Source organism: Rhipicephalus microplus, unplaced genomic scaffold, assembly GCF_043290135.1.
Source record: "Rhipicephalus microplus isolate Deutch F79 unplaced genomic scaffold, USDA_Rmic scaffold_15, whole genome shotgun sequence".
NCBI lineage: Eukaryota > Metazoa > Arthropoda > Arachnida > Ixodida > Ixodidae > Rhipicephalus > Rhipicephalus microplus.
The window spans coordinates 5,706,502-5,832,884 of NW_027464588.1; the positions used below are offsets into that span (position 1 = coordinate 5,706,502).

Below are 126,383 nucleotides of genomic sequence, written 5' to 3' on the forward strand. Positions count from 1 at the left end.
TGAGGAAGCGAACCAAAAACTTGACTGGTAAATACTTAGAAAACAGCAGGGGGCCAAACCAAGAAGAAATATCGGTAAAGAAGAAAGTGAAGAAATTCGAGACCGATATGTGGAAAATAGGCATGAATAAGAAGCCCGCACTAGAGATCTATCGAGCATTTAAGCAGGAAACGGCCAAGAAAAGGATCTGTGATTATACTCGGGGTAGTTATCTACTGTTTGAGGCCAGGACGGGAGTATTGCGAACCAAGAAATATAGGGCCAAATAAGAAGAGGTAGACTAGGTATGCAGTGCGTGTGGAGAGTAAGAGGAAAGGACCGAACACTTGATAATGTTCTGTGAAGGGCTTCATTCTTTAGTTCAAGATGATAGCGCAGAGTTTTTCTAAGCACTGGGATTTAGGAACAGGGAGGGCAAGATAGACTTTAAGCGGGTAGAAATAACTGGAAGAAAGTTATCCGATTGGTGGCTAAAGTCAAGGCACGAGTGAAAATTAAACGCTTCACTGCAAAGTACGAATCCTCAACCTTACTATTTAAAGGAAAAAAGATAAATCTAGTTTTTCGTTCATTAGGTATTACGGCTTGGTGGCGCTTGCCACCACCCGATCTAAAGGGTACAGCCATATCCATCCATCCATCCGTCCATCCGTCCATCCGTCCATCCGTTCATCCGTCCATCCGTCCATCCGTCCATCCGTCCATCTATCCATCCATCCATCCATCCATCCATCCATTCATCCATATATCCATCGATTCATACATCCATCCATCCATCCGTCCGTCCATCCGTCCGTCCGTCCGTCAAAACGACAGCATGGGCTCGATACTGTTTTCTAAGCTGTATGCGTAGACGGTTTAAGTGCTCTCTAAGAATTTAAACAAAGCAATTATTCTTCATTTTTTGTTTTAGGGCTCCGGTTCTGAATGAACTCTTGCCTGGGGTGGACGGCTTTATATGTGTGAGTTCAAACGCAGCAGCACTCAAAATTTTTGGTTTCGTCGTTGATACAGCCGTTGAAACATATAAAATTTCCTTCCCTTTCATGATAATCTTTTGCCATGCTCAAACATTATGTATGCTACCTCAGCATTTCAGTTTAGATCCCTGCTTTCCCTTTCGCTCATGTTGGCCCTTGTTTGCATGTATAATTCTACAACATATTTTACGAGGAATTTTGTCGTGCCTACGTGTAACGATATTCACAAGGCACAGGTAGCGAGATATGTATATCAAGAATGTAACTGCAAAGGCTGAAGTCACCGGGGTTAGCTGATAAAGCGACGTTCGTACCACTGATCGTAAGATACATTGCTCGCGTGTTGATTTTTATTGGCGTCATGCGTAAGCCCATATTTAACGTGTTTAGGCGTTACAGAACGCACGGCGCAGTGCTTGTATCGAATTCAATGTTATTCGAAGCTGGATTGCCCTTAAATTGTGAGGTGCTGCACGCCGGAATAACTGAAACATCTTTTGCAATGTACCCGCCGTTCATTTGAGGAGCTTGCAAATTTTCTGAAGCGAGCTTCGATTGACGAAAAAAGCTTGCCAGGTCCTCAACTTTCAGAAAACCGTGCATGAACATCGACAAAAGATGGCTTAAGCACTTTCGGTTGCGGACAGCTCTCTTCACAGAACATATTTAGAATCAGCGCAGCAGTGAGGGCGTTGTTGGCGGCGTTTTTCGCATCGCCACCTGGGCAGAGCCTGACGTCTGTGGCCGCCGTAGAGCGAGCTCGGCCCAACCATAGAGGGATCGTAGAGCTCTACTCTTGGACCATAGAGTTATCTCGGGCCGACCGAGCAAGCTTGGTATGCCCGAGAAGCTGGCTCATCCTGTATAGAACCACAGATCCAGTCTTTTTCATCGACACAGCCGCGTCACAATATCTCTCTTGAATTAAGCGGAGCTGAACTAGGCTGTTGTTTAGTGAATTATTATTTAAACGCAAGGCCAGTTTTTGACTGGTGTTCATTTCGAATCATACAAACAATGGGCAAGTTTATCGAATTAGCAAAATATAAAATACATATGCGACAAATTCATGACCCAGTGGCCTACTCAGCGGCATTAGAAAAGTGATCTTTGCCTAAGCAATCAGGTTGACACATTTAACTTCCAACCAAACTAAGATGCGCTATGTATTCAAAGCTGCCACAGAGAACGCTTATTAACGCTATGTTAGTGTTAAAAAGTGCGTTCCATTTAAAAGCGAGTTAGTTGTATTGAAGCGGTCAGGATATTTGGGCAATAAGGTGCTATGCGCTTGACGTACGAGAAGACATCGGAAACACATTCAATAATTCTTGCCTTATTAGCACATTCATCTGCTCTAACGATGGTCGACAATTATTTAGACATTGTGTAAATGAGTGAGTATTTTCCAAAAGGTGCTGGCAAAGTAAACCATCTCATAAATCACTTAGTGTCAGAAAACGCAATACAATAATGCCAATATATTATTTCGTTGTCTTGGTGACATTTAATCTCATGTTAAAAATATCATCGTCAAGAAGAGAATATTTCCGAATGGCGGGAAAAATTACCTTCAGTATTATAAATAATTTTTTTTCAACTGCATACATTTTGAAGCAGTGCTTACTAGCTTTACTTTAACGTTTGAACGCATTGAAAAGCGTTTATTAGGCACAATGTTTTTTCTTTGATCTTCTAGCTCAAAAGAATGGTTTCCTACGCGCAATGGTTCACTTTCTTTCACTGATGGCCGATATTAAATAAAACCTTGAAAGATTCTGCTTTCTGCGTTTGCTCACGGGCTTCAATCAAGAGAAAGCGTTTTTTTCATAATCAAGTCATTATGATCGCAAACAACGTACAGCAGGTATCCCCACATCTAGGAAAGAGCATATAGGATTCCAACAGGCAAAATGATCTATGCACTCCATCGCCTTTTTGTAATACTAAATTCGACTGATTTCTTTGCGTACGGCAATACGGCAAGCAACCTTGGCTTCTCTCTATCTATCTATCTATCTATCTATCTATCTATCTATCTATCTATCTCTCTATCTATCTATCTATCTATCTATCTATCCGCCTACATTTGGGTGCTGCGGCGAGCACCCCATTACCCTGGGTTAAGCCAAAAGTTGCATGTGGGGGTAGGAGGGTTTCACAATTACGACTCGCTGGTCATGAACAATATGAGGCTACTATGCTATCGCGAAGTTGTCAAACACTTGTCGCTGGACAATGACACACACCGGCGGGCGTGTACGTGCCACAGGTGATTGACACTTCATATCTACCTAGGAGCAGCGAGAACACACATGAGTAGTAATGGTTGAGCTTCAAGGAAAAGCTGGCATTGGCTTCGATGGAGTGGCGAATGTAAAGAAATAATGTCAGGCTCCCAGAAGTTATGCAACCCCAGTATTTTGCTTGTAAAAATGTATTCTACTACAGAGCCATGCCAGGTCTCGCAAATGCTATCCAGATAGATTGTAATCTTCGAGAAGCGTGAATTGGGAATGCAGGGATGGCTACCTATATTTTTTACCAATACATATGTACTCCAACGATACAGCCTTCACAGGGCGTTAAGATCAGCTGTAGTTAAACGCAATGCACCGAAAGTGATTGAGAGTTTAAATGAACCAAAATGTGGCGTGAACAGACAATAGGTTTACTTCGAGAGCGTTAAGAAAATTCAGTGCACCTTCACGAAGTGAATGGCAACTCATGGGTGAAGGAATAGGTCCCGAAATTCATGATGTCTATGTTGAAGACACCGACTAGTAAAAAGGACGATCGGATAGACGGACCGATGGACAGGCAGACTTAAGCACGGGTGCACGGACGGTAAGACACTTGAATGAATAGACCAACAGATGGGCCGACGGACAGATGGATGGATGAACGAAGAGAGCGGGTGGTCATCTGTTGCGCTGTCATATGAATAATTACAAACAAAGTCGTGGGTTTACACATAAGTTATAGTTTCGTGTGTGTGCGTGTGTGCGTGTGTGCGTGTGCGTGTGTGTGTGTGTGTGTGTGTGTTGCCCTGAGCAGCTTCGCCCCTAGAAGCTGGAACCAGCAGCAAGGGCGGAACGTGTGCACAGAATGATTATCATTGTCTCTGAGGGGACCCAGCCCCACATTCTGCGTTGCAACCAAGTATTCTACAACAAAGCGATGCTACGTCTCGGAACTCGCTTTCAGGTAGACCGTATCAGCTTTCCGCTTGTCATCATTTGCGTTCTGGTTCACCTCTTGCCCTGGCGCATACCCACGGTGGGAGATTGGCCGAGAATTGAGTGTTTTTATAAAATTTTATGCAGTTTAAGAATAATTAAGTATATATAGTAAAAAGATTTTCGATGACCTAGAAAATTGTGGCGCTTAGTCGAGTGCATATAATTATTTAAGCAAAAACATTTCTCTTGAATGAGAGAAATACTCTGATTTTTATACGTTTATAATCTTGTAGACACGTTAAGATAATATTTTAGAATAATTAGTCAACTGATTAGTTTCATCATTATATTTCCGGACAGCCGCGCATACTGCCGCACTGTAGAACTGGAAAATGGAAAAAGATAAAATGACATTCACAAATAATCCATACCAATACCACGTAAAAGTATTTCTAAAAGGGGTTTACCTAGTGTGTTAAAGCACCTGCAGGTCAAAAAGAAATTATCTATTGTTTCTACTTAACCACAGAACGTGCACAGTGACGAAGGTGCCTGAGCGGACCTGTGTTAGTAGAAACTTAGATTTGGTACTCCGCAACGCAGCCCTGTTACTTCTTGTTTAGAAGTTTAGCAAAAGGCTCTTCGCCAGGGATGTAATAAATGGCAATATTCAGTAAAGTTTGTCAGTGCTCTATCTCTGAAGACTTCCATTAGGGCACGTCTGCGGAATGGAGCAACTTGAATGTCGATGTTTCAAAACATAACCAAACCTGGTTCACACAAAACATGAAAGACGTTTGCTACGTAGACAGAGCCTCCCAAGATCTCGTGCCCACGGCGAGAATTGGAGCAGCTAATGACCACTTTTTCTTAACAGACATGAACAAGTCCAAGCAACTGAACTATATGTCATACTTCAGTGTACATAGGCCGCATATTGGTGCATTAATGAACGATTACAGGAACAACTGTACTTCCGCTGATGGTGCTGACATTTCACAGTGATTTGGTTCAAATTAAGGAGGTGTCAACAGCTCACTGGACGTGTATTCATGACCCATTGGCACAGGAACGACGCAGATGCGTGGCAGATGTACGCTCGTTGGCGATGTGTGTCACGTAACCAACATCGCGTGCTTAGGGAACACTTCAACATACCACAGTTCATGGCGGCGGTGCATGTCGAGCGTGTATAGCTAACGCTCTTCCATAAGCATCCTTCTCACAACGCCGATTTTCTAAGTAAGTGGGATCTGCAAAACTTTCGAATGACGAAAAAGGGCAGGACCCTTGTCCCCCTTGTGCTTTTTGAGTTCTTGCCCATGCTTATACCTTGCATTATGCATGAAAAAAGAAATGTGTAAACTAAATAAAGAAGACATTTTTTTTCTTAAAATCTTGACTCACAGCTCTTCTGCTGTAGTTTCATATATTTGCTGGAGTCTATTTTTAAACACTTAGGGTTCTCTATCTTTTGAGCCGTTGTACGTCACGTGGTGGTATACGCGACAGCAACGTTGCAAAACATAGTTGAGATAACGAGTATGCAAAGAAGTCGCCCTGAAAAAGATGTATGAGTTAACCCATACCGAGTACCGTTTCGTGAAAAGCAAACTACATGAAAAAAAATAAGTACAGAGAGACAGAAAAAAAAGGACGCCAGGGAAGGATAGGAAGATAAGGACAAACAGGTAATTCCGGGAGAAAAAAATTCTTTGCTTATACGAGGTTCGAACCCGCGCATGCACCATACGTAGGTGAGCATTTCAATCATTTGTCTACCCAGGCTTCTTGTTCTTTATTTTCCTGTTTAAAATTCGATATCAGGCATGATGCTAGAGCAGAAGTTATCCTTGTATACGCGGGGAGATCAGGCTATCTCCGTGCACGTTTGCGTAGGGTGCGGCGCGTATACATACACGCAGTGGCGCTTTGTTGCCTGCGGACTGAGACGACTGTCTGCGAGTAGAGTGTGTGGATTGCAGTTGATTGGTAATATCTACGCTCCTCTCTACTGAATCGGTACACGAAGCCTATGCAGGATTAATAATGCCAGCGAGCAAAGCATTCTGCCTTTCAAAAGGACTTTCGCACTGGGTGACTCTCGGTGCTCTTTCGCACTAAATCACGCTTTGCCTGTGTTGTTCGTTTGTTTTTAGTTTGTATTCCGCTGCCCCGCCGCGGTGGTCTAGTGGCTAAGGTTATCGGCTGCTAACCCGCAGGTCGCGGGATCAAATCCCGGCAGCGGCGGCTGCATTTCCGATGGAGGCCGAAATGTTGTAGGCCCGTGCGCTCAGATTTGGGTGCACATTAAAGAACCCCAGGTGGTCAAAATTTCCGTAGCCTTCCACTACGGCGTCTCTTATAATCATATGGTGATTTTGGGACGTTAAACCCCAGAAATCAATCATTGTGTTCCACCTGCTACATTCTGCTCTAGTAGGACTGAACTACTTACTTACCTCTTTCTCATCTGCATACAACAAAAAAGAAAGAAAGATAGTAGAAAGCACGCATATGTGTGCGATGATTTCAGCATCATTATTTGCACTTATACGCAAAGGATAATTTTTCCTCATTTTGTACACCATCATATGTGATACAGTCGATTAGTCTGTCCAGGAAAGATTAGTGGCTGACAGTGTATTGCGCCTCACTGCTTTTACCACGTATACGCACGCGTTCGTGCACCAGTCGATATAAAAACCTCATAAGTATTCAGCAGAAAGCTTTCATCGATGCATATTACCTGCATGATAGTGCTTCATCAAAAGTCTTCTTATTTTATGGGACAACTCATTTTTTTTTCAAAAAAAATCCCCACTGCCTTTCGTTGGCCGATACCATTGCCACACAAACGCTCAAGACATTGTAAAGAAAGATACGTTTTTCAGCAAAATTTTGCAATAGTAAATGTAAGTAATGCCGTTTGAATTAAATTTCAATGTTTGGGCTCTTTAAAGCATTCGTAAGTGTAAGCACACGGTTGCCTATGGTAACTTCGTTTTAAGAACAGTTAAAGTACAGAAGGGTCCCAGTTTTTGTGATTGTAAAAGTTCTGTGTAGGGGCACCATGGACATATAGGCTCATCCAAGGCACCTCGCATATTCGATAAACTACAGTGCTGTAGTTGTGCACCTGCAAAGAGCATGCAGAAGTGAAGCCTGGAGCCTCGTTTTTCTTTAGAAGCAAGACCCTAAAACACTGCATGCACACGCCATTTATTAGTACAAATGTTTGAGAGGATGTCAGGAGCATTTTGAAATGTGCTTGAAGTGGAAAGTGGCATCTATTCTGAAATAACTTCAGTAAATGGACGGCACGACGACAATCAACAGCACTGTAGAACGTTGCACTCGCTGATCTAATTCCAGAACCACGGGTGGTCGAAATTTCCGGAGCCCTCCACCACGGCGTCTCTCATAATCATATGGTGGTTTTTTGACGTTCGAGCCCACATATCGATCATCTATCTATGTATTAGCAGCCGAGGAAGGCCATATTCTTTCGTATGTCCTTTAAGTCATACAATCAAGCAGTTACACTCGCACTAACATGACCGGACAAATCACCCTTTGAGAATGCATAACGTACGCACACATGGAAACACAACATGGCTAGCAGACGACGCACGGAACAATTTAAACTTGTTGTTGTTGTTGTTGTTGTTTTCCTTTGCACATCACTCGTACCCAATGCAGGATATTGGCCGATTATAAGGTGAATTCGCCCAATACTTTTCGCATTGCTTCATTCCTGGAAACGCTAGTTATTTAATGATGATTTCAAGTGCCAATAGCGAATTTGAAAAATATGTAGTGAGCCCCCTATTTAGCAACAAAATCGTTTAGTCGCAGTGATGTATTCCTGAATAGCGAATAAAACATCCCCTTGGCTGTACCCGAATGTAGAGGCTCCAAAAAAAAAAGAGCTGGTTCTGATAATTTCAAGCCCAGTTCTTGAAGAGGTGGTCCTAGTGCACTTTTTCTGAATAAATGAAAACGGCGATAACTGTGCGGTTCAGACAGTGGCTGCCAGGACTGACTCCACTCGATCTCACGGTCAATAGTAGAGCCAGGCGAACAGGTAGGAAAGAAAAGTGACAATAAGAATGAGAGGAGAAGGCAAGAACGGGTACAGATAAAAAAAAATAGAGAGTAGTGCGAAAACAAGTAGAAGCGCGAATATTTCAAATAATATAAAGTTATGAAGACAAAGATAGAAGTCGAGAGTCTGACGGTCAGAAAAAAGAAAAAAAGTGAGGAAAAGTGAGGAAGAAAGAAAAAACAAATGGAAGAAACAGCTCAAAAGTTAAAAGACGAGTGTCTGAGAAGCAAAAAAAGAGCAAAATAAATGATTGAAAGGAGAGCCGAAAAAGCCAAAACAGAGAAGGACTGATGAGTGAAAAAAATACAGAGACAAAGGAAAAAATGCAGTGAGAAAGGTTTTTTTGCAATTTAATCTCTAAAGTAATTTTGCACATTGTTTTTAGTTTTATTTCGGTATCCTGCCACACGGTTGTTGGCCTATTCCCCTTCGTCGGTGATTGCCATTCATCTCAGATCAGCATCAACAACATCAAACCTTACAAGCACATAAACACACAAAAGAGAGCCAAAGAAAAGATAGAAAGCATAATCACATTTTGTAGAGTAATGTAAGTATAGTTTGCCGTGTGGCGCACAAAAGCTGTAACATTAATGAATCCACACCTCGTCTCTCGATCGTCTAGTTCAACTTAATCTTGTCCGAACGGAACGTTTCCTCCGACTTGTACACAGGGGGATGAAATAACAACGGTGGGTAAATTATGTGGTGTCAAGCTGAATAAACAGACATATTGAATTCACTGCTCCAATCTATGACCAGTTCACCACCTCTGCTGTTAACCAGTGTTGCGCCACTCTGTCTAAGATGAGCACTTTTTTTCGGCAGAAGAGCACGTGCTGTGAAGGATGCACGTGAAGAAGAAATCACGATAAAGACGCGCGTTACACGAGGAAGCAGACGCAGAAGAAGACTGCGTCCGTGCCAGCACCTGTGTTCTGTTCCCGCATCGTCACAAGAAGCGTTCTAGTCCAGAAGAGGCTCAGCCATTGCTTTAAAAAGGTGATTATCTTTTGCCTTACTGGCACTGAAGTCCTGGGCATTAGGGGCTGAACAATGGTCGTTTTTTGCCGGAACAGAGACACCGTATTATCCTCCCTGCAAGTCTCTCGAAGCAGTCACTTTTTATGCTATGTTAATACCATAAGGCAGTCTAAAGAGGTGAGGAAATATGATCTGTAACGTTTACAATTTCACAAGTAATGAAATCTCACTCAAAATCTCATTTAACTTTGATCCTCCTTATGAACTATGCTACAGGACAGCACTTCCCTGTCAGTATTTTTAACGCACGACTACACTGACACATGCTGTACACTCCGCTTGGTAGTAGTACCATGGACAAGTAAACTCAACCGAGTAAATCCAACTTAGTAACGGTCAGGCTTTGCGTGCTTACGTTGTCCGCTTTCACAATTCAAAACTGGGTACAAATGGTAATAAGCTCACCCATTTCAACTCTTCCCAGAAAATGCACTGTTCGCCACAACTGCAAATGCCGTTATCGAAATCTTACACTACGCAGCAAATTCGCGTGGCTTTAGATACGCGGCTGGTAGTAATCTTTCACAATATATCCACGTGGCATTTGGGAACCACTACCGCTAAACACATGTTTCTCGCTTGCTCATAACTAGCTTAGCAAAAGTAAGCGCGCACCTACCATGTTCAGCGAACAAAGGATGGTCTTGTTGAGTGCCACAGTTTTGTTGTTCACTCGTGCTACGGGACGTAACGCTTCTACATTACGTAAATGAAAGCTTATGCATCCCTCTTCGTCGTAATTCTACAATTGTGAATCAGACTTTTTTACGGCGCTCCATCGCACGCACCCTTCTTATAGTTGAAATGTCGTTAAACATTACGTTAAGAGCTTTTACTTCTGGAAAAGCCCTATCAAAATGCTGGAGGGCAGCACAGCAAATGAAGAAGGTGGATTGTGTGACTGATGTTCGGCAATAATAACTGGCAGATACGGCCTTGCATGTAAATTATAATTTGTTGATTCCCAAGAGGTGTGTGTGTCGTATGTATATGTATGTGTTAAGTGTGTGTGTTTTAGTGTGTGCGCATGTGTGGGTATGTGTGGCCCTGGGTACGCGAGTGCGTGTGTGAGGGTAGAAGAAACGGAATGTTGCTCGTGAACTTTCTGTCCACCCTCCTTTCAATAATTTAGAATGTGGCACTTACTATTGTACTAATGTCTGAGTTACAGTCTTTTGCTATAAAACTGCGCTCTCCATAAATTGACACGCTTACGCCAGTAAGTCTTTATTTGATCAAACTTGCCAGGATCACGAGAAGTAGGTAAAAGGGGGGTAAGCTAATCTTGTGCAATTACGCTCAATTTAATGTATTTTCTTTGTACCAACGACATAAAAATACTGTTCACCATTACATTGACAAATAACGTAGGCGCAAGAGCAAATTTTTATCTCAATGAAGTGGAATAAGACAGCATCATTGTTATCGCGCGTTCCTTGAGAGAGATTTTTATATCTCCCTCTCTTCCCGTATACACGGCGTTTGAGGATCACAATGAACTGCTCACTCATGAAAAAAATCTACATCACAAACATAGGTTTCTGCAATCCTTACACCCTACGAAACATTTCGCTATCGAAGAACCACGCTCTTTTATTGTGGACGCAGTTCCTGACCACCGGGATTCGTCGACGAGTGAACGCATCCTACGCTATAGCTTCGTGAATTATCACGACAGTATGTTTTCGAAAGTGTGCGTCTTAGAATACTGCATGAAGTTACACATTTAGTATAACATTTCAGTCCCAACTGCGGGGAGCAGATGATGACCTCTTTTTTGACAGCGCTCATAAGGAAGGAAAATCTCGTGGCACTTTTTGATAGCAAGAGCAGGAAAAGAGCATGGACTGAAAGAAAATGACAGGCCACTCCTTCAAGAACAACACAAAATCAAGCACGTGCACTGAAACTTTTCACATGGTGTTACCACGACAGATCAACCAAAAGCGAATTTCTATAGCCTTTCCCTTTCTATTCATGTTGTTTTTGAGCTCACACATAATATTGTTTTTTATCGAGCCGCTTAGCCCACCACCATATTGCACCTTGAGGCCTCCTGGTTTCTATCACGCGATTGAAAACAGATACATTGCCTGAGACGCTGACTACTGCTGACATTGACACTTGAGCGAGAGTTCACTAAACTTGTGACGGTACGTCGGCGTTTAGCCTTGACAGCGTTTGACCATCCTATAACTGAATGGAAATGCAGCGCGAGCAACGCAAACTAAAAATAAGACACGACATGACAAACCAGATGGCATAGTTAGCGCTGGTATGTGATCTCGTGTGTTACTTTGCGCCTGCATTTCAAATCGTTTCTGATGTACAACCGCAAGACCCAATGGACCTTTTTCCTAATTCGCAAGTGCGCTTCCTCTGAACTGCTTTTCTTTTTAATGAGTAATGGTGGTGCCTGTCGTACTTCATGCGGAGACGTGGTCCTAGGTCTTAGTCATAGGCATGCGTAGCGCTCGTAGTCAGGGAGGCGGAGGTCTATTGCTGCGCCAACCCCCCTCTCTATTAGGGCAATATTGGGGGCCGATTTTACGATCTCCCTCTTGTGTGGCTAGCAGGGCGCCCCACTCCCCAGTCAATGTGAGGAGCAGATCTTGCGCCCCCTCTTAGGTGACTAGGGGTCGCCGCCGTCCCTTCTGCCCCCTTCGTGCGCACGCCTGAGTCCTAGTTGAACGTGCTCGGTCTTGTCTATTATGAGTGCTTAATTTTGAGAGGCGACTCAACATGTTTCCCATTATTGCGTACGCGAGACCCCCTTAAACAAGCCATTCGGACAGAATGACAAGCCTCCAATATTCGCTCAAGCCACATAGCAGGAAAGCAAACTTTACAATTTTGAAAAGGGCCTATTTTAGGCACAATTCGGAATGTCTTAATATTTTTAGCACATCGCCTACACGCTCCTACCCACAAGCAACTAAACCAAGTCTTACGCTATTTAGAACCTAGTCCAATAAAGTCTCCACAAAGCGGCAGATTGCGTAAAATGAAGGTGGCAGATTACAGTTTTTGCAACGCTTACGCACTGTAGCTTCAATGCGGCCATCCACCATGGTACCCTCGGAGGAAGGCCGTCAGGACCCTCGCAATGATGACGTAAGCTTGCCGTTGCCTGTTCGTGATAATGGCCAGGCGTCGTTCATGATTTCACCAACGCCGGATCCCTGTCCGTTCGAGGCGGGTGCACCCCTCTCAATTGACGCCTGCGTTGGCACTGCCCTTATCGGCTGTGCAAGTGTGCCACACACGGCTATTGGGAGCGCCACTCCTGGTGAACGAACGATGAACGCTCAGCTGATCTCGACGGCGCTTCAGGTGTTCGTGCCTTTTATCCTGGCTGGCTTCGGCTCCACCTTGGCTGGCATCCTGCTCGACGTGGTCAAGGTAAAAATGGCGGGAGTGTAACAGCGAACTACTGAGTCACTCAAAATAAGAGCTTCATAAACAATTTTGATGAACGTTGTGAAATATTAAAATGCATTGTTGTAACAAGGGAGACACTCACAAATGAAGAAAAAAAAAACAGACCGAAACAAGTAGGCGCAATCTCTCAACTGTGATTATTTCGTGAGGCAGCAATCGGAGCCGCTCCATGAAAAAAAAGGAAGAAAACGAGAGTACAAATAAAAGTAGAATTTGTGAGAAAACATGGCTGATCTCTCTGTCTGGGAATCAGTATGTCAGGAAAGAGAAACGTGTCATAACAGAAGGAGTTTACAGTTTATTCTGTTTTGTTCGTGCACAAAGGAGAACGAATATATGCTACAGAAACAAACTATACTGTCACGCAAAGAACGGCAAGCAGTTCAAAACTTGCAGCGGGCAGCTCAAGGAGAAAGCACGCACCAAAGTAGCATACACAGGACGCGCGCAGAGTAACAAATGTCACGGATCGAATTCCTACTTATTGCTGTGTGAGCAGCTTTGGATAAACAGAAATCGAGTAGCTAGCGAAGCAACCTTCGTGCTCTCCTTAACTACTGTAACTTAAAAGCAATCTTGCCGTGGAAGAGGTACATAGCGCCTTAATCGCGAGATTAGCGGGCGTGCATGAACGACCACGTTTTGTGAAGACGCGCGCGCATCTTCAGACACAGGACGACGACCTTTACCGCGTGCCCAATGCACGTCTTGCGGGCCATTTTGTTACAGATGTGAACGCACTGAACGCCATAAAGTGTATATGAAAAGCTGGACAACGTACACTCCATGGCCTAGTGGTTTTGTGCCGCCCGCTGTGCATTGGGAGGCTGTATGTTCAAAACCCGGAGAGAAGTTTGCCATCGGTTAGGATATATTTTGCGTGATATCAGTGACAGAAATAGGTCAGCGGAGCCGTGGTGCACCTCGGCAATAACACATTTGTGGTAAAACCGATAAATCTAGAGATCCTATCGTGGGCGTGGGTAGGGTTGCCCAGTTAATGTGAGAGAGAATTTTAATCGCACTCGCCCCCCTCCCTCTTCGTTGGCAAAATCGAAACGACAACCTGCTTTACAATGGGTTAAGAAATTAGAAATTATGCGGAGACTTCCGTCACCCAAGGGCTAGCCTGAGTTGAAGACGGGAAGTAGACAGTTCCTGAAATGCAACGTCAGGTGTCTTCAGCTGCCAACAGTTTAAAATACCTGTGTATTCATAATTGAACAAACGTATGAGACGGACTCTACAAACACACTTTTAAGTGATTAATAGAATGCCGCGTCCCTGTGTCTCTCCTGTACGCACTCCTATGATTCTATATATGCAACTATTGACTTGAGGCACAACATCATTTTTAGATTCGTTCTCAAATTTTTTGCAGTTTCATCATAACATTCGAGCACTACTCAACTTTCAGATGGCTGGCGGTTAAACCCAATAAGTTGCTTATATATCACACATTGCCAGTGCCATATCGTTTTCCACAGAAGAAACTTGCTAAAAAATAAGGCCTTATTACATGCTTGACGTGTCTTCACTGCAGGATTAGCGCAATGGAGCTTACCGAAACTTTATTCTATAAAAAAGAGAGCAACCCACATTTACGACACTAGACAATCCATTGAGTTCATGTGCATGCACTGGTCGTGTGCGTGTCGCTTTTAACAATTCCTTCAAGTATTTCGGCAAAAAAAAGAAACGTGTGAAATATTTCCCATCACAGTCCTAATCACATACCCTGAATTGATTATTCTCATATTGTCAAGCTTCGAAACCTTCAACTTGATAAACTGTTCCCCATCGCGCCCTTTAAAACTGCACTGCACGACCTGCGGTAATATTGCGGAATATAAACTGTTGTATTGCGTAGTTCCAGTATCCTTCATTCGCAGAAATTGTATTACCTGGTATTTCAAAGTGAATGGTTCTAGTTGCAACTTATGAATTTAGTAAGTAAATCGCAGCAAACTTTTTGCCTCCTTAAGCACGACCAAACAGATTATGGTTATTGTTTTTGACGGCCACGCATATAATATATACAAAGTGGCTGACCAAAAGCAAACACCTTCTAAAAATAGGCGGACTTGTTGGGTTGAGTAGCTATCCAATTTAAACCATCATTAGGTCTTTGTAAATGGAGTTCCGTCAAATTGAACGGATAAGAACTACTTGCATTGTTTTAAAAGTTCTAATGAAAGCTTTGTTTTGATGTATGGTACAACTGAAATCTGTTTCTTTAATGTAAAAAGTGGCCACATATGCTATGCTTACGTGTCCTGGTCGAATGGTTAGTAAAACAGATTTTACCCTTACTGAAATTAAACATATATAGTTTTTGCTTATACAAACAATGCAGCATGAGGTGGTCGCTCAAGTTCTAGTACGACACGTGGATATGGGTCTTACTGATCACAACCGAAAATTTCTAGAAATTTTCAAGCTCATCATAACCAAATCCTAGCAATATCGCTTGATTGCTCGCAAGAAAGCCTAAGTGACACTTGTTTAATTTAGCTCCTCTGTAATAAGATGTAAAGAATTGAGAGAAAAAATGTTCGGACTTTTATTGGTGTTGGGGGACACCGCATTCTGTTTTGCGACTACACCTTCTTTGAGCCTGCTCTATATGTTCTCATTTCAACAATGCAGGAGTGGCCGGTGTATGTGATAGTGCACCACATATTCGTGGTCATTCCACCCTTGCTGGGACTCAGCGGCAACCTGGAGCAGACCCTGGTTGCGAGGCTTAGCACCCAGGTGCGTATTCAGTGTGCCATTCTTCGACCCACATAATACAGAACTAATCCACGTCCTCGCTTGTCTATTCCACTTGCACTATTCGAATGTACGTTTTCATGCGTGCCTGTAGGACTGTAGTTTTCAGTTGCTCTGTAGAGTATCATGTTTAACTTTTAATCACACCTTCACCTAAATTACAAAACTTATTGATTTTCGATGGCGTATTCCATAGCATAAGCTCCTTTTGATGTTTGCATCTCATTAAACAACGAACCCAATGTTCCTTGTTTAGGCACACTTTTAAGACGCCTAACTGAAGTATCTGACTCACCCTAATACTCGCAGTTTCATGGACTTTAGGTCTTGTCCATAAGGTAATCCCCACTCCACTACTGTTATTTCGTACAATTTTCAGAAGATTTGAAGACGATTCGTCTATAAGATGGTATCCTGAAGCTAGTTAAGTACAGTTACTAGACTAAATGCAGTCATTATTTGAACCAGTGTGGCCTAAAAAAGAAGCAAAGTTCACTTATTCAGGTGTGCTTGTTAAGGTAATAAAATAGTAAAACCCTTCAGCGCTCTGTAAATAGGTACAAAATAAAGGTGACGCTTTGAAATTCATTCAAATTTGATGCTACTATTGAGACTTAGCATAACTTTAGACACATTTATCGCAAAAACAATGCAATAGACACAGATTCATGTACACAACTTGGCATGCACACTGGAACTTATGTTTGTAAACTTAAAGGGACACTAAAATATATTAACAATTTCTGCCAGAAAGGAAGCTCAATACATGACAGCATCTAAAACGACAATTTTATCAAGGACAGTGCGCTACTTACTGTGAAATTACGGTAGATCCACAAGAACATAAGCGCCGCAGTCAGACATTCTTAAAATGATCCCGATTACATCAGATTAACTACGTACAGTTATTCTCTAGTAGTTTGTTTAACTGCACTAAATAAAAAAACCTTCCGTGCATCAAAATACGCAATAAAATGCTGTTTTTTGTTTCTGTTTGATTAATGGAAAAAAGAACCGGAAGACGTAACTATGGGGAATGGCGTTAGTGGTTCAAAAATGCAATTTCCACGTAGTTACACTGGACAGATGGTGCCATATAGCGGGGCAGAGTTGAACCAAAAAATGCCTACAATCTTGGAGCCAATGGCGGGAAGTTGATCTATGGCCGTATTTTCTGCTGTAGCTCCCACTGCTTTCGATCTGCTGCTAGAAAGCCGGGCAACGTCGTGCATTGCAACAGTGGCGTGAGTTGGTTCGAACTGTGCACTTCTTGAGGCGAGTAACTTGAAGTGCGCTAACCTGTTGCGGACCAATCAAACGTGATTTTATTTCAAAATAGGCCTTTCTTTAGCACAAAAGTAACACTTGAGGCTTATGGACCAATATTTATACAGTCAACGTCGACCTAATAGTTGCCTTTAGTATCTCTTTAGGGGTCATCGAAGTCATGACCCGCTAAGTTGAAGCGTTGCGCCAAAGCAAACTTCCAATCGCTAGGAAAGAAATTACGCAGTCATAACTTAGTTATGAACTTTTTAAAGGGAGTTCTTGAATCCATGCAATATGACATAGTACATACCCAACAAAAACGGATGACAGTGGAGCCCTTATATTAATTTCTGACGTACAATTTACACGTGCGGCCTCCGTCAGATTGAGAATGAATTGAGCATAATCATAATATATTTCATAATTCAGTGATGCATCTACCCTCTCCCCCTCCAACTCCACGCCCTCACATTTTTTTTCGTTTTGAGGGAATGCTTGTTTCCCTTTCAAGAACCCAATTTGAAATGGCGGCCTCCTTATCGCCACCATGCTCGCTTTCAATGATGCCCTCTACTACTTTTTGCTTGTTTTGAAGGAGAGGGTATGAAGCTTGCATACAGAAGCACTGGAGAAAGTAGTGCAGAATTGAAGACAAGGTGTCGAAATGACGGCTCTAGCGCATACTAAATGCAGGAATTTTCCTTAACCATGCATAATATTACATAGCATAGCAAGAAGGTGTGAAGGGAAGTTAGAGTGAGGAGGAGTCTTGTGAGGATGACAGAGGAATTGAGGAGGCGACAGGGTGAAACATGACGCAGTCTTATAAGGTTCACTTTAACAAAGAGCTAGAGCTTGCGCCCAGGCATATGAGGAATAAATGTGTAGCTTTGCTGCAGAAATAGTCACCTGGACACAAAAGTAAGTCGTCCTGGCAGCGCGGTCTTGCTACACGTCAGCGAATTCCTGTCCGAACACATCTTGATAACGCTGCCCCAACATCCTTACAATGTTCCCGTGGATGAGCCACACTTTTTCATGTGATAACGTCAGAAAGCTTGTTTCGCAGATGTGCTGGCGTCTGCATCGGGGCCGGCATCGTTCATCGGGAGCAAAAATTTATGATCTTGTCCATGATTGACACAAGAGTCAATTCATTTCATTTAATGAATTAGCAATAAACATGTCCGGGACCGAGTGAGGATCGAATGCCAGCCATTTCATTTTCAAGCAAGTATTCAGCCACACAGCCACGTCGATGCTCGGAAATGCAGCTAAAATTACGTCCTGTACTTGAAAATGCAGTCAAAAGAACTTTCATGCTTTACAAACACAAGAGCGTTGTATACAGGCTTCATAATATAACGTGACATAGCGCTGTAAAAATCGTGTGGTACAGGAGTACATTGACACTGGGTGTAATAACACCCGATAATCATAATGACTCGTGGTTTGAAGCCTGCCACAGATGACAAAAATCACGGACGTTAAGGCATGTATCCGCTTGCTACCATGTAGTGGGTGCATAGAAAGCTAAAAACAGATACTTAGCTCGCATAAATGTTTCTGGTTGAAAGTGTGCTACCCTCTACAGAGAGTACAGTTATATGCAAAAACTTCATTGACAAGAGCTACTTTCAGCTTTATCGGTTACTTTGAAGTAATCCACAATTTGAACTTTTCGGGTTACATGACACATAAAACATTTTCATCGAGGTTTTTGAAATACGCACTATAAGGACAGGACATTGCTCTCACGTTACACTTTGAACTCATTATAACTGAACGTACTTTTCAAAGTACACTTCAATTTTCGGGTATAGAAAATACTGAATATAATATTCTCAACTTGTTCACTAAAATTTAAAATGCCGAACGTCCCAGCAAGCTCATTCTAAATGGTATATTCACTCTGTTCTGCTCTTTTTTGTTTTATAAGTCGTTAAACTTTATAAAAGTATAACGAATCTTAGAACTAATAAAATTTTCATACCTTTAGGAAAACGAGAACCCGTCAAACACACGTAGTCATACTGCTTTACCGAAATTTTTATCAGAGTTTTCCCATTTATATATTTCAAAAACGAATTTCTTGTGCTTCAGCAAGAAGAAAATACTCCTTCTAAAGCGCGAGATGCACATTGAGTGCATAGGTTTGCTTTGAGGTATAATAAAATGTGGGTGTACATTGTATTCCATATTGGGACTTCGTGGGAGCACACATGGCCTGTTGTGCATTGCTTCAGAGACTAAACTATAGTTTTTTAGGGGTGCGGTATTGGGGGAAGGTAGGCTTTTTTTACTTATATGAGGCTCACGAGACTGCACCTATTGTCGTGCGTCAGTGGTGCCTTGGCGCCGCCTTCAGGGCCACCAACGGTAGTATTCTGTCATAAACGCATTTGTGTGACATTGAAGGTGGCGGTAAGTCAAGCTCAAGACAAAGAGCCTGTATGAATACGGGCGTAAGACTGAAGATGTACTGAGACGGCTTAAAGGGCTCCGCGACACTTTTACTACAGCCTTATTTAGCACTGAAACGCGTGTAGCCGTGATTACTGAAACATATGCAATAATATTGGTGAAAATTAGTGCACAAAAAGTGAAATTATGAGTCCTCAAAGTTCAATACTTTAGCAGACGACAACGAGAAACGTTTTCTTTCACATGTTACTCGCCAGATGACGTCAAAGACCACTTCCAATCACAGCGCGCGTCTCATAAGGACATCATAAAAATGTCATCTCTTGGTGGCTTTCGCACAATACCTCTTGATCGCTTTTTTTGAGGGCGTGATGGCGTGCTTACTACAAACCACATGCGTCGAGTAGCAGATGCTCCCATGGTCACACTATGTAAGATACGCACATGCGCTTTGGGCAAGGTCAGTTCTCAGTTTGCATGCTAGGTGCGTTCTGTTCGGCAACGCGGGCGTTCACCACCTGTTGCATTTTTGGCTCGCTAAAGAGTCGGTACAAGTTTCCACTTTTAGTTGCCGGTGTGCCATAGCATCGTTCGCGGGCTAAGTGTTCTGTTCGTTGTTCTGAAAACACATCATTTCGAAAGAGGAATGATCTCATTCTTAGAAAGTATTAAAAAGATTTTTGCTGTTTTAGCATTCACTCATAGGCCTAGCTACCACCATATGAATATGGCTTGCTATTTCTCGCATCAAGCTAATCAAAATAGTACGGTGTTTGTCGTCACGCCACATGACATGACGTCACTTCTTATAATAAAAATAGTCGCTGTGTGTCGCGGTAGCCTGAAAAAAGGTACTTTATCCCGTGAAATAAATTACAGCTGCGTCGATTTTGACGTTGTCGGTTGTGCAATGATAGTAATGGGTTCCACAGCACCAGAATAACTAATGATAAATACGTGTTCAAACAGGGTCACAGGCCCCCTTTGAGGCTCTTTTATAGTAGAGTATATCCTATACTTAAAATAGTTCAACCTTGTTTCCGAATGCAATATACTAAATGACGTATTTTATTTATCTCGCAGGCAAACTTGGGCAACCTGAACCGGGTTCGCGAACACCTACCCATGATATTTGCAAACATCGCCCTCTTGCAGATAACGTACCTATTTTTGCTCATTTAATTACTGTTACAATCTTGGAAAGCTTTTGATAGTGAACTGTAAGGTGAATATATTTCACATGAATAATTAAGTGGTCACAATTGAGATTACTATATAGGGTGAATAAATATATGAACAAACCAACCCAATAAATAGTTTTACCATTTCGTTCTGCAATGCAATGTTCATTGTTTTCACTGAAAACCACTACTTTTGCTAGATTTAGTTTCGTGTAAGTAGGTATTCCGTGTAGCATTTTTATCCATCATTTCAGACTGTGGTTATAAAATTCCTGCCTGTGCGATATCTTGAAAAATGCCTGCATGATGATAACTTCTTGTGATAACTTGTCTGGTGTACGAAACAAATGAGTAATTATCTGTGGTCTGTTATGCCAGCACTGACACTAATGTAGTTCACGTGTATCAAAACTATAAACGCTAAAAACATGCTTTCGACTATAGAATCGAAAAATGTATTTCTTGTTAAGTATTTGAAGTGGAATACACAAGGGACATGGACGGGGTAGTTTCGTTGGAAGTACTACAGGTTGACGAATGTGGAAGCTGCTCCTGTAGGTGCAGAGCTCTCATCATTTTGTGGAAACGGAAAACAAGTGTGGCAGTGGCACAGGTTGTAGGGGCAAATTTCTCCATTGTAATCATCAAAATGCATTAAAACTCTAAGCACGCTAACACTCATTTGCTCACCTAATTGGTCACAATGTGCGAACGCACTTGTTTCAACTATATGCAGTAACACCATTTATACTACAGTTTGTCTTGTCGCGTTGTTCTATCTGGATAATTTATAAGCAATAAAAATAAATATAACAGTAATATAAATATTCAGTTAAAAGGTTGAATTCGCCATCCTTTATATTTACTACGCGGGTCTCAGTAAAACTTTGCAGCAATATTTTTCTACAAAATATCAACGAAGAGTTTGATTCGGGAGCACCATTGAATTGACAAGTATTCACACAGGCCACAATCGAGTAGAACCATCACTTTGGGACATATATTCAAAAAAAGTCATTTTTGAATGTCGCCTGAACTTGTAAAACGTAGGTTGACGGGTAAAAGTTCATAGGTTGATTGTGGCTTGGCAATTCATAAAGGCTTCAGTGTGCCGTAGAGACAAAAAAGGCTAAATTATCATCTATGGTAAATGTTCGCTGTAGCTCTCTTAAATAAATTCAATAACAAAGTTCACGTTACTTAAATGTAAAGATGAAATTTAACATCAGCAGAAAAGTTTACATTTTTATTATAGAATCACAAACGGCCACAACTCTACAAGTAGCAGTTTTCCAAATGTAATTATGAAGTTTTTCCTGTTTTGTGGTACTTTCTAGTACCATTAGCGCAAAGTTTGCATTTCTGGAAACAGTAGATTTACAAATTTTAGGTGCGAAGCTTTTTGGGTTGTGGGTCTATCCCTCCTCTCTAATAGTCTGTTGTAGTAGCCTGTTTTAGTCAGTTTTGAAAATTCCTCACTAGATGGCGTCGTATATATGTGTCTTCTGAAATATCACTAGGTGGCATTAGCAGTTTTTGCATAGTTTATGAATAAACAGGAAAGATTGTGCATTCATAATAAGAAATTCACACTAGATGTACGGAATACATAATGATCGGTGGGGCGAAGTGCCCGCCCATCTGTTTGTCCATTTATAGCGTGCCCTAGTGTGATAGCTGTGAACGGATGGACAGAACGACACATAGACCGACCGACCGACCGACCGACGCTTCGCCCCATTCATCATCAGTTAATAACTGATGATGAGTGGGTGTATAATAGGCCAACTGAGCCCTTTAAAATAAGACTACACTTTGTTGGTATGAAAGTAACTTTATTGCCGTGAAAATGAGATAGGAAAACTACTTGTAGGTGTACCACCATACTACAAAGGGTAACAATTGTCTTGCCGTGGTTCTTGAAAAAATCAGAGCACATCCACAGAATGAATGATGATGAGGTGGGGCGAAATGCTCGTCAGTTCATTCCCGCTCCCATCCATCCGTTTGTTCTTGCTTCCGTCCGTCCGTGCGTCCGTCCACGCATCAACCCTTGCAACCATCCATGCGTACGTCCGTTCATTCATTCCTCCGTCCGCGTGTCCGTTTCCGCGTCTGTCCGTCTGCCTGTCCGTGCGTCTGTCCATGCGTTCTCCCGTGCGTCCGTCCACCCATATGAGCGTCCGTCCGCCCGACCGACCGACCGACCGACCGACCGACCGACCGACCGACCGACCGACGCTTCGCCCCACTCATCATCAGTTAATAACTGATGATGAGTGGGTGTATAATAGGCCAACTGAGCCTTTTAAAATAAGACTACACTTTTTTGGTATGAAAGTAACTTTATTGCCGTGAAAATGAGATAGGAAAACTACTTGTAGGTGTACCACCATACTACAATGCGTAACAATTGTCTTGCCGTGGTTCTTGAAAAAATCAGAGCACATCAACAGAATGAATGATGATGAGGTGGGGCGAAACGCTCGTCAGTTCTTTCCCGCTCCCATCCATCCGTTTGTTCTTGCTTCCGTCTGTCCGTGCGTTCATCCACGCATCAACCCTTGCAACCATCCATGCGTACGTCCGTCAATTCATGCCTCCGTCCGCGTGTCCATTTCCGCGTCTGTCCGTCTGCCTGTCCGTGCGTCTGTCCATGCGTTCTCCCGTGCGTCCGTCCGCCCATATGAGCGTCCGTCCATCCGACCGACCGACCGACCAACCGACCGACCGACGCTTCGCCCCACTCATCATCAGTTAATAACTGATGATGAGTGGGTGTATAATAGGCCAACTGAGCCCTTTATAATAAGACTACACTTTGTTGGTATGAAAGTAACTTTATTGCCGTGAAAATGAGATAGGAAAACTACTTGTAGGTGTACCACCATACTACAATGCGTAACAATTGTCTTGCCGTGGTTCTTAAAAAATCAGAGCACATCAACAGAATGAATGATGATGAGGTGGGGCGAAACGCTCGTCAGTTCCTTCCCGCTCCCATCCATCCGTTTCTTCTTGCTTCCGTCCGTCCGTGCGTCCGTCCACGCATCAACCCTTGCAACCATCCATGCGTACGTCCCTCCATTCATGCCTCCGTCCGCGTGTCCGTTTCCGCGTCTGTCCGTCTGCCTGTCCGTGCGTCTGTCCATGCGTTCTCCCGTGCGTCCGTCCGCCCATATGACCGACCGACCGACCGACAGACCGACCGACTTTATTGCCGTGAAAATGAGATAGGAAAACTACTTGTAGGTGTACCACCATACTACAATGCGTAACAATTGTCTTGCCGTGGTTCTTGAAAAGATCAGAGCACATCCACAGAATGAATCATGACGAGGTGGGGCGAAACGCTCGTCAGTTCATTCCCGCTCCCATCCATCCGTTTGTTCTTGCTTCCGTCCGTTCGTGCGTCCGTCCACGCATCAACCCTTGCAACCATCCATGCGTACGTCCGTCCATTCATGCCACTGTCCGCGTGTCCGTTTCCGCGTCTGTCCGTCTGCCTGTCCGTGCGTCTGTCCATGCGTTCTCCCGTGCGTCCGTCCGTCCACACGACCGACCGACCGACCGACCGACCGACGCTTCGCCCCACTCATCATCAGTTAATAACTGATGATGAGTGGGTGTATAATAGGCCAACTGAGCCCTTTTTAATAAGACTACACTTTGTTGGTTTGAAAGTAACTTTATTGCCGTGAAAATGAGATAGGAAAACTACTTGTAGGTGTACCACCATACTACAATGCGTAAGAATTGTCTTGCCGTGGTTGTTAAAAAAATCAGAGCACATCCACAGAATGAATGATGATGAGGTGGGGCGAAACGCTCGTCAGTTCATTCCCGCTCCCATCTATCCGTTTGTTCTTGCTTCCGTCCGTCCGTGCGTCCGTCCACGCATAAACCCTTGCAACCATCCATGCGTACGTCCGTTCATTCATGCCTCCGTCTTCGTGTCCGTTTCCGCGTCTGTCCGTCTGCCTGTCCTTGCGTCTGTCCATGCGTTCTCCCGTGCGTCCGTCCGCCCATATGAGCGTCCGTGCGTGCGTCCGTCTGTGCATCCGTTTGTCCGTCTGTGAATCTGTATCCCTCCATCCGTTCGTCGGTTGATCCATCGAGTGAACGCTTCAAGTAGCGCCATCTCGCGTCTTTTCATTATATATCCATCATATAAAAGCACCACCATCCAGAGGACATTCCAAAGACTAAACGAGAGGTGGCTACCTACTACTTTTACATACATCACGGACGCGCGACCCACGGAATAAAAAGCTTCGCCACTAATACATCGCTGATCCCTCCGCGATAAGAGTCGGTAAAACACAAAAGTAATATACATCCTTAGGAAACTAGTTTAAAGCTAATACTACATTGAGGTAAGAGGGCTTGCACAATGTCTATTAGTTACCATGGATGCATTCACGTTGTCGCTTAGTCATACATCTCTATCCCCACGACTGGCACCCATAATTAGGGAATAAAGAAACCCTTGTGGCCACAGATGCTTGTGGTAGTTAAAGTAGTTAAGGTGGAGAGCACAACTAGAGGATAAAATGTAACAGCCGGTAAAGTGTGACTGATTGGACGAGAAACTCGTGCTAAGGTCACCTATAAACACCACTTACAGACCAATGCCTGGCCCGGCGACAGAGAAACGCAACGCGCAACGCGCGTGCAATCTTGCTTGAACTTTTGTTTTCATGCACAAGCCTGCATTGCCGAACGTCAAACCCGAGACAATGACACCTTTCTAAATTCCTCTCGCAACGTCATACCAATTGTAGTTCCAAAGTGCTCTATTTTTTATTACAGCTCCATTTCTGTTGTTTTTAACTATTGCGTATCTTTCGTGCTCTCTTAGGTGCCTAGCCCCGTTATTTATTCATACGCCCAAGTATACGTAATTATCCACTATTTCTTGCGTGACTTCTTGTATCTTATGATCACTGCCTTTCTTATCAATAAAAATGATTGCAAAATTTTCCCTGCAGAACTTCCAATTTAACCTATCTCCCTCATTATCAGAAATGTCTGCCAATCTCTGCAGATATCCCTTGTTGTCGGTTAATATTACTATATCATCTGCATACATCAATGCTGGTATTGACTGTTCAATGTGTTTCCCTTGCTTGGCAAAAAAGAGGCTGTATCCGAGTCGAATCTCCTGTAACTTGGCTTCTAGTCTTTTTAGATACAGCATAAATAACAAAGGTGACAAGGGATATCCCGGTCCAAGTCCGCGTCGTATCTCAATAGGTTCAGATATCTGTTCTTCCCATTTGATAACTACTTTGATACTTTTAAAAATGTCCTTTAGAAGATTAGGTATTCCATTTTCCACATCTAGTGTGTCCAGTATTCTCCACAAGTCTTCTTGAATCGCACTATGGTAAGCTCCCTTGATATCTAGAAAAGTCAGCCATAGGGGCATATGTTCTTTTTCCGCTATTTTATTACAACGCATCAATAAAAACAGTTTGTCCTCCAACCTTTTTTGTTTGCAAAACCCATTTTGTAGTTCTTCAGCACCTCGTCGTTGTCCACCCATGGCTGTAAACTTTTCTTCACTATCTGCATCACCAGCCTGTAAACTACTGATGTCACTGTTATGAGACGGTAGTAGTATATATTGGCTTTAGCCTCCTTTACTTTATAGATCACGCTCATCCTGCTTAGCTTCCACCTATCGGGGGCTTCACCATCTATTGTTACTTTGCTCGCTGCCTCTCTTAATGTTTGCTTAGAGCTTGGTCCTAGTTTCTTTATTATCCATGATTCTGATGCCGTTAGGGCCTGTTGATGTGCTATTAGAAACTCTTTTTTTCTGCCCTTTACCCCTCTCCTTGTCCCAGGAGAGCCACTCAGCTAATTGGTCCATCCTCATCTGGTGCGGTGCATGCAGCGCTGTCTTAGTGTTTGAATTTTTCTGTCATCATTGTTATTATATATTTCATTGCCTCATCCTCTTCTAGTCTGACCCCTTTAACTGTAGTTATAAACCCTTTTTTATGCTTGTCTTATTACTCAGAGAATGAAGATGGTTCCAAAAGTTTGCAGCTGCCTTTCTAACCTTCCTGTTTACTTCCGCCATTCATTGGTCCCCCTTCTTATCTTTTCACTGTTCAAATTGGATGCTTCCTTCTGGAGCTGAAAAAGTTATCCCACTTTGTTTTCACATCATCTTCCGGTTCACCCTTCTGGTTAGCATACCTGTGTTCCCTAGAAGCTTCCTGACGTCTTACTATGGATCCCTTACCTTCATCATCCCGCCAGCTTTTGGGCTCGTGTCTGCTTTTTCCGGCTGATTTGACTCGTACCTTAGCAAGCTCTAACTCAAACTATCGAGTTATATTTGTGTGCGTCCAGTTTGCTTTAATATCCTCGGTGATTATTTTCTCAATCTCTTTAGCTGCTATTTCTATTTGCATTTCTGAATAAATATTACCGTGTGGTTGCTCGTATTGCCGCCTTTCCAGTTTCTTTTATTCCAGAAACTCAGCTTGATAGGTTTGTGATCACTGCCTAAGCTTCTGGACCCAAATTCATCTATGTTCATCACTCTTAGGCGATCATACATCCTATGTAACATTATTGCATAATCTATTGTCGACTGCAGCCTTCCCACCTTCCATTTTATCAGCCCTTCGCAATTCTCGGTGCTGTTGCAAATGATTAAATCATGCCTTTCACAGACAACTATTAGCATTCTGCCCGTCGGATCAGTATATCCATCCATACCTTTATGTGCGCATTCATATCTCATCATACAAATACCTCGAACTCTTCTACTAGTTCGTCAAAGTCATTTCCTCATCACTGCACCAATTATTGACTTTCCTTTCTGCCTTTTGCCCCTGTCCACAAGTACACAAAACCGAGAAGCGTCACTTGCCTGGCCACTTTTCCTTTTATCCATAAATGTTCCTTGCATGCCTGCATGACCCTTTGCCAGTCTGTACTTTTATGAATGAATGCTCCAATACCACCCCCCTTTCAGCGGCCATCTGTTCTATTAAGATATTCCCGCGTGTAGTCCGGATGGTTAGGAGGTTGTTCCATGCCCCTAAGATTTGTTTCTGCAAAACCATATACCATCGGCCTCTCATTCCTTAGCTGTTCTTCTACCTTGTCCCACTCCAGCCTATTCCTGCCACCCTGCATGTTAATACACCCTACATGCGAATTGGCTCGGCCCTCGTGGCTACGTCGATTTCTGCCCCGGACTCTACGTGTCCTAAATGTTGATGCCTATTTGGAATGGTTTGTGTCTATACCACCTGTCAAAGAACTCGCCTGGTTGTTTTCCTCGATACTAGCTATCCTGCACCCCTAAGGGCCTGGGTACCCCCAAAAAAGCAACTGCACGTCCTGCAAGTCATTAGGCCATTTCATGGCCTAGCCTCCTAGCGAAGTGAATTCTGTCTCGTTGAAAACCACCCCATCTATGCACCTCTCTGTTTATTTCCACAACCTCAAAGCCTTTCTTTCGACTCATCCATCATATCTCTTGGTTTGTGGTGACAACCACCCTTTGCAGGTTGCCGTCATGCACCGGTACCTCCGGTACCGTGCATATTACTACCTAAGCCTTAGGAGAAATAGTGCACATTTCATCGACTCCTTTTGCCATTGTGGTCGCTATACCTGCCGTATCTTCATTTAAGACATCACTTAAACCACCCGAATTTATAACGAGGTTTAGTCTATCAGCTGTAGTCTTTAGTTTTGTGCTCGCTTGCCTCATGACTGCTTCCAGCTTGCGTCCTGGGAACGTTCCTACTGCGACCTTTTTGTCACATCTTGCCCTCTCTTTGATTGCTTCTGCGCATCGACTTCAATTCTAGTGCCCGGCGATTATCACGTGCTGTGACTTTTCAGCTGGAGCATCCTGCACCGGGGGGGGGGGGGGGTCTCTCGCACCTGTGACGCCAGCTGCTGTGTTTCCTCCCAGCCCCACCACTACTTCGCTGAAGCTAGCTTTTTCGACAATTGAACCGACAAAAGCTGTTTTTTTTCAAACTTGTTTGCTCTTTCTTCTCCGCCGTTCTGGTTGCCGGTGCCCTACCATTCTCTCCGTCGGCCGCTCCTTTGCTCACTTTCGCTGGTGCCTCCTCGGTGGATTTGAGCCTTTCTCTCAGCCTTCGTTTTCTCTTGCTTTGTGGCCAGCGCGATCTGCAGCTCGGTGATTCTCATGAACAGTTCACTCTGGACAACCATCATTTTCTCCATTTTTTCCCTCGATCTCACATTGTCTACACTTGGCGGCATTCGCGTCTGCACTTGGGTCTATTTTCTAGGCCACCCCCCATCGTGAACAATATACAGCCTTTTTAACCACGTCTTTTTGACACCAATTTCCTTATGAATTGTCTCAATCAATAATTACTAAACAGGGCCTACGACAAACTATATCAAAAGGAAAAAAGGAAGTCCAAGCTCTACTACACAAATTTGCGTGTTCGGTGTACCTGCACCTCTCCCACGAGGTGGCAAGAGGAAAAACACAAACGCACCCACAAACAAGTAAATACCTGGAGACTGACCCCGAAATTGCCGTTCAATATAATAAGTGTTACAAAGGTTTTAACTGTTGCCTTATAGTTATAAAAGCAAACTCGAAACATGCAAAACCACTTATCGGCGCAGTCAATCGGGAGCGCCCAAAAACACGTTCATTCACCGTGCCAGTCCAAACTGAGTGGGTTAAGGGTAAGGGCGCCACCTGGTGGTGTGTTAAGGCGTTGACAAAATCGCATTTCAACGAAACACACCGAATGGTATGAATGCTTAGAAACAACGCATTGAAGAAACTAATAGCAGATGCGATGGCCATATTGCCTTGCTGCTCTATACCAAGAACATGAAAGGACCGTGGTAGATATAAGTGACGTAATTTTAAAGGCGTACAAAACATGTGAATATGGCACAGGGGATAGTGTGCCCAGAATATGTTGTCCTAAACCTTGGGGTGACGGTTTCAATTGTCATTAAAAGCATATTCTTTTTCATTTTCTGATTGTGAATATTTTTTTCGACGTCATTTCTGTGACGTAAATACGTCACTGGAATCTCACTCGACCCCGGCATAAAACTCTTTTGTGCAAAAAAACAACCCTCAATGTAAACGCTAACGTGAAATGAAAAGCATGTCGACAACCTCTTATTGTCAAAGATTGCTGCTGCTGTAGTTCTAATCCAGTACAGCTTGAAATCGATGAGTGGACAGAGTAGAAATTGGAAAATAAGTGTACTAGTGGAGTATGCGTATCAATATAAAAGTTGAGTATGTCGAGATTAGTCCGGCAAGATCACACATGAAGCATCTCCTTTAGCGAATCTAGACACATGAGAAGCAGCAACTGGGACCTGAAGTAAAAGATTAAGGTCACATGAACCCAGTGCTTTTGTCTTTATTTCCGCAAGCACGCTTGATGTCAGCGTAGTGTCGCTTGCGCGCTCATCACGAGGCCTACACCACATGAAGAAATCACATAAACAGTGGTCTCAGACAATGTTGTCAAGTTTTCACTCGCGATAACTATTCTAGTATGTGACCTATTTTTCGTGTTTCCTCCGTTCATAACTGTATCACTCTGAGATCCACGCCATATCAAACACAGTGCGTGAAAATATTTGAATCATAACTACAGTAACTAGTATTTTGTTCGTTCAGTGCTGTTTGGGCTGGAAAGTGAGGTCATTACTAATCACCTGTTCACGTGCAGAGGTTGAATCACTCATTCATTATTCAACTCATTCAGACTCACAGTAGTCTGTTCTGGCCATCAGCTTGAGTCCAACGTAATCCTGTTGAGAAAAAATATTGTGAGTCCAGGTTTTAGTGAGCCCTGATTGAGAAAGTTTTTTTAATGTGAAGCATTTTTTATTAAAGTTCAGTACATTGATCTATCTATCTATCTATCTATTATACAATCTCAGACATTTAGCTCTCCTAGCCGTTTGAATAATGTTATCACTACCAAAACTGCTATGCGATATCATGACTATATGACGAGCATATATAACTAATAATAAAATGAAAACCTTGATAGCTATGTCATGAATGTCATGATTTAGATTACATGCTTTTGCTGCTCTTGCGATGGTTTCGTTCACATGACACATTGCAAAACTGGTAGGGTATCACATAATTGCATGGCGAAGATTCTTACCTGGAAATCGTGACATGCATATCATGAAAGTCATGGCTAAACTCCATGCTCGTGTTGCACTCGCACTCGTTTCGCTCACTTCACATATACCAAAGTTAGTATCACGCCACGTGAGCAGACTACGAAGGTAAATGACACGCCCAGACATGATAATCATGACATGCGTGTCATGTAAAACATGAATACATGCCATGCTCAAAGTGCACTCAGGGTCGTTTAGCTAGATCTACATATACCAAATTTGGTATCAAGTGTTGTGTATAAGAAGCAACGGTAAATGACACGTCTAATTATAGCAATGATGGATGGAAGTCGGGTACTGCATAATTTACGTCCGTCTGGTAACGTTGGTTTGGTTTTAAAGTGAGATATTGACCTTTCTTGTTAGTGCTTCGCATGTCATTGCTTCCCACTGTATGAGCTACACCTTGTTTTGTCGATCTATGTTTACGTGCAGTGCCAGTCTACAGTGGCGACCTTCCTGACATGTTCACTTGCCGTCCTTAAAGGTCTGGCGATTGACGGTCTCTGGGACCCTTCCCACATCGCCATCCTCTATGCTGGAGCGCTGGCCGCTGTCAACACCGCCAGTCTCTTTCTCAGTTGCGTATTTGTTTTGCATAGCCTCAATCACCGAAGAACTGCATATGGGAGCACGGGACGAAAAAAGTAATGCGATTGTGAAGCATTTAAAAATATTCTTGAGAAGTTCAGAAATTCACACATAAATATTGAGTTGACAAAACTAGAAATAGGCACGGTGTGTTACATAATATAAACAAATTTGAAAAGCGAGCGAATTCATAGGCATCCAGAATTGAGGAATATTGTTGTGATGATACACATGCGAAAATGCACATAATGCGGTGCTCTATTTCGGTGCCCACAGAATTGTATACCGCAGGCGTTTAAAACCAATAAAAGTAGAAGGCACAATAGGAGCTGATATATAAAGACGAAAAACTGTATTAGAACCCATTTCGACAATCGTCTTTTAATACACAAGGTTGATATTTTGAACATTTTATACAGAGGCATATGAACTGGCTGGCTTGATATATCGGGAGCTTTCTCGCTGTACGAATGGTCACGCTTCCTCAAGCGGATAGGGTAAAGTGTCAATCATTCATGTTCTGTCTTTTGTGCGTGAATAATTTGAAATATTCATGTGCACTTAATTACTGGATTCTATTCATATCGCATTACTCCACGTATATATGCAGGGCGTTTGAAAAATGTGTCTAACTTTGTTTAGAGATCAGAAAAATGCGCTATTTGCTTAATGTCTACACAGTTTTTTTCTGTCGCCAAAGGAATTTTAGAAGGGTTGACTACATAATTTGGAATAGTATTTAGGAAACTTACAATAATCACCGTTTCAATTAGCGGAGTCAAGTAGGTAAGTGAACTGGATGAATTGGAGTCCTTGATGTGAAGAACACATTGCTGCTTTGAGATTTCGGAAAAAGGGTCTCTTGTAATAACTATGCAGGTTACACACCCACACAAAGGAGTCGGTAGAGGGTTGATATACCACCCCCTCAATTTGGTTTCACCGTAGAATTGGGGATAATTTTATTTATTTGCAGTTATATTACAGATCGTTTTTGTAAAATCTCAATGCGGACATCGGCTTTTTGCATAAAGGGCTTAAATACTGCCTTTTGACCTAACTGTCGAACTACAGTAGTTAAACAGCAAATAATTTATTTGCCCAATTACTGTTTCAAATAATATCTTCAACCCTCTTAAGATGCCTGCCGCTACAGAAAAACCAATTGTGAAAACAGTGAGCAAATAGCGCCTTTTCATGAAACTTTAGGAGTATAACTTAACTAATAAACTTAACACGTGCATTTGAAAGTGTGAGCTCAGCTTCATATCACTGAACAAATGAAAAAAAAAACGTTGAAGACCTGTGGGGAAATTTTGTTTTAGACATATCGCTTCGCAAGGCTGTAAGGCGAAGTCAAAGGCATGACATAAAGATCCCCTTCACTGCTTTTCAGTACACTCATCTGAGCACAGTAGTTAACCTAAACAAGAAAATTTCAAGAAAAGCTCTCTTTAACCACATTGTTTGCAAATTGAACACTTACGAACATTCATCTACATGCTGCCCTACAAAATATAGCAACCTGACGTTCTGTACTCAGAAAGAGCGCTTTTTCAACTCCTGTTGCTTTCTTCACACAGGCTTCGTGATGTCCACGGTCGTGGTGCTGTCCACCAAGTGCGAGAAAAACCCGGACAACATCGCACCGGCCATCGCGGCTTCGTTCGGCGACCTGACCACGCTTTTACTGCTCTCCAGCTACTCGTCTTTAATGCTGTACCATCCGTGTGCGTCTTTGCCACGACGTATTTGATTGCGAAGCATTTCTTAGCGAACTTCGGTGACTTTGAGCGTATCTATCTATCTATCTATCTATCTATCTATCTATCTATCTATCTATCTATCTATCTATCTATCTATCTATCTATCTATCTATCTATCTGTCTGTCTATCTATCTATCTATCTATCTATCTATCTATCTATCTATCTATCTATCTATCTATCTATCTGTCTGTCTGTCTGTCTGTCTGTCTGTCTGTCTGTCTGTCTATCTATCTATCTATCTATCTATCTATCTTTCTATCTATCTATCCATCTAATTATCTATCTATCTATCTATCTATCTATCTATCTATCTAGCCGCCTACGACATTCAGCTCTCCGGGCCGTTTCGAGTAAAGATACCAAACTTGGTATGGCATAACATGGCTATATGAAGAACATATCTGACTAGTCATAACATGAAAATCATATCATGTGTGTCATGAATATCATGATTTACATTTCATGGTCCTGCAGCTCTTGCGGTGGTTTCGTTCACATGGCTTCTTGCAAAACTGGTATTGCATGACATGATTGCATGGCAAACACAAGGGACAGGCCCTAACATGAAAACATGTCTGTCATGTAACAACAGGATTATATACCACGCTCATGATGCCCTCGTGGCCTTTTCGCAAGCGTTCCATACGCCAAATTTGCTATTACGGTACGTGAATAGATGACGAAGGTATGTGACTGGTGCAAACATGATAATCATGAGATGCGCGTCATGTAAAAACATGACTACATGCCAGAGTGAAGGCGCCAATACATTTCGACGTGAAGCGATGTGCGTGCTCTATGGCGTTCATTTCGTCGCGTCACGCTGGCGTTGCCACGCCAGGCACTGGTGCTGCCATATACTCGCAGGCACGCACCGTGTTGCATCGGTTTGACGCATGTGCGTTTCAGCGTGTTCGGCATCCCTCCGTCACGAAAGAGGGAGGCGCAATGTTGTCTAGGTAACGCATTGGCACGAAATGCAGCATGCCACATTTTACACCGGTTGCTGTCGGGCCGCACTGACGGACGCTGATCGCGCCGGTCGCGCCTGGCGTCAGACTATAGAGTGCTCGCGTTTTTCTAACGTAGCGTCGCTGTACCCATCGGGTTCGCGTCAATGCTACATTGGAGTATAATGGGCCCTTCATGCTCGCGGTCGTTTTGCTAGCTCTAAATATACCAAACTTGGTGTACGTGACGTCAATGAATGACAAAATATATGACTGGTCTAAACATAATAATCCTGACCCGCGTGTCATGTAAGAGCATGACAACATACGTGCTCGCCACCGTGATCGCCATAGCATGCTCATTGCGTGCTCGCCACTGTTTCGCTAGCTCCACATATACTAAATTTGGTATCCTGTGACGTCAATAGATGACGAAGGTAAACGACACATCCAAACATGATAGTCATGACACGGAAGTCATAGAAGGCATCACTTGCCTTCAACTCGCCACATTGTGCTGATTTCAAAGTGACATATTAACCTTTCTCATTCATGCTTCGCGTTTCATCGATTTCCACTGTACGTGGGGTCTGCCAACTTTTATCAGCATTGTTACGACCAGGTCTTGCAAAAGTAAAGTAAAGCCTGTTGATATGCGTTCTTGTGCAAGTTACACTACGCTTGTTCACTGCGCACACGTTTACGTGCTTGCCACCATGATTCAGTTGTTCGGTCAAGTTTCGGGCCAACTTGCTATAAGAATAGTTGATATCGATTGATCACAATGTTTACTATACTGACATCATTGGTGCTGATGGTGCAAGTTGTGGTATTATACGCGTAGGCTTCAGGCACAAATGCGACCGCTTTATGCTAAGTTTTGCGTGCGTTCAGAACACGAGCTGCGGGTGGATTGGGCCACTTGACGTTGATAGTATATAAATGGAAGTGCCAGAGCTAGTGGACAAGAAATTGTTGCAAACAAAGGCCAGCAGTTATTCACTAAAAGCTATGTGCATCAGTTGCGCATAACTTCAAAATTCTTGCTGTATTAATATTACTGGTTCACCTACGTACAATACAGCTTTCTTTCATCTCTTTTTTTTGTGTGCTCACGTCTGTTCATGCGCGGTTGCACCACGAGGTAGCACCGACTGGCCCAACTTCCCACGCCTCTGCATACAATGTGCTCTTGACGACCATATGCAGATCTGGCGCCAGTGGTGATCACGTTTTGCCTGCTTCTGCTGCCAATGTGGATAGTTCTGGCCCGACGCAACACCGTCTCCCGGGAGGTGCTGCGCGTCGGGTGGCTGCCAATTATTATCGCACTCACGGTCTCTAGGTAAGTGAGCAGAGAACGCACCCATTCCTCAATAGGAAAGGGAGTGTTACACTCGATGGTAGCTAGGTAGGTAATCAACTTTATTGATTCACGAAGGAATCATTTGAGGGGGGGTGTGGTTGGGGAAGTGGGACCAGGATGACGACGAGCCCTCGGGCCGCTCTAGGTGGCCGGACACTGCTGTGCTTCGGCGACCCTTCTGGCCCAGCTCACTGTCCGGAGCTGTAAACCCGGTTGCGAGCTGCGCAGAGCAGCCTCCCATCGTTCCTGGTGTTCTGACCCTTGCCACGGAGGCTTGGGTTTGTTTGGGCAATTCAGAAATATGTGCTAAAAGTCGGCTCTGGTGCTAGGACATAAGTTGCAATGAGGCGAGGTTTCGCCATGTGTAAAAAGGGAGAAAAGAAAAGGAGTCGTTACTGTGGCCGTTTGAAGTCTGCGCCACAAAGCTTGGTCACTTCTGGAGAGAGATTTATGTTGCGGGGGATACGTTAGGCGGGAATTTCGGTAAAATAGCGTGATATCGTGATAGCTGAGGAGTCGATCCCGGGCACTTCGAAGCGAAGGCAGGTCGCTGTGAGCCCGGTTGGCGAGTGCTCGGGCTTGGGTGTGAGCGGCCGTGTTGCCTGGGTGTTCACGGTGCGCAGGGACCCAGAGGAGGGTGATGAGGCGATCAGACGGAAGAGATGATTCAAGAATTTTAGCAGCCGAAGAATGAATTCGGAAAGTGGCGAAATTACGAATTGCAGTTTTTGAATAAAAAAAAATATACTCAGCGGAGGAGTGAACGATGGCTAAAGCAATTGCCACCTCTTCTGCTTCCAGGAATTCTGTCGAATTCGGAAGGGACGCACCAGCGACCAGTTTTTGAAATCCATCTACGACGGCTACCGCGAAAGCTCGATGATCTACATATTCGGCCGCGTCTACATAGACTGCGGGAGAATTAGGAGGGAAGCGCTTCTGAAGGGACTTGGCTCGAGCTTCCCGTCGCGCCCGATTATGTTCTGGGTGAGTATTTTTGGGGAGTGGCGGGATTAATAGGTTGCTGCTAACAGTGACGGGAACTGCGTGCGTGGCCGTGGTGTGACCAGGAACGTTGATTCCAAGTCGGCGCAGGAGTACCTGTTCTCTTTCTGAGAGTGATAGTCTTTGATATTGGCTGAAAAGATGCGCCTCTACAAGCTCTCCCAGAGTGTTGTGCACCCCAAGTTGAAGTAGTTTATCCGTGGCTGTTGATTTAGGGAGATGGAGCACAGTTTTGTAGGCATTACGAATGAGTCTGTTAAGTTGCTTGGCCTTCGTAAGTGAGAGATAGAAGTAGGGGATAGAATAGGTAATTCTGCATAGGCAAAAGGCCTGTATGAGGCGGCGTGTGTCTGCTTCCCTCATGCCGCGATGACGATTGGACATGCGCTTAATGAGGGAAGCTGTATTTTGAACTGAGGTACGGATTAACTTTATGGTGTCAGCGTTCGAGCCATTGTCGGAAATATTAAGGCCTAAAATATTAATTTTATTGACCCTGCGATGAGGGGTGGCATCAAGCATGACTTGAATGTGACATGTATCTTGCTTTTTAAAGTCAATTACTAGGAGTTCTGATTTAGCCGCCGAGTAGGTGAGCCCAATACTGTTGGCGTGTTTAACAACAATGTCAGCGGCCAACTGAAGCTTCGCTTCGATTTCGCCGTGGTTGCCAGTATTGACCCAGATGGTGATGTCATCCGCGTACAAGGAGTGATTGATGGAAGAAAGTTTGGCAAGTTCCCGCGCTAGCGGTATGAGAGTAACGTTAAAAAGGAACGGGGACAAAACATATCCCTGCGGCGTTCTCTTGCTACCTAGCATGAAGGGATCGGTTTTGAAAGTGCCCAACTGTAGGCAGACGGACCTATTGCTGAGAAAGGCAGAGACATACATACCTGTGCGTGCGAGAGCCTACGTTTAGTTCACTAAGAGATTGTAAAATCGAGGAGTGAGAAACATTATCAAAAGCCTTAGTCAGGTCCAATGCAAGGATGGCTCAGGTGATGTGTGGAAAAGTAGGATTTAGCACGTCCTCCTTAAGCTGCAGCATGACATCCTGAGTGGAGAGTCCCGCTCGGAAGCCGTACATGGTGAAGGGAAATAGTTTTTCTTGTTCCATGTAGCGATTAAGACGATTGAGAATTACATGCTCCATCAGTTTTCCTGTACACGAGGTAAGAGAGATCGGTCTCAAATTATTAAGGTCTAACGGCTTATTGTGTTTGGGTATGAAAGTCACCTTAGCTGACTTCCATTCCTGGAGCAGCGTGCCTTGGTCCCATTGTTGATTCGTGTAATCGGTAAGAGCTGCCACTGACTTGGAGTCTAAATTTCGGAGTGTTTTGTTAGTAATTCCATCTAGTCCTGGAGCAGATGTGGTGCGAAGTTTGCTTAGGGTAGCCCAAACTTCCGCCTCTGCAATTGGTGCATCCAAGTCTGCATTGGGAGCTCCATTGTAGGAAGGTAACGATTCTCGCCTTGGGCCATGGAAATACGTAGTTTTAAGAGCAGTTTCAACGTCTTGCCCTTGTTTTTCTACTTCAAACAAGAGTTTTGTAATTCGCTTATTACTTTCACATCGCGAGGAGCATGGATCTAACATATAGCGAAGCAGATACCAAGAGGTCTTCATATGTAGAGTACCGTCGAGCCGGTTACATATCTGGTTCCATTGCTGCGATGAAAGTTCGGCCACGTGTTCAGTTACAAGCTGGAGTGTTTGTGACATATTGCGTTTTAGTTTACGATTATATTTTGCTTGAGCCATCGTTTCTCCAAGCTCTGATAGGCCTTCCATAGGTGGAGTAGCCTGCTGTGTTCTGGATCACGGATATGTGCTGCTGGGGCTACTTTTTCGCTAAGAGCTACATCCTGTTTAAGCGGAGGCGCCCAGTCTTTGTAGTCTTGAATTTCTTTTTTCGGGTTTTGGTCTTGGATTTCGCGAAATTTATCCCAGTCAACAATATGTTTTAAATGAAACTGTGGACGAAAATTGGCCACGGGGCAGTGTAATTGTTAGGATGTAATGATCACTGCCGAGGTTGTCCCCACTGTGTGTCCAGTTAGCTTGTCGCACATTTTTAGTGAAAGTAAGGTCAGGGGTGGTATCTCTGCTCACACTGTTGCTAATTTGTGTTGGTAGCATGCAGTCAGTGACTAGAGTGCACCTGTTTCGCTGTATGTTGAAGAAGGCTGGTGCCCTTCTGAGTGTTTCTCCTGTAACCCCAATCTACGTGCGGGGCATTAAAGTCACGCGTTACAACTATGGGAGCAGAGTCTGCTATTTGAATGGCCCTATCGATTGCTTCAAAAACAGCAGTGAGGCCATCTCTAGGATGAGAATAAATATTCAAAATAAAATATGTGCCTTGTCCTGTACGACGTGGGAGAAGTTCAAGAAGAAGGCAGTCACTGTAAAGATCGGAAAGATCATGCGCTATAAACGAGATATTCCTCTGTATATATGTGGTAGCCCATGGGGAGCTAGAATGCGAATGTACAGCCTGATAGCCGAGCAGTTCGCAAGCTTTTAAAGGCTCCTGTACGGAGATGACATCAGGGGCCCGTGTAGACCGCTGTATATAAAGTGAGAGGTTGTCTCTCTTGTTTCTTAATCCACGGCAATTCCATTGCCATATGCAGAGTGAAGAGGGTGAAGATGAGGCGAGGGTGCAGGAGGGGGTTATGGCTGCGAAGGCGCTGGAGAGGGCTGAGATTGTGGGAGAGATGCGAGCCGAGCAACTAACACGTCTAGAATACTCTCTATCTTATTCAAGCGTTCAGCAATTTGCGTAAAGCCTAAATCAACCTTTTGTTTGAGTTCGCGGTGTTCTTTCCGAATTTTCTGACTGGTGCTTTTAAAATTGTCCTCCGATGACTCGGGTTGCTCTGTCCTTTTCTTTTTGTTGGATGTGGAGAGGAATCTATAATATCGGTCCCTGATTTTGCTGCCAAATCAGGCTCTATGACAGAGGGGGAGATAGATAGGGGTGGAGAAGACGCGGGTGGGGCAGCTGTAAGTGTACTTAAACGTTCCAGCACCAGAGCCAACTGTTGCTTTAACTCTTGATTCTCTCGCATTAGACATTCGATAGTCTCCTGAGTTTTAGAATTTTCTTTAGCGTCAGAGAGCATACAACTGGAGCAGGAGGCTTGCTTTGCCCAGCTCACCTTTTCAGGTTTGGTGCTGAAGTCGCGGCTTTGTGATGCACTTCGTCCAGGGCTTTTGCCTTTGCTGCCACGGTTTCATCCAGGACTCCTGCTTCTGCTGCTACGGTTTCGTCCAGGACTCTTGCTTCTGCTGCTACGATTTCTATCGTCGATGCTTGGAAAAAACTCCTTCTCGAGCTGGAACTCGGGCTGCTCCTGCTGGTGCTCTTGTTGCGGCCTTTGTCGTGACTGAGAGAGACGGCTGAAGCCACGCTGAAAGCGTTTCTTGCATGCCCTGTCACCCGTCTTGTGAGCGTCCCCACAGATGACGCACTGCGGGGTGCAGGGATAGTCCTCCGGGTGTTTCTGTCCGCAGCTTGAGCAAGTGAGGCGATTTGGCGAAGGAGATACATCTCGTCGGTGGCCGACTTGTCTGCAGTTTAGGCACGCTTCCACCTTCGGTCGAAAGTTGAAAACGGCGTAGAGGATGCCAAACATTTTGACTGAAGGAGGAAGCTCCTCAGCCATGAAGTGAATGAGCACTGAGCGTGAGGTACGCCCCATGTCCCTTGCTTGGACTATTGGTAGAAGGGGATTCGCCCGACGTAATTCTTGAAGCAAGTCCTGAGGTGATTCACCATTCCAAGCGCGGTAGATGATCCCTGCCCGTGCTCCGTCCGGGGGAGCTATGTACGCGTGAAATCCCAGTTTTTTACCACCTAGCGTGAGTTCTCGTATTTTTGCATAGTTGGCAACTCGGTCGGCGCAAGATGTGGACACGGTGAAAATATTCTTGGCCAGATTGGTGCACACAAGATCTTCGTCGGCCACCACAGAGTGCAGTCCGCTTTTGGCGACTACAGCCGCTCGTAACTCTACGTCGTTGTATTGGGCCAGATCTACGCCCGCACTCGGCCGAAATACACTCTTGAAGTCATCGACTGGCAACCATGGCAGTCGTTTTAAGCGAGGACGAGCCACAGCTGTGTTGTCGAGCTTTGAGGAAACGCTGGGCGGTGATTCCGTTTTGCATGCTGGCGTTTCGGCAGCTGACGCCGCTTTACTTGACGGCGTTCCTTCAGTTTCTTTTGACTGTTGTCGGGGTGAGCGTTGTCGGGCATTCAGGACTATACTCCATTCTTCTGGGTTGAGTTCTGTGGCAGGTAAATCCGTGCCACTCACCATGTATGCCATTGCGTCGCCGAATGAACTTGTGCACGCGCGTCGAAGCGCGAGCCCGACGCCGAGGCCGGTGCCGTTAGGGCTAACGAGGCGGCGTTGCCCCGCTCAGCAAGAGTTGATGTTTGCAAAGCTCCTCAAGAACAAAGAGGTTTGAGGCACTCACCAGCAGCGTCGGCAACTTGCTGAAGTTCAAGAGAGACCACTGTTGGAACCAAAAAAGCAGTCTTGGTTCAACAAATACTTCGTAGAATACGGAGCCCATGCGAGGCACACCAGCCTTGCCTGGCCCCCTAGCGGACTTCTACACTCGAAGCTTTTTCGTTAATTCAGGTGAAATTTCTCCCCGTAATCTAGGTCTAAATCGGCTTTCCTTGCTGTTACTCTTGCTGTTCTGTCTACTAACGCCATTGTATAACATTGGCAGCAGGCCCTACTGCGGGGTTCTAGTTGCTGAGGAGATCAGCTGCTGACTGGCAGGTCGTGGGATCGATTGCCGGCTGCGGTGGCTGCATTGTCGGTGGAGGCGAAAATACTGAAGGCCCACGTGCTGATATTTCTATGCACGTGAAAGAACCCCAGGTGGTCGATATTTTTTGAGTGCTCCCCTGACGCGTCTCTAATAATCATATGGTGGTTTTGGGGCTCTGGATACCACATATCATTCAAGCATTTGCAGCAGTCTCTAGGATATTCTGTACAAATCTATTTTATGGAATCATTCTATTTTGTGTTGTTCTCTATTTATTTTTAGGTATTGTATGTAGCAATTTAATGTGTCTTCTACGTCTAATGAAGTGGAATTCGATAAAAAGAATTGGTAATAAATAAATAAACCCTAAAATAAGTAAACGAAACGGGTAAACAATAAAACCACAATAAACGAAATAAATAAAATTAAAAGCAGTCCTCATTTCAGATATTCAACATTTGCCTTGCCACCTATAATACTGTCTCGTGAACAATGATAATTGAATAGAATTTCGTAATGGCATTGTGAAATATTCTAAGAGGCTCCAAGTTTATTTACCCGACAATTTGTAAAGCTCTTCGTACGAAAGCTCCTGAATACAAGTTGCTAGCAACTTTTATTGCGAATGCGTTTTTGCAGCTTCGGTGGGTACATCCTGGATTACGCAGTCTTCGCTTATCCGCCAATCGCCCTGCACCTGTCTGCAGTAAATGGTGAGTGAGGCTATTCAAACGCTGGAATCCGCCACATTCTACGCGATGTCTTTAAACAGCTACTTTCGCAGCCATGTACGAGGCTGCACCATAGGTTCAGGGCTTGAATTGAAACTCTCTCTCAGTGAGAATTTGAGAGCGATTATTTAAATAAACAAATAAATAGCAAATATGTAGCGCCTCTTGTATTTTTACAATATGCCAGCCAGATGTGCCAGGTCTAGCCCTTCGTTGCCATCTCCAGCTCTTGCCCATCGCCAAGCTTCGGCCTGTGCTATGCGGTAATGGGGGAGATAGCCCACCATGTAGCGCCTCACGACGCAAATCATACGAAATAGGGAGTTTTAGTGCTGGGTACGCAAGCTCTTAGGGCGTTGTGGGCTCGGGGACCCGCGGCGTTGCGTACTCAACTCATACCCAACTGGAATGCCTTATAGAGGCTCGCAGGCAAACGCAAGCAGCACGAAGGTCACACGCGCTCGCAGCGCCGTAGCGTTGTGTCGCGTAAGTAACTTTAAATTATTTTTATGATTTAAAATGTTAAATGAAACATACTTAGTGAACAGGACACTTTTTGTATCGTGCACAGTATCCTGGTAGACGCACAAAAGTTAAAAATGCAAGGTTACTGTAACGACAGTGTTGACATCTTGTGACACTTGTGCAACCACAGTCATGAACATGTTAGCTTACGCGTAATATTTTTGAGGTCAAAAAGAATAAAAATGTTGCTCATTTGTAATATTGTCGCTGCGCAGTTTTTGCGCCAGATGTACAATGCACAATGTTTATGCAATAACAATGTTGTGATTGTCTGTTTCACTATGGCCCTGATAGATGGCGTCACCTATTCAGCTGGTCAGGGTCTGGCATATTTTTAGTTTTTATGTTCCAGGCCATTCTAACTTTGGTAAGCAGGCTGAAACTGTGTAATCGCTATAAGTGCTCGCACTTTAGCTTACTTTAACTCGACGGCTAGAGTATCCGCAGTGCGGATACGGTGAGTTCTTGCGAAGGCGGCCAATCCATGCCGTCCGACATTTCGCACCTTTGTGTCATGTCATTTGTATAGCGGCTAGCCACTATAATATTAGTGCTTAAAACTTAGAAGTCAAAGTGGTGGCTCTGGCCAGCCTCGGCTTTGCTCGCCGTGAAGGTAACATGATGCGCCAGCATGTGCGCCGGAGCAGCCTATCTCTGCTAGGAGGCCAGTGGTGGCAGCGTTGTTTATGGCCGCGCGGACGCATGGTCCCATCGCCCTAGCGGTCTTGCGACGCATCTGTTTGGGGTTTGGCGCATGCACAATACTGCCGGCCCAACGTCCTGGATACGCAAGCCGCTTGGGTACCCAGTACTAAAACTCCCCAGTATGGTTTTAGTGCTGGGTACCCAAGCGGCTTGCATACCCAGTACATTGGGGCGGCGGTATTGTGCATGCGCGAACCCCCAAACAGATGCGTCGCAAGATCGCTGGGGCCATGCGTCCGCGCTGCCATAAACAACGCTGCCACCAATGGCCTCCCAGCGGAGAGAACCTGCCCTGGCGCATCATGTTACCCGTGATGTAACTCACCTTTAGGGCGAGCCAAGCCCATACTGACCAGAGCCACTAGCTTGACACAATTATTATAGCACAAAGGCGCTAAATCTTGGTCAGCATGGATCGGCCGCCTTCTAAGATGCCGCCTACGGTGAAGCAGCTCATGGTTTTACTTCACGCCCCTGGTGGACATTTTTCTGTTGCGTGAGGTACTTGTGGTAGATCAATAGTGATTAAAATGTTTTAGCCAGATTACCAAAGCTAGAATGGCCTAGTACATAGAAGCCAAAAACGTGCGAGCCCCCAACCAGCTGAACTGGTGGCGCCGTCTAGCGGGGCCATAGTAAAGTAGACAATCACAAATCTGTTACTGCAGAAACATTGTGCATTGTACGTCTCGTGTAAAAACGCCAGCAGCATGATTACAATCGAGTTACCTTTTCAATCATTTTTATATAAAAAAAATTACGCGTAAGCCAACGTGTTTGAGACTGTGGTTGGATGAAGTGTCACAAGATATCGACACCATCGTTACAGTAACCTTGTATTTTTTATCCTTTTGCATATACCAGGATACTGTACACGATAAAAAAAGTATCGTGATTCTGCCGCATCGGCGATTCAAAAATATGTAAGTTAAATGCAGTTAGCATTACCATTTATGGTTCGCGAAAACGTAAAGGCATACATATTTACGTACGTACGTAAACATCTACGTAGGAGGAACTGAAAAGGTTGGAAGACACGCGTTTCGGTATGACAGTAAATACAAACGGTATCTGGTAACACGTTAAAGTAAAGAACTATATGTCCAAGGTAAAATTTACACAGAGTTACAACTTACACCAATGTTCTGTTGTCGCGTTTGTCATACAACGACCGGCCGTCCGGATTGTTTGGCTTCGATGGTGACGGCTTCAGTTGCAACTACGGCACATACGAAAAAAAGTTTTTTTAGTGCTGAAAGCAGTCAGAATAATTTAAAATAATTTATTGATAGTAATTCACTTCATTTAACTATGCATATCAAATTTAACACTTTAAATTGTAAAAAAAAATTAAAATATACTTACGTGACCAGACGCTATGTTGTTACGAGCGCGTGTGACCTTTGTGCGGCTCGCGTTTGCGTGCGCTCAACCGTGGCGCCAACTAAAAGGCATTCTGGTTGGTTATGAAATGGGTACTCAACGCCGCGTGCTCTCAAGCCGGCAACGCCCCAAGAGAATGCGTACCCAGCACTAAAACTCTCTATTGTTTTGTTCGGTTGTGTACAGATCTCTGGGGCGTTGGCTTACATTCCTGGTGTTCACAATGTTGGCGCTCACGCTGCTTCTGTAAATGCTACGGTGTTCTGAGGTAGCATGTCGGCGTTCATGGCGCTACGTAAGCAAACAATGGGGAAGCATGATTACGATACTGCTTCATGCACTGACTTCAAGAGCACCGTGAGGTGGCATCGGCAAGGCTTTGAGCCACAAACCAAGGCGCAAGAACAAATCTGTCGGAAATATAATATTCGAGACATAAAGGTGTCCACTATACCTACGAGGGAAAGTGCTTGAACGCACGTGTGGCGCAAGCATCTCCACATGTGGCGACGCATCACGACCATTCCCTGAACTAAGGTGGACCGATGGCTTCCGTAGAGGAGCGCGCATTTGCACTGGCTCTAAAAGAAATGAAGGAGGCGCTGACTATTCCGTTCTTCATAGAATAGGCTTTTACCCAGAAGGTAAACGTATCTTGACAGAGGTATGTGAACATTTACGGTGCATTTCCAGAACGGCGAAGGAATGAAGGCGGCAGCAACAAATTTTGGTTAACGTGAAGAACTGCATGCTGCTCAAAACTTGCCGTGCGCTGCTCAAGCAGCACAGACGCACGAAATGGACATACAACAGGACGAGCGCCAACTAAGAGCTGTATACTAGCTTCTCACTAATAGCTGGCTGCGCAGATACAAAGGAACGCGCACGAAACGAACGCTCAAGTATACACAAAACCAGTGCGAATCAGCAGCTCTCACAATTGTTACATCTTAATATTTCAGCAGTGCACTCCTTTCGCAAAGGCGGCCACTGCAGTGAGCGAATTAGCATTTGTGCTCTCCGTAACTTCAACACAAACTAGCTCTGAAACGAGTAAACCACCCACATCAAGGGCACGCCCGCACGAGCGGCAACGTCTTGCAGAAGCGTGCTCACTCGTGCGGACCGTGGGAACACATTCAGAGGAAGAGCGATGACCTCTAAAGTAAAATCTCAACCGCACCCTTCTCGCTATCTCACTAGTTATATAAAGTGAACTCGCTGAAGTGCCGCCGAGCTATGATCACCGTCAACAGAAAATAACGTACATAAATAGCCCACCGTTAGTGCACTGAATAATGTGCGTTCCGTGGTGGAGTCGCTTCACTCCACACGCAGCGGAGCTATATATAGGTGTCATAGTGTGACCCATGACGACTGAACAATGTTTTTGTTTGTTCAAATTTTTCTTGGTCATCTGTATGCTTTACAACGTATTATCCTTGAGGGAAAGACGTGAGTGGAGTGGTGGTGTACCCCGGCGTAAAACATTTTCGTGTGAGAAAGTTCGTTTCGAATCACAATCGAGCCAACCATGAAATACTCTGCTTCGCGTGTCTGATGGTTACCGATTGCAGCGCTAGGCGGCAACCTTGCGGCCGTCTTTAGCTGCAGCTTGTCCAGTTAACTGAACCGGCTGACGCCACTGGGAGACATACCATTCGGGGAACACGTCTGCGTGGGGCCCCTACAGATGTACTACCAGGGTGGGGAGATGGCCAACGTGGCCTACGTGCTCGTCGGCGTCGTGGTGCCCGGCCAGACGCTGTTCGCCGTGCTCTCTAGGATTCTGCGCTTCGGCAAGGTCTCCATGACCATCACCTTCTTCGCATCCTACTGTGGTGCATCGCTAGGGCAGGTGGGTCCCCACCGACCATGTTGCGTAATTACGAAACGCGAAGAATTCTCTTTTTGTTTAGACATAGGAGGAAAAACATGAGAATTCCGCACGCGACCATCAGGGCTACTACGAGCAGCGCTGACAAACACTCCCAGGTGTCGACGCACAAATACACCCGCTAAAGTAGACAGGAGGACAACAGCCGCTTCTGTTCAAATCGTTGAGCATTGGACGCCTTATTCGATGGCTGCAGCTGCGGTCTCGGCGGGGCCTGGAGGAAGGAAGAAAAAAGGAGGGAGCATCATCACACGAGTGAAGCCCACCGTGTCGGCCCAACAAATGATCAAAATGTCAGAGCATGCGGTGGGATTTAATGACTTCGGTGGCGTTTCGCTTTTAAACCTCCTGCGTGAGCCGGCTGATCTGCACCGAACAAAAGGATTTAGAATAAAATCTGCCGCGTGCCATACTCCGCAGCGCGCCGCAGTATCGGCAAGAATCGTTGCGTACTTGATCTTGGCGTGATATGTCACATGTTGGGCCGACACTGGTGGCTTCAAAATGGGTCGGCTTGTCAAAGCTGGCTCAATTACGTCATCCTTTCTTCTCGTGTATGCCATTTAGAATCTCACGTTCGGTAGGAAGCAATTATCTTCTTTGGCTAGAATAATTTTCGTATGTTTCTTTTTCTCTTTCACCTCGTGCTAACTGATCTGTTCGACCCAAAAAATGCTGGACTAGCGCTCGTTGCCCTTTAGTTTTGTTCATCAAAGCACACGTGCGAACAAATCTGTTGTTTCCTGTGTCTTTTTTTATTTTTATGCACCTATATAATGTACCAAGCTGCCAAGATCGTGTACAGGATCACAGTATCAATCAATAGGCGTATAAGTAAATAATAATACAAATACATACCTAAATAAATAATTAAAAAATAAAAATAATAAATAATGAACTGGCAAGCCTATGTTTCAATTAAGAAAAAACAGAGATAACTATCACAAAGTAGAACTGGTAATTGCAATGAAACAGAAGCACACTTGACTTGTACCAAATCAGTCTATCGCATCCGGTGCTGGTAAACTCAACCCCGCGAAAAAATGCGCAGCCTAAGCACCAACAATAATACGTGCTTTCTTAGGGAATTAAACTAGGCCTTTACTCACTTTGACCTCCACGAGTCGTTGGCGCCATCTATTTGAGAGACTCGTAAACGCACTCTGGGGCACTAAAGGTGAATGGTTGTGTCCGTTTTCCCATCTTCGCTGATTCAGTTTTATATATAAACTGCCCATGCGCATTGGAGGGGTTTTCTTTTTTGCATGACTATATTGGTATCTTTTGTGTTCGTAATTTTGAGTTCAGTATTTCCCGGGGGGTAATGGCCACATAAACTTTGGTAGTAATTTTCATGTTTTCAGACAGTCACTAATGCATTACAGAGAAAGATATTATGAGAGCGCAAAGGCCTTCGTGCCGTAATTGTCCGTCGCTATTGTCCGTATCTGCTATCGCGCGCTGTAGAAAAAAAGAAACAAGCGAAGTAAATAAAAACTCCGAGGCCCGAGTGGGATTCAAAACCAGGTACCCTGCCTGCCAGGCCAGTAGTTTACCACTAAGCTGCACCGTTGCTTGAAACCTCATGCGTGAAACTTTGTTTCAGATTAACACTAGGCAGCTTTCATGTCGAGAAAGGAATCGCGTTATTAAAAGTAATAAATTGTTCCAGAAGAGCAAAGGAACGACCAGACATCGCACAATGCCAATCGCGTTATGACCAAGAATGGCATAGTGAATGCCTTACTACCACTAATAATTGTTATTTATGGCATAATCGCTACCCTGAAAGTGTGCTCGTAGCAGTTACACATTGCATGAATGAAAAAAATGTCTTTAGCAATGCCACTCTTGCAGCTTCCGCGGTGACAGTGCAGTGCGTCTCGCGCAAGCCTGGTGTTTTTTTTTGCTTGAACAAGAAGTCACGGTGAGGTGCCGTAACTGCCCTCCGGTCATCATGGCGCTTTAAGCCAAGCCTGAGGCGTACGCACGAGGGATGGAGGATGTGGTGATTCACTTTAGCCGTTAGTTTATCACCAGTCAGTTCATTACTAATAATAATATTGTTCTCGCCTATACCCTTAGAATTTTATCAATATTATAATATTATTTATCAGTATATCATTAATTTTTTGTTGTTGTTCTATGGGTCGTTTGGCGTTCCGATATGAGTGCAAAAGGCGACGCGAATGCCTCCTAGACAGACGCTTCAACAGACATATTGCATGCAACACTTCACCAGCGGAATAGAAAGGCTAGACAAACAAAGAAAAATACTTGCTAGTCACTTTCACCCTTTTCAATTTCTATGTATCCGGTTCGTATACTCTATAAGGTAACCCAGAATTGCTTCATATAAGCACGTTGTTTTCTAGCTGTTCTAAATTTCCCCGAGGCTATCCCTATTATGTTCGGCTTTCACTCTCCAAAGGTTGATATGTGGGGTATAACGTCACAAAACCAATCCTCCAAAGGCCCTTCACGAAGGTATGTAAAGTTAGAGTTCAGTACTAGGGTGTAGTAGTGCGAATTGAAAGCAATGTATACGTAAAAATGCCAACAAGGAGGTACAGAGGTAGGTTATGACAAGCTTGAGCAAGAGGCCATTTTTAGACAAACCCCACTCTCTGCAATGTATTACGGAATCAAGTCCTTTTTATTGAAGTAGCGATACCTAAAATTACGCGAGAGCCACGGTTACTCTGGAAGCTTGTTGTAATGAAAAGGGCGACAGGAAATGCTGTGAATAAGAGAGGGGAAATTTTTAGGTACAAGTATAAATTATAGGTTCACGTTATTACACCTATCTACATTATTCGGCCAACAAAGTGTTTTAAAGATTGTTTAGCCACTTCTCGCAATAGTACCTGTCCTATTTGAGTTCCGCCACGGTGGTCTATTATTATGTATGGTCTTCGAGTGTCAGCAGCAGGTCTCTGGATCTCATCCCCTATGCATCGGCCCCATTTCCAATGGAAGTGGGAAACCTATATGCCTATGTACTTAAATCTAGGTGGACCTTGAGGAAGCACTAGGGATTGGAATTTATGATAATCTAAAATTTGAACCCTTTCCTCGAACGGCACCCTGAAGGAGTGGGAAACATCAGCGTTGCGCACGTGTGGCGTGACGGGTTGAAAGGCGCTAACGCGGGTGCGGCGGTGAGCGCTGGAAGATTCGTTTGAAGTGATGGCTGGCGTATGTCTAGTCGTTTCTTCAGAGTGGACACGGGCGCTGGACCGGAGCAGGCGCGTGTTTCGCCTTGATGATCGCCACCTTGTGATCAGTGAAGTGCACGCTGAGAGGTTCCTGCAGATAATCTGCGTCGCAGTTGGCTAAGGCCAGATGGATGCGCATTCCTTTATTGTGGTGGGTGATTTCCGTTCCGCCGACACACACTTCAGCGAGTGCGCGTCTAGCATGTAATCGACGAGCCATTCTCGTATTCCTCCGCTGAAGAAAACGTTGAAATCTCCCGCGACTATACGAGGCACATCGACAGGCCTCACTTCAACAGCCAGCGTCTCCTCGAGACAGCGCTGAAGCTGCTCCTGCGGTGGGTTGGAAGTGACGTAGAGCACGAAGATCGACACGTCACCGATGCGCAAGGCAACTCACTCGTACCAGTAGTGTCTTCAAAAAAGCCCTTATCGTTCTTACACGTCCCCTCTTGTTCGCCCGGCGGAGCCCAGCGCTTGCGTACGGGTGCTTCAGTGGAGGCGTGTGGCGCTTTCGAAACGTTGCCAAACGACGACGACGTCGAGAATTCGTCAGCGTTGGCATTCCGCTGTGGGTGCTTGTACTTGGTTTCTTTCACCGCGTCTCGTCAAGGTTGCCGACGCGTTGAAGACACTTGCGCTTCGCTTCCTTGGCTTGCGTCTCGTCGGTGTCACCAGCGCGCCTTCTCCTTTCCCGCCCTCGCACCTCGTCGGCGTCTTTGATCTTTCACTTCCGGCGCTTGAATTCGGCTTCCCTGGCCCACGCCTTGTCGGTGTTGCACTTGCGACGTCGCTATGCGCGAACGCGATCGGCTCTGCTAACCCTCGCAACGCCGAACAACGCCCGGGTTAGGCCAAATCGCTTCGGCGCATCTTCCGGCGGGCAAAGCAGCTAGCTCCGCTTTCTGGTGTCCTCTCTATTGCAGATAAACAGGCCGAAAGAGTCTTCACTATTTTCGGTGACAACTTTCTGTGGCAGCACAGCCAAGGCTACGAAGCCCACACACGCCCTTTTTACTACGCTTATGCTGTACCGCGCTGTAGTGCCTTTGTTTCGGCGTACTTCGTCAAATAGTAAGTAGCCTGTGGCTGCTACTATCCACTTGTTGCCGGCAGAAGTCAGCGAAAAGGGCCCCAGTAAATCTATTATTATTTGATCGAATGTCGACCTAGGTGGTTCGAGTGGTTGAAGAAGCCCCGCGGGCTTCAGTGGCGGAGATTTGTGGAGTTGACAATCCCGGCAGATTTTCTCGTATCGCTTAACAGATGCGTAAAGCTTAGGCCAGTAGTTCGCCTGCCGAACTCGATCGAGAGTTCGAGGGGAACCTATGTGACCAGATTTGGGCTCATCGTGGCAGGCGAGAAGCATGAAGCATGTCTTCACGCATGTCAGTTGACACGACAAGAAGATAAGTTCTCTCAATGCTGTTGGAGATTTTCTTATACAGGGCCCCATCTCACATGCATAATGACGACAGACTTTCAGAAGTACAATGAGGTACGGAAGAGTTACGTCTTTCAAGTTTTTGATAATTGCACGTATTTCGTCGTCCGCGTACTGTCGTGAAATGAGATCGTTTGTAGTAAGGGCAGTGTAGTACTACCGTCATCTTCGTTGTCATGGCCACAAACTTCGACAGGGGCGTGGATCAACGAATCGGCATCTTCGTGCTTGCGGCCCGATTTGAAAATGATCATGAAATCGAATTTCTGCACACGAAGACTCCATCGTGCCAGTCGCCCGCACGGGTCCTGTAGGTTGGCTAACGCGCACAACGAATGATGGTCGTTCACTACCTTGAAGTGGCGTCCATGATGGTTAGGCCTAAACTTCATCGTTGCCCATACAACAGCAAGGCACCCTTTTTCTGACGTAGAGTAGTTTACGTCGGCACGGGAAAGAGTGTTATCACTTGCTCCGTGCCCTCTTGTAGTTGGACGAGATCAACACCAAGACTTAAGTTACTGGCGTCAATATGAATCTCAGTATCAGCATCTTGGTTAAAAGTTAGCGAGGACTCGCGGTGTCTGCAAATGCTCCCGTAGTTCAGAGAAAGCTGCGTCCTGTTCTTCCTCCCAGACAAATTACACGTCTTCACGAGTGAATTGAATGAGCGGTTCAGCAATCCTAGAAAAATTGGCTATAAAGCGGCGATAGTACGCACAGAGCCCTATAAAGCCACTGACTACCTTCTTCTCACGTGGAACAGGAAACGAGGTCACGGTGGTGCTTTTTTCAGGATCTGGTCGAACACCATGCACACTGAAAGTATGGACGAGAAACATTGATTTTTTATAACTGAAGTGGCATTTTTGTGGCGTCAGCGTCAGGTGAGCAGAGCGGAGTGCTTCAAACACAGCCTACAGACGCTTTATGTGCTCCTAAAAGGTCGCAGGAAACATGACACCATCATTTAGATAAACTAGGCACATGTGCCACGTTGGACCGGTAAGAACAGTGTTCTTAGTGCTCTGGAATGTAGCAGGTACAGAACAGAAGCCGAAGGGGGGTACTTTGAATTCATATAGCCCATCCGGTGTAACGAAGGTGGTTTTTTCGTGTTGTTGTTCATGAACTTTGATCTGCCAGTAGCCACTATTCAAGAACATCGATAAAAAATACTTAGCCTACCGCAGTCGGTCGAGGGAATCATTCATGCGGGGCAGCGGATAGACGTCTTTTTCAGCCATGCTGTTGTTTTCTGTTGTCTACGCAGAAGCGCAGTGATCCATCTTTTTTCTTTACGAGAACAACCGGAGATGACTACAGCAGCCTTGGAAGGTTGGATAACGTCATCTTGCAGGATCTCTTTAACGTGAGCAGTTATCACGGCACGTTCCTTTGCTAAAACGCGGTAAGGGTTTTGTTTTATGGGTGAGGTGTCGGTATATGCAATTATTCAGTATTTGGGGATCAGTGTCTGACCAACCTGCGAGTTGGATGCTAAGCACTCTTTAACTCTATATAGCAGTTCACGTAGCTCAGTCTGTTGCTGTTCCGAGAGGGTCAAATTGACATCAACTCTGCAAGTAACGAAGTCACGTCACTTGGTGTTGGTCGAAGCTTGTCATCAGCTGATGTAGATATGAAACGTTCAGCAATGTCTGTGACAGGGTAAGCTAAAGTGATGTTGGTGTGACAAAACAGGTGCTGGTACTCGTTGCTGAAATTAGCCACAATATATTTGTTTATGCTTAACGTTCCAAAACCACTGTATGCATATGCAAAAGACTGTAGAGCATGGCTTCGGAAGTTTGTACCACCTGAGGTTCTTGAACGTTCACCTAAATCAAAGCACATGGGCCTCAAGCATGGGCCTCCATCGAATATACGACCACTGGGGCTGGGATTTGATCCCATAATGATAATATGTGGGGTTTATCGCCCCAAACCACCATATGTATATGAAAGGCGCCGTAGTAGATGGCTCCGGATATTTAATCCATCTTAGGTTCTTTAGCGTGCACCCAAACTTGAGCACACGGGCCTACAAAACTTTCGCCTCCATCGAAAATACAAGCACCGAAATCGGGATTCATACCAACGACCCGTGAGTCAGCAGCCGTGTGCCCTAGCGACTAGTACACCTTGGCGAGTGGCGGTGTTAGAATTTCTGAAGCTCTCTGCTACGACATGCCTAATAATTATGTCGGGGCTTTGACACGTGCGACTGAAACTAGTATTATTATGCCGGAGCAACCAACACTTACTCGAATTGTGAAGGTGCTGGTATTGCTGTACCTGACGCGCCTCATCGTGTACCAGCTCTGGATGTGGGGCATCGACCCGGACAACGCGGCCATCCCCTGCCTGACGGGCTGCGGCGACTTCCTTGGCACGGGGTTTCTCACCATGGCCTATGCGTTGCTTTACTACATGGGCGACAAATCGGCCGTTCAAGAAGAAGAGCTGCGCTCCTACGTGCACGTGGCCACTCATCTTACTGCGCATGCGTCGTCTTCTACGCCAAGTTACGGCAATTCCACCTTGTCCTAGCGATGCCACATACTTTGCTCCAGCTGAGTGGACCAGGCGCAGTTTCAGTGCTCATTGCACATTGTGCGCTTTGATATGTGATGACAAGACCACTTTCATGCTTTATTTTTCGTTGTTTATAAGGCTAATATGCTTTTATCTTATTACGTCAATTATGTTTGTGAAAATGACAGTTTGCCGACCCTTTGGTTCTTTTTATTTTGTGCGTGTATGCATGCATAAGTCGCAAAGCTCAAGTATGCTTCGACAACGTACTGATATCATGATGTTAGCTAGGTGGAGACGTAAGTGTAAGTGTTGCGCAAGTCATATGGGTTTTCCATGCGATATTTTGGATTAAAAAATTCCACCCTATGTCTTCTTTGTCTCATTTTTACTTGTGATGGTACATTTTGCGAGCACTGTATAGCACTGTATAGTAATGAAATGAACACTTATAAGACGTTTTGGGATACATACCAGTGATCAATAACTTAAGGTGCCGAAGGCAATGCCAACAATATTGTTACAACATCTGAAATTTACGTGTGTGCATCTGTGTAGCGGAGAACAGGGTGGTGCGAGACGAAGAGGACTTTCGATTGGTGGCAAGAGGACATTAGTTTTTTTGGTAAGCTACCCAATTTTTGCTGATCCCCCAAAGTGTGTGTGAGCCACGAGTTTAGGATCTACATCTACATCTACATCTCTGGTGCGCGTTCATTGTATACCCTCGAGTCGACCGTTACGTTGCCTCTGAATAAACCCCTCTCGTAGACGTAACATAGTGGTGGATGTGGTGGTTAACAGCACGTCAACAAACCACGGAGCCACAGCTGTTTGAACTTTGCCGGAGCCGTCGTCTTGCCGGTTTGCACCGACAACAACCGTCATGGCTGAGAGCGAAGGTAACGGCTTCTCAACCACGCAAAGGTCAGTGCCGGCTGCACCTCCGTATCACTGCATGGAACCCCGACCGTTCGCGGGAAGAGCAGGAAAAGATGTGGATGCGTGGTTGACACATTACCAAAGGGTGAGCCCGTACAACTGCTAGGATCCCACCGACCAACTGGGAAGTGCCACGCTTTTTCTCACGGAAACTGCCCTGATGTGGTAATAAATCCATGAAGATTCACGTAGGATCGTTTCGCTGAAGAACTCGAGAAATGCTTCGGCGACTCTGACTTGAAAAAGAAAAGCGTGGAGCACACGTTGGGTCAAAGAGCTCAGACTCCTGGAGAAACGTGTATTACCTACACAGAGGAGGTTCTGATGCTCTGCTAGATCATATACCCGGATATATCTGAAGAGAACATGGGCGGACACCTTCTGAAGAGTACAGCAGGGGATGTCTACAATTTTTTGATAGGCAGTAAAGACCTCACTTCCGTCTCCACCGTCCAATGTCACTACCGTACTTTCGAGAAGCTGAAGACCCGTCGTATCGCCCCGAAATTTGGTAGGCTGGCAAATTGTGGCAACGGTCATTAGCGTCGACGTGAGCCCGTCCACTGACCTTGCCCTTACTATTCGGGCCATACTACGTGAAGAGCTGCAGCGACAATGTGGTTGGGTTGACGAAACCATTCCTCATCCGCCTACCAGTCCACCCTACTACACGACGGTGCCGCTAGCTCCTTTGCGACCATCGGTATGTGTGACAGACATCAGTGAAACTAGAACTCCGTGGCCACGTTGTGACTCATTCGCGGCCGACCAGCGATATGGCCAAAGCCTTCGTCACGGTCCCGCCACACAGAGGTGGGCAGCCCCCACTCAGCAAGCTCGTCACCGACCCTTCACAGATGAGCGGTCGTATGATGATGGTGATGTTGATGATGATCCTTGATACTCTGACGCACACCCACGAAGGGGGATCGGCCAAGAACCAGGCAGCAGGATCTTAAATAAAAGGCTTATGGTTTTTCAAACACTACGTAATTCAAACTAAAAAAATATAGAAAAAAATCCAAAAAGCGAAAAAGCAGTATATCTGAGCAGGGAGCGATGCAGGCTATCAGATGCGATTTGAGACAGAGGTAAAGGTATCACTGCCACATTTATTTCTAATCCTATTTTTTCAAGTGGAGCTACCAGGTATCTTTTCCGCTGATGAGAATATTGGCGACAGAACAAAAAAAATAATCTATCGTTTCCATTTCTTCGCAAGTCTGACATAAAGGCGATGCCTTTAGACCAACTTCATGCAAATAATTCAGTTGCGGAATTCCGCAACGCAGTATTGTAGAAGTGACTTCCAAGCGCCGTGTTGCGCACCACTGTCTATTCAAGCGGCATCTTATATGTGCAAAATCTCGATATTTATCCATCGAGTAGCAGTCGTATTCATGCAAACACAGGTTTCTAAACCTTATTGCTGTCGCGTAAGCCGTATCAGGCAAAATCGGGATAAGCGGACTGCTAAGAGATACTGTGGCTAGTGCATCCACCATCTCATTGAGATATATGCCACGGTGACCTGGTACCCATAAGAGCTGCAGTTTTTTCAAGTTTGTCGGTATGAGTGTTCGAAACATGTGCATAAGTGTTAAGTTGGCTCCTGAAGATAGAGCAGTATACTGAAAAAGAAGCTGTAATTAGGACTGCTTCCGATTCGCCCAAAGAAAGTTTCCGTAGGTCCAATACACTAGCAAATAATTTTGCTATGAATATTGGTGTGTAATCTGGGAGTCTAACCAAAAAAGACCAGTCAAGAAAACGTGAGAAGATACCTGGCCCAGCCTTTTCATTTGATACGGATGCATCAGTCGCAATTATGTTGTTCAAGTTTACGTGTGCCAAGTTTTCCTGCAGCCGATCATTTAAATGTTGAAATGGCATATGCTTTGCGTTAGAAGGATAAATATTCTCAAATTCTATTTGAAGATCTAAATTAACGTTTCTTGTTGAGAAAACATGTTTGATTTTGACGTTCAGTGGTTCCAGCAGCGCTTGAACGAACATCATCTGTAGACAATGGAATTGCGACCAACTAGTTTCAAAAAATAAGCTTGGTTCTTTAATAAAAGCATAAAACGATGCTCTCTGGGGCACAGTGTATATATTTAAAATTGTTTGGATAGTAAGCATTTTGAATTTATTCAACAATGACGGTAGACGCGCTTCCATGTATAGCACATCGTTAGCAACAAACTGGGGCAGTCCAAGGCACAGTCGTAAAGCCTCCCTTTCTAATAGTATTAGCGGTCTTATTTTATATGTCTCACTAACCAAAAATAAGACACAGCCGAATTCCATGATAGGACGAATGTACATTTTATATACCAATACCAATGTATTTCTTCGCGACCCCCTTTATATGTTGCTGAGCTTGCGTAACCACCCCATGGCTTGTGTTGCTTTGGACCCAATGTGATCGATGTGGCTTTTCTAATTTAACGGGCTGTTATATATGATGCCTAAGTATTTGAGTGAATCCACCTGGGGAATCTGCTCTGTGCCATACATCAAGGAGATGTTGACAGAATACCTGAACGAGAACGCTAGAAGCGCGCTTTTGTTTACGTTTAGAGACATTCCAATTTTTTCAAGCCATTCCTCTATCATGTTCAGGTAATTCTGTAATGTCTGATAAAGTAATTGCAGATCACTGTTTGTGAAACAATGTCTCGGCATTGGTTCGGCGAACGTCCTCCTCGTCTCGCACCACCCTGTTCCCCACTACACAGATGCACATACCTCAATTGCATATGTGGTAACAATATCAATAATGGGTGGTGCGTAAGGCAAAACAAACAAGTGCTACAGCGTCGTAAAGCACAGCCCCAGCATTAGCTGAAGTTATTGAGGAAAATATCAAGGACACTAAAAGGACCAGTTTCACATGAAAAAAAGTATGCACAAGGTAACATTTACTAGTTATCAGAATGAAGCATATTTATTGGTTCTACGAGTTTCTAAAACATCTTTGATACCTAATATTACGGGAATGGGTACGCACAGAACGATACAGTTACCTATATAAATGAAGAGCAAGCGTAATAAATATTTTGTAAAACTCAATCATTTCATAGTACTATACAATAACTTTTGGCGACGCTCCTAGTGATCTAACATTGTATATTTATCAATGGGCCCAAGACCGCATGACTGCTCAATCTTTTTTATTATGGGAAAACTCGCTCTACGCTATCGGTGAAGATCCCAACGTGATAGCGTTAAATGTTCAGGCCGGAGAAATTTCGGTATGAGTAAAAGCTTCGTTTGTTCGCAGCTAAAAATCACGACGAATGCCTAAACCTAAAATCTTGAACAGAACTAAACTGACAAAAAGCGATGCCATCTGGCTAACTGTCGCGTTCTCCATTTGTGCCACGTTGTCTTTCTCCGTGTGATGTCACTTTGCCGCAAAGCGTTGTCCAATGTATTGTTGACTGGGACTGGTCGCGCTATGTCGTCCAATAAATTTTACGTTGCGAATCAAGGGGTGTTTTCTGGGGAGGAAGGGACAGAGCATACAGTGCACTGGAGGTAAGTAAACAAAACAAAACTCACAACACAAATACACCTTTATTCTCTGCTGCATCAAATGCGAGAGTAAATGTGAATCGACGTTAAGCTCGAAGTCAACAAATATAACTTTAAGACCAGGGAACATCGAAAGTGAAAACGTTGTCGTTCCTTCATTATACAATAAAAAATGGCACAGACGATAACCAAACGTAACGCCTGTATTATACAAGAACATATAAAATGTCTATAATTTAGATATGTAGCACGGTAACAATTGTCCTTTCAGCCACATTACGCCTTCGTACGCTCAAATCCAAAGCATTTCCGATACCTGTCGAGGCTGTGCATTAAAATATCTAACTTTGATACAGGATAGCTGTGTTTCATTCATACTGACACCCTAATAGTTTCCAATTGTATTTGCTGGGCCCACGCTGCCAATGTGAGTTCATCTTAACACTCTCGAATTTAAATTGCCCATATTCTTGCATTTAACTCTAACGAGCGCACAAACAGTTATTCCTTCAGAAAACCTGCAAAAAACTCTGCTTTTACTCTTCTTGTACAGTTTGTTTTAAGAAAAATATGAATGAAATTTTGTTGGGCACATAACCTAATTAGTAATAATTGTAAATAACTATTTTTCATATCATAATATGCAAGTCACCATGTTAGGTCAGCAATAGCTGCTTATCACCACACCAAAAGTAGCTTTGTTCAGGTAATATATTCCCTGTACCAAATATGACACAGCGTGCATTACATAGTTAAATTACCAATCACTGCTCCTGTCATCCTTGGGTAGATATAAGCTACCATCTGAGGCATGACTAGTACTTGTCTGCATGCGCATTCCCGAACACAACAAGCAAAACATCAGTTCGGGGTTTGTCGCCAGCGTGGAGTAATTTCGTTTGAAATGCGACGAAATACGACAATGCTACGTCTGAAACATTGAAGACGCTATGAGATAACTTCAAGTAAAGACAGTAAAATGTATATGTTAGTGAGGAGAGACTCTGAAGCTAGGTCTGAAGATAGAAAAAAAGCGAAAATAGCTTAAGCGAAGAGGTTGTCGTTTTTCAAAGGGGCATAGATGGAAGAGGGCTTCAAATAAATTTTTCAGGCCGTGTTCCTTTACTAATAGAACCAGAAAGATCTGCTTCGTTGCACAAGAGATTCAGAAAAAAACTGCAGGCTGCAACGGGCACATAAACATTTATTGCGAGAAACCTGAGATGACCACTGTTCATGAAGGACAAAAATAAAATCAGGAGACAAATGCGTTTCAGGGTTTCAAGCTTTTTTCTTACGTAAACCTGAAATAAACTCAAAGAAAATTCAAAGAAACTCAAAGAAACTCAAAGAAACTCAAAGAAAAAAGCACAAACGGTACCGCAAGCACGTTATTTCGAAACGAGTCTGGCAGCTCGTTTGGAGGAATGGAAGGCTCATAGGGCGAAATGTGGAAGGGCTCATGAGACGAACAGAACGACACCGATGAAAATAACAAGGTATATGCACAAAAAACAATCAGAAGCGTTGTAAGAACAGTATCTTGGTCACTCGCATTTCATCTTACGGGCTGCTGCTGCAACATGCTACATGCGCAATACCGCCATTCTATCAAATACGTGCTTGAACAAGTTTGAATGGGATGCAGGATGAAAGCTTTTAGGCCACGGCTAAATTGTGTCCCTTGTCACAAGAAATCTTTCCGTCTCATAGTTCAAGATTTCGTAAAAAGGCCCGCATTTCCTTTTTTATTTCCTTCCCTATACGCCGGTATTCTTTCTTTTTTTAATGAGGTGCACTGCACAGTCGTATCGAAGTATAAACGTGGTGCGCTTAAAGATTGGGCCCTAAGGCGAAACACAAGAAAGTTCTAAGGTTCCCCTATACGCAATTTTTATGGTATATTGGAGTAGAATTCATTCTTCACAATGTCTGTATTCGATTTGTACAGTGATGTTTATAATTTTGCAAGTGAAGTTCATACTAGTTCCTTTGTTAACAAATTTATTCGCCGTGCATAAAGTCTCATTGCATGAAGTTTTCGCTCCAGTTGGTTTATATTAGAGGGTGGCAGGACAGAGCAAGTGCCACTGCATTAATAACGAGTCTCGCCATTTCTTGAATCTCTCGTGGATAGAAGCATAATATTATTGCGCTTTCGCAGACTATAAAGAATAGAAATTCAAGCATAGCAGAATGTGTGTAATATATCTCCATAATTTGTGAAAAAGCTAGTTGTAGGTATGCAGGTGATCGCGTACAAAAATATGCTATTCGGACACAACCTGTTTTACACCAGCAGATGAGGCAAGACTATCTAGAGAAGAGTTAACAAGACACCGACACAAGAACTCGCGAATTCAGTGCAAGCGCGCGCGCAGACACACAAACACACACACACACACACACACATGCCCCCCCCCACCCATAATATACACCAATGGGCCAAAATCGATACACTTGTGAGCTTCAAAACATTACATCGTAAAGTAAGGTGGAATTTAGTCCTGTGTTACGTTGAAAATAAAAACGTGCAGTTTCAATTGTGTAGCCAGTGCAGTGGGGTGCTTACTGTAGCCCAATCAACTACCTGAAGCAAGAGGAAAGGGAAAATGTAGCCTTTTTGTACGCCTCTTCGTGCCCGTGTACAACATATTTCCAGCAAGTCGAACTAGCACCTACACTCTGATTACCCTTCTCTGTCTTTCCTGTACCTTTCTCGCTGTAGATGCATTCTACCAAGTGTATAAGTGTATTTTTATATTTGAGTGCTTTTTGTAACCGTTAGAGCTTTTTTCTGGTATCTGTATGCATACCGCATAGCTATTTTAGTTTCGTCTGGATATCTCTGAATCAATAGGAGCACACGTGGCATGAATAAAGGTGCTAAATTCAACGTGGAGTGTTAACGTAGTCTTGTTGGTACATGCGAGACATCAGATAAACAACACTACAATGGGACATTGAAAGAAAAAACAAGAGCAAGGGCTGACTGACAACAACGAGTCCTAATTACCTGCAACGAAATATGGATTCAAGGAAGAATGAAGAAAATATGATGACCAGCAGATGCGAGAAGACTGCATCCGACACTCCTGATAATAATGTTCTTTCTTCAGTAGCGCTACTGATAATATGCTAAAAGATAACTCCTTGCGATACTTTTTCAGAGAATATATGATCCACTGCAGCGAAACAAAACTTGATTTTTGTGCGCTTCATCTCGTGCTTGTGTTTGCTATGCCCGTTGTAGGGCTGTTACCGAGGTATAATTTATATCTCCAATACATTAACGCTTGCTTGAGCTACATACGAACTCTACAAAAAAGAAATGGCCCCGTATACACATGTGACACTGCAAATGTTGTCGAAGGACGATAGACTTGCGTTTAGAGAGAGAGGACAAAACGTTTATTTGTAACGAGGGCAGTGGACATGGAGCTCGAGTATAGAAAAGGAAGAAGACTTGATGTGATCGCAGGCTTGCGTTCAGTTAGCCCTTGCGCTAAATAAAGCTCTCGTTCGCCGAGTCAACTCCTGCTTGTTCAACAACCCGTTTCAAGTGGTGGAGGTGCTGGGTACATCTGGTCCTCACCCTGGAACTTCGCAGCCGCACACTCCAACGACCTCCTACAATGACTGATCCGGGGCCATCTCGTGCTGCTACTCCAGATCTCGCACTTGTGCCTGTCTTCTGCGCTGGCACTCTGCAGCAGCGCGACCCCGCCATATTTGGTGCCACAGAGGACCAAGATGTGGACAACTGGATTGCCGAGTATGAACTGGTGAGCGCCGTCAATAAGTGGAACGCAGGCGATAAGCTCACAAATGTGAGTTTTTACCTGACCGACGTTGCAAAACTATGGTACAGAAATCATCAAAGTGATTTCAGTACCTGGTTGGAATTGGCGAAAACCTTCGCGGAAGTTTTTGGCCGTCCTGCTGTCCGCCGCCTTCGTGCTGAACAGCGCTTGCGGGGCAGAGTACAGAGAGCAGATGAAACTTTCACAAGCTACATCGAAGATGTGCTATTTCTCTGCAAGCTCGTCGATTCGACTCTGGACGAGGCAGGCAAGATCAAGAACATCATGAAAGGAATCGACGACGGTGCATTCTAAATGCTGGCTGCGAAGAGTCCCCAGACGGTCGCCGAGGTGATTCTGCTCTGCCAATTCTATGATGAGCTGCGTAGGCAGCGCGCTTCTACACGTTGCGCTGCTCAAGACACCGCGGACACCTCATCCCTCGACTATCGCCATGACACTGCCGACCACTCTGCGTTGATGCCAGTCATAAAGCAATTCATACGCGAGGAGGTCGCCCGGCAGCTATCTATAATCACAAGAACTACCGAGCCGATGGCACCCTTGTCGCCTCCGCTTCGCCAGGTCATTCAATCGCAAGTTGCCGAAGCGTTGCCGCCAGCTCAGGCTCCACCAACTGTTACCGCACCACTGACGTATGCAGCCGCAGTTGCTCGGCCATATGCGCCAGTGTCTCCGGCCATCTACTAAGCTACTCGCCACGTTTATTCGTCGACGCTGACCGTCCCGTCCCGTCTCCGGCTGTATATAAAACAGGCCAGAACGTTTACATGACGCCGCCACCTGCACGACCATTTACGGTGCCTTATTCAGCGTACAATGCCCCTACCGTCAGCCAATGGCGCACTCCATATAATCGGCCGATATGTTTTTCATGTGGCATTCCAGGCCACGTAGGTCGTCACTGCCGTCGTCGCAGCTTCCCTTCTAACGACATTGCAGGGGCCTCACATTACATGCCCACCATGCCCACTCAGACGCGATATTCCGTTCCTGCCGATCCACCTCTAGACGTACGTCCCGGTCGCCGACCATCCGGCACAAGCCGTTCACCTTCTCCTCGTCGTTGATCTATTTTTCCGATGTTACGTCGCAACAGCCCACCGCGAGGGGAAAACTGATGGGCGCAGTTCCGGAGGCAAGAACTGCGTTGGCAGCGAAAATTTCAAGACCTAACTGCTGTCCCACGAACGAAATCGAACTCTCTATTGGTGGCATTAAGGTGCACGGACTTGTTGACACTGGAGCTGCCGTATCTGTAATTAGCGAGAAACTGCGAAACTTGAAGAAAGTGACCACACAACTTACCGACCTATTTTTGCAGATAGCTACGTCCCATCATATTCAGCCTTCAGCTTTGTGCACTGCACGAGTCGTCATTCAAGGTGTGATGTACGTCGTCACATTTGTAGTTTTATTCCGTTCTTCGCACGACGTAATCCTTGGGTGGGACTTTCGTCAAATTCTGCTTTGATCGACTGTGCTCGTTCCAAACTCACGTTATCTGTGCCGTGCTATGACCCCGACGATGGTGCTTCGTGTAGATTGTTTGCTGCTTCTGACGTTGACATTGCGCCTTTCTCGGCTGTTGTTGTCTCGGTGTCGTGTGCCTCCCCTCCGAAATCGCCTGTGTTGTTTATGCCATCGGTCCCAGCTGCGTGCCGTCGAAATATCATGCTTCCGTTTGCCGTCGTCATTTTTCGCAATGGTCCCGCTGCCATTTATGTGTGCAATTCCTCGGTCAGCCCGTCATCCCTACTACGTGGAGAATGCCTGGGAAGCTACGAACCTTACGAGTGCATTCTTCCAGCTACTATACCCGATTCTACGGTTTCGTTCCCAATTTGTGCAGTCACTCCTACCAACGCGCCTAATGATGCTCTGCACGTATTCTCGGATGCCATCGACTCTGAGCTCGCACCAACACAGCGCGAAGAGATTATAATTCTTCTTCTCCGCTTTCGTTCTTCATTATCATGACCAGTCAGGCTTAGGCCGAACCACTGCGGTCGTTCACCGTATTGATACCGGTCAACAAGCCCCGCTAAGGCAGCGTCCGTACCGTGTGTCATCTGCTGAACGTCGTGTCATCGACGAACAAGTGGACGACATGTTGAAACGTGGCATCATCGAGCCCTCCAACAGTCCCTGGGCTTCACCGGTTGTTCTCGCCAAGAAAAAAGACGAATCCATCCGGTTCTGCGTTGATTACCGCCGACTCAACAAGATAACGCGCAAAGACGTATACCCTCTGCCGCGCATCGATGATGCTTTGAACTGCTACAAGGAGCAGAGTTATTTTCTTCGTTAGATTTACGTTCCGGCTACTGGCAGGTGCCCATGGCAGAGGGTGACCACCCGAAGACAGCCTTTGTAACACCGGATGGACTATATGAATTCACCGTTATGCCCTTTGGCCTCTGCAATGCGCCTGCCACTTTCGAAAGGATGATGGATACCGTCTTGCGAGGTCTGAAATGAAAAACGGGCCTCTGTTATTTGGATGACACTGTGGTATTTTTAAGCGACTTTGCGACCCACCTCAGCCGCCTCGAGCAAGTTCTTACGTGCCTTTCCACGGCGAGACTCCAACTAAACTTGAAGAAATGCCACTTCGGCGCTCGCAAGCTTGTAATTCTCAGCCATGTGGTTTCTAAGAACGGCATTCTCCCAGACCCTACGAAACTTAATGCAGTCGCGGCGTTCCCAAAGCCAACCACCATCAAAGAGCTTCGAAGCTTCATCGGCCTATGTTCTTACTTCCGGCGCTACGTCCGCTATTTCACCTCCATTATCGCCCCCTTGACCAATCTTCTTGCCGGAAGTTCTGATTTGTCAGCGTGGTCGCAGGCGTGTGATGATGCATTTCAGGAACTCCGACGGCTCCTCACCATGCCTCCCATACTCCGACATTTCGATCCGTCTGCTCCAACGGAGCTTCATACGGACGCTAGTGGTGTCGGGCTAGGGGCCATACTGGCCCAACGCAAGGAGGGCTTTGACGATTACGTCGTTGCCTATGCCAGCCGCACCCTCAGTAAAGCCGAGAAGAATTACAGGGTAACTGAAAAGGAGTGCCTCGCCATTATTTGGGCAATCGGAAAATTTCGGCCTTATTTATATGGGCATCCGTTTGATATTGTAACAGACCACCATGCGCTTTGCTGGTTATCTTCACTAAAAGATCCTAATGGTCGGCTCACTCGTTGGGCATTGCAGTTACAGGAGTTCGATATCCATGTTATCTACCGTTCTGGCCGGAAGCATTCCGACGCCGATGCCCTGTCACGTTCGCCTTTGGCTTCAGAGCCTGTCGGCTCGCCTATCTCCACTAGTGCTGCCTTGGCCATCAGCATTTCGGACATTCCTTCCGAGCAACGCAAAGATGCTTGGATTTCTTCTCTTTTCGACTTTCTCTCAAACCGGACGCCCGCTCCAGTTTCCAGGACGCTTCGCCGTCAAGCAGGACACTTCGCTATTCGGGATTACCTGCTTTACCACCGAAACTACAGCTCGATCGGCCGTAAGTGGTAGCTCGTCATCCCCCGACATCTGCGCTCTTACATCTGTGCCACTTTCCACGATGATCCGCAATGTGGCCACGCTGGTGTGTTAAAAACATACACCCGCTTGCAGCTGCGGTACTACTGGCGCGGTATGTACCGTTTCGTTCGCCGTTACGTAAGGTCTTGCCTTACGTGCCAGCGAAGCGAAATGCTCACTCAACATGCCACAGGTCCCTTGCAGGCGTTGCCATGTCCAGCACGAGCTTTCGATCGTGTCGGAATCGACCTTTACGGTCCGCTTCCCTATACTTCGAGTAGCAACCGCTGGGTCATTGTCGCTATCGGCCACATAATGCGGTACGCTGAAACAGCTGCGTTACCTTCTGCTACCGCAAAAGACGTTGCGTGTTTTTTTACTGCAAAACCTGGTTTTAAGGCATGGAGCACCTCGGGAGTTAATCAGCGACCACGGCCGCGTTTTTCTCTCCGATGCCATCAAAGCGTTGTTGAGCGAGTGTCGCATCATACACCGCACTACTACAGCCTATCACCCGCAAACTAATGGGATGACAGAGCGTTTTAATCGTACACTTGGGGATATGCTGGCCAAGTACGCTTAATCGAACCAGTCAAATTGGGATAGCATACTCCCTTTTGTGACATATGCTTACAACACTGCAACGCAATGCACCACTGGATTTTCACCTTTCTTCCTTCTTTATGGACGTGAGCCATCATCAACAATGGATACCATTCTTCCTTATCGACTGGACCCTTCAGAGATGACTACCGTTTCTCGAGCAGCAGCACACGCTGAAGAATGTCGGAAGCTTCCTCGTGCGTTCACGTCACATGACTAGACGCGCCAAAAACATCGCCACGACGCGTCAACCACGCATATGAGCTTTGCTCCAAACTCACTGGTGTGGTTATGGATTCCTTCTACTCCTCCAGGACTCTCCCACAAGCTTTCGTCCAGGTACCATGGCCCTAATTGAGTTGTACGCCAAACATCCCCTGTCAACTACCTTGTCGAGCTGCTGGATGCATCTCCGGACAAGCGCCGTCGGGGACAAGAAATCGTACACATCTCTCGGCTCAAGCCATACCATGACCCTTCTGTGTACACCGGTCGTAGGTCGCCAGGATGGCTCCCCCATCGGCCGGGGGTGATTGTAACGAGGGCAGTGGGCATGGAGCTCGAGTATAGAAAATGAAGAAGACTTGATGTGATCGCAGGCTTGCGTTCAGTTAGCCCTTCCGCTAAATAAAGCTCTCGTTCGCCGAGTCAACTCCTGCTTGTTCAACAACCCGTTTCATATTCAATATTCTGCGCCAGAAAATCGAAGAACGGTATTCCGGGGGCACTGGGTTAGAGAGCTTCAGCGTGTAGCGGAGGCGAACGAGTGCATAAAGTAACGTCACACGTGAGACATGAGCGCTATCTGGCAGTTATCTTGGAAAACGAAGCGCACGGCTGTCTCGCAGGCGATAACGTGTAGATAGCAAGGCGACGAGTAGGTGCGACCACCGTGTCATCTTAGCAAAACCGATGCAAGCGTTGCATCGTCAGCGCAGCGTGCTAAGCGCTACGGTCCTTATAATTACTTTCGTATGCCTTTTCTAGTACATAGACACATATACAGAATATTGAGGTGTTTTTATGGTGCCTCATATATGCACAATAATTCTTTTTTTCATTGACCATCGCACAAGTATGAACGCAAAATTTTGAGCAATATTGGTGGGTGCGGCAGATGGGGTCCGCGTTTTCTGTATTGTTTGGTGCCGTTTAAAGTATCGTCAAGATCGGGCAAACAGACAATTGTACAGACAGAGACAGACAGACAGACAGACAGACAGACAGACCAAAATTCTTGCGCGGAAGGTCCCCAAGAAAGACTATCATAATGAAAAAAAAACAATCTGTTATATTGTGGCTTCTAGAAGGATCTGTTTAATCACACTTCACAGTGAGGGCACTTGCCTCACTAGCGTTGTCGTCTATGATAACTTGAACGACACAAAACTTGTCTTCTTTTGTTATTTTCGGTCATGCCAAATGGGAAGCTCTGTTTGTTACACCGGAGTACATTTTATTGTTCCCACACTGGGTAGCTGCTGAGAGACACTTTTGCTATCAGTTTGCTTTGATTCATTCGTTTTTTTTCTGTGCTGTACGGGCGTGAACGAAATTTCTTAGAGTCCTGTTTAATTTAGTCATGAACAAAATGTATTTTTTAGGTGCTTCAGAACAAGTTTCATAGTTTCCGTACTTTATCCTGTAAACTTCCATGGGATATCTATTGTAAATACAGAAATCTTGGAAAACACTCTTCATACTAGAAAAACATAATGCAGCGCTAAAGGTGTTGATATAGGAAGAGAATTTAAAAATTTCTAAATGAGAATATAGTTCACTATGGACATTTGGCATAGGCCAACCTGGAATGAAATTGCTAAACGCACGACTCAGACATAAATTTGCTCAATGAACAGACTTTGACATGTAATGACTCTGTTTATTTGAGGAGCACCAGCATATTTCGAAGGTTCGCACAAAAGTATGCGGTACAGGCCACACTTTATTTGGTCCACCAAACGTTTTTTCAGTGACATGGAAAGGAATTCTATTTACTCCCGCTATATTAATTTAGAAGATATACAAGGAGTGAAATCCTTGCAATGCTGTCGTATTGTATTTGCCGTTGCATTACCATTGGAGTGAGTAATTACAAAAAATGACTCGTCTACGTCATCAAATTCTGCGCTGTCGCAAAAGCCGTTCGTGTTAATACGTAATCAATTGTACAATGCAAATGTTCTTGAACTCAAGTGCGTTTCCATCCAGAAAAAGTGAAAACCACACTCTTCGTGACTTAGGCTCTAAAAGTGAAACAGCAGCAAGTACATTAATTCAAGAGTTATGACAACTGATCAAAACGGACGTGACAAAATTTAACGCAGAGAAAAAAGTGCTTATGGTGTCGATGGGAATAGTGGCGCCAAGTAGCTGGTTGTGTCGGAATCACTCAAATGCTATCCTGATGATTCCCAGGTAATACACCGGAAATAGCAACCCTCTCAGGGTCGAAGAATGAGGTGTCCTGGAGATAGAGGCATTGAATTGTGTTGGCAGATATATTTCTTATGCGGGCGTTTATGTGTTGTATGTAGTGACGTTGCAATAAAACGCTGATAGTTTAACTGAAAACTTAGTTATATGGTAGCAAAGTTTGGCGCAAGTGTTAGGGGCAATATGGTTAAAATTTTTTTGACGAGCAATTAGTTTTTTGCATATTTAATTGCTTACTCACCTAGAAAGGTGCAAGACGTGCCGGAGGTGTCAGTCAAACTTAAGGATATTCAAATAAAGCGATATGAGAGAAATGACATCATATATGATGCCCTAAGTGCACATAGTGAATAGCGCATGCCACAGTCCCGAGAAAACACTAGCAAAAAATAGGAAATCAGAAGCGAGGGATGTATGCTCGTGGACATTAAGAAGAGGAACGTCTATTGTGAAGAGGGAGACAGCGGCTCCGCACGTAACTTAGCATACGCAAGGCAACCATCCATTTACACGGAAGGTAACACGCAAAGAGATTGGAAGCGCGTTCTTGGCTTAAGAAAGCTTCGTCCTTTGTACACGACTAGGAGCACACCGATTCAACGTCATGCGCTGAATTGTGGTCGTCTTTCGTGCTACACTATAAGCCCCATGTGCTCGCACACCCGCGACAACAACGCAGACATTGAAAGTTTTTTCCCGCAGCCGAGGATGCCGCGCTCAGAATGGAAGTGTGTTTTTTTGTAGCTGTCATTGTGCCCGGCAACGGGGCCACGACCGAAGAGTCTCCGTGTGTGCTCATGTCATATATCACCACGCCCCGAGCACAGGGCTCCTAAGCCTCAGCTGCATTTATACGTGTTTCTCTGTCATCCGGAAAGGCAGCGCGACGAAGGAAGGAGCGCTAGGCCTCCTCAGGGCACAGACGTGCTGCTTTGTCAAGAAAATAGGGAAAAAAATTTGCAGGGCATTGTTCAAGAAGAAAGTAGCCTCCGTAAAGTACGCAAGCTATGCTCCCGTAACGCTTCCGTTTCAAACTTTTATTTGCAAACACACTTGCCTTTCTAACATAGTGGTATCCTACTGCGTAAACTCAATTGCTTAGGTGGGTTCCTAATTTGAGGCTGCTGTTGCGCATTAGCGTCGGGTGAAGGACAAGCCCAGACTAATGGAAAGTATTGCCATATGATGGTTTTAATGTTTCGTGAATATGCGGTAATGGTGGTGGTGATGATGGAACTTATAGTGCTGGCAACAAGTTTGTTGAGAACCTCAGCAAATTATTAATCGGGGCCTAAGGCAACCTTAGAAAAATCATGAGGACCTGTTTCCTGGCTGCTAGACGGGCTTGCTGGTTGTCGCACGAGGACATCTTAAAGTGAGATTATTGTTGCTCATACCCAAATTGCTTTTCATTGCGTGGTGTCCTGTTTTGAAAGATATATTGATCGTCAGTGAGAATGTTATAAAGAGAGTAACGATCATAGTTGCTAGCTAGACCAGTCTTGCCTTGTTCCAAACAGGACACTTGGGCAAAATGATAAGCCTTCAAGTAAAAAAAGTTGTGTGTGCTTTCATTCCTTTTTGCAATAAGCTGCTTGCTACAAATGCAGTCGAGCGATGATGTTGGAAAGCCAAAAAGCCACAGTAGCTTACGCAGGGGTACTACAACAGAAAGAAAGCGATAGCTCTCCACGCGCAACAGATGTAGCCATCGGCGCTTTCATTTTTTGTGTAGTAGTTGTGACCTATAGTAACCTTACAGCTGTGGCTCTCAGCGGTTCTATATTGCGATGAAACAGTTGCAGAAACGACCATGGAAATCGGGAAGGCTCACAAGACAGCAACCAGCAAAGAAGATGAACAAAAAAAATCAGGAGCACAGCCGAAGCTGAAAATAGTGCAGATATTGTCTACTCCCATCCTTTATGTCCATGCGTGGTCTTGTCTTGGTCATGAAAAGCCCACAAACCTTCTTGCGAACGAATGAAAAGAGTAGAGCACAAAATATACTGTGCCCGTCAGAGCTACGGACCTTGCAGTATCCAAACCTCAGATAGACAAAGAAATTGAAGGTTCAGCGAACAAAAAAGATTCTGCCATCGTAGTAACAACCAAGAGGCCTCCGATGGACCGACTAGTACATGACAATGTGACCGTGGAAAGTTTCAATGGTCCATTTCCTGTTCACATTGGCCGTGAGGATCTCCACTAGAGAGGCCAGCGCTGCGAGCGTTCTGACGTCACAGAATAAATAATTGTTTTTATACGGAAGATTTGCTTTCGCGACACTACCTGAATCGTCTATGAATATTTCATGTGCCAGTACTTATTAAAGTGGACAACTTATTGAATGCTCTTTTGTTAAACGATACAATGAAGAATGTATATTTTCAGAAGAAATTTGGGCATTTCATAAAACCTTCTATATTGCAAAAAGTCTGACGTTGTGCTTTAAAGGGGAACTCTGCATTTTCAACCATACTAAAAAAAAATGCGCTTTCATATATTGACAGTCCTGCAACAGTTAGGGTGGCTCATTTTGCCAGACACTCGTCAATAATTTTGTTCAAGCAATAAATGACGAGTCAAAACGAAAACTCTGACAGGAAGTCACTCCTTTCTCCATGGTCAGTATCAGATGACGTCAATATATTTCACACACACCACCACGGCTGGCCAAAGTGTAAAGATAGCTCACGCCCTTTTTTTGACGTGCAGAAAGCATTTGAGCAATGGGATACGACGCAAATTCAACCTGTGCCCGCTCGTCTCAGCGTACCAGTGTTAAATTCAGCGATAATTTTAGCTACTATTTGAGTGCGATAGCATCGTTTTTTGAATTCAAATGGCCGCCGTGTGAAGTATCTCACGTGCCCCGAATCGATCTCTTCGTTGCATTATATTTGGGCGACTTCAACGACGTCTACATCGCTGTAGGCAGTTGATAAAACTGTTCATCTGTACATACTCATCATCACCAGTCAAATTTAGGTTGTGGGGCACATACTTGAGTCAATAAAGGAGAGTCTTGAGTGTACTCGACGCCATCTTACAAGTAGTGGAGAATGCTGCCCGGTTCCTGCGTCCTTTCACGTTCTCGAACACCCCAGCGTCTTCTAGAACACATCCCTGGAGCTCCGTTCAGGCCGCCGCTTGAACGACCTGGATCCGGTAATGTCGCAAGCCGCCCAGCCCAGCGTGCCAGCTTCGCCACCGCTCTCACCTCCAAGAAACCCTTCTCACCTGGTCACCAGCCCTCAAAAGGATCCTTCGCTGTTCGCAGGGCTTCCGGGTGAAGACGTTGAAGAGTGGCTCGAGAAGTATGACTGCGTGAATGTTATCAACAACTGCGATGAGCCTGCGAAACTCACCCACGGTGCATTCTACTTGAGCGGCGTTGCAAAAACGTGGTTTTTTAACCACGCCACAGATTTTCCGACATGGCCCACCTTTACACATCAGCTCCCCCAGATTTTCGCCAACCCGTCAGTGCGCTCGGATATCGCCAAAAAGGCTTGGTGCACGTGTTCAACGCCCTGGCGAGTCTCACACTTCTTACATGGAAGATGCTCTCCCTCTTTGCCGCCGCATCGACAACAATATGGCCGAAAACGACCGTGTGCGCCACCTGCTAAAAGGAATTGCGACTGTCGCTTTTAATGCGCTTGTGGTACAAAATCCCCAAACCGTAGCCGATGTTGTCGCTACCTGTCAGCGCCTTGGTGAGCTTCAGACCACTCGGGTACAACCTGATATGTCTGATCTGAGCTCAAGTCAAGATACAACAGAGCTGCGTGCATTGATCCGCTCTATCATCAGCGAGGAACTTCATGCACAGGCTTCACCTCGCCACTTCGATATCCGAACGACGCCACCCGCTACTAGTTTGCGCGACATCGTGAGGGAGGAACTGGCCTTGATGACTGGTACACCAGTTCCGAGCTTACATCCCATGCCCATTCCGAGTTATGGTCACGTTGCTGCACGACACCTACGCCCCACCAAAGCCTGGCCTCGATGACTGTCACACCTGTCCCCGATGACTGTCACACATATCCTGTGGCCATGCCAACGTATGCTCAGGCTGCTGCTAGGACACCTGTACCCCAGCAAAGCCCAATGCAGCTACTAGCACCCGAAGTGCATGGCTCGCTCAACTCACTCGCACCGCGACCATCTTCCCAGCCTTACAACGACTGGCGCACTTCGCGACCGACTTGCTTTTAATGCGGCACCTGTGGTCTTATTTCAAGGTTTTGCCGACGCCGTCAGCAAGACGAACGACAAAGCTACCATAACCTTGAACGGACGACATCTACGCCACTAAACCACCCTATCGCCGGCTGTATCCGAACAGCACACGTTGGTCGCCGTCTCCGCAGAACTTTGTTTCAGGTGGCAGTTCCCCGTTCTCATGTCGTCGCTCACCTTCACCGATGCGGCGTTCCTCTTCCTCTCTCCGACCTTATGCTTCAATTCCCGACCGCCAACTGGAAAACTGAACAGTGCAGCTTCGGGAGGGAAAGCTGCATTTTCGAACTGCGTCAAACTCCTCCGGACCGCCCGTTGAATGTTATATTGGTGTATGTTGAAGGTATACAGACAGAGGCACTGGTGGATACAGGCGCATCACTTTCCGTAATTCGTGCATACTTTTGTGTCCGCTTGAAAAAAGTTAGGACGCCCTACGATTGTCCTCCCCTTTGTTGCGCAGATGGAGTCCCCATTCAGCCTTCAAGTGTTTGCACAGTCCGCGTTTTCATAGATGGCATCCTTTACCACATTCAGTTTCTTGTACTTCCTTTGTGCACTCACGCAGTAATTTTAGGATGGGACTTCTTTTTTTCGGTATCACCTTTCATATCGTGTCGTCAGCGAGTCATTCAAATGTCAGCTACTGAGAGTTCATCCGATGTCGATCCATACAGCTTCTGTTTCGTTGCTGCCACTGATTGTTTCATTTCGCCAGGAGATGAACAGCTTCTAACGATCGCTTCGGATACTATAGTTAACGGTGACATGTTCATAGCTCCATCTGTTCGCTCCAAACCTGCGGGGCTTACCATAGCACCCGGCCTTGTGCGGTTTAACGACGGTAAAGCATTGGTAACCGCCTTGAACCCAACTTCTTCGCCAGTGATGCTGCCCCAGGGCACTGCTTCGCTGACAGGGAGCCCTTTTCGCTGGTTCCCCTTCACGCAGAATTACTGCCTTTGTCTGCTAATACTGATATCAAGGCTACCACTGTTACCTTAAATGACACCATAAGTCCTCACCTCACTGCCGAGCAAAAGAGAGACCTCTTAAACCTTCTTCAAAAGCACAGCCTTTCGTTTGATGTACATTGCAAAGTTCTGGGCCGCACCTCCGTTGCAGAGCACAGCATCGAAATCGAAGGCAGCTCTATTGTACGCCGCCACCCATACCGTCTGTCTTTGGCGGAACGGCAAATCATTGAGGAAAAGGTCGCCGACATGCTCAAACGGGATAATATTCGTCCCCTCGCAAAAAAAGCAAGTGCTGAACCCGTCTACTGGGAAAGGCGGGCTTCTGAAAAAAAGCAGGCATACACATAGTATGCATACACAGTGTAACCTTCCGTTACAGATCATTCCAAAGTTGGCTGCCTATTTCCAATATTGGTTTTCTATAAACCTCAGGGTTGTATAGGTAGGCGCATATTCTCATGGTACCCACGAAAACACATGTTCAGAGCATTTTTAAGTCTACAAATATAAAAAAAATTGCCAGACTTGAATTAGTGCATTTTTTGTGATGCTTTTTTATCGGCCGGCTACAATTGACTGTGTCTAACATAGGGCATACTACTCGCTTCATTCTTACTAATTCATTTATTTGCCAGCAAGTGTCCCATTCCGGCATACATGATCAGTCTGAGTATAATGCAAAGCTTAATTTTTCAGTTACCAATAAACTATCGCTCCCGGTCACGAGCTACATGATACAAGAGGGCAACGAAGAGGGATGTTCTACATACGGCCCTATGGCTAGATGTGGCACTGGCTAGAACTCCTAATTACACGTACAACTTCACCAATTTCTTTTGATGTATACGCATTGGTCCACTTCAACTAAACACTATTACAATATTGCATAAACTTTCTTTGACTTATTATTTGTTAACAATGCTGGAGCACCTTGCTGAGCTCTCCTTATGTTCCGCCTATTAAAGGAGTAAACCCCTCTATTCATTTGCTCTTCACATCATCATCATCATCATCAGCCTGACTACTTCTACTGCAGGACAAAGGCCTCTCCCATGTTCCGCCAGTTAACCCGGTCCTGTGCTTGCTGTTGCCAATTTATACCCGCAAACATCTTAATCTCATCTGCTCACTTAACCTTCTGTCTCCCCCTAACCCGCTTGCCTTCTCTGGGAATCCAGTTAGTTACCCTTAACGACCATCGGTTATCCTGTCTACGCACTACATGCCCAGCCCATGTCCATTTCTTCTTCTTGATTTCAGCTATGATAACCTTAGCCTCCGTTTGTTCTCTAATCCACTCTGCTCTCTTCTTGTCCTTTAAGGTTACACCTACCATTTTTCTTTCCATTGCTCGCTGCGTCGTCCTCAATTTAAGCTGGACCCTCTTTGTAAGTCTCCAGGTTTCTGCTCCGTAGCTAATTACCGGCAAAATACAGCTGTTATATACCTTCCTCTTGAGGGATAGTGGCAATCTACCTGTCATAATTTTAGAGTGCTTGCCAAATGTGCTCCACCCCATTCTTGTTCTTCTACTTACTTCAATCTCGTGGTTCGGCTCCGCGGTTATTACCTGCCCTAAGTAGACATAGTCTTTTACAACTTGAAGTGCACTATTACCTATCTCGAAGCGCTGCTCTTTTCTGAGGTTGTTGTACATTACTTTCGTTTTCTGCAGATTAATTTGAAGACCCACCTTTCTGCTCTCCTTGTCTAGCTCCGTAATCATGAGTGGCAATTGGTCCCCTGAGTTAATCAGCAATGTTCTTTATAAAAGATACAAAATTTGTAAGAACATGACTCAGCACTCCTTGGTATGTTCCTACGAATTTGCGCTTTCCTGCACATGACATTTATTATTGGCTACGATAATGAATTGTGGTTAGAAAAGCACCTACAAACATAATTTGTAATAGATATGTTCAATACGACCTAAAAAATCTGGGTTCAGATAATTCTGTGGGCCTTGAAGTTGCATTGCTGACTATAGCCATGGCAGATGTGATGCCACTTTCCAGCAATGCGTAAAGGATAGGTATAAAATTCTTAACACATAGTCCCAAATTTGTTTGTGCTACCTCTTGCGAAAGTCTACCTGAATATAGGAAAATTCATTCTGCTACAACAACAGTATAAAACCTAGTCGCAGTGAAAGATGAACCAGACTTCCTGAAGAATATATACAGATTTATTTTTAAGATGTAAATATGTCAACGTGGTGATTTGTTTTGCCGTTTGTTCTTTTGCCGCCTTCCCAGCAATGTGCGCACCGCTAGCTACATCAATAATAAACACGTGTGACGGTCCAAGCCGAAAGTTCCACTTCTAAATAACCTTGAGTAGCTCCGAGAAGCAGCGAAATTATATGCAGCACTTGGAAAACTATGGCCCATCATTTCACTCTTTGCAGCTCAGACATTCCTCCCACCGCATCGGCGGCTACAAGAACCAGCGTTCGCGATCAGAGAAGATGACAGGTTTTTTCGTATCCTGGAAAAAAACCCAAGCCATGTGAAGATGTTTTGTTTTCTTTACTTTAGCAAAAACTATAGATGCAATGCAGCCTGGCGAGCGTGGATCATTTTGAAAGCAGCGACGACGACATAACCACTCGCGTAGCAAACGTTTTGACCCGATCAAAGTAGAAGTTTGAGGTGTTCCAATGCGGCAGGTTTCCCTGGAAGCGTACGCCTTGCCAATGAAGAATGAGCGCGAAGTATGTTTGCGATTAAAACAGCGAAGAAAGCAGATTCGTCGATTGTGCTGTTCTCTATATAATGCAACACTTACTTCCTACGTGCAATGGATCTATCGCGGAATGCGTAAGTATAACTCGAAGAAGTGAATGTGTCGTGCGTGATTCAGGAGGCAAGTGCTCAGCTTTTACGATAATGTTATAAATTTTGAGGAATCTGCATGCTTCTGGCACTTATCCTGAGTTATCGGCAGGTGGGTAAGATGTCTTACCCGTTTGCGTGGACGCCTGAATGTGCGTGTACTCATGTGTGTATGGATATATATGAACGCTGAAAATACTTGTAGGGACCAATTTCAGCGGCCCTCACCACGACCCAACGGCCCCGTCAACCCTTCAGTCTTGCGATACGCCTTTGACGTGGTTGGTGAATAATGTCCGCGTCTTCCTGTAGTGTGAAGTGTCGAGCCAGCTCGTTTATGTTTAAGGCTGCAAGAGGGAGGAGTACTTGAGCGCGAGGCCCTGAAAAAAAACAGCAAAAAGTGGGCAATTGGCGTCGCATTATCTTGAAAAGTTCGATCTTCCATAACATCCTCCGTCTCGCTCTTCCTGTATCCCTGTTCTAGCCTTAGAGAAAAATGTTGGACGAAAAAACAAAAAACAAAGCCCATCTTCAGGGCTGTTGAGTTTATATTACGTTTAGATTGACAACCCTCGCGTTGTATATCGACATTCATGCCACCAACAGAGCACTCAAAAGTCCCTGCATAAAATATGAGCTACACAAATTAGCATGCCTAAGTTTTAATGTGTGTGTGCATGACACCTATGAATAGAATAACCTGAGTATAATAATACTTTGCATGTGAAAACCACAATATGCTTTAGACGCATGCTGCACTGGAGGGCTCCAGAAAGTTTGACTATGTGTTGCGTTTCCATGCACATCGCACAATACGCGGGCCGTAAGCGCTTATTTCTCTACTGAAATGCGACTGCCGCGGCGTGATGGAGTCCGTGATCTAAGCGTCAGCAGCCGAGAACCGCAACCGCCGTCCACCCATGTGAACAGGTTAAGATAACCTAACCCCACCACGATGGCCTGGTGGCTAAATACTCGGCTGCTGACCCGCAGGTCACGGGATTGAATCCCGGCTGCGGCGGATGCTTTTCCGATGGAGGTGCAAAAGTTGTAGGCCCGTGTACTCATTTTTGGGTGCACGTTGAAAAACTCCAGATGGTCGAAATTTACGGAGTCCCCCACTATGGTGTCTCTCATGTACATATAGTGGTTTTGGGACGTTAAACCTCACATCTCAATTATCAAATAAAATAACCTGTGCAAATACTCGCAGCAATTGAATCTTGTGTGTTCACCGATTTTTGGAAAGATCAAGAGATTTTTTGGCGCAGTGTTACCATAGCTTGCAAATTGATAGAGCATTTCGCATATCTGTAAATGCCTATGCTTGTTAGAGACCCATCTGTATATTTCATAGTGAGCGTAAGTTTTTGCGTGTTTTCTTGTGATATATTTGGCCATGACCACGTGACCACATTTTTGCTTGCGCTTGTCTGTTCAATGAGCATATATTCGAGGGTGACGTAAGCAAAAAGTCAGTTTGTCGCAGTTCTTTTTGGTTTTTTTTTGCGTGGCTGTATTTTTTGTGCACACCAATTTACACCACCATGTTCACAAGATTTTGACATTCTCCACCGCGAACGTTAGATAATTAGCAGTCGTGCGACGTCTAAGCGAAAAAGGTTAAAACGGGACACCAAAAAAAACAAAGTTACATAATAGGGATACTCCGCATCAACTTTTGAGTTTATTACCGCCCTTATTCCTCCTTTTACATCCTGAAAGTTTTATCTGTCAACGTGCATACGATGAGTACTGCGGCCTGGGATATCCTGATGCTGGCTCATTACGCGCGTTTGCAAAGTCATACCAGCTGCCCATCGGTCAGCGAAAAAGCGTGGGAACTTCCGGCAGCGAGGTGTCCGGGGGACAGCAACCGGAAACGCCCTCGCTTTTCGACCACCGCGCAGACAGTGACAAAGATGAAGCTTCCGCGTCCAAGCATGAAATTCCTCGGGTTGAAAGGCGCTCGTTCATAATTTTAGTTGTGCGCCATACCGCGTTCACTGACAGTTTTTTCTTCCTTCGTTACAATATGCCCGCAAAACGCACTCGCAAAGACTTCGCCGAAGTTTTTGTGTTGTGGCCCTTTTTTTGTGCATCAAGAGCAAATTGTCAGCATAACTAGTCAGACATGTATAAAACAAATGATAAGTCGCAAGTTGCTTAGCCTAACAGTTGACCCTTGAGTCAGTTCGTTAACCTAAAGGATTCACCGCGTTGCTCTGTAAATCTGCGAAAAAGCGGCACTTTAACAGATGTTGCTTCTTCATTGGCGCGATGCCCACCACTGAAAGCACCAGTGCCATCATCGGCCTGACCTGCTTTGAGGTATCACGCGGTCTCAGGGGCCGCATGGGCTCCTTACGGAGCGCTGCCGTGCATGCCGCCAACGAGTTTTAAGTTACACGTGCGCAGCGATTTTCTTCAATGCGGAGGTTTCCTCACAATTAACGTCACCTAATCCATTGTAATATGAGTAACTGCCTCCGAAGACAACGAACGTGCTGCTCTACAGCTCGGTGCAACAGTGCCGTACATAAACGAGGAAGCCTGGTGTCAGGCTGCTCTGGTACCAGGACAAGAAAGACCTTGAAGCTTAGGTTGTGAAGTTAATGGCGGGAAAGCAGCAATCGGCTAGGAGTCGTGTGTGCAACACGCACTTCCACGACGAACACTTTTCTGATGCCTAGGGGCTGCGATATTCGACGAGTCGCAGAAAATGGCAAAGAACACCTTTCGCACGCGTTTTCCGCTGGCTGTAAAGCAGCTGAGCCACTTGGCGCTGGTTTCCCTTGCAACTCCGCTGTTTGCACGATAAATGTTTACCACCACCACCATTCCGCTGACTAATGATGCTTGTTTTCTGTAGAATGGGAACGGTGCTACCATTAACCACATACAATACCATCCGAAAACTGTCCTGTTATTGATCGCTTGGTTCGTGTTCAGCCTCCCTGAAGTCTTGGCTCGAGCATTTTGTTTTTTAGTGGCGAAGCTCTCTAAGCCGTGTGCCATGCGTCCTCAATGTATGTAGTAATAGTAGGTATCCACCGTCCGTTTGGTCCTTGGAATGTCCGCTGGATGGTGGTACTTGTATATGATCAAAAAATTATGAAAAGATGAGATGGCGTTGGTGTGTTACTATAAGAACGGACGGAAGGATGAACATACATACATACATACATACATACATACATACATACATACATACATACATACATACATACATGCATAAATACATACATACATACATACATACGAGGCAGACAGAAAGACAGTCGAACGTACGAACGGATGGACAAAAAGACAGACAGACAGCAGACAGACAGCAGACAGACAGACAGACAGACAGACAGACGGACAGACAGACAGACAGACAGACAGACAGACAGACGGACGGACGGACAGACAGACAGACAGACAGACAGAAAGACGGACGGACGGATGGACGGATGGACGGATGAATGGATGGATGGATGGATGGATGGATGGATGGATGGATGGATGGATGGATGGATGGATGGATGGATGGATGGACGGACGGACGGATGGACGGACGGACGGACGGCCGGACGGATGGGTGGACCCATGCCTTCATGCAGGTGAAACATGAATATGCAGGATTGTAAGGAATAGATAGGGTGGCCCGACGAAATTTTTAGAACACCTATACTAATGACCTATAGCGCGAGCGCTGTAACACACGTAATTTTCTTAAAATGCCATAGTAATGTCTATGAAGCAGATTACGTTTGCTCAAGGTGATTTTAACGAAGCTGAACCATCCTCCATCTACACTGCATCACTCGTGTAAAAAATTAACTGTAAATCAAGTTCCTCTTTATTTCAAGAAATCAATTTTCTTTGATATTCGTATGCCAGCCCCGAATAATTAAAGCTATGTTGAAGAAAGCAACACAGCCAATCAATTGCATGTCACAAAAAATTTTTGTGTAAAAGCTTGAACTGCTTAACAATAATAAAGAGAAGAAAGATCTAAAATGAATATACAATAATCAAAAGTAAAGTGCACAGTTTTGATAATCCACACTGGGCAGCTCAACATTTCTTGCTTTCTATCAGCTCAAGAAAGATCGCTCTTTACCATATTTCTGCAGAACAGCACATCTAAAGGTTAATGAAAGGCTTTTTGAGTGAAGTTCTGATGGCCTAGGCGAAAGCAAAGTTGCTCCCTTCTTTAATGTACGAGATATCTGCTCACACGTGTGCCTAACAAAAAATAAACAAGCTAACTATTCAGCTTTGGCCCACCAAACTAAATGAAGAAAGACGCGTGAATTTCAGGGCTCGTTTTCTCTGTCAGGTACAATATTATTGAGAGATACCAGAGACTAATGCCAAGAAAGTATAGGGGATATTCTTAGAAGTAATTTTAATGTGAATGCAGCTGTACTTCTCAGCCAGAATTAAATAAATATCGTGATTGACGTAGTGGTAGACACTTTAGATCATGTGTCGCTTCATTGTATAAACAAGTATTGAAAGTTAATTCTAATTTCCAGGAGATTTATCTTTGCCAAAGTGAATGATTACGCACCTTATCTAAAGGGGGCGTTTGTAATTGCGTCTAATTTGCGTTATTTATTCGTCTACCATACATGACCACTACGCCGTATCTCTGGCAGCCGACAAACCTTCCACGCTTCGAGATGACTGAGTACTACAACGGTAACAGCGGGTGAGAAGTCTCAAGCGGTACATGCTGACGAGATTAATCAGTGATTACACCGTCGAATACTTGCGCTGTACAAAGGGCAGCGTTACGTGAGCTAAACCAGAAGCATACATAAGCATATGCAATTAATTCTCATCTGGGGTACGTTCGTTTCTTTGGTGCATCTTGGGAGCGCCCTGCTAGCAGGTCACGCCTGCTCTTGCATTACTGTTTCTTATGTAGCCTCTGTGCCAATGAACACGTCCTTTATTATCCTGCAATGCAGGTAGCGCTCTCCTGTTTCCAGAGCCTCATTGTAATTGTCTGCAAGCACATTGTTGTCTTTTGGAACATGTATGATAGTAATTTCTTGCTTTGCTGGCTTTCTCTTAGGCTTAAGTCTATTCAAACAGTCGAAGCTTTGAGAATAAAGAATCAAGCTGAGGAATAGAAGACTACTATTAATTGAAATGTCACGGTGCCAGAAACTCAGAAGGTGACAATATAAGTGATGATTTTCACAGAACCTGATCTATTAAAGGTTCATTTTCCTTATGCAGCGGCGGTCTATTCTCTCGTTGTACGATTCAAGGAAGTTAAATCTCCTTGTCTTGGTCGCCCTCATTTCGAGAATTTATTGTTATCACCTTCAGAGGCACTGTATTATTTGTACTTCAATGTGATGTTTAACTTCGCGTGATTTAGGCTAATAAAATGGAATGAAAGAAACTTCATGTTGTCATGCAAGACGCCCGCGTCACCACAACAAATATACTCCGATGCACATCGCTCCGCACACAGAACATAGGTTTATTTAATTATTTATTTATATTTAATGATTTATTTATTGCTTTATTTATTTATTTATTTATTCATTTATTTATTTATTAGAAGATACTGTCAACTTTCTATTTAGGTTGAAAGGAAAGGTGCGACACACTTTACAATCAAAGTAGGCACATAACTATACAATACACAATGATAAATCAGGTGTAGATATATACAAATTCATGAAAGCTCTGCATTCCAAACGAAAAAAACTAAACACACGCACCCTAATTCGAAATGCAACAGATTCCAATCACAATAATCTTTACAATAAATCACTTTAAAGTTCATCAAGTAAGCGTACAAAGTTATTAACATCACCCACACTGACTACTTTAATCGGTAACCCATTCCAATCTTCGATGGAATCAGGGAAGAAAGCATAATGGGACGCTTTCGTTCGCGCAAAATAAGGTTGTAGCACTTGTGTATAGTTCGCCCTCTAGCTTCGTTTCCCAGGCTGTTGTACGTAGTCGTTTCTGCTCATTTTAAACTCACCATACAACAATTAAAAGAGAAACTTCAATCTATTTTTACGTCTGCGCTTGTGTAGTGTCTCCAGATCACTAAGTTGTAACATTTCTGTGACCGAGTTGTTCTACTTATATCTCGAGCATATAAAGCAAGCCGCAAGCTGTTGTATGCATTCAAGTTTATTTACCAGCACTTTTTGATGGGGACTCCAGACAAGGCTGGCACATTCCAGTATTGGCCACATAAAATTCTTTAAAAGCAAGAAGCAAGAAGCAGTGCCAATCAGATGGCACTGAACTAGTACAAATGGATTTCTGAAATATAAGTTCTGACTTGTCAGGTATCCACTCTGCTTAACACAGCAAAAAAGGGTTTGGTATCGAATCCGGCCCGCATGCTTTTTTCAACTCAAGGGACAGTAGACTTTTCAATACCCTTTCTCGACTGATAGTAATATAAACCATCGGCTCAGATAAGTGGCATATTAAATCCTCTGTTTCAGTGTTACATCTGCGTCTTGTAAAAACTTACTGAAAGAAAATGTTTAGACTATCTGCAACATAACAGTATAGTAATTACCTTGCGCTTCTATTTTATTATTCTAAGTCGCTCTTGTTCAATTTTGTCGATCACAGATGATGACGTTGGAAAAAATAAACACACATGTAGGCTGGACTTGATGTTTGCATTTCTGTTGCGCCACTGTATCGAAATCTGCGTTCATTTTTCAATGCGCTGCATATATATAGGCACTGAAATACGGAGGACAAACCAACTGCGGCTACTGTTGTCTCGGCAATTATACGCGCTGGATCAAAATGTAATTTTCATAGAAAAAAGTGTCTTACAGGTTTTTACATGATGGACAACTTAATCGCGATTTCACATTGCTTACAGTATGAAATTAAAACCGTTTGCTTCAGGGCTAGTTGATCTTGCAGCTAAACATAAACATAACGATTAAAAAAACAAAGACAGTGTTGATCCTTGTGTCATAGCTAGGAACAGCACGAGTTTTCAAGTCATCAAATCATCATGCATTTAGAAATATTAGTACGTGTATACTTCGATTTCAACAAGTTACATTTTACAATTGGTTCTAGCGAATCAAGCTTTCGCAAAACAACGGTAAATATTCAATTACACTTACGCAACAAACAAATCGTACACCATAGCATAAAAAGAAAAAGAGGCCTAGAAAAACAAACATTTTAAATGCGAAGCATTTCTTAGCGAACATCGGTGACTTTGAGCGTATTAATTTATCTATCTAGCCGCATACGACTTTAAGCTCTCCTGGCCGTTTCGATAATGATATCAATACAAAAATTCGTATGATATAACATGACTGTATGGTGAACATAACTGACTAGTCATAACGTGAAAATCATGACATGTGTGTCATGACTAACATGATTTACATTTCATGGACCTGCAGCTTTTGCGGTGGTTTCGTTTCGCAAAACTGGTATGGTATGATATGATTGCATGGCGAACACAAGCGACAGACCTCAACATGAAAATCATGGCATGAGTGTCATATAACAACATGGCTACGTTCCACGCTCATTATGCGCTCGCGGCCGTTTTGCTAGCGTCACATATACCTAATTTCGTATCACGGTACGTGAATGAATGACGAAGGTATGTGACTGGTGAAAACATGATAATCATGAGATGCGTGTCATGTAAAAACATGGCTGCATGCCACGCTGATCATGCGCTGGCGGCAGTTTCGCTAGCTTCACTTAGACCAAATTTGATATTACACCATGCCAAAGCATAACGAAGGTATGTGACCGGTGCAAACCTGATAATAATTAGATGCGTATCATGTGAGAACGCGGCTACATGTTATGTGAGAACATGACTACGCCAATACTTTTTGGCTGACGCGGTGCGCGTGCTCGCCGGCGTTCATTTCGTCGCGTAACGCCGGCGTTTCCACGCCAAACGCTGGTCCTGCCATATACTCGCAGGCGCTGCCGCGCTGCGTTGCTTTGACACATGCTCATTTCAGCGCGTCCGGCGTCCCTCCGTCACGACAAGAGGGAGACGCAGTGTTGTCTGAGCGACTCATCGGCACGAAATGCAGCATGTCGCCTTTTTCACAGGTAGCCGACGGAAGCTGGTCGTGCCTGGCGTCACACTATTAATGCTCGCGTTTTGCTAACGTAGCGTCGCTGTGCCCAGCGTCGCACGCGTCAACGCTACATTGGAGTTTGTTTAGAAAAAGTTGTTAACGATTTAGAGTGCTTGGTACTCTACTAAGGGACAGCATAAAGCTGTTTCATGCGCTTCATGATTAGGCATTCATGATGCTTTCGCGGCCGTTTTGTAAGTTCCACATACGCCAAGTTTGGTGTTACGTGACGTCAATGGATGGCAACATATATCACTGGTGCAAACATGACAATCCTGACACGCCTATTATGTGCGAACATGACAACATACTACGCTCATAGCGTGCCCGCGGCCATTTCGCAAGCTCCACGTATACTTAGTTTGGTATCACGTGACATGAATAGATGACGAAGGTAAACGACACAACCAAACATGATAATCATGCCACGGAAGTCTTGTATGGCATAATTTACCTTCACTTGTTAACGTTTTGCTGATTTCAAAGTTACATATCAACAATTATTATTCGTGCTTCGCATATCATCGATTCCCATTGTACGTGGGATCTGCCAATTTTTTTTTGTGACCTTTCTTAAAGCGTGCTTCACAAACTTAGTTTTACGAGTGAAGCTTCTTAGGTCGTCGGTTGTTACCTCCTCCGTATGTAGTATGTAGCCACCTCTAGTTTATGACTTGCTCTATAGATGGCGTTGTATCTATGTGTCCTTGAGAATATAAGTTGATGGTGTTAGTGATTTTCACAGCATATCCAGGGAGCAAATGATGTTTAGTGGGGCAATGCGTTCGTCCGTTCATGCATGCGCAGAACCCTCCGTGCATCCGTAGATTCACCCGTCCGTTCACTCATTCGTGCTTCCATTTGTCCGCCCGTCCATGCTTCCATCTGTCTATCCTGCATGCTTCCATCCGTGCGTTTGTCCTTCCGTCCGTCCATCCGTGCATCCGTGCTTCTGTCCATCCGTCTGTCGTTCCGTACGTGCTTCTGTTCGTTTGTCTGTCCATGCTCCTGTCCGTCCGTCCGTGCCTATGTCCGTCTGTCTGTCCGTCCGTGCGTCCATTCAGCCACGTGTCTCTCCGTGAGTCCGTTCATATGTCCGTCCATTTATGCGTCCATGCTTCTGTCCACCCGTCCATGCTTCCATTCGTCCGTTCACTCTTGCTTCCTACCATTTGTCAGTGTTTTCGTGCGTCTGTTTGTCTGTCTATCCGTTTGCATGGACGGATGGACATACCGACAGAGGAATGGACGGACGAATGGAAGCAAGAACGAATGGATGGACGCAAGCATGGGTGGTCGGACGCATGGATGGACGTCTTGCCCCACTTATCATTCACTCCAAAGATATACTGTGATTTTTCAGGTTTAAGAAGTTCGTGCAGTTACCAATTAGGAACCAGTTTACTTTACGAAGTATACTTTCTTGTTCTTAAATAAAAATACATAACGCTACATTGTAACGAACAAATGCAACGCCGGAAGGTAAAACAGTTATTTAATTATGGCGAACTTGTGCCCGTCCACAAAATACACAAAGGTTATCCTGAGCTCGCTAGTGAAAAGCTTGTCAACCTCTTCTTTTGCGTCTCTCCACGTCCCGCTCCACCGAAAAATTGCCAGCCTTCTTTTTTCCAGCGCGTGGTGTGTTGACACGTGCAGCCAGCGTTGCATGGCGCGTTTGGCTTGTCAGGTGGTCTGGCTGAATTCATAAGAGCAGGAAGCAGCGCAAGACTTTTGTAGGTGCCTAACAACATGTGGCATTAGTCACCCTCGCGAAACGCATCGTCCCAATGCGTACGCTGACGTTGAACAGTTTCGTACAGGAGTATTGACCTGATGCTTGAGCACATTTATCAGTTGTGTCGTTCAGTGCCTTTCGTAGTACGGTTTCATTCGCACTACATGTACGACTTCTGGGCGATTCCTGCGTCGGGTTGAGCACAGTTGCCCTTCAGGAATTCCTTCGTAGTTTAGCGGGCCTAACCGGCGAAGTACTTTGTAAGAGCCGAAATAGCGCCGCATCAGTTTTTCAGATAGGCCAGGCGCGTAGAGGCGTCCACACCACCCCTTTTCTCCTGGGTGGTACAGTACGTCCCTCCGCTTGAGATTATAGTGACTTGCGTCGGAGCGTTGTTGTAAAATGATAAGATGTCTTGCCGATTTCCGCGCCTCTTCTTTCCTTTCTATGAAGTCGCTGATGTGCGGGTCACTCTCATTCGAATTGTTAACAGGTAACAGCGCGTCTAAGGTCGTTGTGACCGTCCGATCATAAACAATTTGAAATGGCGTGAAGTGTGTCGTTTCTTGCCCTGCGGTATTGTACGCAAATGTTGCATAAGGCAAAATAATGTCCCATGTCTGGGGCTCAACGTCCACATACACCGAGATCATGTCGGCGAGAGTTCTGTTGAGTCTTTCGATTAATCCGTTTGTTTGCGGATGGTATGCTGTAGTCCTCCTATGGTCGGTGTGGGTGAGCTTCATTACAGCCTGCATCAAACGGGCAGTAAATGATGTTCCTTTGTCCGTAATGACAACCTGCGGTGCGCCATGTTGTAGTACAATCTGAGTGACGAAAAAGTGGGCTACTTCGTTCGCCGTTCCTTTTGCGAGAGGTGATGTCTCAGCATATCAGGTCATGTAGTCTGTTGCTACAACAATCCAGCGCTTTCCCGATGAAGAGGGAGGAAATGGACCAAGCAAATGCATTTCCACTTGCTGAAATGGCCTTTTTGGTGGCTCTATTGGTTGCAACAGAACCGCTGGTTTCGATGGTGGTATCTTGCGTCTTTGGCAATCCCGGCATTACTTGACATAATGGTGCACCGAATGTCTTAATTTCGACCAATAATACTTTCGGTGAATTCTGGCCAAAGTGCGACTACTACCCATATGGCCAGCCGATTGGTCATTATGACACGCTTCTAAGGTTTCTGCTCGCAGTGATGATGGTGCAAGAAGCAGAAACGTCTCACCGCTGTTTTCGAAGTTTCGCTTTTATAGGACGTCGTTCCGAAGGACATAGAATGTCAATCCACGGACGAAAATTCGTGGTATCTTATTTTGGGGACCCTCCAAGTATTGAATAAGCGGGCGTAGTTCAGAGTCCATTCGCTGAAGACGAGCCATCTCCTACACTTTCTGAACTCGAAGAAATGGGATGTCTTGTTCTTGGTCAAATGATGGAGACTCAACAGGTGCGCGAGACAGTCGATCCGCGTCATTGTGCTTGAGACCGGACTTGTAGACCACAGTGATGTCATGTTCCTGCAGTCGCAGGCTTCATTTTGCAAGTCTTCCTGAAGGGTTTCTGATATTTGCCAGCCAATACAGTGAATGATGATCACTGATTGCTCGAAACGGTCTCCCGTAAAGGTATGGGCGAAACTTGCTGATGGCCCATTATGACTGAGAGACACTCTTTCTCTGTCGCTGAGTAATTAGACTCAGCATTTGATAGAGTGCGGCTCGCGTAAGCGATGACCTTTTCTTCTCCATTCTGCCACTGAACGAGGTTGGCACCGAGACCAACGTTACACGCGTCGGTATGTATGTCTGTATCGGCCTCTTCATCAAAATAGGCAAGTATTGGAGGAGACTGCAAACGGCGTCGCAACTCTGAGAAAGCTGCTTCTTGTTCTTCCCGCCAAGAGAATACCACACTTTCTTTCGTTAGCCGCGTCGAAGACTCAGCGACCTTAGCAAAGTTTTCCACAAAGCGTCTGTAGTAGCCACATAGTCCCAGGAATCGTCTGACAGGTTTTTTGTCTTGCGGTTTTGGAAAATTTTCAACTGCTGCCATTTTTTCCGGGTCCAGGTGGACGCCTTCCGCACTATGTGCCCGAGGAATTGAAGCTGACGAAATCCAGAGTGACACTTTTCAGGTTTGATGGTCAGTGCTGCCACGCGAATGGCATCCAGTACCGTTCTCAGTCGGTGGATGTGCTGCTCGAAGGTAGAAGAAAAAACCACTACATTGTCGAGGTAGACAAGACACGATTGCCACTTGAGTCCAAAAATCACAGTGTCCATCATCCTCCGGAAGGTAGCGGGAGCATAGCACAAACCGAAAGGAAGGACTTTGAACTCGTATAGTCCGTCTGGGGTCACAAACGCCGTCTTCTCGCGATCTCGTTCATCCACATCGATCTGCCAATATCCACTTTTTAAGTCCAATGACGAAAAGAAGTGAGCATTGCGTAACTTATCCAAAGCATCATCGATCCGCGGAAGTGGGTAAACATCACGCTTTGTCACTTGGTTCAGCTTTATGTAGTCAACGCAAAATCGCAGCGTGTTGTCCTTCTTTTTGACTAGCACTACTGGTGATGCCCACGTACAGTTGGATGGCTAGATTACGTCATCCTTGAGCATTTCCGGCACTTGGTTCTTGATGGCTTCACTTTCTTTTGGCGCTACTCGGTATGGGCGCTGATGCACAGGTCTCACGTGTTCGTCGACCACGATGCGGTGCTTTGCGACGGGAGTACGTCCAACTTTCGACGAGGTCGAGAAGCACTCGGCGAACTCTGTGATAAAATCAGTAATCTGTTGTTTCTGAGATGATGAGATCTCTCTGTCAATGTGTACTGATTGGAGTGCGTTATCTACTGTCTCTGAAGCTTAATCAAGAGTGCAGACATCTGAGACTTGCGCGTACTCATACAGCGATGCTACGTATGTTTTCTTCGTGATATGCTGCAGCTCATTTCCAAAGTTAGTTAATAGGACATACACACATCCATCACGAAAGCTCACCAGGCCTGCGAAATGCTCCTCCTTCACTCCACGCATCAGGTGCCGCAACTTCTTTTCCTCAGCCATGTTCGGGTCGGGTTGGCAGAACAGTCGGGACATGTCTTCAATGTACATGGCGACGCTCTCGTTGTTTCATTGGTTTCGCGTCTGAAGAGCGGCCTCCGTCTTTTCTTTGCGGTCCGTGTTTGGGTACGTAGCAATAAACTCTCTTCGAAAGTCGTCCCATGACAATAAGGACGCTTCGTGGTTTTAGAACCACGTAGGCGTAGAATCTTGCACTGCCATGTAGACGTAGCGAAGTTTCCTGTCCTCGTTCCAACCGTTCAGTCTGGAGACGCGTTCGAAACCGGCGAGCTAGTCCTAGCAGTCTTCGAAAATATCACCGTTGAAGACCTCTGGTATTCGGTGTGGGTCCATGACGATGTGCGATGGAATTGAAGTTGCTTGAGCGGCCATTGCAGGCACTCCAAAACTTCCGTCCTCCACTGGTCTCGAAGAATCGAAGAGGGCACCAAACTCCGGATGCCCACCTCGTAAGCGGCGACTCGTGCGTTGGTGTACGGGAGTCAACTGCGCTGGCTCCAACCTTCGGGGTTCGGGGCTATGTTCCTTAACCTGAGATTGACTTGAAATCATACCCCGCACCTCCACCAGTTTGTAACGAACAAATGCAAAGCCGGAAGCTAAAACAGATTTTTAAATATGGCGAACTTGTGCCCATCAACAAAGTACACAAAGGTTATCCTGAGCTCGCTAGTGAAAAGCTCGTCAATCTCTTTTTTTGCGTCTCGCCGCGTCCCGCTCCTTAGAAAAACCGCCAGCCTTCTTTTTTCCAGCGCGTGGTGTGTTGACACGTGCAGCCAGCGGTGCATGGCGCGTTTGGTTTGTCAGGTGGTCTGGCAGAATTCTTAAGAGCAGGAGCGCAAGACTCAGTAGGTGCCTAACAACATGCGGCAATATTCTGATTTTGCCCATTTTGAATTTAGGATGCAAAGAGTTGCAGCAAGCTAACGCTAACTAGGCATATTGACTATGTCTTATTTTTTCTGTTCTATGAGTTGTTCAACTTTAGAAAAACGAAAGCCTGTCAAACGCACGTGGTCAGTACAACTGTTCCTAAATTTTTTCCAGGTTTTTTAGTTTATGCGTTGAAAAAACGAATGGCTTGTGCATCAACAACAACAAAATAATCTCTGCACAGCGCTAGGAATGTATAGATTGCGTAGTTTTGTCCGTTGATCTAAATAAATCTGGGTGGGCTTTCGATAGTACAATAAGACTTTGTGGGAGCACACTTACCTAATGTTGTGTGGCGTCTCTTAGATTGCACAAGCCATTTTCCTCAAAACAATCCCGTTTATTTTAGGGGCGAATCTCCCTAAGTCGTGGGTCTGTGCATACTCGTCGTATGTATGTAGCCACCTCTAGTTTGTATTAGAATCCGTTGGCTGTTGGCGCGCGCTCGGAGTTGCCCGATTGTTAAGGCCACCTCTAGTTTGTAATAGAATCTGTTTGCTGTTGGCGCGTGCTGTGAGTTGCCCGATGGATAAGGCCGCAGAGCGACGAGTGCGCAAGGCGGTGGCAGCGCGTGCTCGCAGATAGAATCCTGATGTGCGAGCACGCGAGGCAGAAGCACTCCGCGAAGCTGCGCGACGCCGCCGCCAAAATCCTGCCGTACGAGAGCGGGAGGCCGAAGCGTGTCGTCTGACTGCACGACGCCACCATCAAGATTCCAGCGTTCGAGAACGAGAGGCCCAGGCGTCACGGCAACGGCGCGAGGACCCTGCCGTACGCGAAGCGGCATGGCTGCTGCGCGAAGAGGATCTCCGAAACGTCAAAAAACGGGAAGCGGCGAGAAAGCGCGCGTATCGGTAGGCAGACCCCGATGCAGTGAGAGCTCGTGAAGCGTCTGCAAAACGCATCAGGCGAGCTCAGCCTCAAGGTGCCGACGTGCGGTTTAAGCGAGACTTTCTAGACGTTACGTTCGAAAACAGTTTAAGTGTGTGTGACAGATTGTGGTTCTCAAACAGTCTAGTCACAATATCTTCCATTAAGAACGACCAGGTTCGCGCCAATGCCATAGCCGTGCTGCAGAGCGAATATATATATACACACACAGTGTTTCTCACGTCATTCTTGATGATGCAATGGGCGACTTTCACTGAAGAGTCATAGTTTTACTGATTATTTCCCATCAGAAGCTTTGCCCACACATCACCATTCACCAAGTGGATATGCTGTGTTTTTTTGGCTATATCATACCCGTGAGGTTGGGACAGATACCGCTGTGAATATGAGAAAGCTTTGTCTATGCTGCCGAACGACGCCACATTAACTTTTAGATTCTGTAACCTGGTGACCATACATAGAAAAAAAAAAGTCAAGACATTGCCGACTCTCCCCAGCTTCTGTAGCAATGTCATAGAAGGGGTTGAGCTCTACGACCATGCTGTGAATAACTATAGATATTTCATGGCTGAGACCATGTGGTACAGGCCTACATTTACCCACATGGTAAAAATGGCCGCAGACAACGAATAAGGGGTCTGCAACTACAATATATGTTTCAGCAGACCCCTTACGGGACGACGATTGCCCTTCACTCGCATAATAACAAAACACTCGCTTGGCATGGTTGTGCCTGATGGAAGTGTCAAGAGATATCTAGCGTCTGATTAGCTTTTTATTGCACTAGATTCATATCTACTGACATTTTCTCAAATCCTGAAAAAAATGCAGGTATTCCACTGTACACTGAAATAGTGTTGCAGAAAAGCCTGACATTAGGCGTTCTATAAAGGGTTGGTACATCAATAAGCAGTATGAGTCGTGATGACTTCGGTATGAGTTTGGCAAGGACCTAGCGTACTTTCTATTCCTGCATCTCACCAACTTTCCTATTGCTACCTCGAGAGACCCGTGCAATTGCTATTGTACAGTGTCATAACATCTGCAAAAACTGAAAAACCACTACCAAAATTTGGACGTGTTGTTGTCTATTCCATTTATCTAAATGTGCGAAGTCTCAACGAAATCGAAGCAATAATTCTTTCATGGTATTTAATAGGTTAATTCATTAATTCGTCTTACAAAACATAATAGTGCATAGTGCGGCGTCACCCCCCGCCCCCTTAAATCACAGTGTATCCACGAAGTGAAGGATGATGAGTTGGGCGAAGCGTCCATCAGTCCATCCGCGCTTCCATCCGTGCGACCGTTCGTGCGTCCACCCGTCCATCCACCCGTCCGTTCGTTCGTGCGCCCGTCCGTGCGCCCGTCAGTGCGTCCATCGCTGCATTTGCACGGGTGTCCGTCCGAGCATCCGCCCGTCCATTCGTGCGTCCTATGTGTGTCCATCCATACGTCTGTCCTTGCATCTGTATGTCTCTCCGTCCATCCGTTCGCTCACCCATTCATTCTTCCATCTGCTTGTATGTCTGTCCGTCTGTGTGTTCATCTGTCCGTCCATCTAGTGAACACTTCAAGTACCAACATATCCCATCTGTTCATTATATACTCATCATAGAGAAGTTACGCCATCCAGCGCACATTCCATGGACTGAATGAGAGGTGGCTATTTACTACTACTGCTACTACTACTACTACTACTACTACTACTACTACTACTACTACTACTACTACTACTACTACTGCTACTACTACTACATACATCGCGGACGCACGACCCACGTCCTAAAGAGCTTCGCTCCGAAAATTTTGTCCCGAGTTCTTGTGCAATGCTTGCATAAATCCTTCCAAAGTATTGTAAACTGCAAAAAGTGTGTTTCTTTACCTTGAATTGCAAAATGAGCTAAAATGTTGACTAAAAGTTTTGTGTACCAAGGAAATATTTTTAATTTTATCTAGAATTTAACGAGTAAAAACAATGACACTATTTAGATAAAACGAAACAAATCATGAATGAACTTGTGAAGTAGAGCGTTGTACTTCAGGAAAACACCCGTTAATTCGCTTTGATGAAGACAATTTTGTATAAACTTGTTCGAAACATCTGTTGCCTGCAGTTCCTATTGGTGGTACGGGAGGGAGGAAGAGAGGGAGGGAGAGAGAAAACATTTATTGAAAGAAGCTTGTGAGTGAAGGTGGGAGGGTCCCTTACTCCAGGAACCCTCTGGCTTGGACAGCCCGCCGAGCTAGAGCGACGAGTTGACGCTGCTCGACCAGGTCTGGCTGGGAGATCACAGCCTCCCACGTTTCACTGAGAAGATCTTCGTCTGCGTCTGGTGCTGCTGCTCGTAGTCTTGGGACGCTTACTTTGCACTGCAGTAGGAGGTGCGCCAGAGTGTCTGCCACATTGCAGAGGGGGCAGATGTAGCTGTGCAACGTTGTCCTCGTATGGTGCAATAGTACGCCGTCGGTGAACGTGTTGCTTTGAAGACGCCTATAGTCAGTTCGTTCGTCTCTTGTGAGTTTTGGATGTGGCGGAGGGTATAACCTGCGCTCGAGCCGATAATGTTGCAGTAATTCATGGTACGTTAGTGGTATGACTTCTCTTGTCTCTGATTTTGTTGTTGAGTAGTAGGTGCCTCGAATCTCGTATGAAAATGCCCGGTTTACGCATTCGTGGGCTGCGGTGTGTGCAGCTTCATTTCCCTCGAGAACTTCATGACCCGGAATCCACACGATGCATGTGAAGGGAAGAGGATTCTCCATGCGCTTTAGTAGCCTAATCGCCCCCGTGGAGATCCTGCCTTTCAGGTAGTTCCGTGACACTGTTTGTGAGTCGGTAAAGACGACGATGGTATCCTCACTCGTCTGAGTAGCAAGTGCTATAGCAGCCTCTTCAGCTGTTTTCGCCTGTTTGGCGAGGATAGTCACCGATGCCAGTACCGCGCTCTTGTAATCTGCGACGGTAATCGCGAAGGCATTACATCCCGGATATTTGACTGCGTCCACGTATGGTGCCTGCGGGTCATTGCCATGTTTTTCCGGATCATGTAAACCCTGGCGAGCCGCCTTTCTCGGTGATGTTGAGGATGCATGTTCCGAGGGATCTGCTGAATTTCAAGGCTTTCTCGCAGCTGTGACGGTATTTTCCTATTGCATTCTTTGTTGGGTTCTAGGGTGGTCTGGTATCCTGTGCGTCGAAGAAACGCTTGCCTTGTGAGTGACAGCTTGAGTCTCTCGACCTGGTTGATGAGGTGTGCTTCGGTGAGTTCTTCCCAGGTATTATGAATTCCCATGCGAAGCAGTCGGTCAGTGGAGGCGGCAGGCGGCCGTCCCAGGGCAAGCTTTGTAGCCTTTCGTATCAGCAGATTAAGTTTTTGTTTCTCCGCTGTCTTCAGGTTGAGGTAGGGAGTTCCGTACGTTATGCAGCTTTAAAGGAGAGCTTGTACCATTTTTAGGGTGTCGTGCTCTTTGAAGCCACTGCTACGATTAGCCACCCTCCTCGGATTAGGTGGGTAAGCTGTGTCACAGTGCTCTGCAGCCGGGGTAGGGCAGCGGAGCCAGACCCATCTTTATGTATGTGTAGTCCAAGGACTCGAAGCGTGTCAACTTGTGGTATTTGGACTCCCTGTAGAAATACTTGTGGGTCAGGAGTGTCGTAGATTGGTGGTCTACCCCGGGTGCGTGCCGCATGTACTAGCAGTTCCTACTTTTCCGGAGCACATTGGAGGCCGCAGGTCTTAAGATATCCTTCAGTGATGTTAACCGCCTCTTGAAGTCGGTCCTCCTTTTCACCCGTGCTTGAACCTCTTGTCCATATTTTGATATCATCGGCGTATAATAACGCGTGATGTATCCCAGGAACAGCGTCTAAGAGACATGGGAGCTTAAGGAGGGCCAAGTTGAAAAGCACTGGTGATATTACTGAGCCCTGCGGCGTGCCTTTCTTATGGAGTTGAAAAAGCTCGCTCCTGTTATTGGCAATCGCTACAGTGGCAGTGTGGTTGGTGAGGAAAGCCAGCATATAGGCGCATGTCTTGGCACCACAGCCGACATCTTCCAGGCTACGCAGAATGGCTTCGTGGCTCAGATTGTCAACTGCGCCCTTTACGCCCAAAGCTAGAACAGATGACTTACTGTGCTTGCTCAAGTTGAGAAGAATACCTTACTTTATCTGCAAGAGGACGTCTTGTGTGCTGAGCATTTGGCGGAAGCCGAACATGGTGTTCGGATAGTGACCATTGGCTTCGAGATGTGTGGTGTGCCGCTCGTTTACCATGTGCTCATATAGTTTCCCAGCTCAAGATGTAAGAGAAATGGGACGAAGACTCGCAATCGAGATGAGCTTGTTTGGCTTGGGTACCATGGTCACCTCTGAGTGCTTCCAGGCTTGTGTTAGCTCACCCTTCCTCCAGCAGTCGTTATAGTGCCGAAGGAGCGCCGTCAACGCCCGGGGCGGTACCTGTCGTAGGTGCTTATCGGTCACTCTGTCTTTTCCTGGGCTCGTGTTGCGCGTAAGCTTAGCAAGGGCCGCGTGTAGGTCTGCCGGCGTGAAAGGCTGGTTTAGTGCTTCGTTCGGTGCTCCTCGGTACTCCATGGGTGTCGAATTGTTGATGGAGGTAGCTTGCTGGTTAACCGAGCCACGCAGTTTTGCTTGAAATTTTTGGAGTAACTGGTGCTCTGTGCCCTCATAGTGGTGTATGAGCCGCTGAATTGTATTTCTTTGATTAGTTTTATTGTGGGTGTCGTCAATCAGGGCTCGAAGAATGCGCCAAGTCTTTTTTGTGCTCAGTGTCCCTTGTCGTTTGTCGCAGAAGGACCGCCAGTTCTGGCTCGCAAGGTTTTCGGCGTTTTTCTGTGCCTGTATAGTGAGTACGGCGATGCGGCGATTCAACTTGCGGTGGAGCTTTTGCCGTTGCCATCGTTTAATAAGCGATATTTCAGCTTCCCATTGGTAAAGGAGATGATTATCGACTGCCACATTGTCCTCGTTCAAGTGTATCGTTTTGGTATGTCCGTCAGCAACACTTACAACATAGTTTAGCCAGGTTTCACTGTCTTTGATAGTCTTATCATTTTCAAGGTCATTCCTGTAGGCGGCCCAGTCCGTGAGCCGAACTTTTCCTGTCTTGAGCGAGCGGTGAGCCTGCTCGACCTCTATTTGAATTATGTGATGGTCACTCCCTAGAGTGTCTGGCAGCCTTGTCCACGTTGCGTTGTGCACGTCTCTAGTGAACGTGAGATCAAGATTAGTATCCCTCGACATGTTGTTGCCCACTCGGGTTGGATGGAGCAAGTCATTCTACAGCGTCAGACCGTGTCGCTGTGCGGCGTCGTGAACACGCGCCCCTTCTTGGTGGTGCTGTGATAGCCCCAGGCCGCGTGTGGAGCATTGAAGTCTCCAACTATGACGAGTTGGTTGCCGTTAGCCATTTGACGGACCTCGTGGACGAAGTGGTCGTATTAGTGTAACTGCTCCCGCGAAGGGCTCTAAAGGTTGGCCAGGTATAACCTTTGTTGCGTCTTCCGAGTGGGGATTATCTCCACGATGGTGCGTTCGATGCCAATGTTTTCAATTTCATGATCCTGTGCGGTTAGAGTCTTCTTGACTAGAATTGCGGTGTGGGGTGAGCATGTGAGAGTGCTGTAGCCAGGGAGCTTGATTTTTTCTGTGTGGGTTTCCTGCAACGCGATCATATCTGGATTATTTGTTTTAACATATTCTTGCAAGTTTGCAGAACGAGGTCTGTAGGATCTGCCATTCCAGTGCCAAATTCGAACAGTAGGGAGTGGCTAAGACTGTCTATGTGTGGGAGCTGCCATCTGGCAGTTGATTCCCAGCTGGTGCCGGTCGTCTGGTGCTGTCGATCGAATTTCCGCTGCAGTTTCATCCCCTAATGTATTTCGCTCTTTCCGCTTGGTCCCTGATTGCTCCACCAGCTGCTCATGGGTAACAAAATTTTTGTATGCCTATGTTATGAGCTTATGCTGTTGTGCCATGAAGCCATCAAGCTTGGCGTCAAGCGTGTTTACAGTACGGGTCAGTGGGTCTACCTTTTCCATAATTTTAGTAACCACTTTTTCTATGGTTATGTCTATGGATGCGAGGAGTTTCGCAATGAGGGCTTTCTCGAAAGCTTCGAGGCAACGCTCGACGAGGTCGAGGATCTTCGCTTCATGTGCTTGCAGCCTTTCTTCTACCCGCTTCGTTATTCTGACTTCCGAGTATGCTGTCGTCAAGTTCTAGTGGGCTACACTTGGCTGGTGGGCGTTGTTGTACTCTCTGTTGTAGATCATCGACTTTATTTTCTAGAGCCCGGATGGCCGTTGTCTGAGCAGGCGAGTTAGTCGAGGCATTTGTAGTATTTAGAGAACTGGGCCCGTCACTACCGGTCATTGCGGCAGCGTAACTGATTCCCCAAACGGAGCGAGACCATGATGGCGTGCGGGATTCAGAGCGACCTTTTTCTTGGAGCGAAAGCGACTTCGGTCAAATTTTAGGGGAAGAGAGGGGCACATAAAATTTCTGGGGTGATAACTGACCCGGGTAAATCATTGGTGCAAGCACTCCAGTGATTCTCACACGCGCTGGCGTTGTTGAGCTGCTGGCGTCTTACTTGATAAGGGGTAGGGTTGCTGCGGAGTTTCTTCTTGCATTTCTTTCCATCAGTCTCATGGTCTTCTCCGCAGATCTTGCAAATTGGTGGGCAGTCATGTGGTTCTGTGTCCTTGTCGTGGCTGCATTTGTAGCAGAAGTTCGCTTTTGGCTGAGGGCAGATCTCTTTTCGGTGACCTATAGTGCCACAGGTTCGGCAATATTCGATGGACTTCCGGTTTGACTTGCATCGCTAGTCTCCAGTGAGGTACGTCACGTAAAAAGGAACGTACTGCCCATCAAAAGTGATAGCTGCAGCTGTGGAAGATTCCAGCATGCGCGCGCCAAGGACGTGGTATCTTGGATCTACGCGAAGTCCTGCAACAATCTTTGTGGGGCTTGTTCCTGGTTCGAGGCCGTAGATCACTCCGCGGCACAAATCATCGGTGTGTCGAATGTGCGGATTTACCTGATATATTACTCCACCAAGCTGTATAGCATTTATACTTTGCAGTTTGGAAGCTCGTTCAGTACTTGCTGTGCTTGCGATGATCACGTTCTCTACTTTCTGCACCTGCACTCGCACATGGTCATAGAAGTCCTGCTGGGCCAAGCCACTGGATCTTCCGATGGCATGTGTAACATCGATGAGTGTTCGTTTTGAAAGATCAAGTTCTGGTTACGGGCGGAATACAATTTCGAAGTCATCAGTAGGGAAAGGCCGCATGCTAGTGCTGCGTTGACGTTGTGGTTGAGATTCGGCGTCTGGCTTCACAGGTTGCGTAGCTCGTTCTTCGGCTGACTTTTCTTCTTTGGCTGACCTGCCTTTACGGCCAGATTGAAGCCACCGAATGTGGGCTTTGCCAGTAGTTTTGCCACTATTTTCATCAAATGTCCATTGTGATGCCGTTCTAGAGTTACCCTCCGTGTTGTCCACTTTCATCGTACTCGGGTTTTCTTGACGTGGGTTAGAAATCTGCGTTTCCATGAGAGCGTCTCCTTACCTCAGACGCTGCGTCTCTGTGTTGCGCGAGCAGCGTGCTCGTGCACCTACGAGACGCTGGCGTCCAGCTCGTTTCGCAGGCCCGTCCTCGTGCCACAGCTGCGTTCGCGTGCAGCGCGTCCTTTGAATTCCTTGGCGATGTTGCGTCCCAGCGAACAGGCACAATATGTTTAGAGTTCAATATCTAATAAAAAAGTACACTCACTGCGATAATTCCTGTGTCAAACGATGCCTTGCAACGTGAGGAATCCCAGGTCACCAAACGCGAGCAGTGTACAGGCAAGGTTGCACAGAAAATAGCAATAAGAGCAGGAGCCCATGTGAGGTGCGACTACACACCTCAGCCCCCTGGCGACTTTTTCCCAGAGAGAGAGAGAGAGAATAAACTTTTATTATTAACAAATGCACACTGAGCCTTCTTTTGGTGGGGACCTCAGTCCAGGGCTCCATTGCCTTGCGTGACCCTTCGAGCCCGCTGGACCAGCTGCTGCTGTTCCTGCCGGCGTAAGCTGAGCAGTGCGGACTCCCAAAAGGTGTCCGGTAGGAGTCTGTGCTAGGAGGATGGTCTTGCAGTTTGCAACGGGACGGCTTCGTGCTTTTCCACAGTGAAGTACCTCGTACTCTAAATTGTTATCAACTATTTTTCAACACACGGGTGTGAATGGTGTTATGGTCGCTCAACGGGACGGCTTTATGCTATCGCATAGTAGAGTACTAAGTGCATCACATTCTTAACAACTTTTTCTAAAAACACGTACCAGGACCTCATCAAGTGTGAGACCCAAGGGACGGCTTTATGCTCTTACATAGTAGAGAACAAACGTTCTAAAGTATATATTACTTTAAATCGTTACCAACTTTTTCAAAACACATAGAGTACTCGAAATTGTGCAAAAATAACCGAAAACAAGTTCCGTCGTTTTTTTATGCCACCTCATCTAGTGTGAGGCCCACAGGACGGTTTTCAGCTTTCTCATAGTAGAGTACCGAGTATCGTTGACCCCTTTCTCTGTAAAGTTATATCGGTACCATAGTTGGGTACGATGTACTTGAAATTTTAACCACTTATTCTAAACACCACTATCGTAAACATATGTATAACAAGATAATGTTCTGGTCGAATGGTATTGACATCTGTGACAAATAATTTCTCCGAACGAATCACGTTTTTGAACATATATTGAATTTTCTCTACTCCCATTTTAAAAGTCACTGGCAAAAAGAAAATTGTTTATTTTCCTCCTAAACAATATGGCATTTCATTTAGGCTTTGTGACTTTAAGTGTTCTTTTTCCTTTTTCTTTCCTTCATTGATGAGTGAGTTTGTTGCAGTGCTGTCAGTTACATCATGCCTACGCTCTGTCGGTGGCACGTTCCACTTAGTTCATTTTGTTACATCATACCATTGCACTCACACGAACTGTTGTTATTAGTATGTTACTAGTATGCCTGCTGCAAGAGGCGCTCCTCGGAAGGCACTTCAAGTGTTGTGAAAAAGAAATAAAGTTAAAGGAATTTATTGATTACCATTGTTACATAAATGGACATGGTTTGAACATTACGCCAAAAACACCAAACAAGAGGAAGATACGGGGTAAAGCTCGAGAAATAATCTTAAATAGCGATCATGGAGATGAGAGAGACGAGGCTGTCGCTATTCGTAGTTGCAAAATGACACACAGTAAGAAGGAAAAAGACAGAGAGAAATAGATTGGAAATGAAGCGAGTAGAAACACCGGTTATCTACTCTGCACAGAGCGCGAAAGTAGAGGTCGGAAATAGCTAGGATAGAAAGAGATATGTATAAAACAGATAAAACAAAAGAAAGACTACACATGGATAGAGGTGCATGGCGTTCCAATCGATCAGATTATGATCAAAGACAATTTGAACGCAGAAACCGCAAGAGCACCTGCGCAGCCTTCTTTTGCGACGTACAGTACAAAAGATAGAGCCTGTGTACAGTACCACCTCATAGAGACTGGCTTTATTTGGGGCGGTAACGCGTAGCGTTACTCCATTGATAGAAAGCTAATCATATAAATGTTAAAATTTATCTCATCATGTATAATGGGAGCAAATGCTATTCTGTTGAAACTCATTTTGATTATGCGAATGCTCTACCCGATGATACTCGAACTGATAGCTTTTTCTATTACAGTACCAAATCGAAGAGCATTCTATTTGTTTATGTTGAGGAATTGAATAGTGAAAATGTGAAATATTGTTTCTTTAAAGTTGTTTTTAAATAAGCAGCACCACCGGCAGAACCCCCAGAGAAAACCTTGAAAGAGCTAATGCCGATTTCTTCTCTTTCAATCCATAAATTAGTCTGAATGAAGGCCAAACATTTACGAACCGATAGCAAATACTCATGAATTGCCGGATGAAGGCGTCTTTTGAAAACTACGCCCTTGCCCGTGCACTTTTAACTGTGCTGAAGTTGTAGGCAATATTCAGTTCCAGTCTTAATCTTTTAGTAATGAAGGGGAGAAGGGTACCGTATTCATGCCTAACAATAGGCGCAAGTGTAGAGTTTCCGTAAATTGTTTTGCAGATATAGCTTCGAAAACTGATGAATGCATGCTTTCGATGCCAAGCCCCATGCTCCGATGACAGCTTGAACTATTTCATTGCACCTTCACCTCATCTGCGGTGCTTTGTTCAAATTTGTTTGGTTTATGTGGCCCAATTTTATTTCAAATGGAGTCACAAAATCTCTCATGGATGAAGTAGTGACTGCAGTGTTTTAAAGTACAGTTACAGAACACCTCGAGGCTTTCTTCTCTAGTGTAAACAAGCTCGCCATAGCTTTCAGATTGCAATGTTGTCAGCCATATAAATGTAACCGTAATGTCGTTTGGTGAAAATGTAAACGTCTTGTTTCAAACAAAGTGTAGTTAAGTTCTTGAACTCTTTAAAAAAACGTTTGGGCTACTATTCAAAAACCACTCGAACAATGTTCATATAATATTCGTATTTGATTTGAATGCAATTCGGTACCTAATTTACAGTTCGCACACTCTTAAGACTTAGGTGTGGTACCCATATTTAAGGCCTATTTGTTAGACATTCTTTTTATTTCTGGACTCGCCAACGAATCAAATGCACTTCACTGTTGTTATGTTTTCCACGCGGGCTCCGTTTCGTAGCGGCAACGTTTTCGCTGGTTTACGAGTTAGAGCGTGCAATTTTCAGAGTGCGTGAATTATTTATATGACCTATTTGCATTGTTCACGTATGTGTACTGCTGCAACTATTTTCATCGCAAAAATTAAACATGACTTTTGCACCACTGTTTGACAAAAGAAGCATTACGCACAGCCCAACGACAATCACCTTACTTTCTCAAAAGTGACTAGGCCCCGTAATGAGAGTAAATGAAATGAAAACTTCATGGCATCACTTCAGTTCATCGTAGCACCTAAGAAAGCAGACGTAAAAAATCTTCGACTGTGCACTGGCCTAGGTGCACTTTTGTGCGCTCGCGGTGACTTTACGGCTTGCCAAGTGATGTGGCAAGTTCCATATTTATAGAAAAGTATTTCGCTTCCTCAATTGTTCAAAACTGCACTCGTGTTGATTTAGCTTGCATGCGTGCACGCGTAATAACAACAAATCAAGCTACATGAGTTGCATTGACCGTTGACACACGCAGAAATGCATGAACAGGAATACTCAATGAAGCTCCCTGGAAAGACAACCGCAGTAGCTCAACTGGGGAAGCGTAGGTCACGTTATGCTGGAATTGCCGGCTTGTTGCATAACTGCAACGAATTTCGCTTTCTTGGCAGCTTTCACGTCTTTTACGTCACGAGTACCGCGTTCTACAAATCATGTTTCGCATACCTCCATTGACTTTATTTTATGTGTGTTTCATTAGGATGTGTCTTGCAAAAAAACAAGCGTTGCAATTTCTAGGGCATGTTGGTGAACTAAGCACGTAAATACATTTATTGCTAAAGTGGCAAAGAACGTTTGAACGACCCCAAAATGCGCTTATTTCAATAACATTATTTTTGAAAAACACAAACTATTTATACATAAATACGCCTCGGCCGCGAGTGCTGGTTTTGAAAAAAAAAAACGAGGAACGAACTACTCTCCTTTTACTGCTCCTAACTAGCACGTGTGCCATATTTGAAACCCGGGCGATCTTGCTTTTTTTTTCACATGTATGGACCGTTCAGTAAATTTTGAGGCATGAAGGGAACGTTTTGGTGTGCTGGGAGTGTACAGAACGCTATGTGTCTTTTTGAATGAGCAGTAGAAAGGCGGAAAGCATATACGAGCGTATTTTCAACTCCAAGATTAGCATTGGTATATAAATTTGAATTCACAAAAAAAGACACAATAGTTATACACAGATCACTTGGGCATCGCTCTCGATCAGATAATTCAGTATACTGAAAGAGCCGGTTTGCGTATCATCGTCCAGATGTAATGGTGCGTATTGCAATATGTTAGAAGTGGTCTTAACCCTAAACTTTACGTTGTGCCGGCCGCACCGCTAGTCACCCTGCCCATGTTAGGAATTGAAAGGCAGTCATTTGCTCTGGCGGACCGACAAGGCACAGGGACATTGACGTTTTCAAACGGAATGAATTAGCAAGGTAATGCGCCTTGATAGCACATGAACAAAACTGCCCTGGACGCATCTAGAATTGTAGAAGTAGTGAAATGAGCATGGTAAGATAAATAGCTCCTGATTATCATGCATCTACGACAGTGGCTCTTTGAGCAGCCAAAACAGACGCGAGGTAGGTGGTTTGGATACTATTACATCTGTAATATGCAGTCCAAGTGTCCTGTTTTGTTTTGTTTTGTTTGTTTTGTTTTTGTTTCAGCGAAGCCTTGAGTGCCCCGTTCTGGGCGCTCTCCGATTCAGACGTACATGTGTGTGGGTCTGTACGAATCTTTTCACGATAGAAGACTTTGGTCCGGTTTATGGTGAACGATGGCTTACGGCCGATGAGGCAGTATAACTGAGTATTTCTTTGTACAGGACACTCATTCATTTGTAGACAGACAGAAAGAAAAAAAGATAACGTTTATTAAAAGGAAGAGAACATTGCCGGCGTATAAAAATTGTTGACGCAACTATGTATGGCGAGGAAAAGGTGAGGAGAGGGGAGGAGTTGAAAACAGACAAAAAGTAGGCAAGAAGTAAAATAAAAATTTAAGAAATTTTAAAATGAAATGAAAAAAATCCACGAATCTCCTCGAAGAGAACCATGTCAAGTGGGCGAAGATCTGGGCATTGTATTTATGAGGAATCGCAGGTTGCCCGAGCGTTCTCTATTACATTCCATAATGAAAGACGTGTTGGAGTGCATATAAATGTGTAAATTTATTTTGCCAAGCAGTCAGCCTATGAGCTTCAAGAAAGATTTAGAAAATTGATGGACTGAAGCATATTCCTCAAAAAAAAAAGTTCAAGAAGCCGGAATCTTAACGAAGTCAAGATATCATTTTGAAATGGGTAGTGTGCTGTGACACCTAATGCTCGACTTGTGCCTTTGTGTAAAGAATATCCTTCAGAAGCCTGCGCATTTAGGCGCGTTTTAGGAAGAATCAAGTCATCAGTACTGTTCTCGATAGGTTATTTTCACCGGGAACAGCAATCTCTTACCTTGTAGTTAGCAAACATCTACGTTGTCGCTCATTGTAAAACCTGTTTTTCTGTCTCACGTATGTTTCGACTATACCAACGGTTCTATACTGTGAGCACAACAGATGACAAAGCTAGGGTCTAAAAAAGTTCGTCCTTAAAAAAACCACAGAACAGTGTGAGTTTTTTTCGCGTTAGGCGGAGACATGCCCCGGCAGAGTCTCTTAATGTGTGCATTCCAGGTGCAACTAAAAGTTGTCAAGCTGACCAGGACTACCAAAATATCCTAATATTAGTTTTACCTTGCGTTTATGTTCTGTGAAGCAGACAAGAACGCAAAAGATGAAAACAAATATGTTTTTTGTATCATAGAAAGCATGCCATGTCGCGCATGCTAATCGGTGCACAATCGACCCTCATGCATTTTTTTTTAGAGAACAGTATTCAGTCGCAACTACATTTCAGACAGAAGTCATGCGGTGTCCAGCTGTGACCACCTGTATTAGGGGTTGTTCCTTTCTATCAAAACACAACCCAGTCCTCCCAGAACAGAAACTTTCCTGATCTGCCGACAGGTGGCGACATAAGTACCTCTTCGTTTCACCTTGGTGACGGCTTGCTCCTTCTAACGAAAGGCAAATTTTCGTCTTCCGTTTTTTTTTCTAAGAAAGGACGCAGATAAACGCAAAGAAATAAATGTAAACTTTTTGCTCAACATAAGATTGATTGATATCTGGGGTTCAACGTCCCAAAACCAGCATGCGATTATGCATGAGAGATGCCGTAGTAGAGTTGTCCGGAAATTTCTACCACCTGGGGTTCTTGAACGTGTACCGAAATCTGAGCGAATGGGCCTACAGCATTTTCGCCTCCATCGAAAATGCAGCCTCCGCAGCCGGGATTAGATCCCGCAACATGCAGGTCCGCAGCCGAGCACACAAGCCTATTAAACCACCGCAGCGGGGCTTTGCTCAACATAAGCTATAACGAAAATTTAGGAGCAAAAAGGACATGTTTGTGCAGTTTTTAGAGAATTCGTGACATTTTATTTGAGTCTGAGCGCAGCTGCTGCATTTTTAACACTGTGTATTGAACAATTACAACGGTGAAAATATGAAATTTCTTCTTCATCGTGCTCATCGTCAACCTAACAAACAACTTTACAAATAACTGATGACTAGCAGCATCACGTTGGCGCATTCGTTCACTTTAAATGCCACAATTCTGCTCTTTGTCACACATTTTAGAGCCACCTTCACTACGAGGCAAGTTTCAACAATGGAATTCTACAGCGGCACTAGTATGTAATGCATCAAACTACACGCACATGATTCTCGGTCGTTGTCGAGAGGGAGCTTAGCAGAATTGACTTTTCCTCACGGGAGTCAAGGCCCGCCTGCCGGCTCACACAAAATCAGTCTTTCGTTTTTGCTATTCTTCCTACGTTGCTCGTAGACGAAGCCTATAAGAGCGAATCACCGTGAGGTAAAATGTCACATGCGATGCTTCAGAGAGGTAGCGTAATCCCTGTCGAAGGGGAGCCACGTAGGTTGCATTACTCTTATTTTTCTCCAGCCTTTTGTAAGCACTCCGCAACGGGTGTTTACTTTGAAGTTTGCCCTTTTTACTCTGGCACAATGATCACGCAGCATGTTGCGAGCAAAAAAATTATAAGCTGACACGCCGCGACAGCGTAAAGCGCTGGAACATCTATTATAGCGTTGAATTGTTGCCTGATAAATTTAGATTTTTCTCGATAATTGTGACACGCTTGTCCCTCTGAATATATTACAAGTTTGTTTCATGCTCTAAAGCTCGTCTTGTTGTGACGTCGATGCGTGTTTCGTATGCTTCAGAGGTAGTGTGTCCGTACAGCTTACCTATTATTGTATTATGCAGAACGTCAAATATATATGTTTGCTGATTTAACTTGCACCAGTCGGGGGGCAACTTTACACTATCGTTTGCATGTTTCACAAAGCCAACGTGGACGGAAATAGAATATTGTGTAACCTGTTGCTTTTAGAGTGCTGTTTAGTGCAACCATATGGTATTTCTTTTCAAGCGAGAAACCACACGAGCAGCGAATGTGTGAAATACATGTGTGAAGTACTAAGTACTCTGGTACTTAGTACTTCACACATGTAATGGAATGTGTGAAGTGCCAAGTACTCCAAACCGTTACCAACTTTTTTCAAAACACAAGCGAACACTCCGTGTTCTTTTATTTGAAAATAGATAGGGACCTAATTAGAAAATAGTAAATCATGCCTCTTTGCTGGATGACTCACCCTGATTTTAGGTGATTTCGATAGACTAAATAACAATATTTGTGAGCTACTCTTATAGAAGTGGCAGAAATAATTCACTCTCTGATAGTCGTTATGTCTGATGACGAAATATTTTGCAAAATAAATGTTTCAAAAAATGTCTTAATTGTATGCGTGGAACAAGCTGTAATCGTAGAGTCGAAAGTAATTACCACCACTTAGAATATGGCGTTTCGGGAGGCACTTCGAAATTCAGAAGTACACAAGAATGCTGTGAGAGCCACAGCTACTTAAGCTGGTATGCTGCCGAAAAGTTTTATTTCCTACACGACACAATCCTACTATCTTCCTGACGCACTTCCGTACTTTGTTCAAGATGCCAATAGGTCGTTAAGTGCCTTCTTCTATTTAGTTTCAAATTATTTGGCCATACTGTTGTGTTTTTAAACGCACCAGTCACTTTCGTAATCGTACAAAATATTTATTTTCAACTTGGTTTCGTGAGATTTAGAAAAAAAGATACACTGTTGAGCAGCCGAAAGACAAAATCAACGGAAAACAAAGACGCGTGGTTGCATCTCACAAATGAATAAACGAGGTTAGGGGCATATAAGTTGACTACGTAATTAATGTAGAACGAGAAGTAATGTGTGTTGACAAAGATGTTTCACACTCGGCCCTTAAGAAAAAAAGTTCGGTCAGAGCGGGTCCGTTAATGAAAAGAATGATACATTATCCCCATAAAGCCGACGGTATTAGAAAGGTCAAAGGGAATGACATGTGAATATATGAAAGAGGAAAGAAGCAAAATAAATGACGATGCAAAAGATAGAACCTACAGCTTTTCCCGTGCAATGGCCTGGAACTGCACGCAAATGCGAGGGAGCACTCCAGACTAATACCCTATATCAGAGGACGCAGAGTGATGAGATTTTTATATTTTTTTACATATATGGTCCCACTATGGGATTGCTGACCCCGCTGTCATTAGGAATGGAACGCAGAAAGCTATCCTTTTCACGACCAACACGTCATCTCCTTGTTTTGCCGCTGTATAATGCAGGGCACAGAATTCGGCACAGCTGAATGATACTGTGAAAGGTGGTGGGCGTTATTCCAAACTCTATTCTAACATTAATCTTGAGCAATCCAGGCTTTCGCAATGGCTATGGCATTCGTCACGTGTCACATTCTGTGATATTTTTTTTCTTTTTTCGCATTCTTCTACAACTAAATACATCGTGTTCACTTACCGTATTATTTGCTTAAGATACAGAAGGAACAAGCACACAACGCATGGCAGCTAATATAAGTGTTGTCTTCGTTAGTTGCTATTATTTATTTTTTTCATATATATATTTAGCAAGCATGAGCTTTTCGGCTCTCAGAATGCGTTACTTCATTAGAATAAAAAATAAAAAACAGACATAACCATCCAGTTCATTTCAAGACGCAAAAGTATTTATTTATATATTTATTTATTTCCGTTCTCTTAAGTCGTGAAGGCACTAATATCGCAAAGATGAATGGTATAGCAGTATATCATCTAACAATTTTGTAGGTGACAAGTTCTTGTGTTGCTAAAACGAACAGTGGAAGGTGGCTCTAGTCCCTACTTGTTTGTGGCAAAAAACGAAAAAAATACGAAGTACCAAGTGTTATGGAGGCATAAGGGAATTAGAAGTTTAATATCATCATCTAACCGTGGAGATAAGTAACCTTAGGGAGAAGGAAACAATTATATTTGTGTGTTGAGTTTGTGTGAAAACTTTGTAAAATATAGGCTTCGCCGGAAGTACCTGTGGCGTGACTTAAGCGATGGTAAATTTAAAATACCTTTCGTTGAAGGAACTCTGATCAGAAAGCGGGAGCAATTAGAGATGACAAAACCAGCTGCGCGCTTCTCAAAGGATTCAAGGGCTGCAGTTCGGAGCTAGGTGGATCCGAAATAGAATAGGCGTATTTAAATGTGGATCTAACGAGCAATTTGTGTTTTAAATCTAGAAAATGAATGAAAAATAACGGTTTCAAAATCCAATTACGCAATTGGTGTCAATTATTTAGAAGTCCAACGTGCACATTCTAAGAAAGGTTGTAAGTTATATACCCACAAAAGTAATAGTAACCAGTAAAAAGGTTAAGAGCGGATCTATTAAGGTTATAGGGAAAGTCTTCAATACCTCTGTTTTGATGCATTCATGACATAAATCCACAATTATTATTGTTTACTTTCATGAGTCACTTATCGCGTCACTCGGAAACTGTGCGAATGACCGAATTTGAAAAGTAGAAACCTCATGCGGGTTTTATAGGGCAGGATAATACACGCAATCATCAGCGAAATCTTTACGCTTGGTTTATTACCAAGAAATAAATCAATATATGAATAAAGAAAAGGAATGTGGCCAATACAGAACTTACAGATAAAGTCTAATGTAACAGTAATTGTTTGAAAGTTATTATTATTACTGTGTTAATGTTCTGTAGACTGTTGCTTAAACAACAGTGAATGCAGTCTAAAAATAAGGATCTATACTGAGCTTGCTTCCTTTCAAAAAAAAAAGAGAGTACGCGAAACAGTGCCGAAGGCTTTAGCGCGATCTAAAAAAAAAAACGCGGTAGAAAGGGAAGATGAAAGTTTGCGATGAAAAACATTTAAACAGGTTGTGCCGAGCCGACCTTTCCACAAGCAAACTTGTCTTCCTGAAGACTAGAACAGAACTGATTTTTTTAACGCTAGCGTCTCTACTGTTCATACCATGACAAATATATGTGACGGAAATACGTCAGCAAAGCTTTGTGGACCCGGCACAAAAAACTTTCATCTTAAAAAAAAAACGCTAGGCCTGCGCGGAACGCCCCGTGCGGTCAGAGCAAAAGCTTGAACAGTGGCCTTTAGCGTATGTTAAACACTCTCTGAGTAATTGCTACAAGCTATGCAAAGAACTCACTACGTCATGATTCATCGTAATAGTATAGTGGTAGGAAAGCACTCAATATTCCATCCTTCGTCATTTTTCGGAGAAGCCTGCTACCCGCTACATACGTGCAAGGAATTTCGTGCAATCTCCTTCTATGACTGACGTAGTTGAAAATTTATGCCTGAAGGTTTTGTAATCGGTTGGAGAATTCAGTGACACTCGTTGCGCAATTCTGATTGGTTGACGTCAGGTTGTTACTTTTATGCTATGAAACGTTTTATTGCTCATATCAACACCATTCCTTCCCGACGTCAAGTCTGCCTAAGGCCAGTTTACAACAAAATTTCAAACATCGGGGTTTCTGTCTGGTAGAATATTGTGCTGGCGCGCATGAAACTCGGGTTCGATTCCCTTTGGGCCCATAGAATTTGGCATTCAGTTTTCTTCTTCCTATGTCGCGCGACAGTGTACCGTTACGGACACCGGTGGAGGCGACGGAAAACTACGGCACTCGCGACCCCTGTGATCTCATAACGGCCCTCACTGTAAAAATTAGGATTTCAGCCGGAATCGAACCCAAGCATTCTGCGGGGTATTCAGCTGCTCTACCACAGAGCCATGCGAGATCATAACACTGCTCTCAAGAAAAGCAACATGCAGGTGAAGGTCAGTGCAACTTCAACCGTTGTTGTACTGGAGGCTATATAATGTTATAACAAAGCCATAAACACCACACGTCAAACCTACGACGCAGACGTAATGGAACTTTCACGTCAATCATAGTACAATGCTAGCTACACTTTTATGGCTGCTTAGTAACGATAAACTTCGCAATCTTCGCTAACTGCTGCAGCTAGCACGCACGGTGCCGTGAACGCCGTAAAGTACGCCTGAAAATATTGAGAGTGTTTCCTAACTCTATTCTAACTTTTACTGCTCTACCAACCACAAGAGTGTGCTCACGAAAAGATTTTAACAGCCACAGATTGCTATTTTCAACGATCCCGCAGTCTAACCTAACCCTTGCATATTCATTCCCAGCTCTTTTATTTTGGTACGAGATATAAAATCAGAGTTTGTTGCTGTTTCAGGCAATTCACTTCAATTGTATTGGAGCCGCCTGGGCAAGGAACTGTGTAAACTGAGATAGCGGAATAGTTTTGCATGTGTTTATGTTGGCATTATGTGAAAAAAATATTATGGCAAAGAATTTATTTTCTCATTTCATGTCCTCATCCCCAGTGTCAACAAAAACTTGGAATACATAAAAAAGGCTGTTCTACTCAATCACTTCCATCGTCACACATCAGTGTGACGATGAAACGGTTATTCTGACATTCTGGATTATGTTATTACCAGAAAAGTAATCCTACACATCTACAAAGTTTCTCAAAACAACACTTACGTGTTAATAATTGATGCTTGTTACAGACATACAACATTTTTCAGCATTTCTTCCTCTACACCATGCCTAATACTAATGTGTTGATACACGTAATTCTTACCATTAGGCAATGAAACACACTAAAGCACACGTGTTCAAAGTTACCCAAAGATTACCGGTTGTGGTCCTAACTGCCGCTTTGCACGCCGCTCTCACATACCATCAGCGTTTGTTTGGAAGAGTAGCGCCGAGCCAGGTAAGGATAACGGCCCGTCCATTAACGGACGGTGTTTTGGCTGCACTGAACTGTCGTAGGTAATGTTCCTCAAGCCAATGCACAAAACGCAAAATGACCAAAGTTCCTGTTTGTGCCAGTCAAAGTACAATGTGACTGCCTAAAGTCTTTGCACTGTGCAACAACATGTAAAAATGACCTCATCAAGCCGCATGTTCACGTCAACGCGAAGTCCAGCTTCAATTCAGATGGTCAGCTCCTCCTGTTTTACTATTGTGAGCTACATCACGTTCGAGCTATGTTTAATTTTTTTACTGAGATTGTATAGGCAAGTAGGGCAGTTTATTTCTTTTACTGATTTTAACGCACAAAGAAACGAGGCATTTCAAACGAAGTTTGATTTAAAGCAAAAATGATTCACTGGCATTTCAAACAAAAATAAATATGAATTCAAGATTAACTGGTATTGGGCAGATCACTTAAAAGTGGCATTTAAGTTAACTTGGGACAAGAATTTTCTGTAGGCACCCACCCAGTGCGTGCGTCGAATGAGCCTACCATTTCCAAAAAACCATCTGCAACATTCTCATATGGCGCTAGAAAGGTTTTTTTGTGGATTTATCATTTTGAATATTCAATAATAAATATTTGTTCTTTACCTATAGCATAGGAGACAAAATTTGTCGCCTGCTTAGGAGGGATCTGCAGAATATTCTGGCGATTCAAAATAAGCACTAGCTTACGTAATACTTGTGATCACTGGGCTGAGTAATGTGAAATAACTTACTTATAGCCTAGTTTATTTGGCTACGCATCTTAGTTGTAGCATCATTTCACGCGGAAATAACTACACACTGCCACACTGTATTAGCCATGCTTGTTGTGCCCAAAGTACACATGATTTACACTCTGCTAATGATTTTATCACCATGTACGCTAACTAACCAAGACACCTGTAATAAATTTTTGGCATACGCAATGCACAAGTTTTGTTATGACTCGAAGGTCGTGCTTCGCGGGGGGATGTTCAGGGCAAATTTGTTATCAGCGTTTAACAAACGCAACTCCTGTACCGTACTGCACGTAACTTCAGATGAGTCGCAAGTGGTCTCTAACCTCACATTGTCTTTGATAAATTATACCAACGCTTTCGGCTTAGACGAAACCTCCTGACAATCATCTGTAATCAAGTTGGTTGCTGGGTTGCGCCACTCAGTGATTAGGCATAATGCGAACGGGTGGTGAACGATAGAGCGGGGCACGTCTCGTTGCACTCCGTATTCACACTTACACTGTCTCGCGCATTGCGGAAACCGTTTCCTGCAGAGCTAAGATCCTCGGAGCAACTGTTTGTTTTAGTTCGTGCTGCGGTATTTTTTTGTTATGTTAGGTTATATTGCGAAAGAATACGCATGCCTCTGTTTATAAAATAAGCCTTAGTTCGAACACAAAGCATATGATTACATTGTCAGCATGTTGCCACGACGAACAGCAGAAGGCTACCGAAACTAAACACACCATGAATTGAGATCGTGAAATAGGCGTCCGTCAACTTCAATGTATAGAGAGGGCATGCAAAATATGTCTATTGCAAATGATGGCATGTTAGGAAGGAACAAACTTATTGCTGAAGTGGTCCGTGACATTATCCTTTCAATATCCAAGTAAAAATAGCACAACTTTCATTAAAGGTGCTTAAGACCACTTTAAAATTACCGTTGGGAGGATGCCTGTATGGGTCTGTACAATTGTGAAATAAAAAATTTGCTGTTTTGGTGGTGGACAATCTTTAAAATGCTCATAACGAACGCTAACTGGAGCTAACAGCGTTTATATTTACTGTTCCTTTTCTCCGAGAGAATTTGCAAATTTTACAGCGTGTTTGTTTTCTCAGTAACTAAATTATATTAGGCTTTCGCTAATGCAACTCACACTAAGGAATAGCTCTAGTTGAATAAAGATAAAGAAGCACCACAGCTTACAACCGTCAAAACACTCGATAGGTGGTTTGTATCCGTGATTTGCATACGTAATCAATCACGACTTTTTATGTTTCTTTTTGCTTCCAGCTACAACGCAATCACTTTAAAACTGACGGGATTTCGAAGCGCATATAACTGATGATTCATTATACCATATTAGTACGTAGGAGGGCGCTGCTGTACGTCCGCGTGTATACTGCAAGCTCACAAATGTGAGCTTGTAGTATACACGCGGATTGTGGCATTTCAAGAAGGAAAACATTGGGTTCATAAAATGGGTTTCAAGAAACTATATTTTTTAGATGCAAAATCATATTACGCTTGCGGTGGTGTCCGTTCTGCTGAGGCCGCACCCGTACTGCGCATGCTCCTAGTCTCCCCTCCACCATGAACAACGTCAACGTCTCCGCTAGTTGTAGCGGCAGCGCCACCACAAGAAATCAGGGAAGCCAAACGTAAACGTCAGCGTTAACAAATGGTAATTGAAATGCCTCGACAACCACCGTCATATAAGTAGCATAGAAGAAACGGAAACTCGATGCTTTCGCATCTCACCTTGGTTGCCCGTGTAGGGAGTTAATGTGTAACTTTTTTTAGGGTATCATAGATACAAACTAGTTTCTCACAATCACCATTTCTGAACTTTTTTACTTTAACTGTTGCATTGTTCTGGCGTGCTGTCTCATTTCTATGTACCTCTAATGTAAATGGTCCCGCACTTTACTGTATGGCTCGGAAGTTTTGATGTGACCTTGCTGTAATGACGAGTGCACCGACAGTGAGAGGCCTACATATAGCCTGGTGTTGCCGTTCATGTGGGAGAAAAATTCGACTGCAAAGACGATGTGCATGGCCCGAATAAAAAGTAACTGCAGCATACTGCTACAGATAAGAAACGCGAGATATGAAACGCGAGATATGAAACACGTTCAGCAAACATGAATTCTTTAACGCAATGACGGAAACAGCCACCCATGGGAAATAAAATGCAGCGTGAAAACTTGGGAGCGCAAGCTCCGAAAAGGAAAACCTAAAAATTCAGCGTATCACTCGAAGCCGTTTGGGCTGCGTACTCATCACTCTAATGAAAACTGTAACGACCAGCAACGCCTAATAATTTGAGCTTATGATAATGTTGCTCGTTTTTACCCCATTTTCACATTGCACTAGAAGTTCCCTATAGCTGCGGCAGATTTCTCTTTTTCGTGTGAAGTGACAACTTTTAAGTTTAGGCAATTAAAAGATGAAAGACAACGCAGAGTGCGTAAGCGATTAAGCCACGTACGACGTTGTTATATGTTTGAGTTTTTCCGTGAAAAAAAATGTCTACATTTCACTTTTTGTCTAGTTGCAATAAGTGTACATTCTCGCTCTTCAACATCGTGAAGGCCCTAAAACAGTCACAATTATTTTCGTGATCCAGAGGTTTTAGAATAAGTTTGGCCTTAATTGCAGTAGAGGATGCCAATTATCTGTGCCTCAAGATATAACTATTGTATTGAAATTTTCAAGCTATCTTATTTAGAAATTTAGTACGAATTCTTTGATTTAATATAAAAATTCGAACACCTGACTCCTCAACAAACTGTTTCAGTATTGGCTTTCATTGTGTTATTGGAAAAACGCATTTATTGTGACAAGGAGGGAACGTTCATAGCTACGCGTATTCTATTCAAGCATAGCCGAAGCCTAGGCTCAGCATTAGTATTATTCAACTCCTGCATTCTTCGATTGTATGGCGGATATTCATGTCCTCTTTTTATGCTTGTAACTGTTTGCTGCGAACTACGTTTCTTTTTGTTATTTTTGTGAATAGTCATTGTACTGCCGAACTGCCACTCCATCGAAAGAGAGCAGAAGTATTGTAAGTAAACAAATAAAAACTTCTAAGAGCAAAACAAACTTAGTGGATTCTGTACACGACCGTCTATTCACGTGCAAACATTCAATGTTTGTTTTCTGTGACATTGATGTGAATCGCTTCCGGCTTTTTTTACATTGCACAGCTTAAACTATCGCTGTAAGTTTACAGTCTGACTTCAAATCAAGTGGGCTTTGTGAACTCGTTAAAGTTATCGTGGATCAGTATGTGCCGCAAGTCCGTCATTCAAGGGGCTTTATACTGTACATATAACGGCGGTGCGCGGGCATCACTGATAGAACTTAGGGCTTTGTGATGGTGGATTTTACCCCAGGTTCTTTTTCACGAAATGGGGCAGCTTTCTCACCCCGTATAGTAAGAACTTCAGTTGCTACACGTACACATAGCAAACGATTACTCTTTCAGAGAGCCATTCATCTCACTCAAGGCTCGAGACGAACGATGGCGCATATCTCAAAGTGGGACTCGCTACCCATCTTTGCTGTTCTTTTGTAGTGTTCTGAAACACAATCAGAATATTTGTAGCCCCATTATGGGCGTAACAACAGTGTTTCGGCTTTTGGTATCCGATCTACGTGACGAAACGTGAGGCGTGAAAGTGCTACTGAATCGTCCTTGGGCATTTTTTCCCACACGCTCAATGCTCCGATTATTTCAAGCCGCAGGAGCGCTCTTCTTAAGTAGGAGAGCCAGACGCATGAATATTAACGCTATTAAATGCGAAGCATTTGCTTGCCCACTGCAAGCACCCCATTTTCTATCTATCTATCTATCTATCTATCTATCTATCTATCTATCTATCTATCTATCTATCTATCTATCTAACTGACTGTCTGTCTGTCTGTCTGTCTGTCTGTCTGTCTGTCTGTCTGTCTGTCCGTCCGCCTAAGTAAGGGTTCTCTTGTGATCATCCGGTTAACTTCGGGTGAACCAAAATTAGTATTGAGGGTAAGGTGGTTTGAGGAATACTACTCCCTGGCCATAAATGAATAGTGTGACAATCTCATCGCGTACGTCGTCAAACACTTACCGCATAGTAGTACCGCATACCTGTGGGCGCCTATCTGCCACTGTTCAGCGGGCATGCGCCACAGGTGATTGACAGTTCATACCTACCTGGGAACAGTGAGAACACCCTTAGGTAATTTTAACCCGAGAGTGTTATGGAAAAGACTACTTCAGCTGCATTGACCCGACGAATGCAAAAAAAAATATCAGGGCCCCAGCATGATTCCAAAAGGACCTGTTTGGGGCGAGTTCGTGCTTACTTGGTACAGATGACTGAGGCGCAGAAAACATTTCGTGAAACGGGGAGAGCAGGAAAGAAGAAAGAGCAGCGCTAGCTACCAACTGTTTATTGTCAGTCTAAGAAACACGCAGGAAAAAAGAAGACGAATCCTCGCATGCATGCACAGCCAACAAACGTCATACAGCGCCATGGTCAAGGCAATAAGCGATTGAAAAACGGAACATCTCTGAAATACAACATTATAGGTGTATCCCTGATACAATTGAGCCCTTTCATTTTTGTATAAAAAGCTTCCAAGAGTTCTTTAGCTGCTTGTTTGTTACTCTTACAAGAATAACCATTTTCTCAAACGAAGCCACTCATCTGCAGATTTCACAGAGCACAGGAAAATGCGCATGATCACATTCGTCCAAACTACAAGCAGGCTCCCTCAATTTGTCAATTGCGCAACGTCCCGCTTTACCTATGAAGATCTTACCGCAGCTAAGTAGGACTCCACGCGTGCATCCGTCCATCCCTCCGTCTGATAGTCCGTCTGTCCGTCCGTCCACGCGTCCGTCCAAGCGTCCATCTAGTGAGCACCTGAAGTACCGCAATCTCGCATCCCCTTTGGCACATACCCTAGATCACTAGATGTTCTTTAGATGGACGCTCGGAGCGAGTTTGTTTCACCGGTGGCTACGTACAACAACGGAGGTTGTACAGACCCACGCGTTAAGGAGCTTCACCCCTTAAACATTGCATGGCGTCGTTATCACGCTCTCGGTGTTAACAAACGCTGACAGAAAAAATTGGTACATACTGTCGTTTAGTCTTTGGATTGTCCGCTGGAGGGCAGTACTTCTGTATTATAAATATATGACAAAAAGAAGCGACATGGCGGGACATGAAGTGTTGACTAGATGAACGGATGGATGTGCGGATGGATAGATGGACTGACAGACACACAGACAGGCGGACGAATGGATGCACGCACAAACAGATGCACGAATGAACGCACGAACGGGCTTACGTATGGACGGGCTGACGCACGGACGGATGGATGGATAGACACATGGATGAACACAAGAACAGGCGCACATACGGACGGAGTGAGAGACGCTTTGCCCCACTCATCATCATTCATTCCGTAAATATGCTGTGAATTTTTTGTCGTGCAAGTGTTTGCGTTCGATTGTGTTTTATACAGCGTGATGGGGGCCAACTTGGACGGCACTTTCGATCTTCACCCCTAAGAACTAGCACCGGTAGCGTTGACCCAACGAACGCATTGAATAAAATACAAGGTCCCAGCAAAAACCCAGCTACATCATTTTGCGTGGCATTCAAGTATTCTACCAGAGAGCCATGGTGCGCCTCGGTACTGAGTTTAAGGTAGACACTAACGTTCGCGAAACGTCTACTGTGGTTGCAGTACTGGCCATCTAATCCTATAAGCAATACACACTTACTCCTGTCATACCCTCGTCACGTCTGATTAACGACAACAGAAGTGAAATGCCATCTACTGAAGCTCACTTATCTATCAGTGTCCAACTCCGCTGTCCTCGCTGGCACAAGCGCTACATATCCACCTACCGCTTGTAATCACTGGCGGCTGAAAAGTACATAATTGTAAACACAACTACATCTGGTTCGCACAACACATGAAAGACGCTTTCTGTGCAGAGAGAGCCTCCGAAGATCTCGCGCCCACGACAAGGAACGGATGTGTCATTGACCACTTCTTCATAACAAATATGTACAATTTTAGTCATCTAGACTGTACGCCTAATTATGTATACATAGGCTCCTCCTCTCCACATTAATGGGTGATAATAGGAATAGTTATACTTTTGGTTGTGATGCTGGTATTTCACAGTGATTTGCCCAAGCTAATGAGGTGTCAACAGACAGCTGGACGCACCTATTATTCGCCCGTCGACCTAAGGAAGTTACAGATGCCTTAAAGATGTACTCGTATTCACAATGTGTGTGCACGTAACCACCATCACGTGATAATGAAACTTTTCCGTCCTACCACAGCTCATGCTGGTAGTGCGTGACTGCGTGTAGTGCGTATAGCTAACGTCCTTCCAACTTCATGCTTCGCAAAACGTCGATTCCCAAGGTACGTGGGATGTACCAATCTTTTCGTGAGTCAAAATAGTAATTTAAAAAATCAATGCCCTACGTCACACATCTTTATGCCTTTTTTTCGACTAGTTGTTGGCAAGTGCCACTTGAAACTTAGGATGTAAGACGAATTCATGGGCTTGATTTAAATTAACTTGAGTATTAGTATGTAGAACTTTTACTGTGTTAAGCCTGAGTCTGATACTGTTTATACAGTTTATAAAGCCGCACAAGTAATTCCAGCTTGCGCCTGTCATGGTAATTACACAATGGTTGCAGCACTCTAGCGATTTTCTCACGTTCACACTTAGCGCTGACGTTCTTGAAACATAGCTGTGAACTTCAAAGAACGCCAAGAATTCGTCGAGCCAGGAACGAATTAACGTGCGAAATTTAAAACACAGCGCTGAGCTGCGCCTTCTCAACTGATCGACTCGCTGTGCGTTCAAAAGACTAGCTCATTGGGAATGCTATTCTTTTACGCTACGTCATCCTCGATATAAAGCAAAGAGAAATATTAAAACGGGTAAAGTTTGGCGCTTAATTAAACTTTATCTCCAACTCTTTCGCACACAACTAGAATTGATTTTACTCCCTTCACTTCTGCTCACTGTCATTGCGAAACCTATTTGGCGCCCCTTTAAGGGTACTAAAAAGCAAACAATGTGTCTAGAACTGTTTTTAAGTTCCTTTTGAAGTTTGCTAATTTTGCTAACACTTCACTGAATTCTGGCAGTGGGCTTTCTCTGAAACTCATACAGGAGTACAGAAAACTTGGGAGTGAGAAGAAGGAATGTTTGCTAGTAAACAGATGTCATTTTGGTCTGTTCACAAAAAATATTGCCAGGCCTGCCCGGATTAGGCAGCCCCATCACAGCGACAACTGGAATAGTGACCTCTTTACAGCTCCTTGTAGACTCTTTTGGGGCAAGTTGTATGAGTACATATGTATAAGGTACCCACCATGACAGAAATAATCGAAACTTTCATGAAGAAAGCAAGCATTTACAGACGATGGTGATGATTGCCTATATAGTCTCACAAGGCAGTAGTGGAGTTGTGTTCATACTAAGGTCCCGGTCTGGCCAAGACTACTACGAAGTGTGGAGAGACTGGTTTCAGCCCGCTATTGTGGCAGCCATTGACCGGTTTATTGGCCATTCCACGGTGGTGGATACGAGCCAAGACATGCAGGAGCAAGCAAGCAAGTGAGCAAGGCAGCCATTATCGACTATGTTTGCTTTTATTTAGCATACCATCGCTAGCAAAAAAAATATGGTTACGCGAAAATTATACGAGAGCGTAGAAGGCACTGCCTTTGACTAGCTTGCCCGCCACCATTGTTTTCTCGGAAGTATGAGTCAACTCGTTAAGCAGCAACTTGTATTGGCACTAGTCTGTACCTTGGGCACGCATATGTTTCATCATGAGACAATCTGATAAATAGATATATTGTACTGTGTTGATTAAAAATTTTGATTGATAGTTAGCACTGTTGTCGTTTGTTTCTTTTTCATCTTCGTGGACTTGCGCTGTTTTATGACGAAGCTCTGTGAACCCACCGATATCACTACATTGTTTACGTTACGAGCCCAACCCATAAAACGGAGGAAGAAGCATGCGTGACGATACACGTGAACACATACAAACATGCGCTCAAACATTCACAAGGACTTCAACCCCCCCCCCTATCGAGAAAAACTGGAGGAACGCATTACTTGGGCATGCACTAGATCCCTGAACAGCACCTTGGAATGTGTTTAGAAAAGTGGTAAACGATTTAGAGGACTGGGAACTCACTATGGGAAAGCGGAAAGCCGTCCTGTGAAAGCCCATGTTTCTTTACACTGCTGAAGCGAATATTAGGAGCAACGTAGGAAAAAACTTGCTGTTGAATTAGACTCACCGCATTTGTTTCAGCTCAATCAATCAATGTTCATTATATATTGATAGCCAATTGGTCTTCACCCTAATTAAACATTTGCTCCACTTTCAAATGCATGCGTGAAGTATAACTTTTAACTGTAATTCAAACAGACGATTACGTGCCAGTTCTGTTTTTGAAAACACGTTTGATGAAAACTGGTAAAATCGAAAGCACGGTGTAAAAAAATTCAAACGTATATACTTGTCGAGCAGAAGTGCGTAGAATATAAACAATAATTTGACTCCTTCCACGTGCCTTTGATAACGTTATGGTTTGCAAAGGTACCGTCACAATTCATTCATTTACCGAGAAGTTCTAAGAGAAAAAGGGGATGGTGATGATGATGACGTTTACATTGAAGCATAGCAACTCGCAGAGATTGGCCAGAAATGAGGCAAACTAGCCCTATTTACTAAATTCCGCAGTCAATAAGAATCAGCAGTTTTTCTTTGTTCTACAACTGCTCATTATTTAATAACTTTGATTACATATGTTTCGCCTTCACAGCGGAGAGGTCAATTGGAAGTCACGATATGGGTTGGTCGCAGAATGTTTTGACTTAGATAATGCAAGGCACCTACCGTATCCAAGTTTAATGCCTACTCGAATAAATACTCATGAAGTAGTTTTAAAATTGTGTTAAAATGTAACACAAATTTTCCAAATTGCTTGGTTCTGGTGAATAAAGCTATCTAGTCTGCCCAAATTTTAGAAGTCAGTTGATATAAGAGCTTCTATTTGATAAACTAATCGTGCTTTTGGGACGGAGAGCCCCAACCATTATCACTAGTAGTAGTAGTAGTAGTAGTAGTAGTAGTAGTAGTAGTAGTAGTAGTAGTAGTGGTAGTGGTAGTGGTAGTAGTAGTAGAAGTAGTGGTAGTAGTAGTAGTAGCAGTAGCAGTAGTAGTAGTAGTAGTAGTAGTATATTTTATTTCTTGGAATAAAACAAAAAGTAACCCAGGAAAAAGGCATTAAATAGGCCCGAGAAAAGGCCCGCCGTCGTGGTCCAGTAGCTATAGTACTGGGCTGCTGACCCGCAGGTCGCGGGATTGAAGCCCGGCTGCGGCGGCTGCATTTTTGATGGAGGCAGAAAGGTTCTAGGTTCGTATGCTCTGATTTTCGTGCATGTAAAGAACCCCAGGTGGTCGTAATATCTGAAGCCTTCCACTATGGCGTCTCTCAAATTCATATCGTGGTTTCGGGACGTTAAACTTCGCATATCAATCATGAACGCCTGAGAAAAGCCTCTGCACCTGAAGTTCGCTACCGATAACAAAAAAGTTTTCACGTATCACATATCAGAAGAGCGCTAATAAAAGAATACTGCAATCAAAGTAAAAAAAAAACCAGCAACACGTGATACACTAAAGATACTGATAAGTGCATTGACTAAAGTAGCACAGATGAAGCGATGCCTAAAAGAAAGTGCGAGGAAAGAATACTTTGAATGTAGGCGTGCGCGCTGAGCTCAGAAAGCGACACTTCTGAAATCCATGCCCTAATGCTTAGCAGCGTGATACCTTGCCTGTTGAGCTTTCACAGCAGGCATGGGCTTGTATTTCACGCGCGCCAAACAACAACAAGGAATTGTTTTTTTTGCGAGCTTATTTTGTGTTAACAACCCACGCACAGGATGCATTCCAAACGTGCACAAAAATACATGCGCGCACGTACGCACACTTTTCCGCAAACACCAGCGTTTTGCGATAGTAATGAACGTGAGCATTGAATGTTTGTGTACATATAATAATAATTGTTGCGGTTAAACGGCCCAAAATATAGTTATCATAAAGATAGACGTCGTAGTGGAAGGCTGTGGAGATTTCGACCTCCTGGCATTCTTTAACAAGCACCTAAAGATATAAGAACACGAGCGTCAAGCATTTTTGCCTCTTTCGAAAATGCGGCTGTCGTGACCACGATTCATTCTCACATGTGGGTCCGCAGCCGGCTGTTTAGCCACTAGACCACCTCGGCGACCTGCACATACTTCATTAGTGTCTAAAGTAGTTATCCTTCATAACGACGTTTGGTCTCCCAAACAAACCTGGGACATTCAGGTGACGGAGATCGCGTCGCCTTTTACGGGCGAAGCTCCTCTTAGTCTAACCTTGTCCTGCGTGCAGGCGTAACCGGACAGACGGACGCACAGAGGGACAGACAGAGAGACGGATGGACAGACACACGTACAGACGGAGAGACACACATGAACAGACAGACAGACAGGGACATGTACAGACAGACAGATTCACGCACAGACAGACAAGACAGAAAGACAGAGAGACAGACGGATGGATGCTTCGACCCACTTATCAGCACTTACTTTGTGAATATGCTGTGATTTTTTTGCAATACTTTTTCTTTCTTGATTTTTTTTCACCAGTAAAAATATTGAATGTGCTCGAACGTTGAATGTGCTCGAATGTTGAATGTGCTCTTGCACATTGGGGTTGCGCTCGTTGCGGCCTTCATGCCCAAATGGGATGGTCCACGATCTTGCGTCAAGGCGTCGCCGTGAATGTGGTCCGCAATCAGCACGATTTGTCTCTAAGGGAGCAGAAACACGTCGTATGGCGATTTGTAACACTACGTCATCAAGCACAGCCATAATCTTCTGGCCATGCACTCATGCGCATGCGCTTCGGTGCTTTCGTGCGCATGCGCCGCGTATTTACGCGGCGCATCATGCGAGGCTGGCCCGAAGAATTGATAGCTGGTAATAACAGCTTGAGCCAGTTCCGCACGCACAGTGCTGCGCACAGCAGCGGCAGAGGTATCTGGAGCTCGACTGTTACGAACGCTGCGAGGTAAGGCCTGCCTGTTTGTTATTAGGGGCGTTTGTAATTGTTATTCGGCCTAGTTATACTAATTCAATGTTCTTCTTGTTTCTTCTCTACGTTAGGGGATTTGCTAACGCGGATACGATGAGTGGTAACTTGGACGAGTGCCATTTGCCCGAGCTTTAGTGTTAACGCTGACTGGCAAATATGGGTTTTGGTGCCTTCGCTTTGCGCATCGCAAGAAGCACGCCTAACGAAAACCGGGTGCTTTTTTTTCGGCCGTCGTCACTAGTAGCGTGTGTTGTGTTTGCTTGAGGCTGCGACACGACTTGCTGAAGATAAAAAAAAATTACTAATTTTGCCCAGTATCACGTTTATTTCGATAATTTTGCGCAATGTCCCATTTACGGCAATGGAGGTCAGGTGGGCGTGTCAAGGAATTCAAGTTATCACCGGTGAGATAGTACTTAAAAAAATGCGATAACGTTCACCGAAGGCGGCAACCTGATGGCTTCACTCCATCGACGGTAAAGAAGATTGTCGAGGCAGCCTACTGTGTTGGTATTGTAGCTTCTATAACAGTCGCGCAGGGGATAGCGAATGCCGGCTGTCTTTTTGAATTTCCGTAAGCATTTGGAACTTTAAAATAGAAGATGGTCCATCTCATGCGATAAACGGGTTTGTGTTTTGGAAAAGACAGACTGCTTGTAGGTGCTTGGGCTGAACGGGGTGACAGTACCGAGTTGATGAATGAGGCTTTCTTTTAAAGTAATTAGAGGGGGAATACTAGGACATAATTTATGTCCTAGTATTCCTACTAGGACGGAGAATACTAGGACATAATTTATGCGATGTAGTTATGTTAAGAAGTCTAGCGGCCGAGGAACCACATTTTAAGATCGTCACTTCCATTGAATGTGTCATTTTGCGTGAGGTGAAACCTGCACGTACTAGCGACCAAAGTGGCATGCCCAGTTTCTTTCACGAAGACATCAGCGTGCGCCAGAAGAGGTATCCAGGTGATATTTTTACCATTTGAAATGAGGCCACAAGTATATGCACTTAGGTTGTGTACTTCAGTGCATACAAACAGAGCGGATTCGTCGGTCGCCCGAAACCTGAACCAGCGTGTCACTTCGCTTACGCATGCATCACCACTCATTCCAGCATAATTTAGGGTGCTCGCTAGGATTGCGACTGAACTAACGTACTTTTGTCGTCAAAAATGCAATGAGTCAAGAAACAATCAACCCGTTTTGGAATGATTACTGCACCAAGGCACGGCATGTGCCAAACAAGGGAATGGTAACACTGTTTTAGCAAATGAAGCTCCTGGCCGTTAGAAGACAAAAATAAAAAAAATTATTGACGGATTGCAATATGATGTGCAGCCAAACCGTTCGATTAGCCGTGCATTCGGGTAGAGTGTGGCGACTGCGACCTTCGACCAGGAAGGACTCGGATAATCTAAGGCAGAATTTCGCGTTCCCTGTCGCCTTGTAATTCAGAAGAGCTTTGACAGTGGGTGTAACAGTGACGACGAAATAGGGACGGTCACGTGCCATAACCATAATGACCAAAGGTTTCGGGTTATCTCGCGTTAGTTGGTTGATGGTTATGACGCCGCACTTTCTTGCAAGCGTCAGTGGAAAGGCGAAGGAGAGATGTCGCTGCTTACGTGAACAAATCTTTACTGTGGCCGAGACAACGATGTTTTCGCAAAACATGAGGGCAGTTGATGTCCCGAGCCCCCATCCTTCTATAACAAAATTGTAAAGGAAGTTCTGTATTGGGGTGGTGTTCGTCTCTGCCATCGACGAATTGATCTTGTTTGGGTCACATTTTAGACAGGTGAGAAGCCTTATGTTTAGGGGCGACTGAAACGGGGTAATTGAGAATTGCAATTGTGACGACATGCGCGCTTCCGAATGCAAGATGGATAAATGACACGATGAGATAGACAACCCACGTTCCGCTTGTGCATATGCACTGTTTAGGGGCTACATGGGTACACCTAAGCAAGCACGAAATGTGAGCTTTTCGTTGGAAGATTATTTTAAATCTGTGCAGTGACGAAGAGTCGTAACGAGCAAGAGAATCTGTCGAGCTCAACTTGGGTCACCTAGTATTGAAGAGAGCAAATGGAAGCGTTTCCAGGAATGGCTGTGGGTAGAGAAAGATTTGTTAAGTGTCGTAGACAAGTCATACGATTTCGTTCCTGTTGCTGAAAGAGTTATAATTAACTGCAAAGACATAGAGTATGAGAACAATTGTTTAACTAATGACTTGTTATGAAGGTCAACTGTTAAGATTTGTGGCCTCAATGAGGAAAGCAGCGGAGCTTGTTCAATGACGACGATGCCACGTGTGAGCATTCATCTATACAACACGCAGTACAAATATAAGCGTTTAGTCTGCAGAGCCTTTATTTTCATGAGGACTCAGTAACGCAATCAACGCATAAACTTGTACGAATGGAAGGCTAGAACGCCGACGGGAATGTGCACTATTGCTGGCAACAGAGGTTGCACGCGAAAGACAGAGCTTCGAGGACTTATAAGTACCGGCGAGAACACGGAACAAGCGTTTATAACCCAACATGCATGGTGTATGTGTCGCTACCCGAAGGAGGATGGTCACAATGGAATAATTAAGCGAAGCACACCGCCTCTGTTCTAGCTTGTGTGCACTATGCCTTGTCGAAATGAGCGGTAGCAGTATGCAGAAATGGCAGCCCACCAATTTCAAAACGTCCCATATATAGGTGGGAAGACTCATATGAACAACAAAACAGTGAAATATATTGATGCATCACTCTAAAAAATTTACACCCTAAAAAGTGTAAAACGGGTGTACGCATTAAAAGCACCCGTATGAACACCCTTTTTACGCCCCATTTTTGAAATTTGAGGTGTTCGTAAATAAAACACCCTCAAAACACCCCATTTACACCCTTATATTTGGGGTGTTGTGAGCAAGGCTACAAATAATTGATTGATATGTAGGGTTTAACGACCCAAAACCACCAGACGATTATGAGAGACGCTGTAGTGGAGGGCAGCGGAAATTTCGGTCACCTGGGGTTCTTTAACGTGAACCCAAATCTAAGCACACGTGCCTACAAGGCTACAAATGCACGACATTTTCGGGCCGTTTTGCTTATACTGTTA

General features: G+C 44.6%; 1 pseudogene; it reads left to right on the forward strand.

The window, feature by feature from the left end:
• The first annotated feature begins 12,383 nt into the window (after positions 1-12,383).
• LOC142784737 (solute carrier family 41 member 1-like) lies at positions 12,384-53,535 on the forward strand (annotated as a pseudogene).
• The last annotated feature ends 72,848 nt before the right edge of the window (positions 53,536-126,383 follow it).